The 144,179-nt window shown below is 41.6% G+C and overlaps 2 protein-coding genes and 1 long non-coding RNA gene across 3 annotated transcripts in view; all 3 read left to right on the top strand.

Annotated features, from left to right (window-relative positions):
• LOC306916590 (CCR4-NOT transcription complex subunit 2-like) overlaps window positions 1-5,775 on the top strand; it is a 17,197-nt gene extending 11,422 nt beyond the window's left edge. Inside the window, exons 10-15 of the mRNA XM_079494524.1 lie at window positions 1,187-1,343; window positions 1,528-1,589; window positions 2,037-2,086; window positions 3,014-3,114; window positions 4,164-4,308; window positions 5,319-5,775. Coding sequence (XP_079350650.1) covers window positions 1,187-1,343; window positions 1,528-1,589; window positions 2,037-2,086; window positions 3,014-3,114; window positions 4,164-4,308; window positions 5,319-5,405 — 602 coding nt within the window. The 3' untranslated portion in view covers window positions 5,406-5,775. The remainder of the gene's footprint in view (window positions 1-1,186; window positions 1,344-1,527; window positions 1,590-2,036; window positions 2,087-3,013; window positions 3,115-4,163; window positions 4,309-5,318) is intronic.
• A 12,178-nt stretch (window positions 5,776-17,953) lies between these two features.
• LOC306916217 lies at window positions 17,954-27,652 on the top strand. Its single transcript, XR_013788963.1, has 4 exons — window positions 17,954-18,273; window positions 22,749-22,826; window positions 23,247-23,351; window positions 26,125-27,652. It is a non-coding gene; the product is annotated as an uncharacterized lncRNA (long non-coding RNA).
• Window positions 27,653-33,871: 6,219 nt separating this feature from the next.
• Window positions 33,872-77,257, top strand: LOC306916429 (calcium-activated potassium channel subunit beta-4-like; the record flags this gene model as incomplete). The annotated part of the gene is made up of 4 exons (XM_079494278.1): window positions 33,872-34,036; window positions 36,548-36,718; window positions 72,071-72,198; window positions 76,888-77,257. 4 exons carry the CDS (start codon window positions 33,872-33,874, stop codon window positions 77,255-77,257), a joined length of 834 nt encoding a protein of 277 aa, XP_079350404.1.
• Between the last annotated feature and the right edge of the window lie 66,922 nt (window positions 77,258-144,179).

The following is a 144,179-nucleotide window of genomic DNA, read 5'->3' on the forward strand; positions in this document are numbered from 1 at the left end:
TGTTCACTCTACAAGTTCATAGCACGGCTCTCGGTGCCGCGCTATGAGCTTGTAGATCTGCTATTTTTCAATAGCTAAAGTATAACATAATGCTTTAAAACACCAAAAGGGGTTCCCGCCCAAAATGGGTTAACCAGTAAAAACACATTGAGACTAACGTCTGAACTGGCCCAGCGAAGAGGCAAATAATGTTACACAGCTCTGCCAGTAACAACAAATACAGGACGACGTTTAGGACAGACAAATAACATTTTCTAATATAGGACTGGAGCAAACGTTTCCTATACATCGAAGCAGGAGCAGTGTCTAGGAAATGTGCCCATGACAATCCTTTTAACTCCTTTGCAAACACACACACACACACACACACACACACACACACACACACACACACACACACACACACACACACACACGTCGTGCCGTTACATTTTATTTTCTATTAACTGAACCCACACCAGGGGGAAATGTTAACATTTGAACACTTTTATGCATCAGTTAATGTGTTTAACATTAGTCAAAGTGCTTGACTTAAACCTCCCTTAAAGTCTCTCTCCTGTACCAAAACATGCTAAAATGAATTGGACAGCACACCAATGCTTCATGATTCTTGCTCAAATTTAGAAATGGGCATGGGTGTCTAGATCGGGATCTTTTTTCTATTAAAAAGTGTGTATGCGCGTGACATCATCATCATACCCGGAAGTTATGCGGGAACGCCTACTGAGTGGCAAAACAATTACTTTCTGGCCTTGACAGCCCCTACATCCAAGTCCTATCTCATGTATTCAACGACGTTAAACAACGTTAAACTCACTTTGCCACTCGATTTGCCGTTCACTTTCTGCAAGCGCATACCCTCTATTGTGCAGCACTACCTGGGGGTCTCGCAAAACGAGTTAATATAGCCTCAAAATCATGTTAACCACTTTACCCCATCTACATCAGCTTTTTGAAAATTGCCAATCTACAAGAAAACAACGTGTTGCATCGCGATGCATTGTGAGTTTGTCGATCTGTTACTTTCAAAAAAGAATGTGGAAACATTTGGAATGTCCAAATCTTGTATGGAGGTAACTGGGGGGGGACTTACTAATGTGTGGGGTCCTTGAGATGACAAGGTTTGAGAACCTGGATTTGCCTTCAACTCTAAAGTGTGTGTGTGTGCGTGCGTGTGTCTCTTCAGGGCGCGTGACCAACATCCCGGTTGGCATGGTAACGGATCAGTTTGGGATGATCGGTTTGTTGACTTTCATTCGCGCGGCGGAGACGGATCCCGGCATGGTCCACCTAGCGCTGGGTTCTGACCTCACGACCCTGGGCCTCAACCTCAACTCACCTGAGTAAGACACACACACACACACACACACACACACACACACACACACACACACACACACACACACACACACACACACACACACTACGATGTATTAAACCTTTCTGTGTACACATGTAACAGGCAGAACATAATTAGTTTCCTCTTCCCCTCTCTCTCTCTCTCTCTCTCTCCTCGTGAACTCTCAGAAATCTCTATCCTAAGTTTGCATCTCCGTGGGCGTCGGCTCCCTGTCGACCACAAGACATAGGTGAGTCTCCGTACTGGCGCGCTCACGCAGTGCCCGGGCCTGTCCAGGGTGTCCTATGAAGGGTCTTCTTTCTGCACATTTTGTCTGTGATCTGTGATACAATGTAACAAACATTCCACTGTCGCCGTATGATGTTCTGCTCTAGAAGCTTCGACTGTGAATTCGGGCCTCCCTTTGGACACGCACTGTGAACCCAGATCACTACACCACCCACAGTCACACGGGGTGCATAGTTGCATACGTCGGTTAGACATACCAACAGTCCTACAGTCATTAGTCTGGCAACACCGTCGCTGCCGGTTACAAATCACCCATGCTGCGGGTTAAAAATCATGTGTCGTGGGTTAAACATCACCCGTGGCGTCCCTGTGCGGCTAGTTTTAGGTTAGGGTTTTGGGTAGGGTGTGCACGTTGTCAACTCTGTCATTTCTCTCCCCATCCACGCAGACTTCCACGTACCATCGGAATATCTAACAAATATCCACATAAGGGACAAGGTTTGTGCTGCACACACACACACACACACACACACACACCACTCAAACATCATTTTATGGAAGTAGCTTAATGTTAGAATGTAGTGTTATTGGTACCTTTTGTTTTCCTCAAATGGTTGACTGTATCTGGTAGCGTTTAAAAATGTCATAGAATCTGAAATCTTTGCATTATTATTAGTTAAAGGTATATTCAGTGATTTCACTTCATTCAAATACCACTTATTTTTTCTTTTTTTTTGGGATAATCCTCCCTACTTTAGAGTGAGCTGACCATATAAGGAGTTTCTCCCTGTCCCCAATGAGCCCCTGGGGTCAAAAAACCCTAGTTTCAGTTTTGGTGGCGGGTGGCAAAGCCTTCATCCAATCAGGATGAGAGGGGCCTTCCTCCAATCATGATCGAGCCTTGGTGCACATGCTGTTGGCCTGTTGCACTTCCCCCCAATGTAGAGCGTGCATGTGCACATTTTGTTACCGGGGCGGACTGGGTGGTTTTCCAAATCACCCAAATCACTGAATGCTCCTTTAACGAATTAACCACAAAAATAACAAAATAAAAGAAATCAAGATTGTCAAGCTCACAACACGTGACAATGTTAGCTTGCATATGAGCTATTTTGTTTTTTTTGTTTTGTGTTTTCAAAATGTTAAAGCTAATCACATGCCAAAATTGGAACTTCAGTTAAAGTGGTTAATACAATTTTTGGAATGCATGACGGAATTAAATATAATGAATATGTCTGTATCAATGTTACCTTATTTAAAACCAAATATAATGAATATGTCTGTATCAATGTTACCTTATTTAAAACCAAATATAATGAATATGTCTGTATCAATGTTACCTTATTTAAAACCAAATATAATGAATATGTCTGTATCAATGTTACCTTATTTAAAACCTTTCTCTGTCTTTCTGGCTGTCTCCAGTTAGCAGCTATCAAGTTGTCTCGGTACGGGGAGGATTTACTGTTCTATCTCTACTATATGAATGGAGGAGACCTGCTACAACTATTGGCTGCAGTAGAGCTGTAAGAACACTCTGTTATTGTACCATCATTTAAAAAGTACTCTAAGGATACTCTGTAATACTATCACACCTAGTGGTTAAAAAGTACTCTAAGGATACTCTGTTTTACCAACATACAGTACCTAGTGGTTGTCTCTAAGGGCTACTAGTACACAGAGATATTTTGTCTGATCATGCTGTTGGGAGCTTTTTTGGAGGCTGTTTTGGCTGGACATCATACACACCGCACCCCGAGAAGGTCCGTATTAGAGCCAATGAGAGCTGTGCTCACAGACAGAAAGTCTGCCTGTCTGTATCGACAGATGGATATCAATATAGGCTTATAGATGTTTTTATTCCGTGGGTCAATTCAGGTGTTAGGATATGGCATGCACCCTCAGTCTCAACCTTAGTTCGATTGACTTTCCCTTCAGCCTCCATGCATTGAAAAACGGAAAGGTGGTGGCTGAGGCTTTTCTAGTCCTTTTTATGAGTAGTCCAGTTCAGATCGCACTGGATGAACAAAGCGACCCTGTTTTAAATGGTGCATTTATATAGCGTCTTTATCGAAGGCGCTTTACATAGATTGTTCATTACATTCACCCATTCACACCGATGGCAGCGGAAACCATGCAAGGCACCAACCAGCACATCAGGAGCAATTAGGGGTTCAGTGTCTTGCTCAAGGACACTTCACTAACTCCAGGGGAGCCCAGGTTCGAACTAGCAACCTTGCGGTTACCATCCAGCCACTCTACCCCTTAGCCACCGCCGCTCGATAGCTGTGACTGTGTCTAAAATATGAATGCCTCTAAAGACTCTTAGTTAGTTAATGGTCCACTCTGCGCGACCACCTCCGCCATTACTGTTTTCGTCTGTCTGAGAGGCGGGCTTGTTCAATGACGTATTATGGGAGTATATGCTGGACTATCGCTAGATGGCGCTAGCGATCTATGAGTTAAAAATGTTCAACGTGAAAGAATATATATATTCAAAGATTTGCACACATTTCCAAGATCAAGCTCATAGCGCGGCACCATAAAGATGTATTCATTAAAACGGTGTGTCCAGGTTTAACAGGGACTGGCGGTACCATAAAGAGGAGCGGGTTTGGATCACGCGGGCGCCGGGTATGGAGCCCACGCTGAAAACCAACGCCTACGAGAGAGGGACCTACTACTTCTTTGACTGCCTCAACTGGAGAAAGGTTGCCAAGGTACAGATGGACCTGCTGGTTCAACCCGGGGACGTCCCCATTAGAGGATGACATTTTTGAGGGGCGCTTGACCCCTCCTATGCACAGCTTTGCGTTTGTACCGCGGTCCGCGGAATGTGATGATTTGATTGGCTATGCACGGAATGTGGTGATGTATGATAGGAGCGCCCCTCACTTCACACGAGTGATTTTTTTCAACCATCTTTTGAATTGAAACTGCATGAAACACAGTAATCTAAAAAGAACACAAAATCCATTTCCTTTCCTTGATGATGAACAAAACAAAAACTCCTCGTTGTACTTTTATAATACAGAGACACAGAAGATCATGAAATTATTGGAATATAAATATTTTGAAATTGGAAAAAAAAGTATTTTCCAGTCCTGGAAAAAGGTTTGAAATTAATTAAAGGACAACTTTAGTTTTTTTCAACCAAGGTTCATGTTTTAGGTTGTTATTAGAGAAAGTAAAAGATGAGTAATTTTTTTTGCTTGCTTTCATTTTAGCTATTTTTACAGGGGGGGGCGGGGCATTCGAACATGGGGCTAAATAGGTATCTTATTTTACACAATTGTATAGCGATTTTTTTAAATTATTTACTATAGTCCTACTAGACCCCAGGAAAATTAACACTCATCCTTTACTTTCTCTAATAACGACCTAAACATGAACCTTGGTTGAAAAAATTTATAAAGAGTCCTGGTAAAATATCTGTCTATGCATTGTTTTTGGTTATTTATTTTGTTTATAACAGTAGTTTTTAACTGAGTGATTGCAGCCTATTGTGTACCAGACGTGACACAAAGAGCAGATCTACAAGCTCACAACGTGCTGAATCTGATCCTATGCCCTAGGATAGGTGGTGTAGCAAAGATTTGGCACGACATTTGGAATAGAATTATACCATTCTATATTCTATTATTTGCGCTGAATGACTGTGACTATAGTAATAATTCTGTGTCCCTCCATCCCTCCCTCCCTGCCTCTCTCTCTCTCTCTCCCCCCCCAGGAGTTCCATTTGGAGTATGATAAGTTAGAAGAGCGACCTCACGTTCCCTCCACCTTCAACTACAATCCCGCCCAGCAGGCGTTCTGATTGGCTCAGTCTCCTTCCTGCCTACACACCATTGGCTCTCCTGGCTCATCAACCAACACTTTGCCCCGCCCCCCTGCCCTGACCAACCGACCAACCCAGCCACGTGGTTGGCTGTTAGAGGTGCCCTTCACAGGTGTTTTTATTTTCAATACGTTCAAACTGAATCTGGCCAATGAGGACTCACTGCCCAGCCCTGCCCAAAAGAGATGCTTTATATTTTAAACTTTTATGTTTTGTTTTTTTTACCTCATTTACCTCATTTTGTTTCCCTTTCCACCCATTTGCATTTGTTGGCCTGTCATTTGGAGCGATTCAGATTTTCTTTTTTTTTTGCCAGTTTTCAGTGATGGATACTAGCCCTACATTACAATCTAGCTACAACACGTTAACCCACGGCAGCAGCAAAGGCATCCATCTCAACCAGTGACGGAGAGAGTTGTGCATTGAGTCTTGTTTTAAATTGTCGGATGTTTTGTTTTTTTCTCTTTTTCTTTTAAGGAAAATGAGATTTTAAGTGTTGACGGCAGACGTTATCGCCACTCGTTAAGATGGATGTTTTTTTTTCTTTTGCAACCGTGCAGACAGACAGTTTTTTGCAACCGTGCAGACAGACAGTTCTTTGCAGCGTGCATACAGCCAGTTTTTTTGCAGTGTGCAGTCAGACAGTTTTTTGCAGCGTGCAGACAGACATACAGTCAAACACACTGATGGACTCTGGCAGGAAGTGAACTTTTTGTTACTTTTTATTTTTTCTTCCTACAGAGTCTGCAATGTTCAATCATACTCTATAGTTCTTTAAAAGGAACTCATCCTTGACAAAAAGCACAGACTGGAAACACACACACACACACACACACTCACACACACCGGGTCAACCAATGCCAGACTGACAAGCAGAAGGGCGACCAGGAGAGAGAATGCAATGTAAATTGTAGCACTATTTCGTAATAAAAGAAGAGAAAAGATATTTGGTTTGGGTTGATGTTATGTAATGACTCAGAGAGAGAGACGAGGCATTTCTAAACCATAAGTCTATATTATTTATTAGCTTTGTGAACCACCTCTGGAACTAGGGATGCCCCGATCACGTTTTTTTCGATCATTTGATTTTGAGTATCTGCCGATACCGATTTTTCCCAATCCGATATTTTATAGAACGCTTATGCCCTATCACAATAGTACAATATCCAAAATCACAGACAATATCCAGTCTAATATCATGATATGGATATAATGTTGATACTATGGATGTCACTTTCACGTTTCTTTGCTCCCGATCCGATTCTGATCATTAGAAAAGGAAGTGATGGGGCACAGTCGGTAGTGCTGGTGCCCTACAGCTAGAAGGTCCTGGGTTCGATTCCAGCTGGGGACGCTGTGGGTGCTGCACATGCACTAGTAATCCTGGTCTCTAAACTACCTCCCCCTGGCCAGCCGGGGGGCGCCTGATGGAGGGGAAAGGAACTGGTCGGAATAACGTGTTCCTTCCACGCGCTACGTCCGGCCGGGGAAACTCCCCCCTGTCAGGTGAAAAGAAGCGGCTTGGACTCCTCATGCATAGAAGGAAGCATGAGGTCAGTCCGCTGCCCTCCCCAGGTTGGCAGAGGAAGTGTAGCGCCCTGGATTACATTGACACTGGGTGAAAAAATGGGTTGCAAAATCGTCTGATAAAATTAAAAAAAACTAGCAGGAACCTCCGCTAAGACACGGCTCTGTACTTGAACCTAAAACTTCCTCTATGGTCATCTCCAGGGGTGGAAAAAGTACTCCCATTCTTTTACTTAAGTAAAAAAGTATAAAATACTGCAACATATATACTACTACAATACTACTAAGTTCTCATGAGTACTACAAATTTACTTGAGTAAAAGTGCAAAAGTATTGGCATCAAAATGTACCAAAAGTAGAAGGTACTCTATGCAGAATGTCCCATTTCACGTTTTCAAATGCATAAAAATCGTTTGAAATGAGCAGATCTACAAGCTCGCAATGCATTGTGAGCTTGTAGATCGTCTATTTTCAAATGGCCAAAATGTGTAAAAGGGCTGAAGTGGTTACTGTATGTTTTATAATAATAATAATCTACAAAGTAACTAAAGTTCTCAAATTGTAGTGGAGTAAAAGTACATTATTTGCCTCTGAAATGTAGTGGAGTAGAAGTAAAAGTAAAAATTTGACTTACTCGAGTAAAGTACAAATGCCTCAAAACTCTACTTACGTAGGCCTACAGCACTTAGGTAAATGTACTTAGTTACTTTCCACCACTGGTCATGTCCCATGTTTCTAGAGTGAAGTCTGCCTTCAAGTCAGTGTGAATGACAGCATTCCTCTGAAAAAAACGGATTGACAACATTTTTACCAATCCCATATTTAGTATCTTCTTCCCCACAGCCTGTGGCGAAGAAATAATGTTCCACTCCAAACATATTGAACACTTAGGTTTGTTCGGGGCTATAGTAACAACCATTTCCATTTCCGTTTCTCATTGCTTTTCCTTTCATCTTTTTCCAGCATGTGACTTCTTTACTTTACGCTGGACGTACCAGAGCTTCTGTTTCAGTTCAAACGTATTCCCTCTGCCATTTTCTGTTGCTTTCAGACTGTGATCCCTGCTTCTAACCGACCAATCGGATGCCGTTTCAGTGACTCTCGGGGTCATAAGGGTCACTGTGGCACGTCTGGGCCAAAAATTCCAAACGGCAAATGAAACTCCACTCCGTCTCCTTGGCACAATTTTATAACAACGAAACAAATCGCATTGCAATTTTATATTCACATTGCATTTTGTCCTTGGATTTTCTTTTTTTCAGGCACCATATATGTGACGAGACAATGTATAAATATATAAAATATAAAATTTACATATATATGACCTCTATTTTGAAGAAAAGGGCAAGAATTATAAATTTGGCCGGGGCGGTTGCTAGTGACAACGCAATAGTAGACTTGACTGACTGCGACCGCAGAAACGGTACCGAACTAACGATGAACGCCATGGAGATGCTTTTTGGGGGACCACACACACACCTGGCCACGTGCGACCTTTTCCACCTAGCGACGACCCCTGCGACAATAAACGGCAGCGGTTGCCATGACTACAGGGGCCAAGCCAAGCCAAGGACACGCCTGCTTGGAACCACGTGACCCGTTTTGGAGGAATTTAATTGGAGGAGGAGGAGCGACCGAGGCACTTGGCCTACGGCTGTTTTATTAAATATGGCAGCTAGTGTTTTAATAGGAAAATATAAAAGAATAAAAAATATTCTGGTAATTAAATTATAACAAGAGTTTTGCGGAATTCTTTCTCAATATGGTGGTGAGTGTTTTGAGTGTGTTTATAATTGTTGAGTGATGTTGATGCATGGCTTTGCAAGGGTTTATATATTTTTTGTCTTGAGTACTTACTTAGCCAGTCTCTGATGTCGGTACTGTGACCTCCATTCTTTTTAATACCTGCGTTGTAGCCTGGGTTCCAGCCTGAATTAGCCCTTCGCTAAATCCCACCCCAAAAAGCGATTGTCCAATGCCAATCCAAATAGTTTAGCAACTGTTGCTATGCAGGTCAAGCTTTCGTCACCTCATAGCTGTCAATGTTATTTTGTTGTGTGTTGTTGAACATACACGGCTTAACGTCGATAAAGTTACACGACTGACCCACCTTCTAGGTGATGGCAATAATGCTAATAACAGTAGTCTTACCTTTAAACATGAAAACTCCTGTCGGGTGATCGTTAAAAGTTGAGTTCTCCAACTTCTCCCTCTGTCATTTCCTCGTATTTCTAGTTTATTTAAATAATGTCAGGCACATTTGTCCGGTGCATAGCCTACTGCAGACCTGGTTGACTAGATTTAGAAGACATTTAAAGAGAGAATAACCGCTACTGAGTCTGGCCAGCAGGCAGCAGAATCGTACTGGGTATCATTAGGATGCTATCGCTTCCGATTCCACTTTCTGATTCTGCTTTTCGATTCCCGTTATCGATTCCCCATTTCGGTTCAAAATATATACAATTGTTTAGATAAGAGTAATATCTGAATTCTTTTAAGCGTTAAATGAGAAACTTTGTCATGAAACTAGGCTACTGGTGTTTAACGTAACCAACACAATTGTCCCTGTAAATAATTCGACATCAATAATTGTTAACTTTAAGAAATGTAATGAATAATAATAACCCCACATATGTTTATTCCATGTCAAAACAATAGAAAATAGAAGTTAAAGCTTGTTCTACTCTTTATTTATGGGAGAAATTCTGGACTCTTAATTGATTAGGACTTTATCGATTCTGATTCGATTCCTACATTTATATGGGTGCCCAGAAACCTTCGGTTCGGTCCTACTCGGAACTTAATTTCTAATTCTCCCCCTAGTCTGGGGGCCCTCCCCAGAATTTTAAACATAGATTTAATTTCCTGTGTTCTGGTGAATTTGGGGAGTTTGATACCAAATCCAGGAGAAACGACAATCCAGGGGTCTGCCATGAGATGAGGAGATCCAGGAGACTCATGCAGGATCCAGGCATTGTAGTAAGAAATCCATTGAAATAATTGCTATTATACACCTGGGGGCAGGCCCGGCCCTTCCTACAGGCCGACTATGCAGCCGCCTGGGGCGCCATGGGGGTCCCAACTCTGTCTGCCCAGTGTCCCCCCCAGTGCCTCCCCAGTACCTCTCCAATGTCTGCCCAGTGTCTCCAGTGCCCAGTGTCCCCCCAGTGCCTCCACAGTGCCCCCCCCCCCCCCCCGCCCCCAAAAAAAGAAGAAGAAAGGACTCATTATGCAGAATGTCCCTTTTCACAAGGTTTAAATGTATAAAATGTGAGCTTGTAGATCGGCTATTTTCAAATGTATACAGGGTTGAAGTGATGTTTGTTTTCTAATAAGCCAAATCTGCAAAGTAAACAAACTAAAGTTTTCAAATGTAGTGGACTAAAAGTACAATATTTGCGTCTGAGATGTAGTGACTGAGTAGAAGTAAAAGTATTAGAAATTGGAAATACTCAAGTAAAGTACAAATACCTCAAAATTGCACTTAAGTACAGTACACAAGTATGTACTTGGTTACTTTCCACTACTGGTACTGACATCCTAGACTGGCCTCCAATGAACCGACAGTATTGACTCACAGAGTTTGTGCACAAACTAATTCTAGTTTGAACACCAGAGGGCACTATATGACAACCTAATACACACAGTTTGTAGCGACTGGTTTTACCACAATAATATGATAATAACCGACTTTGACAGCCTGATGAATGGCTCCTCAGTAAATCAGTATAGTAACCTGTCGCTCTCACAGAGGCACATAGATGACAGAATGGCTACTTCAGTAAATCAGTATAGTTAACCTGTCGCTCTCACAGAGGCACATGAGCAGTCATGACATGCCTTCAGTCGTTAAGATGATGATAATGCAGTCTTTGGCATTGCAACCGTCGGTATGAAAGGATCTCTCAGGACGGAGCAGCACGGTTTCTCGTCGTATTCTTCTTAAAATGCATAAATTATGTGCATTTTTAGTGGAAGCCACTTTGGTGGTTGGCTTAATTGGCGGGTCAGATTTCCCCTGAGGATTGATTTTGGAAATGAACAACGGATCATAATTGAGTTCAACAGAAGATCCAACCTCTGCAGGATCGGGAAAGCTTTAAGCTTATGGGCCCTATTTTTGCCAGTGCTAAACCCCTTATCCCTAAACTTCTTTGCCATTTTTACAATTTTGAAAAAACATTTTTGAATAGTTCAAATAGCCGACCTAGAGGCTCACAACGTGTCTATGTAGATCAGCTAGTTGAACAATTTAAAAATGTTTTTCAAGGGGGCATAGAAGTTTAGGGATAAGGGCTATTACTGGCAAAAATAGGGCCCAGAGGGCTCTATTTTCGTCCATGCTAAACCTCTTATCCCTAAACTACTTTGCACGTTTTACTTTTACTATTTTGAAAACATGGACCTTATGGGTCCATTTGGTTTCATTTAAAATTGTTGTAAAGCATCTATTTACAAGGAGTCTAGAGACAGTTGGAGAATGTAGCAGAATTCTTATCTCTCCTATGGTACCACATCAATACTACAAAATCTTATCCAATGATAACAAAATATTCCGTTTTGGTTCTGCGTGAGAGGCTAAATGTCATCAAAAGGTGGTCCGTGGCTCAAATGCTGAATACATGATGGGCCTTGATATGAAAAGAAAACCACTGCCCTAATAGGAATGCCCTGACGGATTCGTAACCATTGTTTTATGTGCCACTCTTTTGTTGGTTGGATGTGTTTTTTTATGTTCCCTATATAGCCTGCTGGCCCTGAGTCGCTGCGACTCTCACAGCAGCTGTTGATCTGCATAGTGGCGATGGAAGGGAATAAAGGAACACAATCATTTTTAATGGAGACGATAAGTTGTGCCCTGGCACCGGTCCTTAGCTGCTGACAACTGATTTGTAGCCTACAGAGAGAGAGAGAGAGAGAGAGAGACCCACACACACAGCTACAGATATGCAGATTAATATGCATACAAATTTACAGATGCAATCTCTCTCACACCCGCGCGCACGCACGCACACACACACATCCTCTCTTTAACAGATGGAATGACAGTCACACAGATAATGGGGCTGGCATCATGCATATGAACACACTTCCTTAAAGATGCAGTCTCACATACGTAGCGGTGCAAAGAGACACATACTCTGTTACACATCGGCTAAACTTCCTCTCTTTAATATGTTCATTATTTAGATTGGTCTTGCCTTACGAATACACTTTTTTGCACTCTACTGTGCAACCACACAATTTAACCACATGAACCCCAGCGTCTGTATTTTGGGCATGTCATGATGGGCGGACATTCAGCGTAAATAGCAGCTCTACAACACACGTTGCGTGCTTGTAGATCCGCTATATTTTGCTATTGACATACAACAAAGTCAAGTCACCCGGTGTCAATAATATTGTCTAATGTAATCGTGGGCGCTACACTCCCTCTGCCAACCTGGGGAGAGCAACAGACTGACCTCGTGCTTCCTTCAATGCATGAGGAGTCCTTATCACCTAACTAACTAAAAACCACAATTTCTTTCTACTCTGTGTCTCATAGGAGGGCTGTGGGCAGTTCAGAAACCTGTCCACCAGAGTTTTTTTCTTCTTCTCTCAATATTTAGATTTTTATTATTGTGGGAATGATGGCTTCCATTTTCGCATTTGCAAATGTTCAGGAATAGAAAGGCCTGCAGTTTCTATTTGCTTGGATTCCCCATCGATGATGTCACTGGTGGACGAGCCCACGGCCCTCCCATGAGACACAGACACGGTGATCCTTTTATCCGCTGACTCAGCTGGCCATTATTTGTTTCTGGCTTGGAGATTGGCTCCTAGTTTATTATCGGTCTATATGTTTGGTTTCTTGAGGAGCGGTTGAATAATTGACCTGTTATAGTGTTTAATAACAACTTAGCCCGGCCCAGGCGTTTTAATACCAACTAAAAGAGAGTAGAGAAGAGAGAGGGCAGTGAACAGAGACAGACAGACGGGCGGACAGATAATATAATGATCTGGGGGGTGAACAGTGGTGGAAAAAGTACTCAATTGTTTTACTTATTAAGTAAAAGTATCAATACTGCAATTTTACAAGTAAAAGTCTGGAATTCTAAAATTACTTGAGTAAAAGTAAAGTAAAGTACAAACATATTGGCATCAAGACAAAATGTACCAAAAGTAGAAAGTACTCACTATGCAGAATGTCCCATTTTACATTTTCAAATGTATAAAAAATAGAAGATCTACAAGCTCACAATGCGTCGCGATGAGACGCATTGTGAGCTTGTAGATCTGCTACTGATGTAGGTAGTTACTTTACCCCACTGCAAAAATAGTGCCCAGTTGAAGCTGTGATGACCAGGGACGTGCAGAGAGTGTTACAGAGGCAGGGGCTGAAATTCCATAAAAAAGGCATTTCTGGAAGAAAATTGCCGATCTGCAAGCTCAACGTGTCGCCCTGCGACGCGTTGAGAGCTTGTAGATCTGCTATTTTCCAGGCGCGATGCAGCGATGACCTGGATTTCTAAACAAATTCTTTCAATGCAAAATGCTGCGTTCGAGATCAGGAGAGTTCCGAAAGAAAAGCAATTCTCGGGTATGGAATGGAAAGGAGGGCATTTTGCATTTCTTTCACTGTAGTAAATGCTGCATTTGATGGGGCAGTTGTTTTACAGACGGGTAAAAAGGGCAGGGGCTGAAGCCCCCTTTGATGTCTGTGTGCACGTGCAGCACGCGTGCACACACACATGTGTCTGCTTCGCATTACTTTACCTGGGTTAGCTTACGTGTTGTACTTGAAAGTTGACATTAGAATCCCTTGGTCAAATAACATTGGCGTGCAGCGTGATAAGAACTAGTGGGTTATATTGCTGGCTGCAATGCTATCCCATTCATTGGCTGAGAGGTCAGCTAGAGGCAAAAAGTGTCCGGTTGCCTAGAGACGAGGCAGCCAATCAGTACGATAGCTCGTCACTACGGCAGCCACTGAGAAAGATAGGTCGCTACTACAGCAAATGCACGGGCGTGAAAGCCAAGGCGAGAGAAAATAGACCAGCTGGTAAAAGAATTAACCTTGGCCGAATGGCCGGTAAGTTTTAGTAAATTTCAGGCTATTATAGCCCAACTTGTTGCCTTCCTGCAGAGCTCTGCCTCTTGATTGCCTCATTAAAAGTCGATTGCAGTTGTATGTCGAGAGTATTTAGTATCAGCTTGTCAATTAAAATGACATTTTGAAACGCTAAACTGAACTCCAAGGTGATGGGAGTTAAATTACTTTTTAAAACTTTAAATAATATCTGTCAAAGTGACTTTTTTGGCACGGATCAGACCAGGAGACGGTGACGGAGGAGTGCCGTTCAGAAAGAAAAGACGGAAGTATACATTTGTGGTAGTTTTACTTTACTTGAGTATTTCCAGTTTTCAATACTTTTACTTCTACTCCACTACATCTCAGAGAGAAATATTTTACCTTTACTCCACTACAATTATTTGAAAAACTTTAGTTACTAGTTACTTTGTAGCTAGATGCGTTGATTATTATTTCAAAATACAGTAACCACTTCAGCCGTGTGTGTGTGTGTGTGTGTGTGTGTGTGTGTGTGTGTGTGTGTGTGTGTGTGTGTGTGTGTGTGTGTGTGTGTGTGTGTGTGTGTGTGTGTGTGTGTGTGTGTGTGTGTGTGTGTGTGTGTGTGTGTGTGTGTGTGTGTGTGTGTTATATATATATATATATATAATGTGTATATGGCATTCGAAAAACGTTAATGAGTACTTTTGGTACTTTTACATACATTTTGATACCAGTCCCTCGATCTCTGTCCAGAGAGAGCGAGATTGAGGGACAGAGAGAGAGTAGTCTAGGGGAAAGGGAGGGACAGAGAGAGAGTAGTCTAGGGGAAAGGGAGGGACAGAGAGAGAGTAGTCTAGGGGAAAGGGAGGGACAGAGAGAGAGTAGTCTAGGGGAAAGGGAGGGACAGAGAGAGAGTAGTCTAGGGCAGTGGTTCCCAAACTGGGATGCGTGCGCCCCTTGTGGTGCGCGGGTGCCTTCTAGGGGGTGCGTGACATGAAAAGGCTAATGCTGGTGCTATGGTTTTATTTTAAATCTATTATTAATTAACATGTGCCAATATATGACAAGTATATGCAGAATAGCCTATCCTGCATATATATTCCATATTCAGGTTCATATATGTGCATGTGGATAAATAGGAAATGTATGTCTCTATATAGCTTATGCAATTTATATTTCCATGTGGGGGGGTGTGTCAGCTAGTTCCGGAGGTAACAGGGGGTGCATGGCCAAAAAGGTTTGGGAACCGCTGGTCTAGGGGAAAGGGAGGGACAGGAGAGGTGAAGTGAGAAGAGAGTGATACGAGGACATGAGGAGCGCTGACATGGCAGACTTTTTAAAGTCAAGGTTCTTTCTGTCCTATTAACTGTTTTTAGTCATCTGTCTATTTCAAGCTCTCTCTCTCTGGCTCTCTGTCTTGCAGTCATAAATGGTGCAGGAAACCATTCAAGGCACCAACCTGCTCATCGGGAGCAATTTGGTGTTCAGCAGAGTTTTGCTCAAGGACCCTTCGACTCTAACTCTGGGGGAGCCCACAGGGGTCGAACTGGGAATCCGGCTGCTCTACCCCTGAGCCACCCCCATAAGAGTGTGTGTGTGTGTGTGTGTGTGTGTGTGTGTGTGTGTGTGTGTGTGTGTGTGTGTGTGTGTGTGTGTGTGTGTGTGTGTGTGTGTGTGTGTGTGTGTGTGTGTGTGTGTGTGTGTGTGTGTGTGTGTGTGTGTGTGTGTGTGTGTGTGTGTGTGTGTGTGAGTGAATGGGTTATTTTCATCAACACCTGTTGTCTCTCCTATGGTACCACAACAATATAGCACGGAATTGTGGACAAAAGCCTTCGTTTTGGGTCTGAGAGGCTAAATCTCATCAAATGGTGGTGCGTGGCTCAAATACTGAATAAATAATGGGCCTTGATGTGAAATGTATTTAAAACCACTGGTGTTAGTAGGCTAATCGGTCTGACTATAACGGGAGGTTGGAACAATGACCTCAGTGAGGTGCTTTACTCAAGGGGAAAATATGACCCCAGGTTTTGAACCGGAAGTTATGAATGGGGAGGCATGAACTTCCACGACCAGCGACACTTTACTTATGAGCCGTGAAGTTTTCGTTTTGATCAAAAACACAATCTGGGAAAATAATCTGCGTTAAAAGGTTTCTAAAAATCCAGTCATCGTTAAAGCAGACAGAGCGAGACGTTTTCTCTTCCGCTTTGTATCGCGGTTGCCTAGCAACAGAGACCTATATTCAGCAACCGTAGAGGAGTGATCAGCTGAAGTCAATATATAACTAAAAACTTGTCTAACTCGTTCTAGGCGCTATGAACCATCTGGCCAAAAAAAAAGTATTCTTGGCAGTAACTTGGTTCATGTAAAGTAAAGACTTTGATCAACATTCAAAAGCATGTGGTTCATCTAGCCTACTAAAATAAAACCATAGCACCACCATTAGCCTTTTCATGTCGCGTTCGCGCGTCACAGTTTGGGAACCACTGATGACCTACTATAAAATAAAAGGTACACAAGTATAAAGTAAAAACAATTTCAACTAATTAGCAACAATAAACAAACACAAGCAGATCAATACAAAATAATGGCACACATGTTTAAAGTAAAACTACATCTAATTAAGGCAGCTACTGTAACTGTCAGCTCAGTTGGTTGTGCGCTTTAGACCACAAGATAGCCTACTAGGTACAATTCTTGCCACCACCCGGCGTATTCAGCGAGCCTTATTGGTACGTGTGGTAAGTAGCCTACTGGGAGCTGATGGTAGGGGTCATTGTAAGTTAAGAGAGCTGATGGTAGGGGTCATTGTAAGTTAAGAGAGCTGATGGTAGGGGTCATTGTAAGTTCTGAGAGATGATGGTAGAGATCATTGTAAGTTAAGAGAGCTGATGGTAGGGGACATTGTAAGTTCTGAGAGATGATGGTAGAGATCATTGTAAATTAAGAGAGCTGATGGTAGGGGACATTGTAAGTTCTGAGAGATGATGGTAGAGATCATTGTAAGTTAAGAGAGCTGATGGTAGGGCGTAGGGGACATTGTAAGTTCTGAGAGATGATGGTAGAGATCATTGTAAGTTAAGAGAGCTGATGGTAGGGGACATTGTAAGTTCTGAGAGATGATGGTAGGGGTCATTGTAAGTTCTGAGAGCTGATTGTAGATGTCATAAGTTCTGAGAGCTAAAGTAAAGGCTCATTCATACTCCAGTTTTAGGTGAGTAGCCACTCACCGCGGTGTAGTTTTCTAAAGTTAGAAAACTACAACATTATGTCACTCACAACAGTGAGTAACAAATAGCCTACAGCTCAGCTCACCCTGACACATCTCTCTGTTTTTACTGACCGACATCTCCTCCAGTTTAAGGAGGGAGGAGAAAGTGGAGAAGAGAGAAGTGTTCCTTCAACGCTACGGGAAACTCCCCTGTCAGGTGAAAAGGCTTAATTGGCATTGGAGGAAGCATGAGGCCAGTCCGTTGCTCTCCCCAGGTTGGCAGAGGTGTGTAACGCCCAGGATTATATTAGACAATTGACACTGGGTGGAAAAAAATTGGTTACAAAAACCATGAGATAAAAATGTAGGCCTATAAAGAAAATAAATATTAAAATAAAAATCTAAATACATCCCAGCATAAATTGATACAACAGCACCCCTGCAGCCTCAGTAGTGTAATTGCCACTGTCGGTAGCATTGTACTTGTAAATATTGGTAGTTGTGGGTTGCGTTTTTTTGGGGGCTTGTTTTTAAAGTGTAGTTATGGGCTAATGGGCTTCCTATCTCTAATCGAATCACCTCTATCACCTCCTCCACTAGGGGGCGAATGAGATTAAGGGACGACGGCGCCTGGATGCTGCACATACCAGAACCACGTTGTCACCCGGAAGTAACTGCGTGTTGTGTTGTGATTTAGCCTGGCTAGCGGTGACTGAGCATGATCAACAATACAAGAGCACTGTGGAAAAATGTCTCATAAAGGAGGTCAAATGTTTCAAATGGAGTCTTTACGGCTGTCTATAAATGAACACATGACGTCGGTGGGAGAGGAGATACTGGGCGTTTTGGAGAAACAGCAGCAGAGTGCTTTTGATGTTTGGGACGACGAGAAGCTTCATGAGTGTTTGTGTTGGAGCGCCTTAGTGCCACTGCAGAGTTGATGTGCAACCTCTTCCAGAGAGAGATGGAGACACTAGAAACTCTGCGGGAGACGGAGAGACGAGGCAAACTGCTGGACGTGATTTTACAGCCACACGTCAAACTATACAGAGCAGGTTTGTTGTTTAAGGTGCATTTCAAACACATATGTATGATTGATTACTTTATTGGAAGAAATATAAAGCAGTCAAAGTACAGTCAAAACACATCCAAATTAAGGGATAACCGAGAAAAAAAGTCCAATTTTACACATGTTTCAGGCAGTAGCTATAGTAGCTACAATAAGCTTAAAGGGGCATGGTTTACATCAGTGGTGCTCAACCAGTGGTCCGGGGACCACCAGTGGTCCTTGAGGGGGTTCCAGGTGGTCCCCAGCTAAATTATGGATTGGTAACCAATGTACCCTTATAGATGTTTAACTTTGAGAGCGTAAAATTGAAAAAAAAAATCGCTCTCAAGAGTTGAATTATTGTTAAACATCATTAATTTACTAGAAGTCTACACAATTAGAGAATATAGAAGAATTGTTATTTTGATCATTTGCCCGTTAGGCTATATCTCCTAATGGTACCACATAAACTAAACAAAATACATACATACATGGATGCACCTGGGACGTATCCTCAGTGATGTATCCCAAGGTGCTGTGCTGTGCTGTGCTGTGCTGTGCTGTGCTGTGCTGACGTGACAGCGGGATGGCGGCGCGTCTAGAACGCGAGGCTCAGCGTCTAACCAGACTTTGGAATACGGTGATCATCTCACTACTACTATTGACTCTGTGTACACAATATTGTCGTGCGTTGACATCATACAACCGACACGAACTCCTGGATATAGGACTACTTTGCACAGATGTTGTATTGGATCTCAGCCAACTACCGCTGGAGATCGTGAAGGCACCGCGGGGCAGTCCTTCAGTTCTCCCGACCGGCAGCAGCCGGAGGCGGCGTAGAGACCGCAAACAACGACGGGGGAAGCGGGGTGGGATACAGGTTAGGCTGAAGCTATACCCCCATCGGCTACCGCTACCGTCAATCTTCCTCGCCAATGTTCGATCCCTGGCGAACAAAATGGACGAGCTGCGGCTCCGAATCACTTCACAGAATAAAATGATGGACTGCAATATTTTGATTTTCACGGAAACATGGCTCAGTGACAATATCCCCAGCAGTGTGATAGAGCTTGAAGGACGCTGCGTTTTCAGAGCTGACAGAACAGCTGACTCCGGTAAGAGCAAGGGGGGCGGTCTTTGCATTTATGTAAATAAAACATGGTGCACGGACGCTACCATGGCTGTACATTCCTCCGGATGCCAATGTTAAAGTAGCACTGAAAGAGCTTCAGGCAGCTATCAGTAAGCTGCAAACAGCTCAACCCGACGCGGCTTTTGTCGTGGCCGGGGATTTCAACCGCTCAAACTTGAAAACAGTGCTACCCAAATTTCACCAACATGTCTCCTGTGCCACGAGAGGAGACAATACACTGGACCATGTTTACACAAACATTGCCAAGGCGTACAAAGCCATTCCCCACCCCCATCTGGGTCAATCAGACCATATTTCACTGTTCCTCCTCCCTTCATATTTACCTCTCATTAAACGGATAAAACCCACAGTAAGGTCAGTAAAAATATGGCCAGAGGGAGCTGAATGCTCACTCCAGCAGCAGTTCCAGCACACTGATTGGAGTATATTTTCTACCCAGGCCACTCAGGACTCCCTCACGGACATTGATCTATACACTGGCTCTGTTTTGGATTACATCAACAGATGTATAAACAATGTCACTTCACACAAGAAAATAAAAACATTCCCCAATCAGAAGCCTTGGATGAATGCTGAGGTCCGCCTACTGCTAAAGGCACGAGACGCTGCTTTTAGGGCTGGTGACACAGAGGCCTACAGCTCAGCCAGGGCTAACCTGAAGAAGGGCATCTGGAGGGCCAAATATGCCCATAAACTGCGGATAGAGGAGCACTTCAACAACTCTGACTCTCGGCGCATGTGGCAAGGCATTCAGGCACTCACAGCTTACAAACCCCATAACTCCTCCCCTTCTTCCAGCAGCTCCTCTCTGCCCGACGAGCTGAACCATTTCTACGCTCGCTTTGACCGGGACAACAAGGAGACCGCCACCAAAACCAGAGTTCCACCAGGTGACCATCCGCTCACACTCTCCACCAGTGAGGTGTACACCACACTGAGTAGGGTGAATGCACGGAAGGCTGCGGGCCCTGACGGCATTCCTGGTCGTGTATTGAGGGCATGCGCTGAGCAGCTGGCAGGAGTTTTCTGTAATATATTCAACCTCTCTCTGTCCCAGGCAGTCATTCCTGTCTGTCTCAAAACGGCTACCATCGTTCCAGTACCAAAGCATTCTACAGCAACATGCTTGAATGACTTCCGCCCTGTGGCACTCACCCCCATCATCACCAAGTGCCTCGAGAGGCTGGTACTGGCTCACCTGAAAACCTGCCTACCCCCGACCCTGGACCCTCATCAGTATGCCTACCGTCACAACAGGTCAACTGAGGATGCCATCTCCACTGCAATACACACTGCCCTGACTCACCTGGAACTCACCAACACGTATGTAAGGATGCTGTTCATCGATTTCAGCTCCGCATTCAACACCATCATCCCCTCTAAACTGGTCACCAAACTTCACCACCTTGGCATCAGCACCACACTCTGCAACTGGATTCTGGACTTTCTGACCAACAGACCCCAGTCTGTTAGGTTGGATAATCACACCTCCTCCACCCTGACACTGAACACCGGTGTACCACAAGGCTGTGTGCTTAGCCCTCTCCTCTACTCCCTCTTCACCTTTGACTGCGTTCCGGTGCATGGTTCCAACACCATTATCAAGTTCGCGGATGACACCACGGTGGTAGGCCTGATTAGGAACAACAATGAGTCGGCCTACAGGGAGGAGGTCCAGCACCTGGCGGAGTGGTGCGCTGACAATAATCTGGCTCTCAACACCACGAAGACCAAGGAGCTAATTGTGGACTATAGGAGAAAGAACCGCTGTGACCACACCCCGATCCACATCAACGGGGCGGTGGTGGAGCGGGTGTCCAGCTTCAAGTTCCTGGGTGTTCACCTCTCTGAGGACCTCTCATGGGCTCTCAACTGCTCCACCCTGTTCAAGAAGGCGCAGCAGCGTCTATATTTCCTAAGGAGACTGAGGAAGGCTCACCTTGATCACCGGATTTTGGTGAACTTTTACCGCTGCACCATTGAGAGCATTTTGACAAATTGCATCTCAGTGTGGTACAACAGCTGCACAGTGTCTGACCGGAAGGCCCTGCAACGGGTAGTAAAAACTGCCCAGTACATCATTGGCACCCAACTCCCGTCCATTGAGGATCTACAGCGCCAAAGATGTCTGCGTAGGGCGAGAGGCATCCTGAAAGACCCCTCTCACCCAAACCACAGACTCTTTGCCCTTCTTCCATCCGGGAGGCGCTATAGGACTATTGGTTCCCGCACTAGTAGGCTCAGGAACAGCTTCTTTCCTGTTGCTGTCTCCCTGCTGAACTCTGCCCCTCCTCAATGACACTGAACAACGATACCCCCTTCCTCCTACCCATCTGAACTCTCATGCTCACACCATACATACAGTAGTGGGTGGGTGTGTATATATATATGCATACTTAAGTTCTTATTTATACTTCATTGCTTATTTTCTACTTATTTTTCTATTTATTATATACCACTGTACATACTGTACATTCTGTACATTCATCAAAAAGTATATTTATTTCCATTACTGCATTACTGTATTGCATTCTGGCTGGACGCCACTGTTCATTTCATTGTCAAAGTATTTGTATACTATGTGCAGTGACAATAAATTGAATCTAATCTAATCTAATCTAATCCAAGGTCATCGGGGTTTCGGGTCTCGCAACATCATACCCCTCACTCAGGTGACCCAGCCGGGGTGATCAAGTCCCGACTTACGTCCCAGTAGCTACCCTCGATCAGTCCCATTAGGGAAAAACCAGGGCCATACAATCCGTTCCTCCTGAACTACTCTGCCGGGACTGGGAGGTACCATTCTGGTGCGTGGAAGGACTAGGCTCTGTGGGTTGACTCCTGTCCGGGCCCCTCCTACGTCTCACCAGGTCCACTCCTGCTCTCACCAGGTCAGGCCCTGTGCGTTGCACCAGACTCCCAGCACCAGGCACTTTATTCAGGAATGGTGGATTCTCGAGCCGCAACAGTTCTGCAGGCTCCACCTTGCCCTTGGTGGTCCCGCAGGCTCCGCTTGAGGCTTGAATGGCCCTCCTAAAGGCCTCACCGTGGGTTTGTTGGGCTTCTTCCTCACGGAAGACACAGGCTGGGGCGCCAACCCATACTGCTCCCGGGTGCCGTCTAATTTCCGGCTGCCACCATCAATACAGCATGGAATTGTGGACAGAATCTTATCCAAGGACAACAAAATGTTGAGAGAGGCTAAATCTAATCAAATGGTGGTCTGTGGCTCAAATTATGAATAAATAATGGGCCTTGATATGAAAAGGGTGGAAAACCACTGTTTTACATGCAACCTTCAGCTAACGGGTCATGTTATATCAAAGTCCTGCAGGTGAAGATGACTTCTCCACAACCATCCAGGACTGTTTCTGTTAAAGAGGAACCTGAAGACCACCTGGACAGTAAGTTTAATGCTCTCTCTCTCTCTCTCTCTCTAAAGATAAGAAAAAACACATGGTTGCGTTTCGTTCTAACTCGGGTAGGGGCATCTCAAAAACTAAGGCCTTTTTTGAAGACTTGCTGCATGACTATAGGTGTTGCATTTACAATTGTCTGTCGTTTGCTTTTGTAATCCGTCATTGACTTCAGTCTTTGGCACACCCCCTCAATATTGTTCTGTCGAAACTGGGCAATATACTGTACGTACATTAAATTTAACATGTCACAGTTCAGGTGATTCTAGAGCATTCCACATATATTTTGATTTAAATGCTAGATATGTACAATGTAAATTCATAGGCCAACTCTCAACCTTCACCTACCTCTCAACCTTTATAACAACACCATGTTATAAAGTCCTTTATTTTATTCCTTCGTTCCAGACCAGTGTGTGGAGTCCAGCCTGCAGGTGAACATGACTTCTCCACAACCACCCAGGACTTTCTGGGTTTCTGTTAAACAGGAACCTGAAGACCACCTGGACCCCAGTAAGTTTCATACTCTGTCAGTTTCTTCTGTTGTAGGACTATCTCCTTATCAATGTTTCAGTCATATAAAAATTAAACCCTGTTCCCACTTGCCTGAACTGCTTACAATTCAGCCATAGGCCTATATTTAATTTTGGCATCCTGTGGGAAAGTGTACAGATTTTGAATGCTGGTATATTTTGTACCATCAATCTCACATCCCTCTACCAGTCTACCTAGTCAAAATACCATACCAGTAGTGCCTAGCCCAAGATTTAGACTCTCGTGGAGGTTTTTTTCGATTCTGACGAATCTCTCAACAAGAGTCTAAGAGGCTTGTCCGGAAATTCCGGTCGTAAGTTTTACGTTTGTGCCTCAAAATCACTCTTACCTTGTACAGATGCAAAATCTAAGCTCATGTCTTGTTTGCCCCACTTGTCCGGTGTGTGTACGTTCAACAATTACACAACGTGCACGCGTAGTTACTTTTCTCAAACAGGGTTCGTTTGGGAAATACAAAGTTGCACACCGGGAGCGCACTCGCCTATTAGTCTGTATAGGCAGTGCGGTCAGCGTGCCTATATCGAACACACCGAGTGCCATACTCCTCCCGACCGATAGGGGCGCGTAGTTGAAAGCCAATGGCAAAAAAACAGCTCGGATTAAAATACCTTTTTTATTGAAAACTACGTGTGTACGTTGTGTAATTGTTGAACGTACACACACCGGACAAGTGGGGCAAACCAGACATGAGCTTAGATTTTGCATCTGTACAAGGTAAGAGTGATTTTGAGGCACAAACGTAAAACTTACGACCGGAATTTCCGGACAAGCCTCTTAGACTCTCGTTGAGAGATTCGTCAGAATCGAAAAAAACCTCTACGAGAGTCTAAACCTTGGGCTAAGTAGTGCCATGCTCTGGCTGCCGGCTGGACAGCCGTACATTACAACATCTCCAAACGGCTACTTATTTAAGTACTGTCTTTTTATGGTTTCTCATCACTAACCATTTCAAATGGAACAGCGCTCACAGACTTCACATGAACGCGCTTCTAAGGGGAATTGGAATTGGGCCAGAAAGACTGAAAGAGGAATTGAAATTTTTAGATATCTTTTAAATTAAAAAACATTAGGAAAACTACAATGAAATTGGAGCAGTGAGAGCTGAATCTCACTAGCCATCGACGGGAATGTCCCTGGTGAGATAGGTGTTTGTTTATTATTGTGATCAATTGTGTTTGATATAATTCCCATCGGGTCGCCACGGCGGATCATCTGTTTCTGTTCTCTAAATCTTCCTCAGTCACTCCTGCCACCTGCATGTCCTCTCTCACAGAATCCATAAACCTTGCGGCACAGTTTTAACTAAAACTAAGATGAGAGAACATATTACTCCAGTTTTAGCTTCACTGCATTGGCTTCCAGTTGTTTTTAGGATTGATGTTAAAATAATTTTACTTTATTTTAGTCACTACATGACTGCCCAAACCGCCCCCTCGGGTCCTCCACTGCTGGCCTGCTCGGTGTGCCTAAAAAATGGCAATTAAAAACCACTGTGCTTCACCGTGGAACAAACTCCCACTATACATTCAACAGGCAGCCTCTGTAGACATTTTTAAAACACTTCTACACTCTTGCTTTTAGTTGATCTTTTAAATACTGCATTACTGCTATTATTTTAATGTTTCATGCCTTTCTTTTCTTTTATTTTTTTCTCTATTGCTCTGTAAAGCACTTTGAGCTGCATTTCATGTCATGAAAGGTGTTATACAAATAGAACGAAAAAACATTGCATGGATGCACCTGGGACGTATGCTTGGGTATGCGGTGGTGCTGCAGGCTCCGCTTGAGGCTTGAATGGCCCTAGGCCTTACCGTGGGCTTTTGGGCCTCCTCCTCACGGAAGACACAGTCTGGGGCACCAACCCATACTGCTCCCAAATAAAGTTTTATTATTATAAACCTTGTTGCCCTTCCTCTTCTCTTGCCTGGCAGCTCCATCTTCACCACCTTTCTCCAAATGTAACTCTAATCCCTCCTCTGCACATGTCCAAACCATCTTGTTTAATCCCCAAACCATCTAACCTGGGCTGATCGTCTACTGTAGTCATTTCTGATCCTGTCATTCCTTGTCACTCCTAAAGAGAATCATAGCATCCTCAATTCTGCCACCCCCAACTCTGCCTCCTGTGTTTTTGTCAGTGCCACCGTTTCAAAGCTGTACAGCATGGCTGATCTCACTACTGTCTTATGCGTGAGTTTTATTGCCCGTAATTAAACTTCCAGGTGATGTTGTCCTTTCCCTTGTTGTGAACTTGTAGATCTGCTATTTTCACCAGGTTCGCACACAATTGCTGTTTGTGCGTGCGTGCTTGTATGTGTGTACAACTGTCTGGTCAATGGGACATTCAAAGGTAGATATTTTTGAGTGGTGTAAACCACTCCTACAACTGGCTTTTGTGTGCATAAAAAAATGACCATGGTTGCTATGTTCAAAATAATTTCTGACGTAATTAAATCACACCCGGGTGAACTGGATGACCGTAGCAACCGTGGTCATTTTCTCTGCACAAAAAAAGCCAGTTGTGAAATCACATCCAGGTGTGATTTCATTACGTCAGATCAGAGCTGATCAGGGTATATAATACCTTACCTTATTTCATTACGTCAGACATTACGTCAGACCACAGCTGATCATGCTATATAAAACCTTACACCACTCAGTTCACACGGGTGTGATTTTTTTCTCTAATTAAAACATTTATTGGTTTTCTCCTATTGTATCTTTTGCCTAGACGTCCTGCATGTCCCTGTGTATAAAGAGGGCGTTTCACCTGAACAGCAGGAGATGAGCCCCAGTCTGGTCCAGGAGGAACCAGAACCCCCACACATTAAGGATGAACAGGAGGAGCTACTTCAAAAACCAGAGGAGGCTGATAGGTCAACGTTGACATTACTAGCAGTGAAAAGTGAAGGTGATGATGAAAACATAGAGACAGAGCCTGTTGCCAGCACCTCAGCTGAACGCATGAATACACAAGCTGATGTTGATGACTGTGGAACATCACAGCCAACTAGGGATGACAAGCTCCTCTCTCCACACTGTTTTGAATCTGACATCACTGAAGACAGTGATGAGTGGGAGGAGGAGACCAGGGTGGTCAATCAGTCAGCTTTAAAAACACTGAAATCACATGTAACACAAGGAGACCGCAACAAGTTGTCCGAAGATGTGAAATCATCAAAACAAACTCACTCCACAAGTATGCACACAGGGAAGACAAGCTTACTTTGTACAGAGTGTGGCAAGGGCTTTAGTCAAAAGGGTCACCTAAAAGAACACATGATAACTCATACAGGGGAAAATCCCTTTACTTGTACAGTTTGCGGCAAAGGCTATGTTAACAAGAGTCATCTAAAATCACACATGATGACTCATACAGGGGAATGGCCCTTTACGTGTACAGTTTGTGGCAAAGGCTGTGTTCATAGGAATAGTCTAAAAACACATATGATGACTCATACAGGGGAAAGGCCCTTTATGTGTACAGTTTGTGGTCAAGGCATTACTAACACGGGTAATCTTAAAACACACATGATGACTCATACAGGGGAAAGGCCCTTTGTGTGTACAGAGTGTGGCAAGGGCTTTAGTCGTAAGCGTCACCTAAAAGAACACATGATGACTCATACAGGGGAAAGGCCCTTTACGTGTACAGTTTGTGGCAAAGGCTATGTTAAAAGGCATGATCTTAAAATACACATGATGACTCATACAGGGGAAAGGCCCTTTACGTGTACAGTTTGTGGTCAAGGCTTTGTTAACACGGGTAATCTAAAAACACATATGATGACTCATACAGGGGAAAGGCCCTTTACGTGTACAGTTTGTGGCAAAGGCTATGTTAAAAGGCATGATCTTAAAATACACATGATGACTCATACAGGGGAAAGGCCCTTTACGTGTACAGTTTGTGGTCAAGGCTTTGTTAACACGGGTAATCTAAAAACACACATGATGACTCATACAGGGGAAAGGCCCTTTACATGTACAGTTTGTGGCAAAGGCTTTGTTCGCAGGGGTCGACTACAAAAACACATGATGACTCATTGAGGGGAAAAGCCCTTTGCACTTTGTGGTGGCACTCTGTGGCAGGGGTCATACCAGGGCAATACCAGGCTACATTTCACTTAAATGTCAGAGCTTAAATCGGTATGTAAATATGACAATGAAATAATGTGATTTGTGTCGCATATATGAATGCACTTTTGTTATAGGAAGGTGTGTCCATTGTTATTTCTACGTATGCAATAAAGTTCTGACAAGCCGCACAGTCTTTGTAGATGTTCACTGTGTTGACTTGTTTTTTGGACTGTCAAATGAACAGTACAGTATGTCCACGTAATGTTTTGCGCAACTCATTTTTGTTTTTACTCCAGAAGGTGCTCTTCGCTAACATATGACTCACCATTTCACTCTCTGTCACACAGAGATCCAGGAGGTCGCGTGATCACAAGATTTCCTCTATCTTCCTGTTTATTTTTCAGGGGGGGGGGGGGGGTGCCTGCATTTCGCCTCTCGTCTTCTCCTATTTTTTGCCAGACAGGCTATTTTCTAGGGAACGATCGGGGGATAGATCGTACTGGATATACATATTTAGCTCTGCCCCTTTTTTTAACATTCAACCACTTGAACCATAGCATCCCTATTCCGAGGATAACTTTAACACCATTTATTTACATTATGCTATATACAGCACCAGCTCAGTGGCCTTGTGGTTAGAGTGTCCGCCCTGAGACTGGGAGGTTGGGGTTCAATCCCTGGCCGGGTCATACCAAAAGACTAAAAATGGGACCCAGTGCCTCCCTGCTTGACACTCAGCATCAAGGGTTGGATTGGGGGTAAGTCCCTGCGACATACTAGTGTCATGTCCAGGGGTGTACTTGTACATCAAGCTGCCTCAGGGCCTCATGGCTTGGCAAGGCTACTATATACAGCACCTTTAAAGACTGGTGCTATATTGCACCATTTGACGATTGGTGCTATATAGCACCAAAAACAGTTCCCCTATGATTACGAGTAAAGAACCACTGAAGAACTGATTTTTTTTCTTCATAGATCTATATCTAAACTCAGCAACAAAAGTTCGAAAACTTAACTTCTCCATTTAATAATACCAATTGGTATTGTATTTTATATAATTTTAATCGATTAGTCACCTTTACAACGAGGTATAGATTGTAAGGATCGGGTGTTCGTGGAATGAGCAACACCTAAACGTGTGGGTAGCACCTTTAAAATGTCCAAAATGTTGCTTAGTGGATTGGATAATTGCACTCTCACACAGTAATAAGGAAAAAACAACATATATTGGCACATTTTTACACTTTCACACTATTAATTTTACACTCAATTGCAGGTGGAAGATCCAAAAGCAGCTGCAACAGCTTGGCATGGTATGGGGCAGTATCTCTCTCACAGGAAAGACAGAACTTGAGGTTGTCATCATTGAAGGCAATCTCAAATGCAGTGAGATATCGGGATGAGATTCTGGAGCCAGTGGCGATCCCATATCTTCAGAATCTGGGACCCAAACGCCATCCTCCAAGATGACAACGCTCGCCCCTACAGAGCCAGAATCATCACAGAGTAGCCTACCTCCAGAATTTGGGAGTAGGATGGAATGGCTTGCCGCGAGTCCAGACCTCAACCCATTTGAACACTTGTGGGATCAGTTTGGACGTGCTGTACGTGCTAGAGTGACCAACAGAACCACGTTGGATGACTTGCAACAAAACATGGTTGAGGAATGGGATGCCATCCCACAACAAAATTTGATGACCAGCATGGTGCCAAGCTGTTGCAGCTGCTTTTGGATCTTCCACCCGCTATACTGAGTTTCCTAACACGGAGTGTAAAATTAATAAAGTGTAAACACTTTTTTAGATAGTTAGTAGGCCATGCATGGCCTTGTGTGCAAAGCGCAAGTTGGCAGGTCGACAGCATTTCTAGTTAGTGCAGCCACGTCTGGCAGTCGGCGAAAACTTCTCAACAGGTCCAAAAATGAAAGCCCGGCCCTACCTAGGCCCTCATCGAACCCTGTTCACTCAAGACTGCCCCCACTGGCACCCTTAGATCTCCATATATGGAGCTGACCTGTTCTGACATTCCATATGTTGATCTGACCTCATCAAATTATGTACACTCAAGACACACCATATATCGCCAGACCTCATCAAACCCGATACACTCAAGACACTGCCCCTGCTGCCACCCTTAGAACTCCATATACATGTATGGAGCTGACCTGTTCTGACTTGTTGATCTTACCTCATCAAACCCTGTACACTCAAGACACGCTCCATATATGGCTAGTACAGAATTCATTCCATAATGTTGATCTGACCCCCCATGCCAACGCGCCAGCGCTCGCCCAGCACTAGTCTGCCGTCACCCAGGCGGATGCGTGCATGCGACCTCGCCCTTTCGGGCGTCTTACTGGTTATGTACTGTACATTTGAAAACTTTAAATGAGACATTCTGCATAATGAGTGCTTTTACAATTTAGGCATTTAGCAGACGCTCTTAATCCAGAGCGATTTACATTAAGCACGAACTTTAAGTACATTTTGATGCCAATACTTGAATTCCAGACTTTTAACTTGTAACAGCAGTATTACTTAACGTACAAAATGTGAGTACCTTTTCCACCACTGGGTAAGAAGACCAACTGTGATCTATTGTCTAATTTGCTCCATTTATCCTCAGACTGTTGTACACAGAGCCAGCCTGCAAGGCCACACATTTACTCTATCTCAGCATCCTTCTCTCTCTCTCCCTCTCTCCCTCTCTCTCTCTCTCTCTCTCTCTCTCTCTCTCTCTCTCTCTCTCACACACACACACACACACACACACACACACACACACACACACACACACACACACACACACACACACACACACACACACGCTCTTGCTTCTGTCTGATTTACATTCATGCCAAATCTCTTTCCTTGATCTGTCTCTCCGTCTCTCTCTCTCTCCCCCTCATCCCATCCTTCCTCTCTTTCTCTCCCAATCCTTCCATCTCTCTCACTCTGCTGTATAGTCAGAACAGAGCTGCATGGGGCGAGCAATTGATTTAGAGTTTGAACAATTGATTCGTTAAGCAATTTATTACAGCCATGTATCGAGCGGCCTGAAATTATGCGACGCGATATCCTTTCCACAACTATAGGACTAAAGTCCCAGATGAACGATGCATCTGGAACGTAATTCGGTGATCTTCATTCGGAGACAACTTTTATATACGAATCTAATTACACACAACGATGTACTTTATTATTTTGTACTATAATCTGCTGGTCTATGTGATTTTCTATCAATCTGCTGGGCTATGTGTTTTTCTATCTTTAAGAAGCCATTGAGTTATTTTCCACGTTCATGATATTGTGGTGCAGGCTATTGGTGTGAATCTATGAATACCAAACGAGTCTCCCCTTTGCCAACTTGCCCCGGCGTACAGTCGGTGGAACTGCGTGGCCTGGTATTCCTAAAGTAACCTAAGTAAATGATGCTTAAACGGTTAAATCTAACCTGAATCCTAACCTTAACCTCAGTAAAACTATGCCTAAGCCTAACCCAACCCCAGTAAAACTATGCCTAACACTAAACTTTTTTTGTACTTTTACTCAAGTACATTTAGAATTCTGGACTTTTATTTAGTAAAAAAAAAAAATACTGCAGTATTGATACTTTTACAAATTCGTAAAAAAATTAAAAAAATGTATTAAAAAAATGTAAAAATTGCGAGTACTTTTTCCTCCACTATCAGTGATTGAGAAGCCCACCAAGGCTCACCTAGGCTGATTGAGTGATTGGCACTCAGAATGTTTGTGCCAGCTGGGGAGTGTGGAAGAACAACGGAGAAAAGAACACTGCTTCTTTCACCTGACAAATATTACTATGTAATCATTTCTTGTTTCAATCTAAATTTCCCATCATCCACTGGGCCAAGCAAAGTGGTCTGATCATCTTCTTCTCCCGTTGAGTGCACCAGTATGATCGGTACGCCTGAAATTCATCCAGTAAGAAAGGTTTAACACGTTATTGTTTCTGTAATTAATTAACCAGTTACCAGCCCTATTTGATATATAACACTGGAAGAAGTTAACTTTATTTCTATTTGAGGATTATTGATTTTCCTTGAAGGACGGACGGAATTTGCGGAGGAGTTTAAAGGACGGTTAGACTTACCACTACTTACCCATAATGTGGCAATTGACCTTATGCACACCACTGCCATCTTGCCAGCAAGGTGTTAACTATAGTGCAACTTCCCATAGAACACCAAAGTCCTGACGTCACTGTCAGTAGAGGGCGTCAATCCACAGGTTCGTCTACTTTTTATTTGCATTGTAATCTCCATAGGGGGATTTTAGATCGCCTCATATAAGAACTGTGTTTGAAAAATAAAGCGATCACCCCGGCCTTTTCACTCATATGGATATGAAGCATCGACTGAAGGTGGAAATGTACAAATATACCCAAAGAGTAACAAAAAAGCGTTAGAAACGAGTGAAACAACCCAGAGACTACATTTCCGGTATAGGCGGGTGGCTGCATCTGCCCGTCGCACAACAGAAACTGAATGTTAATTACGTTTATTTTTATTTTATTGATATTTAATGTCTCGTGGTTAGTACGAGTCGAGTCACCAGCTGAGCTTACGTCAACGAGGAATCTCAGGAACGCAATGTGTTTACAGCTGGGCGTGACGTATATTAGCAGTGACATTGCCTTCATGTTTCAAGGCTTTTGCGGCCACATTAATTCCATTTTCTCCAGAAACTGGCTGTATCAAATATGAATGGACATCATTAACGACGCACAGCCACTCCCCTGACAGAAAGGCCGGGGTGGTCGGTTTATTTTTCAAACACTTATATGAAGCGACCTAAAATCGCCCTATGGGGATCTCAATGCAACTAAAAAATACATGAACCTGTGTATAGGCGCCCTCTACTGAAAGTGACGTCAGAATTCGGTGCTCTATAGACAGCCAAACAAACTCACCAACATTGCAGCTGTACGGAAAGCTTGAATTATCCTCTTTCAATCTGTAAAGTTTTAGTTTCATAAAAATCCACCTTAGACATGTTATGAGCTACTTTGTAATTTTTGATTATTATTATTACAAAGTTAGTTGAGCTTATAGGACTAGATATTACAATCCCTTAGATAATCAGAACTTGGCATCGAGTGGGGTGTGAACATACATCAATCTCTTCAGCCCTATTATTTCGGCCATTTGAAAATAGCCGATTCACAAGCCTGCAATGCAGAGCACTGAAGATCTTCTATTTTCTTTTATTATAGGCCTACATTTGAAAACTTGTGAAATGGGACATTCTGCATAAAGAGTACTTTTAGTTTTCGTACTTTGAGTAGACTACATTTTTATATCAATACGTTTGTACTTTTACTCAAGATAATGTTAAATTCCGGACTTTTACTTGTAACAGAGCATTTCTACATAGCAATATTGATACATTTACTAAAGTAAAACAAATGTGAGTAGGGGCCTACTTTTTCCACCACTACCATGATGCAAACATGCTGCAAGCATGCTACTCTACCTAGCTGTAAATAACAAACATAATTCATGTTGGTGATTATATAAAAGGTATTATCATATTAATTTATCATTGTTATTTAAGTTCACTCTGTATATCCATGGGCATATATAGCATGATGATGCCATTACAAAACATGGGCTACATGGAAGAAATGTGTTTAATAAAACGAAATTAACTGCTAGAAGGTCCTAAATTAACTTAATTAAGCAGTCATCGTCTCTGTGTCATGTTGTTCTTTCTACATTTTACAGAGTATAGAGATCAACTACTATACAATCAAATAAATCTGTATACAAGATAATTTCACATTTCAGAGACGGAGAGGGAGGGAAATACTAAATTAACTGTTAACTACATTAACAAAATTCGCGGGGGCGAGTTGGTAAAGGGCGCTCCATCCTGTGTGTGTGTGTGTGTGTGTGTGTGTGTGAGAGAGTGTGTGCGCGTCCGCGCGCGTGCGTCACTGTGTGAGTGAGTGTGTACTGTGTATGTGTGTGCGCAGAAGGGAGGGGAGTATAGGAGGCTGGACTCGGAGTCAGAACAGCTGCTTTAAAACAAGTTGATGAGAGAGATGAAAGGACAGGGGGAAGAGGAGGGATAGGCTACTCAGAGAGAGAGAGAGAGAGAGAGGGGAAGTTTTAGGATGAAACGACAGACAGATGGCAGCAGTACAGTACCGTAGCCTAACATATTTAGCGCCCCAGTTTTTCCTCCTCCTTTAAACCAACTCTGAAGTCGTTTTTTCATTCATAGTTGTCACACTTGACTTTGCAGACTCCTGGCTGTTCTGTCCTATACTGTCCCTCCCTCCGGGGGCGGCTCTTCTCTCCTCTCCTCCGCCTCGACCGCCTCATGCATACCGTTTCGTTGGACTGACAGCCGGTAAAGGAGAGTCCGGTCGTTATGGGGAAGACCAGGGTGTCTTACGAGTACTCGGAAGCCGAGGACAAGAGCATTCGGCTGGGCTTGTTCCTGATCGCCTGTGGCATCCTCAGCCTCTTCATCCTGGGCTTCTGCTGGCTGAGTCCAACTCTGCAGAGCCTGCAGAGCAACCCGACCAACTGCACGGTAAATAAATACAGTATGGTTGGTTCAGAGACAAATTTAGCCCCCTTTCGGGACCCTTAAGGTTACCTTTTCTGTATATTTGGGTCGTCGGTAGGCAGTAAGTGTGTACACTGTACACTACAGCAGTGGTTCCCAAACTTTTTAGCTTCTTAAGTTAAGCCAGCCATGAAGGATATGGTTCACATTCACAAGACGCTCGATTATGAGGGTTACAGTTACATGTGTTCCAAACGAGGAATTTAGACGTTTATTGCCCGCCGCCGGGGCCCAAACTATTGTGAAAATAGCTGATCTACAAGCTCACAACGGCTATACAAGACGTCATGGAATTACTGAAATAATGATACGAATAATAATAGGATAATTTTGATAATTTTTTATTTTATTTTTTGCTTTTTTATTTTTACGTTTTAATGTTTTTTTTTGTAGGAAACAAAACAAAAACAAAGGGACCCATACAAATGTGTCTGCGACCCACATATGGGTCACGACCCAATGTTTGGGAAACGAAGTGGTGTAGAGGTTTTGTAATCTTCAACTTTTATATATATAAAAAATAAACCCAATTTCCCCAAGCTAAATGCAATTTGAGTCTTAATGATAAAGATGAAAATCGTAACCTAATTTTGTGTCAGCTAGCATTAGGAACAGGTTTTGTACCCTAGGCCTATAGCCTATAGGGGATTTAGATTTTGTGCTGTGAAGTAGGGAGGGAGTATATAGGGACCACCATTGCAGTTTTATGATGCAACAAGTGAAGCAGTAAAGACTAATAAGTGTAGTCTATTCATTTTCTTTACTTGTAAAACTGTGATGTGACAATTAAGTTGATTCTGATTCATGGTCTGTTCTATAGCCTTGGATCAAGACTATCATAGATGACCTTTGCTTCTACGACCGCAAAATTCAGACTCGATAAAATACATCTATGATAGTCTTGATCTAGCCTTCGATTAAGACTCTCTGTATTTTATCAATTGTGACATTTTCATATCTACGAGAGTCTTCTAGTGCTCTTCTCCATGTGGTCACTGCATGGGCACCAGTAGAGAATACCAAACGACTTTACCAACTTGCCCCGGGCGTACAGCCGGCGGAACTGTGCCGCCTGGCGCCTGCATGGTATTCCTAAAGTAACCTAAGTAAATTATGCTTAAACGGTTAAACCTAACCTTATTCCTAACCTTAACCTCAGTAAAACTATGCCTAAACCTAAACTTAACCCCAGTAAAACTATGCCTAACCCTAAACATATTTCTAACCTTATTCTCAGTAAAACAAAATAAAGAATACAAGAATACAAGAACCGTCGGACCAGGCCTGGGCTGTGGCTCAGCGGTCCAGGCACCCAGACAACCCCCCCCCCCCCCCCCCCCCCGGCGCGCGCGATCGCCGGTGAACGTAGCCCAAATGGACTGTTTTTGGCTTATAAACAGTGCAGCGGGGCACTTGCATGCGATGTCGCGATTGTAATCAGAGCAACAGTTGTAGTTGTGATTTGTGCACGTACCTGGCTGTCGGGACTCGAAATTGGGAAAGCCCACTGCACAATCTCTGTCGAGGGGCGAGACGGTTTAGGGGCGACCGTACCTGATACCCCAGTAGAGCCCGCAAGGCCGATTCTGTTGGAAGTTCTCAACGGCGGTATAGTGAGGGGGCGCATCTGGTGAAAGCCAGAATTACGCTCAATGTAAACGGGAAGTAAAGTAAACGAAGGGTGAAAATAGCATTCGGCCACAGACGGGATTAAAACACTTCTTTATTGAAAAACTACGGAGTAACATTGCACAAGCACCCCATAGGACTCTTTAACATTTATTTTGCATTTGTACATGTTCGGAGCCCTGCAGGCTCAACCGATGTCCCTGCAGTGACCACAGGTGGGAGAGCACCAACACTCGTAGATATGAAAATGTACAAATCGATCAAATAAATCTACGATAGTCTTGATCCAAGGCTAGATCTGTTCCATTGTAAGCCAAGCTATAGGGTGTGCCAATATATCGATATCGCGATACATCGTGATACTTCCTCCCGCGATATATTGTATCGTTCTCCCAATATCGTGATCTTCATTCGTTTTTACTAGTAGTAGGCTACCCAATGTTGTGGACAGACAAGACGTCAGTGTTTTACTGTTTGGAGGAGGTAAGATTAATGTACTTATTGGCCAGTTTGCGAATCTTGTAAGATTTTGGAATACATTCATAATTCCATATTTTTGCCTTTTATGGTTATTTTTTCATTTTCCGTTACAGATATCGTGATATATTGCTGATGAAATCTCTTGCAATATATTGAATATCGCAATATATCGAATATCGTGATATTATCATTATCAAGGGGCTAATATCGCCACGGATATCGTATCGTGAGGTACCCATATCATCCCACCCTACACGTTTAAGGCCATTAATTAGGTTTGTGTGTGTCTGTAAGAAAATGGTACTATTGTTCATTTTGTGTACAGAGAAGTTCAGAACATCTCCTCTCCTCTCCTCTGCTCTCCAGGTGGTGTCTGTCCTTCGCCCAGAGGAGATGTTTGAGTGCGTGTTCACGTGCGGTACGGACTGTAAGGGAACCTCCCTCTACCCGTGTCTGCAGATCTTTGTCAACAACTCTGAGTCCAACACTGTGGCCCTGCTGCACTTTGATGAACACCAGCTGGTCCTCAACCCAAAGGTAAAGGCAACAATTAGTATGATTATTGTTGCCCCCCCCCCCCCCCCCCCCCCAACAATAATTGGAGAGGAGACATTTTAGAAAATATTCAATCTACATTGGAGGGCAACAGCCAGAGGGCTATGTCTATTTTTGATGTCCTTGGCATGGAACTATAATGGTGCATTTATATAGCGCTTTTATCCAAAGCACTTTACATAGTACATTCACCCATTCAGACACACACATTTACACGCCGATGGCAGAGGAAACCATGCGAGGCACCAACCTGCTCGTCAGGAGAAATTAGGGGTTCGGTGTCTTGCTCAAGGACACTTCGACACTAACTCTGGGGGAGGCCCGGGAGGGATCGAACCGGGCCATCCGGCCACTCTACCCCTGAGCCTCTGCTGCCCCTTTTGGGAACCCCTGGCCTTTTAATTCAGATATTGTTGTGATTGGAGAGTGTAAACAACAACACTATTGTGCACCAGCAGCACCACATCACCTCACCGCAGCACCTGAACCTCAGAACTACTTCACACATCATCGTCACGCCTCCTCTATTTTTGAGGGGCGCTAGCCCCGCCAATATTCAGCTATTAGTGTCAATACCACAATACCAGGCGGCGGCGGCGGTGGGTTAGGGTTAGAGTGGCTGGATGGTAACCACAAGGTTGCCAGTTCGAACCCGGGCTCCCCCAGAGTTAGTGTCGAAGTGTCCTTGAGCAAGACACTGAACCCCTAATTGCTCCTGATGTGCTGGTTGGTGCCTTGCATGGTTTCCGCCACCATTGGTGTATGAATGTGTGTGTGAATGGGTGAATGTAATGCACATGTAATCACATCTATGTAAAGCACCTTGGATAAAGGCACTATATAAATGTACCATTTACCAGACAGTAGGCTACAACAATAATGTCCACCGTAGGCCTACAAATCGATACCGAACAAACTTTAATGGTCTGGCGGAGCTGCTCAGCTGCTGCATGGGAGTTCACAGTGATGGTGGAACACGTCAGATTCTTCAGACAAGAAATAAAAGATAACGCTAACAATGGCGAAATCATTTTCTATTAGGCCTACCTATTATTAGTAGGCCTAGTAGTTAATTTCATATGAGTGAATTGTTTAATGTATTGTCTATATTTTGGTTATTAATATTTTGGTACTTGCTATAGCTTATGCACACATGTAAGCGAACCAACTTGGGAGTGCGTGCGTGCAGCGGAACAGCATTGATTTGATTGATTGATTTATTAACAGTATGCAGAATACAGTAGTAACAGTACATTTCCAAATAAAGCACAACTCACTGCGGACTCCCGAGTACACTATATTTTCGCGACCGTCTCCCCCGGCGAGAATATGTCGGGGAATGTAAAAAAACGTTTAGTGTGACCAGTCTCAAGAGAAATAAACGGCAAGAATGTATTCAATTTTAATCGGATAGTCTGACATAGTAGTCGTGAACGATAATAAAAAATGTTAAAAAATCGCGCAGTGCGTACAGTCCTATACGCAAACATTAAATTCCCATTGACAATGAATGGACAATTTTACGCCAGTGTCTGAGTAAATCGACGTTGCGTCATGATGATGTACGTGTACGATGATAAGAGCGCCCATCACTTCACACGGGTGTGATTTGTATACTGTGAAGTGAACACATGACAGTATAATTGGTACACATCAGCCTAGATCTCTGAAGGCCAGCCAGGATCAGTTTCACTGCCGTCAAACTGCCGTCAGACATGGTGGCAACAGGAGTCCAGTACGTTTGTCAAGTTGAGATGCTGAGCTGAAACGGAGGGCCATGGACCTTATGACTGGTCCACAGAGATTGTGTGTGTGTGCGTGTGTGCGTGTGTGTGCGTGCGAGCGTGCGCGTGTGCGTGTGGGCGCATTTCCAAACTGCCACAGATAGCTGAGGCAGTGAGAGGTCTTGCTCTACTCCTCAGTATTAACATAACATTAGGATTCTGCTAGCATTCCCACTGTATAGTGTCTGTCTGTAGCACAACTGGCATAACTAACTGACAAAGAGAGACTGTGTGTATGTGTGACAGACAGACAGACGGTTTCCCTTTCTATCTCTCTCTCTCTCTGTTCTCCATCTATCCCCAGCTCTCCCTCACTATCTTTCCCTCCTCGCTCATCCAAGCCTCTTTCCTTTGTCACTGTCATCATTCTATCATCTCTCTCTCTCTCTCTCTCTCTCTCTCTCTATCTCTCTCTCTCTCTCTCTCTCTCTCCATTTTCGACATAGTGCCTCTACGGGTGCCATGGTTACCAAACGGCATCGATGACACATCTCCCTCTATATTTATTACTGGGTTGCCTAAGCGACGGGCCGGGTTCGCAGCGTGGCGGGTGAGAAGAGACGTTGCACGTGACCCTCGGCATGACAGATGGCCACATTGTCTTTGATTGAATACTTTGTGGACAGTTTGCAGAAAATAATGCACAGGAAAGTACAGTTCAGTGCAAGGTTCTGCTAAGAGGATTTAAACCCCAAGAAAGCACTGTGGCTCGTTTCCATTGGGGTCCTTCATATTCAATTCATCGGATGTTCAAACTACGTTTTTCAAACTGTCTCGACACGATCTCGAAGCGCAGGCAAGAGCTGCTGCTGCCTGCCCAAGTTTGCATAAAGGCAGTGATCAATATCAATCTGTATAATATGTTCATCACGTAACTGTAGCCTTATTTTATTCACAAACAAGAAAATAGCATTTGATCAACATTTTAAATTAGATTAACATAACTCATCAGATCGGGCTGTTGGGCAAATCCCAGAAGGGCCGCCCCACCTCTGTGGGCCACTCGGAATGCACAAATTGGCAAATCATAAGAATTTGTCTTTTGATTTTGATTCAAAATGTTATTTTATCCATGCTAGGCCAAACATATTTGAGATCCACTCAGTTTAAATAAACATTCTCCCATGATCTCTTAAGAGACTAGATGTAAGAGAGTGGAAAGGCCAAGAGTGGGTATGGATTTTTAGTATTTGGAATTCTCATGAACAAACATGATTTGAACAGCTAAATCTCAGCAAACTCACTGAAGCACTCTGTAAATAAATACAGGGACATGTATCAATCTATTATACATTTGAAAAGGTGTACCCAACCCAGGAAAAGGGACCCAAAGTCACCAGCTACTACGTCACTGACACGCTGCAACAGACACTGCAACAACACACTAAGATGTCACAGACTTACCCTCCGCGTCGATCCATGCCTATCTCCTCATGTCGCGCCGCACGCCCACACTCAACACCACCCGCGTACAAATTGTCATTGCACTGCCACTAAAGCCGGCTCCCGTCCAGACTCACAAACAATATCAATATCAATAATAAACACAAACACGCCACAAGCACCGACACCCCCGCACGCACACACTCACACACGGGCCACGGAACACTGTTGCCAGGTCTATGCAAACAAGCCCAGAAAACAACACGCTCCTCACACACACTACAACACGCTTAAAACTCGCGGACCTGGCAACACTGCATCCTTTTTTCCCATTGGCTACTGTTGCTAATTTGTTGCCACGTCTATGAAAACAAGCACAGAAAAAATGCCATTCAACACGCTACTTACACACACTCGCTTACAATACGCGTACCTGGCAAAGGACCTGGCAACACTACATTCCCTCTCCCATTTGCTCAAAGCCCACACACTGATTCTAACTTGGATGGAGAGCACCGCGATTACATACACAGTTAAAATAATGCAAACACGACAATTGCGCGAAATTCTAGTAATATACATTTAATTTCACAGTCAGTTAACAGTAGAAAGAGAATTGCAAGTAGCTGGTTTTGTATGATAGATACTATGTTTTTAGTCCCAACATTATTCCTCGACTTGTGATCTCATTACTGTGCAATTCCATTCTGCTAAACTGTGCGGTCATCTTTTCAAAACTTCTCATTTTAAGTAATAAGGTATTTTAGTGAAGCACCTTTGGGAGAGAAAATGATGATTTTGCGCGAATTCTGAAAAAATGCCAACTTGTGTACAGATGTAGCCCAGGGCATGCTCTAATGATTTAGCTAGGGCGCCCGTCTGAGCTGGCGACCTTCTGAAACTTTGTGACAGCTGCTGAAAGTTGGAGTACCGTTAACAACCTATAAGGCAAAGCTTTATACATTTCATTATGCTACGTAGCATGTGATGTGTCACACTAGGGGGTTCTCTTCTGAATCCAATGCAAGCATTAGTTTTGCACGAAAAAACACTCCTTGGGCTAAAAACGGCCATAGCCGTCATCACAAATGTGATGAGGTCATCACATTTGGGCATGCACATTTAAAGTGGCTATGGCCAAATGTATGGGTCATAAGACCCATAGGGGGTCGAAATGTTGTCATCCTTCTAAATCAGCTTATTCAGCTGTCACAAAGTTTCCCAAGGTCACCGGCTCGGGCGCCCCAGAGATTTTTAGAGAGTGCTGTCATTGAGGCAGAAGAAAACAGCACGGCCACGTGGTTCATGTACTTGTTTGTTTGAGCCTGCCCTACCCTGCAAAATGTGGCACTTTTAGACGAATTAGCCAGAAATATCCCTAAGGGCCTGGACTATATGGGGGAGGGGAAAAAATCCATTGTTGTCTAGATATGGACTAGTATGTAAATATCTGAAGTTGTGCCTTGTCTGTAGCCCTATAGTTAAAAATAAAACGTTGAAAGTGGATTTGCGAACACTACCACTTATATTCTTTTTTTTAGGCGCTCTAATTCCAGCACACCAATGTAGGTGAAACTTCATAAACTATTCCAGTTGGCGGATGAACCAGTCAAAAAGGCTCTTAGTCGCAAAGATGGGTCACAAGTTCACAACAGAACTGTTCTGGAACTCATTACACTTACTACATTTTGTGCAGTCTGCCTACCTAGGCATTTTCTGGGACAAATCCCTTGGCGGATGTAACAATTGGAGGCACCACATACATCAGAGGCTATGTAAATGAGCTTGGGGAAAAAATCTAATTGAAAGTAAAAACACAGGGGTGTGCCTCAGGGTATCCTAAAAAAGGGCTTATAAATTTAAATTCAGTATGGCGAGTCTGCTACCATGGGCAATTATTTTCAGAATTGATTATTCAGATGATTAATTAATCTGTGATGTAATTCATTTAAACCATGGCGTGACGGTTAATTAAGATAACAAAGTACAAAGTGGTGGTAAATGTGAATCACGAAATAATGATCTGCCACACATCTTGAAATTGCTTAAAGCTACAATGAAAGTTTTATGATCATTACCACCAGCCTAGGTGACCAGACGGATACGCCAGCCGCTCAGTCCTATTGTATTTGTTAAAGACACACTCCACACAAAATCACATTTTTGGAGTGGTTAACACAATCCCCGCCAAAAAACGTAGCCTGCGTTAATTGTCGGTAAGCGACACCGCCAAAATACATAGGCTACGTTTATTCAGTTATATAAATGTGTTTGATCCCATCTAGTGGAAAGGCTATACTCACATTAGCTTCGGATGGCTATCTGTTGTTAGCTTAGATACTCGACTGCGCCATCTTGGTTGCGTGTGCACAGACTTGCGCACGCACACTTTCAGTCGCTTTAGACTCCAAATCCCCCCCCCAGGAGACATTTCTGGTCAAAGCAACGCTTATTGCACAGAGCCTAGCGGTCGCAGTAATGGCGCCGGCCTGTACTTCTCCTCGGCCTGCGAAACATCAACAACCGATTCGACAACACACACACCATTAAGCTGACACAACATCCGGTCGCGGCGTTTTGGATCTTCAAAATAAGGGTTTAATGGGGCGATAACCTGGCATATAGTAATCATTATTTAATTAATCCCGGTGGGGATTAAGTTAATATGTTTTTGTAGTTTACTCATAATCCAGTTGTTTTTTTTGCACTCTGCATGTTGTCTCGGGTGCTCGCTCGGGACCACTTGGCAGATGTTGTGGCAGTCCGGGAGCGGATCACCAAACCATTCCCGGGACCGCATGGAGGTAGTCTCGGGACAGATTGAAGTGTACTCGGATACGGATCGCTGAAAGCACTGAATACAGTTGAATGAAGTGTACTCGGGTGTGGAAGAATCAAGGCCAATGTGAATCATGACCAGCGGGGACCAGGCAATCGTATTCAGGAACAGTTTGAATCAAATAGACTCGGTGTGAATCTGCCCTAAAGCATTAATATGGATGATTGATTGGCATATGGGCATAATATGCCCATATGCCCCCCCCACAGACAGACAGACAGACAGACAGACAGACAGACCAATGGCTAGAGTAACAGGCTGACAGAGAGACTATAGAGAATCATTATGTTCTCATACTGTATAAACACCATCTGTACCTGACAAGACTGTGTGTGTGTGTGTGTGTGTGTGTGTGTGTGTGTGTGTGTGTGTGTGTGTGTGTGTGTGTGTGTGTGTGTGTGTGTGACACGCACGCACGCACGCGCAAAGTGATACATTAGACCGTAGGGGCTCTAGCTTGGAGAGATGCACTGATATGCATAGAGAGTGGGAGATGAAGCGGTTTTACGTGTGTGTGTGTGCGTGAGTGACTGAGTGCATCCTCAGGTGGATGACATGCACTTACAGTTGATCTCCATCTCTCTCTCTCTCTTATTTACTATGACTGTAGTTGTGACAATAAACAACCGGCTGATAGCAGCTTTATAATGGCATTGTAAAGGGCCAGGTACAACAGGGTTTTATGCGTCATTTTCTATGGCGGGGTGAAGCCACAGTCATTATTTTTTTTGTCACCTCAGGTTAGTCTACTTGCAGCCCGTGGCACTACAGTATACGTGCATATCTGAACCGCCTCTGTGGAAGTGGAAATCACTCTGAAATAATATATATTCAAAGATTTGCACCATGCACATTTTCAAGATTTTCTAAAATAGCAGACCTATAAGCTCGTAGCGCGGCACTCGGTGCCGCGCTACGAGGGATCTGCTCGTATTTTTCAATAGCTAAAGTATAACATAATGCTATAAACACCAAAAGGGATTCCCGCCTAGACTGGGTTAAAATATTCTGCAGGTCTTGTACATGTTTGTGCATGTTTTGTCGAAATGAGCCTAGTAGGGATTGGACGACATGCCATATAATTTTGTTTATCGTCGTCATAAGAAACACTCACGAGGGTTCCTCCGATCCAATTCACATTTTCACGGTTGCATATACTGTGGACTAAACTATAGTGCACTGGTTCCCAAACAGTGGGTTGGGACCCATGTGTGGGTCGCGGACACATTTTTATGGGTCCCTTTTTATTCTTTGGTTTCCTACATTTTGTTTTTAATATTATTTCAAATCCTGTACACTCAAGATAATGTCCCAGCTGCCACCCTTAGACCTATTCTGACCTGTTCTGACATTCCATATGTTGATCTGACCTCAGCAAACCTTGTACACTCAAGACACACTCCATATATGGCCAGTACAGAATTCATTCCATATGTTGATCTTACACCCCCCCCCCCCCCCTGCCCCCCATTCCAAAGCGCCAGGGCTCGCCCAGCAGTCTGCTGTCACCCAGGCGGATATGTTGATCTGACCCCCCATTCCAAAGCGCCAGCGCTCGCCCAGCAGTCTGCTGTCACCCAGGCGGATATGTTGATCTGATCCCCCATTCCAAAGTGCCAGCACGCGCCCAGCAGTCTGCTGTCAACCACGCGGATGCGTGAACGCAACCTCGGCCTCAGGCGTCTTACTGGTAGCCAAAGTGCCAATTATTTTTATTCAGGATGCTGAGTACAGGGAAACCAATGTTTTGGTCGTTAAGCCTTCGTCAGGGAAAGTTTCCCTGATAAAACCTAAGAGGCTCCTTCCCTAGTATAGTTCCGGGTGCTTGATGCAGTGCCCTATAGCAGCCTTATACTGGTATGTGACCTGTGGCTAGCCTCCATAGAGGTCTGCCTACGTGACGGGAGTGACCGCCATTATTTGAGGTTTTCTCTGCGTTTTGGCCTGAGCCCGATCTTCCCGGCGCTCCGTTTCTACTGTCGCTAGTAGGTAGGTAGGTAGGTAGGTACTAGGTAGGTAGGTAGGTAGGTAGGTAGGTAGGTAGGTATAGGTATATATCTAGATAGATAGGTAGGTAGGTAGGTAGGTAGGTAGGTGTAGGTAGATATCTAGATAGATAGGTAGGTAGGTAGGTAGGTGTAGGTAGATATCTAGATAGATAGGTAGGTAGGTAGGTAGGTGTAGGTAGATATCTAGATAGATAGGTAGGTAGGTAGGTAGGTGTAGGTAGATATCTAGATAGATAGGTAGGTAGGTAGGTAGGTAGGTAGGTGTAGGTAGATATCTAGATAGATAGGTAGGTAGGTAGGTAGGTGTAGGTAGATATCTAGATAGATAGGTAGGTAGGTAGGTAGGTAGGTAGGTAGGTGTAGGTAGATATCTAGATAGATAGGTAGGTAGTAGATGGATAGATACTGTAGAGTTTTTAATGAAAGTGTCCTACATCATAAGATGCCCAGCCCGCACAGGCTTACAAGCTTAGAGTATATATGAATAGAGACGGCACCCGGAGGAAACCCTGAGGCGCAATGGACATAGTGGCCGAATTTGGTATTGCCGCGTGGGCCAAACACATGAACGCGCTGGTCCGTTGACTATCATTGCGCACGTTCATGATGACACGTGAACGCGGTTTCAGTGCAATGGCAGCATGTTCATGTGTTTGGCCCAATCAATCCCAGAATGCACTCTGTTCCTACAAGGAAGGAGGAGTGAAATCGCCTCATGCGCTTTTGAGCAACTTAATGCAAGTGGATGGGAGGAGAACTCGGGTGACGTCTCTATTCATATATACTCTAAGCTTACAAGACACTCACAAAATGTACATACACAAAGATACACCATAAACAAAATACATAACCAGTTACTTATGAATACATCGTTCTCCAGCGTTCGCCTTCTCCATGAATTATCCTGAGAAAAAGAAAACTTCCTTCCTTCCTATAGTAGTTCTGCAAACCCAGGATTGGGAGACTTAACATAAAACGTCTCCAAAAAAGTCTGAATATCACCAGTACACCCGCCAAATTAGGCTGTGATATATAAAGCTTCTGAAAAGCAGGACCTCTTTTTTATTTATAAGTCCATGCAAACTTCAGTGACATTCTCACTCAATTCATTTCTCGTGTGTGAAGAAGTACTTGGCAAAAATAAAGGATTTTGATTGTACAGAATATGTAGGGGTCTATAAAAACCCAGCAGAGAGCAGCGGAGAGGGGATAGAGGTAAATGAAGCGTGTCCGTATTGGATGGATGTGTCACAGGGACTCTCTCTCTCTGTGTTGTCTGACCTTTTTAACTAGTACTAATGAGACAGAGATGGATGGAGGGGGGGAGAGATGGGGAAGGAGAGAGTGGGCAGACTGTCAGAGTTGGGGAGGTAGGTGATAGAGAGAGAGAGGGTGTGAAAATGTGTGTAACCTTCCAAGGAAATGTACTGCCGCTCAGTTGTATTTTACAGTTATATATTTTTTTGTAGTAGTATTTTTTTGTAATTTGTAATTGTGTATTTTTTATACATTTCGTTTTGCTGTGGTGATTTCGTATTTGATTGTGTCTGATTGTTTAGCAACTTAATGGCTGGAAACTAAGAGTTTACGTATACATGCATACAATTGTATTTAATATTTATTGTATGAGACATGGCCAAAGGTTTTTGGGGGTCCCCATGCAGCCCAAAAGGTGGAGAACTAACTGCACAGTCAAACTTACAGTAGTTCATTGTAGAGTGATCTATACTATACTATAGCTCCACACTCACTCCAGAGGGCCACATTGCAAAAAATAGCAGATCTACAAGCTCAAAACGTGTCGCACTGCAATGCGTTTTGAGCTTCTGCTATTTTTGCTATATTTGAATTGAAATCCTGAATATGTGGGCCACATTAAGTGAAGGTGGGGGCCGCATGTGGCTCCCGGTCCGCCAGTTGCCCATGTAGGATCTAATTGGTCCATTAGGATTTGTCGTTAATGAGCCACCTGTGGACCAGTGCACAGACATTGACATTAAAGGGAAACTCGAGTCACGACCGAGTCCATGTCACACACACAGAGCAAAGGGGTTTATTTATTTCTCTCCATTTTTGTTGGTCATACAAGGACAGCACGCACACACACACACACACACACACACACACACAGCCCTCTGTGTGATAGCCTCCCTCAAAATGTTCTAGGTTGATACTCACCGTTTCAGGGACAAGGTGGCCTCCTCAGAACAGAGGAAGGAGAGAGGCTCATAAAACTGCTTCACACATGAGCTGTCTGCCGGTCGCCACTCATGGTGAGCATACATTATGTTAATATGCATCTGATTGCATGTTCTTGTCATGTTTAGTGACACCAGCAGCGTGGCGACTGGCGAGTTTCAATGCAAGGTTCATGGGGCGGCAGTTTTCAATGCAATATCTATGGAGAGGAGCGACCACTCCTCTTCAATACAATATCTATGGAGAGGAGCGACCGCTGCTCTTCAATACAATATCTATGGAGAGGAGCGACCGCTGCTCTTCAATACAATATCTATGGAGAGGAGCGACCGCTGCTCTTCAATACAATATCTATGGAGATGAGCGACCACTCCTCTTCAATACAATATCTATGGAGAGGAGGGACCGCTGCTCTTCAATACAATATCTATGGAGATGAGCGACCGCTCCTCTTCAATGCAATATCTATGGAGAGGAGCGACCGCTGCTCTTCAATGCAATATCTATGGAGAGGAGCGACCGCTCCTCTTCAATGCATTATCTATGGAGAGGAGCGACCGCTCCTCTTCAATGCAATATCTATGGAGAGGAGCGACCGCTCCTCTTCAATGCAATATCTATGGAGAGGAGCGACCGCTCCTCTTCAATACAATATCTATGGAGAGCAGCGACCGCTGCTCTTCAATGCAATATCTATGGAGAGGAGCGACCGCTGCTCTCCAAACAATGTAAGCTAGTAGGTGTACACTTATCCATCCCTAGTACAGTTCTCAACGGACCTGAAAATTAAGGCCCGGCCCTAACTGATCAGGCCCTTACTGGGCCCTAACTGATCAGGCCCTTACTGGGCCCTAACTGGGCCCTAACTGATCAGGCCCTAACTGGGCCCTAACTGATCAGGCATTCAGGCCCTTACTGGGCCCTAACTGATCAGGCATTCAGGCCCTTACTGGGCCCTAACTGATCAGGCCCTTACTGGGCCCTAACTGGGCCCTAACTGATCAGGCCCTTACTGGGCCCTAACTGATCAGGCCCTAACTGGGCTCTAACTGATCAGGCATTCAGGCCCTTACTTGGCCCTAACTGATCAGGCCCTTACTGGGCCCTTTACTGATCAAGCCCGAGGCCCGGCCTGCCCCGACTAATTAGCATATATTTTAGGCCCTTTCTTCTATTGAAACGCTGCGATGGGAAACGATGCACAAAAAACGAGTTTCACCACTTCCCACACCTTTTCATGTCAAGGACCCCCAAAATGTACACTAATTGGCCCGCAGGCCCCATTTGAAAAGATATGCCACAGAGCCCCATAAGAGAAGATTTTTACGGCTCTAGCAGTGATTCTCAACCCGTTTAATTTCAAGGACCCCCAGTTTGACATGCATATTAGTCTACAGACCCCCATTTAATGGCATTTCTATCTCTGGGACCCCAAGTTATATAGTAAAATCAATGTTAATTTAACTCTGAGAGTGTACAAATGGAAATCAAATGGACCCATAAGGGTCCCAAACTATCATTTAGCTGGGTACCCCCTGGAACTCCCTCAAGGACCCCTGGGGGTCCCCGGATCCCACTTTGCGAACCACTGCTGTAAAGATGTGACAATAAAGCAGAGCTTATTCTGATTCTGAGAAGTAGAGACGATCAATGGCCGTCTCTGGCAGCTTGTTTGAATAGAACCTATTTATTTATGCTAATGAATTGGCCATAATATATAGTTGTGTCAATCTACAGCTGCTGCTAGTTTAAACCTTTTTATCAATATCCACAGTTTGTTTCCTTTACTCCGTCTGTACGCTGAGCATCTGATCTGGCTCTGGTGCCAGAGTGGTTGTTTTTGTCCACTTTGGCAGAGTGTCAGAGAGGGAGAGAGAGATCGTGATCGAGAGGGAGACGGAACACGAGTGACAAGAGTGGGAGAATGGTGTGTGTGTGTGTGTGTGTGTGTGTGTGTGTGTGTGTGTGTGTGTGTGTGTGTGTGTGTGTGTGTGTGTGTGTGTGTGCTCAATGTACGGATACTATATCTATACTGTTAGGCTGATAGGTTCTTGGTTTGCTTATGATCCTAGATGACTATTTCTATGCATTTGATGTACCGGTATTAGCATGTGTTCATGTCCTGTAAATTGCTCTGGATTAAGAGCATCATGATGCTTATGTCCGTTTGTGCTTGTCTGTGCTTGTTTCTAAACTGAAGAGTTTAGTCCTGTTTCTATATGTTGTTCTCCATCCTCTCCTAACAGTAAGACATTTTGTAATGCACTTTACGTTTTGAAGCAGAACTCAAAGTGCTACAGAGTATTAAAAAAACAAAACCCTTGGCTTAAAAGGGACATAAATCTTGACCAGACAAGAGACAAAGCGTTTAAAATGATTAAAATCGCACGGAGGCATGAAGCCTAAAGGATGTAAGCTCAGTATAGATAAGGAAAAAAAGCTTTGTTTTAAAATGGAAACAAATGCTTTGGTGGAAAAATTACTCAAATGTTTTACTTAAGTAAAAGTATCAATACAAAGTATAAATACTCTGTTACAAGTAAAAGTCCAGTATTTAAAATGTACTTGAAAGTAATTGGCATCAAAATGTACTTACAGTACCAAAAGTAGAAGGTACTCATTGTGCAAAATGTCCCATTTCAAATTATGAAATGTATCACAATCGCGACGCAATTGTGAGCTTGTAGATCAGCTATTTCCAAATGGCCGAAATGTAGATAGGGCTGAAGTGGTAAATGTGTGTTTTGTAATACTAATCAAAATCTACAAAGTAACTATAGTAACTAAAGTATTCAAATAATTGTAGTGGAGTAAAAGTACAATATTTGGATCCGAGCTGTAATGGAGTAGAAGTAAAACTATATTGTAAATTGCATATGCTCAAATAAAGTACAAGAACCTCAAAATTGTACTTAAGTAAGTAAGTAAATGGTACTTACCATAGTTACTTTCCACCACTGAGGGCTCGGCAAGGCTTACTTACTTACTGAATAAAATCATGGACCGGCTGTGGTGCTCTCTGTATTTCACAGATGACAAGTGGCCTTGCAGTACAGGAGGAGGGTCGTGGGGTTAGCACTGCAGTTCTTTCAGGAGGTTCTTTTGAGGAGGTTTTGAGGAGGTTCTTTTGAGGAGGTTTTGAGAAGGTTCTTTGAAGGAGCATTGCTGTGGATGTGCTGGCGGGTCAAAGGGGAGCTTTTGTGTTCAGTCCTGGGGGAGACGTAGCCTGGTTAACCAGGCTAGGGGAGACGTAGAGCACCGGGACTGGATCCTATAGAGCACCGAAGTCTGACGTCAGTTTCAGTAGAGGGCACCAACACACAGGTTTATAGGTTTTTTATTTGTATTGAAATCTCCATAGGGCGATTTTATGTCGCTTCATATAAGAACTGTGTTTGAAAAATAAACCGACCACCCCGGCGTTTCTGTCAGGGGAGTGGCTGTGCGTCGTTAATTATGTCCATTCATATTTGATACAGCCAGTTTCTAGAGAAAATGGAATTAATGTGACCGCAAAAGCCTTGAAACTACATATGAATGCAATGTCGCTGAGCATATACGTCACGCCCAGCTGTCAACATATTGCGTTCCTGAGATTCCTCGTTGACGTAAGCTCAGCTGGTGGTGACTCGACTCGTACTAACCACGATACATTATATATCAATAAAATAAAAATAAAAATAAACGTAATTAACGTTCAGTTTCTGTTGTGCGACGGGCTGCGGGCAGAAGCAGCCTACCCGGAAATGTAGTCTCTGGGTTGTTTGGCTCGTTTCTAACGCTTATTTTGTTACTCTTTGGGTATATTTGTACATTTCCACCTTCCGTCGATGCTTCATATCCATATGAGTGAAAAGGCCGGGGTGATCGGTTTATTTTTCAAACACAGTTCTTATATGAGACGATCTAAAATCCCCCTATGGAGAGTACAATGCTTATACAAAAATACACGAACCATGGGACTGGCGCCCTCTGCTGATAGTAGAGGGCAGTGACGTCAGGACTTCGGTGCTCTATAGCAGCGCTGTTGTTGTCTCCACCAGGCCGAAGGCATGGTGAGAGAGTATGTTTTGCACTCCGTCCGTGTGTGTGTCCGTCCGTGTGTGTGTGTGTCCGTCCGTCCGTGTGTCCTTCCGTCCGTCCGTTACCAGCTAATCTCCGGCACCGTTAACCCGGTCGATGCCAAACTTTGCACACACACTCCCTAGATGCCAACGATGAACCTCTGCCCCGCATTTTCCAGAACAGCCTGTTATAGCGCCACCATGAGGCAGCTTTTCACATTTGTTACCTAAAACTGCACCGATCTGCGTGAAACGTTGCATGCACACTCCCTAGAGGCCAAGGACAAACCTTTGACCTGCATTTTCCACATCTGCCTTTTATAGCGCCACCAGGAGGCCGACTTTTGTAAAACACATTTTTGGATATTACTCCTCCAGATTCTGTCCAAAAATCTCACAAATCGTTACACAGTATCTCTATGGTCATGTGCTCAAGTCGGATCTGTCCGATATTTCATATTCCACCCTAATTGGCTATAATTGCCTTTCACAGTTTGCAAGATTGCCCCGTTTTGAACAAAAGCCTCAAATCATGAACACAGCATGCAATTTACGTGAAATCTTTCACACATTTTCTTACTAGGCTGAGGAATATATCCCACCCTTTTCACATTGGCCTGTTATAGCGCCACCAACAGGTTGATTTTTGCAAAACAGGTTGATTGGAACAAAATGCCTCAAATCATCCAATTGCCATACAAGGCAAACATGTTTATATTACTACTAAACATTTTGCCAAACATCTCACACAGTCCTATCCTCCTGGTGGAGACCTGTGCCCAGAAGGGCACTTTTTCTAGTTTTGAATGTATTGGAGTTTCTGGAGGCTCTTCCAGTCCAATCCTCTCTAGGTTGTCCTATAAATCCAGTCCACTTTATTATTTATAAAGCACATTTAGAACAACCGTATTGAACCAAAGTGTTGTACAGTACACTCTGTACCAAAGAGAAAAAAACGAAATACTGAAATACCATTAGAGCAAAACAACCATAAATAAACAAACGGGGCAACATAAAGACATAATGCCTATAGTGGAAACAGCAACTCTTAGTCAGCATGTTCGAACCAGAGCCATCTAATAGAAGAGTTACGATATAGAGGGGGCAGAAACCGAGCGCTCGAGCGCTGTTCATGCAGCCTGAACTGAGCCAAGCTGGAGTTGGAAATACATTGTTTTCAACGAGGGCGGCGCAAATAAGAGCTATTTTAAGCATGTGTGCAACATGACAACTGTTTTAGTATTGTACAGTAACAACTAAAGTCTCTTTAATGTTTATGTTGTATGATTACTACAAAACAATCTAAAATAAAGGGATTTACGATAATTAAAGCTGGGCTGTTCCTGTTGCCTGAGTCCAATGCATTTCTTGTCCTGGACTCCCGGTCCAGGACTTGTCCCAGTCGCGAGTCCCCATTCTCAATAGAAGTCTATGTAGGAGAGCCATTGGACTGGCCCCATGAAGTGAACGCAGTTTGCGTAACTCTGTCTATATCTAAGGCTCTGGTTCGAACACCAAGGAAGTACTCTTTTGCTAGGATCCCAACGAGAAGTGCATTTTACTTTAGCAAACCAGGCCTTCAGGAGACAAAGGCAACATATTATTTTCAGCATGTGCCGGTGTGGGCGTGAAAGAGTGAGAGTGAATGTGTTTATTGTGGGCCTCACATGTTAAGTGAAGTACGTCCACTTGTTACCGAGGTTGGTGGATGTGATGGGAAATAAGGTCTTGGCCAGAAAACGTGATAATGCTGGTTATAGACCATTCACATGGTGGCCATCTTTCCATTAAGTTAACGGCAGGGTGGCAACTTGCCGATTAACAATTTAATTGTTTGGTTTTTTTGCATCGAACATTGGAACATTATGAATAGAATTTAGGCTTCGTAATCACAAATTGCCCAGAGCAGATATGACAAATGGCTTGTGGCTCAGGAGGTAGAGCAGGTCGTCCAATAATCCATGGGTCGGCGGTTCGAATCCCGGCTCCTCCTGTCTACATGTCGAAGTGTCCTTGGGCAAGACACTGAACCCCAAATTGCTCCCGATGTGCTGGTTGGTACCTTGCATGGCTTCCGCCGCAATCGATGTATGAATGTGTGTGTGAATGGGTGAATGTAATGCACAATCTATGTAAAGCGCCTTGGATAAAGGCGCTATATAAATGCACCATTTACCATTTACCATTTATATAAAGGAAACATGTATCCATGTAACGATATATCGTATATTGTGATATATCGATACAAACAGGCCGCGATATGAATCGATTTAATCCTAATATAAATGCACCACGTCCTTGTACATGTGTGTGTACTGTACGTCTGTAATCCACGTAACTCGAGAAACGTTTGCCCCGCCGACTTCACACATTCCACACCACCACACTGAGACCCCCTTTCCACCGGTTGGTTCCCAATGGGACCTATATTAAATTGTTTATAGGATCAATACGAGTAAATGAATACATGATAACCCTTCCACAGTAGTAGCTTTTTCATATTTTCGATTATTTTGCATATTTTCCTACATAATACCTCATTTGCATATTTAAAAATCACACCCGTGTGAACTGAGTGGTGCAAGGTCTTATATAGCCTGATCAGCTATGTCAGTGATGTCACACACTAACCATAGTAACCATGCTCACTTTTGCACGGACACGTAGGTACACAGGTACACAAACATACAGACAAAGCTGGTTGTTGGAGTGGTTTGCACCACTCAAAAATGTAAAATTTGTAATACAATAAATCATTGTCTTCGTGTAAGTACTCAACTGGGGAAGATTCATGGTGATAACAATCTAATATAGGTATGGTTTTGCCCACTCAATTCATAATTAACGGTCCAATTTTGGAGCTCTGGCTCATGGACTAAAAACCAAAAAGAACTGAACCGGTTCCCATTGGGAACCAACCGGTGGAAAAGGGGCCTGAGTGCAGTGCCCGGTGTGAAGTCCATCCGATAGCCGGTTGTCCAGAACCAGGAGAAAATCAGCCCATGCTCCGGACAGGGCCCAAATTAGCCAATTGATCATTCTGTTAAGCTGGACGGACATGAACATCATTGTGATGTCAGAACAGGGCAGCTCCATACAGTATATGGTGATCTAGGGGTTTGATGAGGTCAGAGTACGTGTGTGTACGTCTGTAATCCACGTAACTCGAGAACCGTTCGCCCCACAGACTTCAAATTTGGCACAGGCATTCCTCACCACCACAGGGAGTCGGGTCGGTCAGATACACGGTTGTCCAGAACCACCACAAAAGGCTCTGGTCAAGCTCTGCCAGTGGACCTAATGAGCCTACCTGTAGATTCAATGACGTCACATTGAGATTAGGCAACACACTTCATATTTGGGCATGCCTGGCAGAACTCCATATATAGGAATAAAGGGACACAGAGAGACAGATACAGACATCTCCATATATGGGCATAAAATGGACAGATGGGTGGAACAGATACTCTGACACGGGTACAACGGGTATTGCCGAGTGGGGCATGGATCTCCAACTTATTATTAACTGATTATGATTACGATTATGCAAGAATAATTAGATTAGATTAGATGATTGTGTAAAAATCGTGACATGACAGACTTTGTGTCAATCGTTAGATATACGTGCGTGTTATCAGCATAGCTAGCTGGTGACACGACTTGGAGGGAGATTACAAGAGTCCTCTCCTCTGCAGTCTTGTCTTGTCCTGTCATGATCTCCTCTCCTCTCCTCTCCTCTCCTCTCCTCTCCTCTCCTCTCCTCTCCTCTCCTCTCCTCTGCAACCTTGTGCTGTCCTCTCCTCTGAGCTCATAGTGTCACCATGTCCTCTCTTTACTGTAACTCATTTTACTGGCTCGCACGCACGCACGCATGCACGCACGCACGCACGCACGCACGCGCGCGCGCACACACACACACACACACACACACACACACACACACACACACACACACACACACACACACACACACACACACACACACACACACACACACACACACACACACACACACGATTTCTCTCTTAATGTCTGCTTTAACTTCACAACATGCCCATCAGTTGTGTGTGTGTGTGTGTGTGTGCTCCTATTCACATATTTCAACATTAATGTACTTGTGCTGCATGTCACTTTGTCTACGACAGACAGACAGACAGACAGACAGACAGACAGACAGACAGACAGACAGACAGACAGACAGACAGACAGACAGACAGACAGACAGACAGTGTTTCTGTCTAAACGTATGCCCTGAGGGCAGCAACAGAGCCTGACATTTACGTACATAACATAATTATAATATAAAGGAGGAAATCACCTCTCTAATTTAGCCCATTTCTCTGTCTCCTTATGTCTGTCTTTGTGTCTCTCTCTCTCTCTCTCTCTCTGTCTCTCTCTCTCTGTCTCTCTCTCTCTCTCTCTCTCTCTCTCTCTCTCTCTCTCTCTCTCTCTCTCTCCTTATGTCTGTCTTTCTCTCCCTCTCTCCCTCTCCCTCTCCCTCTCTCTCTCTCTCTCTCTCTCTCTCTCTCTCTCTCTCTCTCTCTCTCTCTCTCTCTCTCTCTCTCTCTCTCTCTCTCTCTCTCTCTCTCTGGGTAGAGTTGACATGACTTATTAATATGCTTATTTTTTCCTCAGAGGTGTCATTTAGGTAATATAGTATAGCCTATGTCGTTTTTCCATGGTTTTTGGAAAAAAATGATGAAAATCATGCTTTTCGACGACATACTGTACTATAGTAGTCGTTTTTTTTGGTCAATGGTCAAAAATTACAATGAGCTGTGGAGAGCACCAATTTCCTCATCACAAAAATTAATTAATAAAAACCTCCCCAGAGATAATTGTCAGAGTGGGAAATGTGTCCACCATTTCCTGCTTCTCTGTCAGACTGAGCCACAATCAGTGTTGAATTATTGTACCGGAGGCTTAAAATCGTATTTGAAAGAATAAAAACTATCGTACATAGCCCAAAAAAGAGAAGAAATCACACGTGTAAATAATATTTAAGTTGACAAAACATTGCGTGTTTAGTGTAAAGAAACAACCTTAGTTGTTTGAGACTCCTATACGTGACAAAAACGCATCACATGTGCTGCATGGAATCCGGCAATTTCAAATAAAAGCCTGAAACTGGACAAGAAAGACGCAACCGATATTTTTTAAATACAGATCTAGGGTCAGATTTCCTGATTTCCTGACTTATTTTGAATAGCCAGACGGCCAGACCAGATCCTGAATCAGCAGCCAGGCCATTTTTATAAATTCACATACCTTTTGTGATATCGCGAAATTATCATACATTAGGGCATTCTTTTAAATTATGGATTGTACAGACGGTACAATTATCTTACAAATATGAGAATTATCGTACATCTGGCAACACTGGCCACGATTCTCTCTATACGGACGGACTGTGCATGAGAGGATTCTGAACTATTTGCATGAGCTCTTTGTGTTGAAATAATCTCCAACAACCTTGGCCCTTAGATTTGTGTGTGTGTGTGTGTGTGTGTGTGTGTGTGTGTGTGTGTGTGTGTGTGTGTGTGTGTGTGTGTGTGTGTGTGTGTGTGTGTGTCATGTACACATGCAGTAAATAATCCTGACTTCAGAAATCTGTGAGCATGAGTCCTTTTCATTTCCTCTGACCAGGAAGCAGCAGCTGATTATTATAAGCTGTTATTGTTCATAGCTGAGCTTCCTGCCTGATATTCCCTGTCAGAAGTCACCAGCCCTGTACAACTAGTACCGTGCGTGCGTGCGTGCGTGCGTGCGTGCGTGCGTGCGTGAGGAAGGACTAGTGTGAGGGAGTGAGGAAAACTAATTTCTTGATCGGTAATTTCCTCCTGTGTAATTTAAAGAGGGTATGAAGGTAAATGTCAGAAGCTATAGTTCTGCCCCGAGGGCATCATTTTAAAAGGAGTTATCGAGGAAACGACCGCACACGCACACACACACTTAAAGTTCTCAGTCCTGGGGACGGAATTCAGTCCTGAGGATTTCATAGGGGTCATTTAATCAGTCTTGGGATTTCTTTTGGCTTTTAGCACACTCATACACACTCATACAATCTTATGAAGTTAATTAAAGGACCACTTCAACCTATCTTCATATAATTAGTCCTCACTAATGGTCATTATAACATGGTGCCTTTTCTTTTTTGTCTTTTCAGAGTGACACCAGTGACATGTTTGGTCATTTCAAACAAGATTTGTTTAATTTTAATTTGTATTCATGTGAGAACAATGGCTTTTATTATATCATGCTAACATTCCAGGTATAGAAATCCTGCTGCCGGTATCTGTTATAGCTTGGATAGGATTACCCATCGATGATGTCACTGGTGGACGGGTCTCTGAACTGTCCACAGCCCTCCTCTGAGACACATACGAGTAGGCAAAAATTGTACGCCATTGTAATGACCATTAATGATTCATAAATCATAATCATGATTTTTGTTTTGGATAATTAACTGTCATAAATATTTGGCAATCGAACATTGCACTTAAATAATATACAAAGCCTATTATTGAGATGTAAAAAGAAACAACAAGGTACCATAAATCTAAATAAACAATGTACTGCATGCAAAAAATGCCATAACCTTGACATCCACAGCCACAGGAGTTATGCTCCTCACTGACGCACATTCAGACACCGGTGGCGGAGGAAACCATGCAAGGCATCAACCTGCACATCGGGAGAAATTAGGGATTCGTCCTGCTCAAGGACATTTCAACACTAACCCCCACAGGATAGCTTAGTTTTATTTAGTTTTCGCCAGTGAATAAAGGTATTCAACAAACAATTTTCCTCATAGTTTTAGTCGACGAAATCGACACTGATGCAAGGATTTTGTGCCAGGGACCCATAGATTTTCAAATGTGTTTTGAAAAGCTTTCACGGTGTGAACTTGTGGAGGTGTGTGTGTGTGTGTGTGTGTGTGTGTGTGTGTGTGTGTGTGTGTGTGTGTGTGTGTGTGTGTGTGTGTGTGTGTGTGTGTGTGCGCGGAGGAGAACAAGGTTATGAGTCCATCAGTTCTGGGAAGAAGAAGCAGTTGTTTCCCAGTCACGTAGTCCTGACGCATATACTGTATTGTGTGTGTGTGTGTGTGTGTGTGTGTGTGTGTGTGTGTGTGTGCACACACTTCTGTCTCGGGCAATATACATTGAGAGGGGCCAGACTTAATCTGCCTGGGGCGATATGCATTGAGAGGGGCCAGACTTAATCTGCCTTGGGCAATATGCATTGAGAGGGGCCAGACTTAATCTGCCTGAGGCGATATGCATTGAGAGGGGCCAGACTTAATCTGCCTGAGGCGATATGCATTGAGAGGGGCCAGACTTAATCTGCCTTGGGCAATATGCATTGAGAGGGGCCAGACTTAATCTGCCTGGGGCGATATGCATTGAGAGGGGCCAGACTTAATCTGCCTTGGGCAATATGCATTGAGAGGGGCCAGACTTACTCTGCCTGAGGCAATATGCATTGAGAGGGGCCAGACTTAATCTGCCTGGGGCGATATGCATTGAGAGGGGCCAGACTTAATCTGCCTGGGGCAATATGCATTGAGAGGGGCCAGATTTAATCTGCCTGGGGCAATATGCATTGAGAGGGGCCAGACTTAATCTGCCTGAGGCAATATGCATTGAGAGGGGCCAGACTTACTCTGCCTGAGGCAATATGCATTGAGAGGGGCCAGACTTACTCTGCCTGAGGCAATATGCATTGAGAGGGGCCAGACTTACTCTGCCTGAGGCAATATGCATTGAGAGGGGCCAGACTTACTCTGCCTGAGGCAATATGCATTGAGAGGGGCCAGACTTAATCTGCCTGGGGCGATATGCATTGAGAGGGGCCAGACTTAATCTGCTTGAGGCGATATGCATTGAGAGGGGCCAGACTGCATTGAGAGGGGCCAGACTTAATCTGCCTGGGGCGATATGCATTGAGAGGGGCCAGACTTAATCTGCCTGAGGCGATATGCATTGAGAGGGGCCAGACTTAATCTGCCTGGGGCAATATGCATTGAGAGGGGCCAGACTTAATCTGCCTGGGGCAATATGCATTGAGAGGGGCCAGACTTACTCTGCCTGAGGCAATATGCATTGAGAGGGGCCAGACTTACTCTGCCTGAGGCAATATGCATTGAGAGGGGCCAGACTTAATCTGCCTGGGGCGATATGCATTGAGAGGGGCCAGACTTAATCTGCCTGAGGCGATATGCATTGAGAGGGGCCAGACTGCAAGGTGAAGGCTAGCAGCCTACAGCCTATCCTATTTGTGTGCTGCTTTTACTCTCCTCGAGTGAGTCCGTCTGACAGGTGTGTGTGTGTGTGTGTGTGTGTGTGTGTGTGTGTGTGTGTGTGTGTGTGTGTGTGTGTGTGATGCTGTAAGACCAATTGGGCATGTGATGTGTTGAATCGTGCACACGCAAGTGCATGTACGCCCCCCCCTGCTCCTTCATCCTCCAGTGTCTAATTAACTGTAACGAGGCAGAGGTCTGGGGGGTGGGTGGGTGGGGGGGGGGGGGGGGTTACCCCTGTACCCCCATTCTCTCTCTATCTCTCTCTGTCTATCTCTGTCTCTCTCTCTGTCTCTCACTGTCTATCTCTCTCTCTGTCTCTCTCTGTCTCTCACTGTCTCTCTCTGTCTCTCACTGTCTCTCACTGTCTCTGTCTATCTCTGTCTCTCTCTCTGTCTCTCACTGTCTCTCTCTCTCTGTCTATCTCTGTCTCTCACTGTCTCTCTCTCTGTCTCTCACTCTCTCTCTCTCTCTCTCTCTCTCTCTCTCTCTCTCACTGTCTCTCTCTCTCTGTCTCTATCTCTGTCTCTCTCTTTCTCTCTCTTTCTCTCTCTGTCTCTTTCTCTCTGTCTCTATCTCTGTCTCTCTCTCTCTCTCTCTGTCTCTCTCTCAGTCTCTCTGTCTCTTTCTGTATGTCTGTCTCTCTCTCTCTCTCCCTCTCTCTCTCTCTCTTTCTCTCTCTCTCTCTCTCTCTCTCTCTCTCTTTCTGGCAGTCTGTGGTGAGGTAGAGCTCTGCAGTGCAGATCCAAACTAGGTCAAAACAAACGAGGCTCGGAAACGAACTGTTTGACAAACTATACCCTTTAAGGCGGAAGATTCTACAAATATTTCCCGAAAAACTCTCCAGTCGAATAAAGTTTAAATGCCGAGCTACACCAGGCTTTTCAAAGTGCGTGTGTGCGTATACGCACAAACGCACACACGCACTTTTAGACCCAGTACTATTTTTAGAGTCTGCGTGTGCAGGGCTCCTGCGCGTATCTGCAATAACGCAAGTGTGCGCACACACACACACACACACACACACACACACACACACACACACACACACACACACACACACACACACACACACACACACACACACACACACACACACATGACAACATGTATGCAATTAAAGATGGAGTGCCATGATTCTTTTCCATCCTAAAACATCATCATCAGGCTATATTATTATATAAAGAGGAAGAATCTTTTCAAAAAAGTGTACAGTATTTGTTAAAATGTCGTTTTTTCATTGGCACGTTTGACTGTCAAGGTTTCAGCCTCCAGGAAGAAACCCTAAATACAAAGTTGCACATAAGACATCATTGCACATAACAACCACACCAAGGGGTCTAATGAAGTACTGTCACCTAATAAAAACAGGAAAGAATACAAAAATCACGGCACTCCATCTTTAAACAAAACAAACTGTCTGCGATGTTCTTTACCGTACATTCAAGTCGTCCGTGTAATCTTTGATTGATATGTACTGTATGGTTCCATTGCGAGTGACTTTTTAATATTTCTATTCTACATGTTTTTTATCCCACGATTTTGTAACCCATTTTTTTTCACCTGGTGCCAATTGCCCAAGCTGTAATCCTGGGTGCTACTCTCCCTATGCCAACCTGGGGAGAGCCCCGAACTGAGGTCATGCTTCCTTCAGTGCATGAGGAGTGAGCAGTCCGCTTCTTTATCGCCTGACAGGGGGGAGTTTCCCCGATATGACGTAGTGCATGGAAGGAACACGTTATTCCAACCAGTTCCCTTTGCCACCATCAGGCTTACTGCATGTGTCTCTCTCTCTCTCTCTCTCTCTCTCTCTCTCTCTCTCTCTCTCTCTCTCTCGGCCCTCTGGCTCCATGTTAATCTATTTAGTGGTGGACACAGGCAGACAACCGCAGGTCATTGTACGTACGTACGTACGTACGCACGCACTCACTCACGCACGGCGTGCACCACACACACACACCACACACCACACCACACCACACACATACATACGTCTGTTATCTCTGAATCTACGTAGTCCATGGTTTTGATCAAAACGACAATGTTCTGTCCTAATTTCTGACTTAACCAAGCATCTCGTTTGGGATATAAACGCTTCTAGAGAGACATCAGGCGATCAAGAAATAAATCTAATCAGTAATCACCCATGCTGGCACAAACATATCAGTCTAAAAGTGTATTGATATGTGCCAACCAGCGCTGCCCGGGGAAACAGAATTACGCTTTTAAAGTCACCGTACACACAATAACCAGTTAACAGTTTCTTCAATATTATTATCCAAAAGTAAAAAGGTAAATTGCCTTCCGTCTGTTAGAACTGTCTGTTAGAACAGTAGTGTTTGAAGGCCCTATACTGGTCCTGTTCAGAATATATTGTCTCCCATATTTCCACAAAATAATAGAAAATGCTCGATAGTGGGCTCGATAAGAACCCGGCTCGATAAGCCTGATCAATAACGTGCTCGTTATCAATAAAAATTAACATGCTCCCTCCCTAGTGCTATCTGCTGTTTGGCCGTTCCGTTGCGCCTAAACTTCCAGTCTGGATAAATGTCGTTTCCTCATTACCGTCCAATCAGAGGGCCTCTCTCCTTGACTGATCCAATCTGGAGCGAGAATGTCTGTGCTGTCATCCTGTCGGAACATGACCGATGATTTGATCTGCATGTGTGCACCGATACACTGTGTGTGTGTGTGTGTGTGTGTGTGTGTGTGTGTGTGTGTGTGTGTGTGTGTGTGTGTGTGTGTGTGTGTGTGTGTGTGTGTGTGTGTGTGTGTGTGAAACTATTATTTCCGGGCGATTACTACTTTGTGAATCTACTTGGGCACAAAGTGTGCTGATCAACAATGAAAAACTTTTAATATATGTAATATAATATATATATTGTATTACATATCTCTGCAACGTTAACAATGTTTGTGATTCGGGCCGTACAGTTAAACGCAGCAGGATGATTACAGGATGATAGTTATACCTTAAATTGTTTGGTTTTAAAGTGAAACTCAGCTGGAGTTCATAGAATAGCCTTAAAGTCACCCTGTCTCCCTTAACACTTAGACCGCTATCATTTATTGAAAAATTAGGATCTAATTCACGCCAGCATTTTTTTAATTTGAGCTCTTATTTTGAAAAGCCGCCATTTCCGGTCCACAACCGGTAGTCTTAAGTTAGGAGTTTTCACACAGCTGGATGGGCCTTGTTTACAATGTGAATCCAGGCCGGAGCTCCGGAGAGCTCTAGATTGTCAGCTCTGTGCCGTCAAAGAAACGCTGTTTTGACCAAAAATGCCATCTGGGACAAGGAATAGGAGATACAGGCGATTGAAAGAAATGGATAGAATGGATGCTTATGGCGACGACGATCTAAGATGGGCGATCCAGCGCTGTGCTAACAACACAGCTAGCTAACCGGCTAACGTGAGTAGCATTTTGGCTCGAGCAATCGAACGCGCTATAAAAGCTCAATTGCCGAAGGCCGTCGGCAATGGCGTTAAGCGCCAGTATCAAAATTAATGTTTAATTGACTTTAATCGTCGGCAATGGCGCGGAGGGTGTTAACTCACTTGTTTTGATCATAGCGTAATACATTCCATTCTTAACCCATTTTGGGCGGGGGGGCCCTTTTGGTGTTAGCATTATGTTATGCTTTAGCTATTGAAAAATAGCAGATCTACAAGCTCATAGCGCGCCACCGAGTGGCGCGCTACGAGCTTGTAGGTCTGCTATTTTTGAAAAATCGATGAACGACTGACATAGAAACATAGCTTTTTCAGAAAACTGTCAGTGTCAGGATGTAGAAGACATTTTTAGAATCGGATCTCAGGTCAAAATGGGTTAACTCAACCTACTGGCTCTTGTTTTGATCACAATTCATTCATTCCATGTAGCGGCCACGGCCAGCGACATTGAATATTGATGACGGATGCATTTATTTATGCATCGGATGCATTTATCCTACAGGACGTTTTCTTTTATACGAACTAGGGGGAAAAAGGCGTCCTTTGGTCACGTGTATGTCATAGCAATGACAAACGTGTCTAAATGTGAGGTAGCATTTGGTGTTATGTAAGGTAAGTAACGTATGCATTATTTGAAAAACAGAAAACATGCTTGATTGCAACGTTGGGGTCGCTGGTATAAAAGGGACAGTGCTCACGCAGTTTTCAGTTGCTTGGTCCTGTTCCCCTCACAGATTTTGTCCGTGTCCGTCCTGAAAACTGAGCGAGGAACACCGTCCCTTTTTATACCAGCAACCCCAAAGTTGCAATCAATCATGTTTTGCAAATAACGCATACATTTCTTACCTTACATAACACCAAATGCTAGCTCACCCACCCATATGCGTTTAGTACTAACCCTGTCCCTAATCATATCCCTGTCCCTATTACCCAAATCCTAAACCTAACCGCACATGGAAGCCACATAGTCGGAATGGCGGCGCGACGGAATGCCCCTCTGTTTATCTTTTGTACACACATGGACGGATATACAAACACACGGTACTACGTTTATTTTATTAAGGATCCCCATTAGTCTACACCGTAGAGGAGACTATTCTTCCTGGGGTCCAGGCGAAAACATCACAATACAAATCATGAAATGCAGTACAGCATGATCCATGTTTGTGAACAAACACACAAACCTAAAGAACACAATTTATATTAACAGTCAAATTAAAAGAAAAAAACTGATTTGTCAGTCCAAAAATACCAAAAATAATAATAACAACCCAATCTAATATAATTTCCTTTCTGACTATTGCTGCCTTAAGTTTCCTTTTGAAACAAGATGTAGGCCTATTTCTTGTTAAAGTCAAATGTGGGGGGAGCACACTCCAGTATGCAATGGCTCTGTACATGGGCAGAGGAAAAATAAAGTGACCATTTAGTGCATGTCTAGTATTATAATAAATGTATTTCATTTGCAGGTAATAGCTGTAGAAACAAACTGAAGGGTTTCTGTGAGGAATACAAATTCTTTAAAAACCGTATAAGGCTGTACATGCCAGTCTTTCATTCACCCTCAGCATCCACACTAGTCCTGACAGAGCAATGAAGTGCTAGTCTCGCCGCTTTGTTCTGAGCAAGCTGAAGTTTACTAAATTCCTGCTTTGATGCACTAGTATAGACCAGATAACAGGACAGTAGTCCAGATTTGACAGAACTAGAGATTGTATGACTAGTCTGATTGTTGTATTAGTACTGTGAGCAGATGAGCACTCATTCTAATGGCATAGATGCCATTACTCATCCTCGCCACTGTATTATTGATCAGTGGACCATGACAGTGTTTGGTCAATAGTCACTCCTATAACAGTTTAACTTCTTTAACCTGCTCAATCGCAGCACCCTGCAAAGAGAGGCTTAATTTCTGATCTGTCCTGAGAGCATTATTTAGAACCAATTACAATACATTTAGTTTTTACAATTTACAATTTAGGCATTTAGCAGACGCTCTTAATCCAGAGCGACTTACATTAAGCAATAACAAAAAGCATGGCATACATCAATCACATACCGTATATAAAAAGTAGTTATCATGAAACATGCGTAAGCTAAGAACATAACAGTGGAGTATCTATATCATGAAACTATACAGTATATGTAAACTATACATACTATACTATGTTATATATTATACATGTGTACTATATATAACATAGTATAGTATGTATCGTTTACATATGTTTTTAAAACATTCAACTTCAAAGTTGCGGTAAAAAGAAACAAACGTTGAGAACCCCTGTGCTAGACAGGAAGAGACACGGAGAAATGACGTGTGCGTCCGGTAATTAGTGTGGCAGGAGGATAATCGATTATTTTAAATATTATTTGTTTCTAATGGATCAGTCGGATTAACTGTTGCGCCGCTATTCATCATTTTGAAAAGGGAACAGTGTGTAGCGCCCAGGCCTTGGAAATAGAGTTGGAATCGATGCTAAGCAATGACTCAGTGCCCTTTACAAGTGTAATGCGTTCAAGTGTTTGTCAGTGTTTGTGAGCTAATTTGATTTACTCCATTGGACTCTCGTATAAAGTAATTTGTCATGGTGTCACTATTCTCCTCTCATCTCTTCTATCTGTCAGTTTGAGTCTGTCTGTCTGTCTGTCTGTCTGTCTGTCTGTCTGTCTGTCTGTCTGTCTGTCTGTCTGTCTGTCTGTCTGTCTGTCTGTCTGTCTGTCTGTCTGTCTGTCTGTCTGTCTGTCTGCCTGCCTGCCTGCCTGCCTGCCTGCCTGCCTGCCTATCTGCCTGCCTGCCTGCCTGCCTGCCTGCCTATCTGCCTGCCTGCCTGCCTGCCTGCCTCTCGTTCCATCTCTGTCTGTCTGTCTCTCTTTCTGCCTTGGCGCCTCTGTGTGTAAATCTTTTAACATGCACACCAGCTTCCCTAATTCATCACAAATAGTAAATCTACAAGCTGTGTGAGCTTATGGCTTGGCTATTTCCGGTGAAGACATTAGGGGATCTATTTTCGTCCATGCTAAACCCCTTGTCCCTAAACTACTGTTTTGAAAAACATTTTTGAATAGTTAATTTTAACTATTCAAGAATGTTTTTCATAATAGTAAAAAACTTAAAAAAGGCAAAGTAGTTTAGGGATAAGGGCTTTAGCATGGACGAAAATAGAGCCCTTGGTGTTATGATATTTAGTCCACTATAGACTAACACTAAAACATTTCAGATGACTACAATTTTATTCAAAAGACTATGACTGAAACTGGTAAATCAAAATGTGCTGTCAAAATCATGGTCATGTAAGCGCAGCAGAGGTGAAACATGCGCTTCCCGTGGTTCACAACCAAGTGTTGATGGAGGAGCTCATGTTACCAGAACAGACACACAGTCTATTGATTCCCTTGATTAATGCTTGGTCCAGCGAGGCCAACTCCTGCTGTGATATACTGGCGCTTCAGAGAGGGACATAAGTTATACGGATCCAGTGAACTGCCCAGGGGAAACCTCCGTAAAGCCGTGGGCTCGGAGGAGCCAGGCGTTCGCTTAGGGCTGAGCGCAGCCACGATGTCGTTCAAACACGTGTTGGCTATTGATTGGAGGAACAGCGTGCGTCGCTGCTGCTGCCTCTCTGCCTCGCTGCTGAACAGTTTGACGGCCGCTAATTGTTTAATCCAGTGTTCCACTGCGCGTAAAACGCTATACCCGACATTTGTTTAATGCGTTTAATTCGCCGTTTTAAAAGAATTAAAAAGAAACAGAGGATTTATCCGGGACCTGATGACGAGGCCGCCGCGTTATGATGACGAAACCGGAAATCAAGTCATCATCTGGGCTGCTAGGGCTTCTGGGAAATTGAGCCCAATACAAGTGAACGGGGGGGTTTGTTTGGACTGCAACTTGCTCTGCACTGTGGTTTCGTTTCGCATTGTCATGGCCGCTGGCTCGTCTCATCATAACAAACCATCGAACCATTTTTCGCCGGATTTTCGTGGTTGAAAGCTGCAAATACTTCAGCGTATGCTCCAAAGGTAATAAAACAATCTCGGCAGCGAATATTTGATTAAAATGCGGGTAAAGCGTTGTATGGAGTCAAACTGTTAACTACTGTCCTGCTCATGAAGTTTTGTCTCCCCAGCGTCCACCTGTAGGCTCTGTTTCTAGATACCCCTGGGGGTCTTAATTCATTCCCTGTTCCCTAATTCTATTTGGCTTATATCTTAACTAAAACTTTATATTCATACATAGGCTACTGCAGGGAATGAACGCCAATCTATGCTTCATATATCTATGCTCAATTATGCTCAATACATATATTCTAAATTCCTAGAAGAGGAAAGAGTTGTCTGACTGAAATAAACTTTAATATAATTATGAAAAGATCATTTAACTTTTTGCAAGTTTTATACATTTGAAAACTTCTGCATAATGAGTACTTTCTACTTTTGGTACTTTAAAAACATTTTGATATTTGTATAAAAATTACATTGACATTGACAAAATGACATTGACATTGAAATTTTGACTTTTGTACTTTTTATTTAAGTACATTTTGAATTTCCGGGCTTTTACTTGTAACAGAATATTTCTGCAGTACATTGCTAGCGTTGCGTATTAATATTTCACTAATCGCAAAAACACTTACATTTTCACATTGGCAGCCACATGCATGCGCACACACACAGACACAACACACACACACACACACAGGTTGAAAATAAATACAACACTCATTTAACCCATGGCCTTAATGTCTGTTCTTCAGGTCTGCTAGAAATAACTAAAACAGGCTCATGACTGCTGGTAACAGGTGAAAGAGTTCTATTACTCCTCTTGTCCTCCTGCAAGGAGGGCCAACTCTGTCAGCAGTTCTCTAAAGACAGACTGAGGTGGTCTTTACACGAGAACGGTGTTCATAGAAAACGGCAAAATAAAGTATCGTTTGCTGGTGCCCCTTTAGACGAGAACGGTGTTTTCAGGAGGTGAAAACGCAACAAAAGTGAAACCACCTTCCAGAGTGGAAATCTTTGAGAACGCCGTTTTATCCCTTCTCCGTGTAAACAGGCAAAATGGTGAATCCGCAAAACGTATGACATCATGGCTCACGTTGGCTCACAGCGCATACCGGTATGTTTATTACTTTAATGCAGAGCCTATAATGAAGTTCCTGAACAAGCCTCCCTCCTCGCCTACAAAGCGCTTCTCATCAGCGATGGTGAATGTAAAACCATGATGTAAATAAAAAGCCTTGTGATAGGCGGCAGCCGCAGGCAGCAGCAGCGTTTATGTAGCCTAATGTATTATAAAATATATAACCATCCCGTGGCGTGCTCTGCCTGCATGCTCTGGGACTGGGCTGTCAGCCTGTCTGTCACCTCGATGCGTTATAGAAAGCAGGCAGCGAGCGACGGCCACAACCACGTTGTGTTCTGGAATCATTCAAAACCCCAATAGGGTTGCGTGAAGGGGTTCTTCTTCTTGTACGTGGGTGACTGGTCTATTTGGCAGCCCGTTACCGCCACCTAGCGACATTATAGCGTTTTCATAAAGTGTGCGTTCTCGTGTAAAGGGTCAATAAAAATTGAGAACGCAACAGGACTTTGCCGTTTTATCTGGAGATGGTCGCTGTGTAAAAGAGGCCTTAGATGTCATTTTACCATTACAGTGAATGTAATGCATCTATGTAAAAGGCGCTATATAAATGCACCACCATTACATATCGAACGTATCGTGGATACATTATGTCGTCTCGGCGATATTTATCACCATATCGCCCAACCCTAAGACAGAGAGGAATGCACACACATTGGGGGGAATATATACTGTATACGGGGCGACTGTGGCTCAGGAGGTAGAGCAGGTCGTCGGCTCCTCCGGCGGTTCGAATCCCGGCTCCTCCTGTCTACATGTCGAAGTGTCCTTGGGCAAGACACTGAACCCCAAATTGCTCCCGATGTGCTGGTTGGTACCTTGCATGGCCTCCGCTGCAATCGGTGTATGAATGGGTGAATGTAATGCACAATCTATGTAAAGCGCCTTGGATAAAGGCGCTATATAAATGCACCATTTACCATTTACCATTTATATACATTGACCACTCGAACACACTATACCAGTGTTGTGATTGCGATGCGTTGTGTGCTTATCGATTACCTCTTTGCCCACAGACAGGTTGCTAGAGTTCAAGTGGTTGAACGATGACAAAAGTTAAAAACAAAAAGAAAAAAAAGGAATTGGCACATGACGGTCACAGTTGCAGTAATTACATTCTTCTGAAATGCTGAGGAGGCTGAACACGCACACACAGGCGCGCACACACAATGACATGACAACGTGCATAAACACATGTACACAGGGCAATGGGCACACAAGCATGGACAATATTGCACGCGCGCGCACGCGCACGCTTTCACACACACACACACACACACACACACACACACACACACACACACACACACACACACACACACATTCTATTCACAGTCTCGGCTTTTGTTTATTTTACATCATAGCTCCTAGGGGGCGAGCTGTGTGTGTGCGTGTGTGTGTGTGTGCGCGAGAAGGGGGGAGAGAGAGAGAGGTGAAGCAGCAGCTCATGTCCACAATCACCAGATAACGTGCTCTCCCTCCGCGCGAATCACACCGTTGTCATGGGAACGCAGTACACATTACCCCGAGAAACCGTTCCCTGGGCGGCGGTCGCCAATCAACCTCTGTGCGTGTGTGTGTGTGTGTGTGTTTCTGCCTGGTTTGTGTCTCTCTCACACACACACACACACACACACACACACACACACACACACACACACACACACACACACACACACACACACACACACACAGTGACTGACACACAACGTGCATAGACATGGACTCTATTGCGCGCACACACAACTGGATTGATAGAACCTTTTTTTCCCTAGAGGAAAATACTTTTATACATTCTCCATGCGAACTGTATTTACAGCTATACATTCACATAGCATGGATAAACAGATCACTGTATGAATAAGTAGGCCTGGCTGTCACTTATTATTGTCTCCGCCAGGCCGGAGGCATGGGGAGAGTATGTTTTGCACTCTATCCGTGTGTGTGTGTGTGTGTGTGTGTGTGTGTGTGTGTGTGTGTGTGTGTGTGTGTGTGTGTGTGTGTGTGTGTGTGTGTGTGGTGTGTGTGTGTGTGTGTGTGTGTGTGTGTGTGTGTGTGTGTGTGTGTGTCCGTGTGTCCGTCTGTGGACAGCTAGGGCCCTACTTTGGTCAGTGCTAAACTTCTTGTCCCTTAAACGTATTTGCCTTTTTTTTTTACTATTTTGAAAAGTGTTTTTCAAAAAAAGGAAAAGAAGTTTAGGGTTTAGCCAAGGGGTTTAGCACTGATGAAAACAGGGCCCCTAATCTCTGCCACCGTTTTACCGCAGCCAAACTGTGCACACACACTGCCTGGATGCCAGAGCTGAACCTCTGCCCAGTTTTGACAGTACACCTACAGATTTTGTCCACACATCACGCAAATTGGTACACAGTACTCTATAGCCATGAAAACGAAACGGGTCTTTCAGATTTTTCTTTGTGGTGTTGTTGAGGTGTGAGAGGTTGGGACCCCTTTGGGGCGCTCCAAGAGTTACACAGTAAAATCGTACATTTGAATTGGACTAGATTGGTTTGTTTTTTAATAGGGTTATTGGAAATGGTCATCTGTAACCTCCCAGTCAGAACCGTATGCTCCCGTCATCACATGGGCGTACCGGTCGGGACGGAATGCACAAACTTGAAAGAACACGTCGCGTCAAGAGTTCCCGGCCCGGGAGTTGACATTTGTTTTACGAGAAACTGAAAATATTCGGTCAGCGTGACTTTTACAGTGTCCAAAAATCCATTCGATATTGGCTTAAGCTGAGTAATTATAAAGGTCTGGGCAGAATGCCTGTTGACAAAACCAAACACAGATGGCTGATTCCGATATCAGATATGTCATATCAGCCGGTTCCAGCTTACTGACTCGAGGTGTCGGCCAAAAGGACTAGCCAAAGACGTGACACAGTAGGTCATGCCTGCCATGTCAGATATGCATTCAATATCAGAAATGATCGATCAAACATGTATGTAATTTGATTTGATGTTGTGAGGACAATTTCCCTGGTCCTCACAAAAAATAAATGGTGGTTTTATGGTTAGACAATATTTTCCGAGTCGGGTTTGACTTGGAGTAATAATGCCTCATTTATCTTCTTCTTCTTCTTTCGTGTATCATCAGATGGCCAACTCAGTGTCGTGCAGCCATGCCCTCGTCTCTGGTCCTAAGTCAAAAAGGCCAGCTTCTGAGGGTGGGCTGTATAGGGGGCAGTCTGTGATGATGTGCTCGGCAGTCTGTTCAGGCTCGCCGCACTCGCATGCCGCGCTGTCTGATAGGCCCCACTTCTTCATAGATGACTTGAAGCGTCCCACGCCACAGCGCAGACGGTTCAGCGATGTCCATAGATGGCGTGGCTGCATGTCTTCTCCTTTTACGCCACCTGCTGGGTCCCGGATGTATCGATGGATCCGGGAGGGCCCGGCCGTCTCCCACGACTGTTTCCAGGATGCTGCCAGCCAGGCGTCTCTGGACAAGTCCTCAGGAATCGACTGTAGCATCTCTTGAGCTGCCTTGTTGTAGGGATGGCGAGACTTAAGCCTGCCTGGTGGTGCCGGTGTTGTTGTGGCTTTGTGCCTCATTTATGCTGTAGTTGCACATCAGTGCGGCACAGCGAAAATGTACACTCCTCAAATGCAGATATATCCTCAAAAGCAGGGGTGGGCAACTTTGACGATGGAGAGGGCCACTATAGTTCCACACTCACTCCAGAGGGCCACATTGCATATTACTGTCGTAGCAAAAGTAGCCGATCTACAAGCTCAAAACGCGTCACTGCGAGACACGTTTTGAGCTTGTAGATCAGCTAATTTTGCTATATTTGAATTGAAATCCTGAATAATCTTTGGCTATTTTTGAATTGGAATCCTGAAAAGTAACCTTTTTATTTAATTTCAAATGCATTTAGTTATAATTATGTTAACTTTTATGAACTAGTAAATACAAATACATTGGACATAAAAAAGACAATCAATAATATATCAATGTTCGGATATTAACCTGCGGGCCGCATTAAGTAATGGTGGGGGCCACTAAGTAAGTGTGTGTGTGTGTGTGTGTGTGTGTGTGTGTGTGTGTGTGTGTGTGTGTGTGTGTGTGTGTGTGTGTGTGTGTGTGTGTGTGTGTGTGTGTGTGTGTGTGTGTGTGTGTGTGTGTGTGTGTGTGTGTGTGTGCTCAGTGTTCCTACGTGCCCCCCTGTGAGCGGGACAACCAGAAGAACAGGGACAACGTGCTGATGTGGGAGGATTACTTCACCAAGGAGGTCAGCACTCAGAGCTTCACCTGCTTCTTCAACCAGCAGCGGAGGTGACGCACGCACGCACGCACGTACATACACAGGCGCACTCAGACCTTCACCTGTTTCTTCAACCAGCAGCGGAGGTGAAGCACGCACGCGTGCGCACACACACGGGCGCACGCTAGGGCATTAACCAAACGTGATTTTTGATAGTCGACACGAATACCATCAAAATCGGTTTATAATCGATTAGTCGGCGGTAAAATATGATATTTTTTTCCATCCAATCAAGCATTAAAACATCGTGTTCTGAAACGGCCAGCGCGAGTGAAGGATTAACTGCAAAACAGAGCCAGTGAATGCAGGCCGAGTGGAATAGTAAGAGAGTGGCGACACGCTTTGATCTCACCACAAAGCGGGGTGCTATGGGCTATAGTTCCAAACATTGGAACTATCCCATTGAGATAGAATGAGCACTTCCGCATTCCATTGTTACAATGGCAGTCAACGCTAGTGTCGCCACTCTCTTACTAGATTACGCTGAATGCCGCTCTGATTGGCCGAAATTCACATCAGCTGTTAAAAGTCAAGTCAAAGTTGCAAGTCCACAATGACTCACGGATGGACGCGCTGTGAGCTTGTAGATCTATTTTTGATGCGCAAGACCTTTCTACGGCGCAGCATAGCATGTTACGTTGTTGAAAATGTTTGTTGAGACGGAGGAGAAGGAGGAGGAGGAATAAATTATGCGATGTTTTTCATACAACCCTAAATGTTCAACAAGTTACAACCACAGTTCCTTTGGTTTTTAGAAGGAGCTACAAGCTAGGAGGAGGTTATGATTACAGGCTTGCTACCGTAGCTAGCAGGCTTACCAGGCTATGAATCAGATGATCAACTACTTCGTCGCGACTATTATAACTATGATCGCGCGGCATAGCCGTTTGTTTTTAATAATGCCGCACGCCTGCACTTTTGTTGGATAAGCATGAAGAAAGATGAATAAGAAAAAGAAACATGAAATCACGGCAAGGGCTACTGTAGTTTGACTGTCACCAAACTGGATATTATTGGGCAGAGTGAGGAGGGACAGGCTGCTATACTACTGTACCGGACGAAACGACGACACGTCTCCAATCTAACTTGTTGAACAAACTACAGTAATATTGTAATAAACTCACCAATAGTAAAAGTATTTACACACTGTAGTTGTCCCCATTGAGCGTATGAGCCTATGAGGCATATGCTTTTTGAAAATATGTCTTAAATGTTGCCAGTGCAGCCAGCCACCGCCGCCCACCGCACCTACACGAGTGACGGTGACAGCAAAACCCACGTACAGTCGGCTTGTATATGATATGAAAACAATCAGCCAGGAAGGGATTAGTACTTAAGTTGGAGAACTACCAACAAAACAACAGAGCTCACAGCTGCATGTCTGCTGTAAAAAAAGAAATAAAAAAGAAATCATAAAAAATATTAAAAATAATATTAACGATTACTCGATTTTTGATTTACAGTGTCGACTACCGTTTTGCTAGTCGACTAGTCGACTAATCGATTTTTATGTTAATGCCCTAGCGCACGCGCGCACTCAGACCTTCAATCCACAAGCTCACAAGCACTGTTACAAGTGGTGAAGTCTGTCTGTGGGTTTCATAAACCCACAGACAGATGTTTATGAATAATTAATACGTTTTAACAAGAGCATGTGACTACAAAATACATTTGATCCACGTTTTTTTTTGTTTATATCCGGGGGCCACCAGTGTTCCTTGAGGGGGTTCCAGTTGGTCCCCAGCTAAATGATGGAGAGTTGGTAACCAAATGGACCCCTATCTTTAACTCGTGAGAGTGTAAAATGACCCTTACGCTTAAGAGTATTTTTTTGTTAAACATTTGTATTACTTAAGTTCCATGAAGTCTACACAATTAGAGAATGTAGAAGAATTGTTCTATTTTAGATCATTTGCCTGTTATCGATAACAAAATAGTTTTTGGTCTGCGAGGCTAAAGTGTTACCGTGGTGAGGGACTGTGGACACCAGGTGACCCTGGCAACCGTCTAGGGGTCTGGAAGGTCACATGAAGGCCCAGCGGTGATGTGAGTGTTGATAGGTTTCATGACCCCCCCACCCCCCCCCCCCCCCCCCAGGGAGGTCAGGTGACTAGTGTGCTCTGAAAATGAAAATGTCTCACCCCCCCCTCAAAGGTGTCCACTGTCCAGGGTTAATCCACCATATCCTCGTCTAGTCAGATTAATACCTTCTGTTTTCAACAGCAGTTTTTAATCTCAAACAGATTATATTAGTTTTTTTGTAATCAGATAACTTTCATATTTGAATTCATAATCCATCCTGACTAGTCTGCTGACTAGATGCTGACTATATAGTCTATATACTTACGTATATAGAGTAACTAATAACTATAGTGTCACATGTCAAGCCAATATCATTTACTGTGGCTTAGAGGGGATGATAAAAGGGATGACGCTTCACAATCACATTTGTTTCACAACCAGTGCTGATTTCGTTGACTAATACTATGACGATAAATTATATTTATCGTACATTCTGACTAAAATACATTCTGACTAAAATGTGACTAAAACTAAATGAAAACTATTCAAGAGAGACTGACTAAAACTAAAATCAAAGCTGTTGTTGTAGCCCAATCGCTGAAGAAAGCCGTCCCCTTTTTCAAGCTTGGCAGGTGATTGGATAGGATGGGACCAATCAAACCTTTATTCTTTCCTGCCTTGACTCACCTCTCTCTTCTTCCCTTTCTTTGTTTTTTTTCTTGGAAAAATGACACGATGGGAACTATGCACAAAAACACATTTCATCCACTTTTCTTTTTACTTAACGTACAACTGCAATGTGACAATAAAGCTAATTCTGATTCTGACCACCTGTCAATCATATTTACGTGTCTACGGTATATGACGTATGATAGCTGTGCCAGCAGGAAAGTAACCAACCCCCGCGAACGACAAAAGTGTTAACGAACGCCTGATAGCATCAGGTTCAACACTCACTATTGTGTCGGATGTGTAGGTCATTGTCTTTGCTTGCTTTCAAGAATAGAAGACGATTTTCCAATTTTAAGGCGCTAGGAAAATAAGGAAATAGAATTCCTTATTCCGTCACACCCGGTCTTGCCACGATCCCGCCCATAGCTGACGCTGATTGGTTGGCCCCGGGCACATGACGGTTTCAACACCAATCCCTGAGCGATCCCAGATGGAGGCTGTATTGTGAACCTGTGAACTCAATACCGCCCCCATCTGGCGGAGTCAGGTTAATTCCCTCATGCATCTATTTCTATAATAACGGGTATATATGGGTGCATAATAAAGGGTATATATAATAAACAAATGATTGCTTGGCATTTGTTTGTTGTTGGCCTTGATTTCCATCCTTTATTCATATGATAAAAGGCAAAATAATAATCTCTACAACAAGGAGCCCCTAATTGGCTCACAGACCATTTGACAAGATATGCCAGGAACCACGATAAGAGAATTCTCAACCCGTTTAATTTCAAGGACCCCCAGTTTGACATGCATATACGTCTACAGACCCCCATTTAATGGCATTTCTATCTCTGGGACCCCAATTTATATTGTAAAATCAATGTTCATTTAACTCTGAGAGTGTACAAATGGAACCAAATGGCTATCAGAGTTACAGACCCATACGCGTCCATTTGGTTCCAAACTATCATTTAGCTGTGGACCCCCTGGAACTGCCTCAAGGACCCCTGGGGGTCCCCGGACCCCACTTTGGGAACCACTGCTCTACAATATATACCGTAACCTTTTCTTTCCTCTTCAGCAGATTTATTGCCCCTCTATTTCGTCTGCATGTCTGTAAACATGTCATCTGTGTAACCCATGACATATTTTTAGCATAGCAATGTATATTGCATTCCATTAACGTACAGCGGAAACTTTCTTTGAGTGGAACGATAGAAGCGTACTGTATATGGGAGGGAGCCACCCTAAATGTGTCGGCTTTAAACATGTATTATTCATGGATCCTGCTATCTGGATGCTGACCTGTCTTCTGTGACTCTGCAGGACATGAATAAGCATGCATTGCTAACACCTTTTATAAGTGAAGGCTGCAGTGAAATGTGCCGGTGAATCGGCGTACAGTTTCTTGTAAAATGGTAAACGTGCAGATTTTATAGCGCCGTTTATCCAGAAGCTCTTTACAGTGTGCATTACATTCACCCATACACGACTATTATCTGTCGGGTAGCACATATATACTCATTATACTGCAGGGTGTCATAGACCCTGAAATGCACACTTCTCAGTGTCTATCCCCTGAATTGGGATTGGGCTATTGTCTTGCTCAAAGGCACTAAAACACTAAGACACTACTTTACTTTATTGGTTTATTTGGACAGGACAAAGTACCGTAACTAGTAACTAAAGTTTTAAATAATCGTAGTGGAGTAAAAGTACAATATTTGCCTCTGAGATGGAGTGGAGTAGAAGTAAAAGTACTGGAAATTGGAAATACTCAAGTAAAAAAATACACATACACACACACGCACACGCACACGCACACGCGCACGCACACACACACACACACACACACACACACACACACACACACACACACACACACACACACACACACACCCCTGTGCGATTGTTGTTTACGTATTGTTGCTGCTGCTGCTGTGTTTTCAGACCGGACGACGTGCTGTGCTTCTTTGTTTACGTTACTGTTGTTGTGTTTCCAGACCGGACGACGTGCTGTGGCGGCGCTCCCACGACGCCAGCGTCCTCCTGCACTGCGTCCTGTGGCCCACCGTGTCCCTCCTGGTGGGCACCCTCATCGTGCTGCTCACCATGTGCGCTCGCTCGCTGGCGGCGCGCGCCGAGGCCCTGCAGAAGAGGAAGTGCTCGTACGCACAAGAGGCCTACCAGGACCTACCAGGGGGGAGAACGAGCTCCTCCTCCTCCTCCTGCGTCGACCAGGGCAACAAGCCACTGCCGCCGCCCGGCCCGCTAGCCGCCGCCGCTCCGTCGCCCGAGGGGTCGTCGTCGTCCACCTGCCGGACCCTGCCCCTGTTCGCCGTGCCCGTCCGCCGCCGCGACAGAGAACACTAAAAGGAAACCGAAAAGGATAAAGACGTTTAGAGCGGTGATTCTCCAACCTGTGGTACGTGTAGTACCACTCACTGGTGGTACTGGAGCCCTTCTCTGGTGGTACGCAGAGGAGTCGCCCCAAAATACGGAGGGGAAAAAAAGACAAAAGTGGAATGAAATATTTATATTACTACAGGTAGTTCTTCTTGACCAAGTTGAAATAGGCTCTCCAGCCTCTTCAGCCTGCTGAAATCAGCACACCTAGCCGTTAATAGAAGATTTGAGAATGGATTAATCACATTAGAAATTTCATCAGTTGTGCTGATTAGTGATTAGACAGAGTTTTGTCAGAGCAGCAGCATTATTGGTTTAGGGATGGAATAGCTGAATAGGATGGGGCAGGTCTACGCTCCTGTATTTTAATCAGTTATTATGGTGGTACTTGGACAGGCAAATATTTTCTGAGGTGGTACTTCGGTATAAAAAGGTTGAGAACCAATGATGTCGAGCTTTTTGAGCGACTCTCAGAATGTCGGTAGCAGAGAGCCCACTAAGGAACCAAAAAAGATACGACGAGGAGTTTTTGGAGCGAACCTCACAATGTCAGTTAGCAGAGAGAGAGCCTTCTGGAGAAAGAGGGCACGTCTCAAAGGCCTCTCTGCTTGTCGAGACGCTGCTGCTGTGAAGCAGAATGTGTTAGATTTAGAAAGCCTGCCTGCTTCTGTCCTGCTTTGTTTGTTGGGCCTTAAATGAAGAACCAGCAGCCGTTTGAGGAGAGGATGTGGAGTGGGGGGTATATGTAACACGTCCCCCTTGATACCTGTAGAAGACGATGCCCCCGCTGTCTTAAAAACAAAGCAACATGGCGGCTGTCGGGACCAGTGGCAGTGTGACCTGTGATTTTAGTGTGACCTGTGATTTTTGCTGCAGTCAGCTTTACAAGTCTTCTCTTGTGCTACGATTATTTTAAGAACATACATAATCAATCCTTAAGTGTGTGTGTGTGTGTGTGTGTGTGTGTGTGTGTGTGTGTGTGTGTGTGTGTGTGTGTGTGTGTGTGTGTGTGTGTGTGTGTGTGTGTGTGTGTGTGTGTGTGTGCATATGTGTGTGTGTGTGCCCACAAGCGTGTGGCGTGCACCCAGCTGTGCTGAACCACCATAATACAAGGTGGTGGTTCTCAAAGTGGGGTCCTGGGACTTTGAAGGGGTCCTAGGGAGTCCCTAGCTAAATTAGTTAACATGGCATAATATCAATTTAATTACTTTAACACTATTTTATACTTGGGCTGTTTAAATAAATAGTTTATCAGCTTCTTTTAAGATGAGGGTCCCTGACCAAATAGAGTTCCGTTTAGGGGTCCTTAACATAAACATTTGCCTAATTGTCATTATCTTTGCAGTAAGTCGCTGATGGTGGCTCTACCAACCAGCTTTCTGATCACCATAGGACCCTAAAAAAAAACTGACCAACACTCTAGAACATGTTGGAATATTGTTGGGGAAACAAAATGATTTGAGAATGACTCTGGATTGGAAACTTGGAAAGCTGGAACTTCAAAGTAAGTGAACTCTGGAATGTTGTAAAATGGAAATCAAGTGCGGCGTATTCTAAAACGGAGCAGGAAGCAAAATCCAAAATGAGATATCTGTTTATTTTTTGCTCCCCCCCCCCCCCCCCCATAGGAACCAAGCTAATAACAGACATTGCCATATACTGTAGATAGATACCTGCCAAATGCAAGCCGATAGTGAAGACATTTAGGCTGAAACTGGTGACACATTTGACAGACAGTGTCACATCACATTGTAGCACCACACCAAGGCACTATTTGACTTGATGCTCTGTGGATTTGTAGCCCTTTTAGTCCTTGTCACAAGGTAAGCATTCAATCTCACCACATTTTGTGTGAGCAAAATGGCGGCACAGAGAGCCACCCCATCGAACACTGAATAAATGTGAGTGTAAGAAATCTGGTTGTGACGTCTTTGCCACAGACTGGAATCGTCAGCTGAAACCACGGTAGCCAAGCAAACTCTGTAACGTTTGGGGAACACGACATGAGCGCTCGATAATGACTATTTAAAACTCAACTGGTTGTCTCAGACGTAGATATTAAAACAATAGATGCCTCATTGGATGCTGTAGGTCGTTGGAGCCATGTGTGGCGACGGGAGGGCAGAATAATTTACACTGGGGGAGGAAGTACGCCGGAAGAGTGGAAGGCACGCTACATCACGCTGCCACTCAAGTGACTACTGGCCAATCACAGCGCATCTTTTCCGGGACATATCAGACCCGAACATGCGCTCTTGACGCACACTCATGCTTCCGCGGGGCTTCACAAGGAATCTCTGTATTTTTTTTGCCCTCCCTTGAGCACATACGGTCCAGAGCCGAAAGGGGCGTCTACCTTTTATATGTCTATGGTCTCAGATAAGAGAAATGGACCCTAGTTTCCCAAAGTCATCTTAAAGGACCATACCGTTGCTCTGGCATGTATGTCCCATGTACACTCAACATTAAGGAAGACTTTTCCATATTGGATTTTCAATCTAGAACCAGCTTGCTTCTCTGTATTTTTATTCCTTGTCCGGTATCACTATGAATACATGAAAAGAGGATGATGAGTAATGCATATATATATACCAAGACTTAAGGAGTGATTTTTACGGTATTTTCCCTGGGCTTGTTTTTAGATGAGCAATAAAACAAAGTCATGCAGTTGCATATTGTCGCTGTCTGGAGGAAAGCACCCAACTCCATTTTTGAGGTTTTTCTTGTTTTTTTGCCAGGGTTAATGTGGTTAAGATGGCTTTGGGAAACCGGGTACTACTGAAGGTGTTTCATGTCATTTCTTAGAGTGTGTAAAGGTCCGTACACGCCGGGCGCCATTATTTTGTGCGAATAGGTTGCATCGATTCAAACTGCCGTTCGTGTTATGAGCAACAACGCGATGAAGGCCTATTTATTGTTCTCGAAGCGAGGTAAATTCTTTCCGCGTGAATGAAATCGCCAATCCGTATGAACGGAGGCATCACCAAATTGAAAGTTTGATGTGAAACAATTGCGTTGTTTGTTCGGGATGGTTTATTCGCATCGACCCCGCGGTGTGTAATGACCTTCAGTTGTCTGTTTCTATGTGTAGCACAGGTGTGTCCAGCCCCATGGACAATACACTTGTTTATATAGTAATACTGTAGCACTTATCTGTCTGCCTGTGAATCTGTGTCTTGACTTTGATCCTGAATACACCTCGTTGGTTTCTTCAACTGTTTTCTCAGCAGACATAAGCATGTGGGGGCGGGACTAGCAGCTCATCCATCTTTGTCGTATGTTGGCCGATTTGGCTGATTGACGTTGATCTGAAGCAAAATGTCTCATTAAAATTTCACTCGTTCTACTGTGAACTAGTAAAGCCGTTTGATAACACGTTAGCTTACTCATAACTTTTGAAAGACTGAACCCACAATATACGATATGATACGATACAACTTTATTGTCAGCTTGCACTGATGTTCTGTTCATCCCCACAAGATGTCATGAAAATCCACCCATCTGTTCTCAGTTTAACCTTTAATACACTACACTGCATGTCCAAACATCCGTCACTTCCACTTAACCCATTTTGGACTGAGGCCGATTCTAAAAACGCTGAAAAAGCATCAAGCATCAATTAAAAAAATAAATGTAAAAGGGGTTCCTGTCCAGAAGGGTTAAAACACCAAAAGGGGTTCCCGCCCACTAAAGTATTAAAAGTGAATTGTTTGCTCCTGTGCATTCTTTGGGTTCAGCCTTTCAGAAGTGGATCAAAGACCGGTTCTTTTGGTGTATTGTCTTTTGCTGTTAGCACTGGTCTCTGTGCCTGACACGCAACATCCCCTTAACTCCGATATTAGCTCATTAGTGTTTTTTGCTGATGTTTTTCTTTTTTTAATGGGCAAAATGTTTGCCGCAGTTTCATCAACGTGTTGCGCTACTGTATACGTTGTAAAAAGCAGCAGGTGCGGAATTGCAAGTTCCTCAGCTGTGACTATTATGGGCAGGGAGTGAGCTGAGAAAAATTAACACTCTCACACACAAGCGTTAATTTTTCTCTTATTCTTCTCTACTTAAAGCTCGGGTTGGGTCGATCGGGGATGTGCAACACCGCATGTCGTTTCCCATTTTCAGGGTGAGTGAGCTAACATTAACCTGACTCCGCCAGATGGGGCAGCAGAGAGTACACTGGGTTACCCCCTCCTGCTCCCATCTGGGAACTCACAGGCAGACTCGATGCTCCGGCCACCAAACGGCCTGGCCAATCAGCGGCAGCTAGAGGTGGGATCAAGGCAGGACTGTGTGAGAGTTCCCAGATGGGAGCAGGAGGGGGGGAACCCAGTGTACTCTCTGCTGCCCCATCTGGCGGAGTCAGGTTAAGCTAACATGGCCTCCAGTGAAAACCCATGCGAGGGTGTGGGCTAGCCACAGTGAAAACCCATGAGAGGGTGCGGGCTAGACGCAGTGAAAACCCATGCGAGGGTGCGGGCTAGACGCAGTGAAAACCCATGAGAGGGTGCGGGCTAGACGCAGTGAAAACCCATGAGAGGGTGCGGGCTAGCCACAGTGAAAACCCATGCGAGGGTGCGGGCTAGACGCAGTGAAAACCCATGAGAGGGTGCGGGCTAGACGCAGTGAAAACCCATGAGAGGGTGCGGGCTAGACGCAGTGAAAACCAAAATGCCCAAACTGTTAGTTCACGGCCCATGCTTTATCTGTCCTTGCTGCTCCTTAAATCTGTGATGTTTCTCTACTTCTTGCATTTATCTTTATTTTTTATTTGGTTTGTGTATAATACTGCAGAATGGTGGCCTACAGTATCTTCCTAAAGTCGTCATTATGCACTTGGCTAAATGGTGGCTGTAGGTGCAGTAGATTATGCTAGCACCACGCACAAAAAGTCTTATCCCTGCTGTGTAGACACCATTTTCCTTTCCGGACAGCCAGAAAGGTCACACAATCTTAAAATATGGATACCCTGTTCCTCGCAAATTTAATTTATTGACCCAAGCCTATGTCTATGATATGTTGCTACCTTTTGTAACAAATCTGAATGTTGCTATATGTAGTACAGTTTTATTAGCTTGTGGAATACATTAGCCCTCATTCTGCCATGTTGTTTTTCTTTTCTTTTTTTTTAATTGAAAGGTTGGCCTGAATTTACACGTATATTCTCTCTGATTTCTTAAATACAACGCTTTTTGGTTTGTTGATTTTTTTTTGTGGTCATATGACAGAAATGTAATGCAGTATACCTGAACTCTGACATGTCGTATGTAGCTTAAATAGTACTGTGTATTTTTACTGCAGACTTACTGAGGTATTTATTACCTGAAGCCATATGCTGGGCACCAGTGGTGGAAAATAACTAAGTACATGTACTTAAGTACACTTTTGAGGTATTTGTAGTTTACTCTAGTGTTTCCAATTTCCAATACTTGTACTTCTACTCCACTACATTCATTTGAAAACTTTGGCGACTCTCCGAGGGGACGCGACCCACGGGTTGAGAACCCCTGGACTAGTGGACGAGATCCAGCAGAAGTCATTTTACACTTGGTTGCATGCTGAAAATAGCGGATCTACAACCTCACGAAGCGTTGTGAGCTTGTAGATGTGTCAGCAAGTGTAAAATCAGTCATTACGACGGCATCAAGGCCCGCCAATATACATTTTAGTCGACTAACTGTCGACTGTAGATTTAGTCAACTAAAACTAGACTAACAACACTAACATTCCAGGTGACTAAAATGTGACTACAACTAAATGAAAACTATTCCAGAGACTATGACTAAACCTAAAATTAAAATTTGCTGTCAAAATCAACACTGATGTGTAGTTCTCCTCAAAGACATTAGCATTAAACCCATTAAGACCTGGAACGCATCTATGTCACTTTAGCTTTTAACCTGCACTCATTTTAAACTTTGGCTATTTTGCAATAATCTTTGAATATATATATATATGTATATATATACCAGTATTTTTAAGGTTGGATGCCATAGCCATATAGCCGAGTTAAACCTACTTTGTCCAGGTAGCCACAGACATATAGCCGGCTTTTGATTAATTCGCGTTAATCAAGGAATCCAGGAGAGATTTTTTTTTTTGCATTTTTAGCTAACGACCGATCGCATCCACGTAAAAACGGCCAAAATCCCTGTGTGCACGCCGTCTCTATTTGCATTACGGCTCATAATCTGCTCAAAATGCAATATTCGGGGCTTGATTAGAGCTTAATTTGACTTAGTTATGACAAAAACTACGATCGCACGGACAATCTACCACCATTAAGGTCCCTACACACCGGATGTGATTTCGGATTTTTAGCTGCGTTTTTCCATCGGTTTTCCGCCCCAAAATGGGTTAAAGCAAACATTTGTAACTCAAATATTTGCTTCTGGGGGGTCCCTGGAACAAAATATTTTGAGATGGGGCGGTCAGCAGCCAAATTGAGGTGCTCCTTGACATGACATGCAACGTTTGAGAACCACTGACCTAGAAACAGGGTTTTTCAGAAAACTTAATGGGATAGACGAATATCATGCCTTGTTTGTTTGTTAGCTTAAAAGGAAAACATAAATCCAGCCTTTTAAATTAACAATGAATGCACAGTGTAATCATCGGTGTATACGTACGCGCCACTGAGGGTTCATTTGCCCAATTTGGGTTGGATTTGATGGCTTCATGCTCATGTAATGTTGGGTTATTTGGACTACAGTACTTGTGCCACTTTCATCCAAACTGGAAGTGATGTTGAACTTTGGGTTTTATATAGCTGGCATGATATTATTAATAACAATGAAGACAGTATAATCTAAAGCCCAAACCACACCAAAGGGTATAGCCATGCAATTCCTTGCAACCAAACGGTTGCGAGTAGATAACTCCATAACTCTCAATTTACTGCTGTAAATCTCCCCCCCCATCTCTCTCCAAATGCACCATGGATTCTGAAATAACCATCTCACTGTTGTATCCTTCCTATCCATACTCCAGTTTTAGGTGATAAGGTGACCACTGAAAACTAAACTACAACATGACAGGTTGATCACAACGTGGTGCTACTCACCGCTCACCCAGGGGCGTGCACTAGGTGGTGCTAGAGCACCTGCCCTTTTGCCCTCTGATAGCAATGTGCCCTTTTGAAAGTTTTTTTTTTTTTGTACAGTTTTTCATTTTATTTATGTTTTGTACAGTCTACAGTATGTGGACCATGGTGACATTGATCAATTCTGTATTAAAAGCTTCTAATATATTATTGTATTATTATTTATGTCCAAAAATCTATAAATCTCACACACTATTAAGGCAGCCCACGCGCCGCGCAAGGTGCCCTTTTTTTACTCCGGCCCCTCAAAATGTTTGTGCACGCCACTGCGCTCACCCCAACACATCTCTCTGTTTTTTTTGCTAACCACCGTTTCACCTTATCACCTAAAACTGGAGCATGAATAGGCCTTTAGAGACTTGCTGACGTATAAACATACATGATGACCCACAAAGCTGCTTTGCCAATGTGTAGCCATGATGATGATGATGACGATGATGACTAGTGCCTGAATAAATGTTCTTTAAATGAAACAAAAGAGTTGTGTCTTTGAACATGGACCAAAAATCCAAACGGCTTTGTCTTTGTCTGATGTTAAAAGTGCACATTTAGGCAACAAGTCTTATGCACACCTGTATGCTCTGAGACGGGTGCGTAGGCAGGGCTAAATGTACACATAAAGTGCACAAAGACCCGCACACCGTCTGCACTTGCAATACGAACTTTATTGGCAACGTTTTGGTCAAAGACTTTCTTCAGGCATCTGCTGATAATAGGTAGCCACATAGCTATATACACACACATAGATCCACAATGACCAATCACAGTCGCCCTCGTTAGTAGGGATGAGACCCATAGCAGGTGGTGAGCTCATTTGATTGAGTGATCACATGTCTATAAGCTTATAACAATGAATACACATTCATCAATTAACTATACAACAAATACAGTGGATCATCATATATGAAAACTATGTGCAGATCAATCCATCAATTACAATATACACTATCACAATAAAGCAGATGATATTTATTTTTTACAAATGTCAAACATAAAAATAAAATAATAAAACAGGCTGTGTTCGGACAGGAGGTTATATCCAATAGTGCCTGAATAGAGAAGTAAAAAAAGCAATGATTAGTAGGTGTCGATAAGGTTTGCAAAGTGGCCTATCCAAAACACCTCACGCTGTCTGAGCAGAATGTCAAGGTTACCACCTCTCTTAGGGAGGCGTACTTGTTCAATCCCAATGAAACGAAAACTAGAAACATCATGTTTCAAATCATTAAAGTGGACTGCGACGGGATAATCCTGGTCGTTCCTAAGGATCGAACTTTTGTGTTCACTCATTCTTTGTTTGAGTTGTCTGGAAGTTTTGCCTACGTAGGCCAGTCCACAGGGACAGTGTATAAGGCTGCCTGCAGGATCACATCCACCAATGGGGAGGCTGTCTGTGTCCTGTCATGGTTTCTCCTCTGTATTATCTGATTAACATCCACGATAACACTTAAAAGCACTAAAGACACCTTTGATGCACAGCACCATTCAAATGCTCTGTACATGATCCCAAGGCCCCAATTGAAAAGTGACACCCCAAGAAGAACAAATTACAACCTAAAAACCACTGAGAGCTCAGTGGCACCCTTGTTAAGATGATGTACATGTGAGCCAGAGGTTGTGAGTTCAAATCCATCTGAGTTCATCCTACTTTCACTCTGCAGCATGTTTTCGGGAATAACATCCAGAAGAGAACTGGAAAGAGAGGTTCAAGGTTGTCTTTATTGCTAAAACTATGAAACATTTCAAAGATTCCTTTTCAGGCAAACATGTCCACCGTAAGATGAACCTAAGTAGGTTTGAATGGGGTTTCTAGGTGTAAGTATGTAGGACTAGTAGCGTGACAACGAGTATAATGAACTGGAAGAAAAGTAACGAGTGTGTGTTCTGGTCCCGTTGATTGAGCAGAGCAGGACTTATAAACCTTGAAGGTTTATAGGTTTTCTCAGCTCAATCAACGGGACCAGAACACACCTGGGCTGGCTGCCTGCAGGATCACATCCACCAATGGGGAGGCTGTCTGTGTCCTGTCATGGTTTCTCCTCTGTATTATCTGATTAACATCCACGATAACACTTAAAAGCACTAAAGACACCTTTGATGCACAGCACCATTCAAATGCTCTGTACATGATCCCAAGGCCCCATTTGAAAAGTGACACCAAGAAGAACAAATTACAACCTAAAAATCACTGAGAGCTCAGTGGCACCCTTGTTAAGATGACGTCCATGTGAGCCAGAGGTTGTGAGTTCAAATCCATCTGAGTTCCTCCTACTTTCACTCTGCAGCATGTTTTGGGGAATAACATCCAGAAGAGAACTGGAAAGAGAGGTTCAAGGTTGTCTTTATTGCTAAAACTATGAAACATTTCAAAGATTCCTTTTCAGGCAAACATGTCCACCGTAAGATGAACCTAAGTAGGTTTGAATGGGGTTTCTAGGTGTAAGTATGTAGGACTAGTAGCGTGACAACGAGTATAATGAACTGGAAGAAAAGTAACGAGTGTGTGTTCTGGTCCCGTTGATTGAGCAGAGCAGGACTTATAAACCTTGAAGGTTTATAGGTTTTCTCAGCTCAATCAACGGGACCAGAACACACCTGGGCTGGCTGCCTGCAGGATCACATCCACCAATGGGGAGGCTGTCTGTGTCCTGTCATGGTCTCTCCTCTGTATTATCTGATTAACATCCACGATAACACTTAAAAGCACTAAAGACACCTTTGATGCACAGCACCATTCAAATGCTCTGTACATGATCCCAAGGCCCCATTTGAAAAGTGACACCAAGAAGAACAAATTACAACCTGAAAATCACTGAGAGCTCAGTGGCACCCTTGTTAAGATGACGTCCATGTGAGCCAGAGGTTGTGAGTTCAAATCCATCTGAGTTCCTCCTACTTTCACTCTGCAGCATGTTTTGGGGAATAACATCCAGAAGAGAACTGGAAAGAGAGGTTCAAGGTTGTCTTTATTGCTAAAACTATGAAACATTTCAAAGATTCCTTTTCAGGCAAACATGTCCACCGTAAGATGAACCTAAGTAGGTTTGAATGGGGTTTCTAGGTGTAAGTATGTAGGACTAGTAGCGTGACAACGAGTATAATGAACTGGAAGAAAAGTAACGAGTGTGTGTTCTGGTCCCGTTGATTGAGCAGAGCAGGACTTATAAACCTTGAAGGTTTATAGGTTTTCTCAGCTCAATCAACGGGACCAGAACACACCTGGGCTGGCTGCCTGCAGGATCACATCCACCAATGGGGAGGCTGTCTGTGTCCTGTCATGGTCTCTCCTCTGTATTATCTGATTAACATCCACGATAACACTTAAAAGCACTAAAGACACCTTTGATGCACAGCACCATTCAAATGCTCTGTACATGATCCCAAGGCCCCATTTGAAAAGTGACACCAAGAAGAACAAATTACAACCTGAAAATCACTGAGAGCTCAGTGGCACCCTTGTTAAGATGACGTCCATGTGAGCCAGAGGTTGTGAGTTCAAATCGAGTTCCTCCTACTTTCACTCTGCAGCATGTTTTGGGGAATAACATCCAGAAGAGAACTGGAAAGAGAGGTTCAAGGTTGTCTTTATTGCTAAAACTATGAAACATTTCAAAGATTCCTTTTCAGGCAAACATGTCCACCGTAAGATGAACCTAAGTAGGTTTGAATGGGGTTTCTAGGTGTAAGTATGTACGACTAGTAGCATGCCAAAGTTTGTGCTATTGCCATTGGGAATGCATTGGGCGTTTAACTTAAATAACTCAGAAACTACAAAACATTTCAAAGTAAAAAGTTCCAGCATGTGTCTCCACAGAAAGCTGAATTATACAAAGTGTGAATGGAGTTTCTAGGTGAAAGTGCTTTTTTGACGTGCCAATATCTGCCATTGAGCCCAATTGTAAATGTCTCAAATTTGAAAGCACTATATTTCTAAAACGATGAAACATTTCAAAGATTCCTTTTCAGGCAAACATGTCCACCGTAAGATGAACCTAAATAGGTTTGAATGGGGTTTCTAGGTGTAAGTATGTAGGACTAGTAGCATGCCAAAGTTTGTGCTATTGCCATTGGGATTGCATTGGGCGTTTAACTTAAATAACTCAGAAACTACAAAACATTTCAAAGTAAAATGTTCCAGCATGTGTCTCCACAGTAAGCTGAATTATAAAAAGTGTGAATAAAGTTTCTAGGTGAAAGTGCTTTTTTGACGTGCCAATATCTGCCATTGAGCCCCATTCTGAATTTCTCAAATTTGAAAGCACTATATTTCTAAAACGATGAAACATTTCAAAGATTCCTTTTCAGGCAAACATGTCCACCGTAAGATGAACCTAAATAGGTTTGAATGGGGTTTCTAGGTGTAAGTATGTAGGACTAGTAGCATGCCAAAGTTTGTGCTATTGCCATTGGGAATGCATTGGGCGTTTAACTTTAATAACTCAGAAACTACAAAACATTTCAAAGTAAAAAGTTCCAGCATGTGTCTCCACAGAAAGCTGAATTATAAAAAGTGTGAATAAAGTTTCTAGGTGAAAGTGCTTTTTTGACGTGCCAATATCTGCCATTGAGCCCAATTGTAAATGTCTCAAATTTGAAAGCACTATATTTCTAAAACGATGAAACATTTCAAAGATTCCTTTTCAGGCAAACATGTCCACCGTAAGATGAACCTAAATAGGTTTGAATGGGGTTTCTAGGTGTAAGTATGTAGGACTAGTAGCATGCCAAAGTTTGTGCTATTGCCATTGGGAATGCATTGGGCGTTTAACTTTAATAACTCAGAAACTACAAAACATTTCAAAGTAAAAAGTTCCAGCATGTGTCTCCACAGAAAGCTGAATTATAAAAAGTGTGAATGGAGTTTCTAGGTGAAAGTGCTTTTTTGACGTGCCAATATCTGCCATTGAGCCCAATTGTAAATGTCTCAAATTTGAAAGCACTATATTTCTAAAACGATGAAACATTTCAAAGATTCCTTTTCAGGCAAACATGTCCACCGTAAGATGAACCTAAGTAGGTTTGAATGGGGTTTCTAGGTGTAAGTATGTAGGACTAGTAGCGTGACAACGAGTATAATGAACTGGAAGAAAAGTAACGAGTGTGTGTTCTGGTCCCGTTGATTGAGCAGAGCAGGACTTATAAACCTTGAAGGTTTATAGGTTTTCTCAGCTCAATCAACGGGACCAGAACACACCTGGGCTGGCTGCCTGCAGGATCACATCCACCAATGGGGAGGCTGTCTGTGTCCTGTCATGGTCTCTCCTCTGTATTATCTGATTAACATCCACGATAACACTTAAAAGCACTAAAGACACCTTTGATGCACAGCACCATTCAAATGCTCTGTACATGATCCCAAGGCCCCATTTGAAAAGTGACACCAAGAAGAACAAATTACAACCTGAAAATCACTGAGAGCTCAGTGGCACCCTTGTTAAGATGACGTCCATGTGAGCCAGAGGTTGTGAGTTCAAATCGAGTTCCTCCTACTTTCACTCTGCAGCATGTTTTGGGGAATAACATCCAGAAGAGAACTGGAAAGAGAGGTTCAAGGTTGTCTTTATTGCTAAAACTATGAAACATTTCAAAGATTCCTTTTCAGGCAAACATGTCCACCGTAAGATGAACCTAAGTAGGTTTGAATGGGGTTTCTAGGTGTAAGTATGTACGACTAGTAGCATGCCAAAGTTTGTGCTATTGCCATTGGGAATGCATTGGGCGTTTAACTTAAATAACTCAGAAACTACAAAACATTTCAAAGTAAAAAGTTCCAGCATGTGTCTCCACAGAAAGCTGAATTATACAAAGTGTGAATGGAGTTTCTAGGTGAAAGTGCTTTTTTGACGTGCCAATATCTGCCATTGAGCCCAATTGTAAATGTCTCAAATTTGAAAGCACTATATTTCTAAAACGATGAAACATTTCAAAGATTCCTTTTCAGGCAAACATGTCCACCGTAAGATGAACCTAAATAGGTTTGAATGGGGTTTCTAGGTGTAAGTATGTAGGACTAGTAGCATGCCAAAGTTTGTGCTATTGCCATTGGGATTGCATTGGGCGTTTAACTTAAATAACTCAGAAACTACAAAATATTTCAAAGTAAAAAGTTCCAGCATGTGTCTCCACAGAAAGCTGAATTATACAAAGTGTGAATGGAGTTTCTAGGTGAAAGTGCTTTTTTGACGTGCCAATATCTGCCATTGAGCCCTATTGTAAATGTCTCAAATTTGAAAGCACTATATTTCTAAAACGATGAAACATTTCAAAGATTCCTTTTCAGGCAAACATGTCCACTGTAAGATGAACCTAAATAGGTTTGAATGGGGTTTCTAGGTGTAAGTATGTAGGACTAGTAGCATGCCAAAGTTTGTGCTATTGCCATTGGGATTGCATTGGGCGTTTAACTTAAATAACTCAGAAACTACAAAACATTTCAAAGTAAAATGTTCCAGCATGTGTCTCCACAGTAAGCTGAATTATAAAAAGTGTGAATAAAGTTTCTAGGTGAAAGTGCTTTTTTGACGTGCCAATATCTGCCATTGAGCCCCATTCTGAATTTCTCAAATTTCAAAGCACTATATTTCTAAAACTATGAAACATTTCAAAGATTCCTTTTCAGGCAAACATGTCCACCGTAAGATGAACCTAAATAGGTTTGAATGGGGTTTCTAGGTGTAAGTATGTAGGACTAGTAGCATGCCAAAGTTTGTGCTATTGCCATTGGGAATGCATTGGGCGTTTAACTTTAATAACTCAGAAACTACAAAACATTTCAAAGTAAAAAGTTCCAGCATGTGTCTCCACAGAAAGCTGAATTATAAAAAGTGTGAATGGAGTTTCTAGGTGAAAGTGCTTTTTTGACGTGCCAATATCTGCCATTGAGCCCAATTGTAAATGTCTCAAATTTGAAAACACTATATTTCTAAAACGATGAAACATTTCAAAGATTCCTTTTCAGGCAAACATGTCCACCGTAAGATGAACCTAAATAGGTTTGAATGGGGTTTCTAGGTGTAAGTATGTAGGACTAGTAGCATGCCAAAGTTTGTGCTATTGCCATTGGGATTGCATTGGGCGTTTAACTTAAATAACTCAGAAACTACAAAACATTTCAAAGTAAAATGTTCCAGCATGTGTCTCCACAGTAAGCTGAATTATAAAAAGTGTGAATAAAGTTTCTAGGTGAAAGTGCTTTTTTGACGTGCCAATATCTGCCATTGAGCCCCATTCTGAATTTCTCAAATTTAAAAGCACTATATTTCTAAAACTATGAAACATTTCAAAGATTCCTTTTCAGGCAAACATGTCCACCGTAAGATGAACCTAAATAGGTTTGAATGGGGTTTCTAGGTGTAAGTATGTAGGACTAGTAGCATGCCAAAGTTTGTGCTATTGCCATTGGGAATGCATTGGGCGTTTAACTTTAATAACTCAGAAACTACAAAACATTTCAAAGTAAAATGTTCCAGCATGTGTCTCCACAGTAAGCTGAATTATAAAAAGTGTGAATGGAGTTTCTAGGTGAAAGTGCTTTTTTGACGTGCCAATATCTGCCATTGAGCCCCATTCTGAATTTCTCAAATTTAAAAGCACTATATTTCTAAAACTATGAAACATTTCAAAGATTCCTTTTCAGGCAAACATGTCCACCGTAAGATGAACCTAAATAGGTTTGAATGGGGTTTCTAGGTGTAAGTATGTAGGACTAGTAGCATGCCAAAGTTTGTGCTATTGCCATTGGGAATGCATTGGGCGTTTAACTTTATTAACTCAGAAACTACAAAACATTTCAAAGTAAAAAGTTCCAGCATGTGTCTCCACAGAAAGCTGAATTATAAAAAGTGTGAATGGAGTTTCTAGGTGAAAGTGCTTTTTTGACGTGCCAATATCTGCCATTGAGCCCAATTGTAAATGTCTCAAATTTGAAAGCACTATATTTCTAAAACGATGAAACATTTCAAAGATTCCTTTTCAGGCAAACATGTCCACCGTAAGATGAACCTAAGTAGGTTTGAATGGGGTTTCTAGGTGTAAGTATGTAGGACTAGTAGCGTGACAACGAGTATAATGAACTGGAAGAAAAGTAACGAGTGTGTGTTCTGGTCCCGTTGATTGAGCAGAGCAGGACTTATAAACCTTGAAGGTTTATAGGTTTTCTCAGCTCAATCAACGGGACCAGAACACACCTGGGCTGGCTGCCTGCAGGATCACATCCACCAATGGGGAGGCTGTCTGTGTCCTGTCATGGTCTCTCCTCTGTATTATCTGATTAACATCCACGATAACACTTAAAAGCACTAAAGACACCTTTGATGCACAGCACCATTCAAATGCTCTGTACATGATCCCAAGGCCCCATTTGAAAAGTGACACCAAGAAGAACAAATTACAACCTGAAAATCACTGAGAGCTCAGTGGCACCCTTGTTAAGATGACGTCCATGTGAGCCAGAGGTTGTGAGTTCAAATCGAGTTCCTCCTACTTTCACTCTGCAGCATGTTTTGGGGAATAACATCCAGAAGAGAACTGGAAAGAGAGGTTCAAGGTTGTCTTTATTGCTAAAACTATGAAACATTTCAAAGATTCCTTTTCAGGCAAACATGTCCACCGTAAGATGAACCTAAGTAGGTTTGAATGGGGTTTCTAGGTGTAAGTATGTACGACTAGTAGCATGCCAAAGTTTGTGCTATTGCCATTGGGAATGCATTGGGCGTTTAACTTAAATAACTCAGAAACTACAAAACATTTCAAAGTAAAAAGTTCCAGCATGTGTCTCCACAGAAAGCTGAATTATACAAAGTGTGAATGGAGTTTCTAGGTGAAAGTGCTTTTTTGACGTGCCAATATCTGCCATTGAGCCCAATTGTAAATGTCTCAAATTTGAAAGCACTATATTTCTAAAACGATGAAACATTTCAAAGATTCCTTTTCAGGCAAACATGTCCACCGTAAGATGAACCTAAATAGGTTTGAATGGGGTTTCTAGGTGTAAGTATGTAGGACTAGTAGCATGCCAAAGTTTGTGCTATTGCCATTGGGATTGCATTGGGCGTTTAACTTAAATAACTCAGAAACTACAAAATATTTCAAAGTAAAAAGTTCCAGCATGTGTCTCCACAGAAAGCTGAATTATACAAAGTGTGAATGGAGTTTCTAGGTGAAAGTGCTTTTTTGACGTGCCAATATCTGCCATTGAGCCCAATTGTAAATGTCTCAAATTTGAAAGCACTATATTTCTAAAACGATGAAACATTTCAAAGATTCCTTTTCAGGCAAACATGTCCACCGTAAGATGAACCTAAGTAGGTTTGAATGGGGTTTCTAGGTGTAAGTATGTAGGACTAGTAGCGTGACAACGAGTATAATGAACTGGAAGAAAAGTAACGAGTGTGTGTTCTGGTCCCGTTGATTGAGCAGAGCAGGACTTATAAACCTTGAAGGTTTATAGGTTTTCTCAGCTCAATCAACGGGACCAGAACACACCTGGGCTGGCTGCCTGCAGGATCACATCCACCAATGGGGAGGCTGTCTGTGTCCTGTCATGGTCTCTCCTCTGTATTATCTGATTAACATCCACGATAACACTTAAAAGCACTAAAGACACCTTTGATGCACAGCACCATTCAAATGCTCTGTACATGATCCCAAGGCCCCATTTGAAAAGTGACACCAAGAAGAACAAATTACAACCTGAAAATCACTGAGAGCTCAGTGGCACCCTTGTTAAGATGACGTCCATGTGAGCCAGAGGTTGTGAGTTCAAATCGAGTTCCTCCTACTTTCACTCTGCAGCATGTTTTGGGGAATAACATCCAGAAGAGAACTGGAAAGAGAGGTTCAAGGTTGTCTTTATTGCTAAAACTATGAAACATTTCAAAGATTCCTTTTCAGGCAAACATGTCCACCGTAAGATGAACCTAAGTAGGTTTGAATGGGGTTTCTAGGTGTAAGTATGTACGACTAGTAGCATGCCAAAGTTTGTGCTATTGCCATTGGGAATGCATTGGGCGTTTAACTTAAATAACTCAGAAACTACAAAACATTTCAAAGTAAAAAGTTCCAGCATGTGTCTCCACAGAAAGCTGAATTATACAAAGTGTGAATGGAGTTTCTAGGTGAAAGTGCTTTTTTGACGTGCCAATATCTGCCATTGAGCCCAATTGTAAATGTCTCAAATTTGAAAGCACTATATTTCTAAAACGATGAAACATTTCAAAGATTCCTTTTCAGGCAAACATGTCCACCGTAAGATGAACCTAAATAGGTTTGAATGGGGTTTCTAGGTGTAAGTATGTAGGACTAGTAGCATGCCAAAGTTTGTGCTATTGCCATTGGGATTGCATTGGGCGTTTAACTTAAATAACTCAGAAACTACAAAATATTTCAAAGTAAAAAGTTCCAGCATGTGTCTCCACAGAAAGCTGAATTATACAAAGTGTGAATGGAGTTTCTAGGTGAAAGTGCTTTTTTGACGTGCCAATATCTGCCATTGAGCCCAATTGTAAATGTCTCAAATTTGAAAGCACTATATTTCTAAAACGATGAAACATTTCAAAGATTCCTTTTCAGGCAAACATGTCCACCGTAAGATGAACCTAAATAGGTTTGAATGGGGTTTCTAGGTGTAAGTATGTAGGACTAGTAGCATGCCAAAGTTTGTGCTATTGCCATTGGGATTGCATTGGGCGTTTAACCTAAATAACTCAGAAACTACAAAACATTTCAAAGTAAAATGTTCCAGCATGTGTCTCCACAGTAAGCTGAATTATAAAAAGTGTGAATAAAGTTTCTAGGTGAAAGTGCTTTTTTGACGTGCCAATATCTGCCATTGAGCCCCATTCTGAATTTCTCAAATTTAAAAGCACTATATTTCTAAAACTATGAAACATTTCAAAGATTCCTTTTCAGGCAAACATGTCCACCGTAAGATGAACCTAAGTAGGTTTGAATGGGGTTTCTAGGTGTAAGTATGTACGACTAGTAGCATGCCAAAGTTTGTGCTATTGCCATTGGGAATGCATTGGGCGTTTAACTTAAATAACTCAGAAACTACAAAACATTTCAAAGTAAAAAGTTCCAGCATGTGTCTCCACAGAAAGCTGAATTATACAAAGTGTGAATGGAGTTTCTAGGTGAAAGTGCTTTTTTGACGTGCCAATATCTGCCATTGAGCCCAATTGTAAATGTCTCAAATTTGAAAGCACTATATTTCTAAAACGATGAAACATTTCAAAGATTCCTTTTCAGGCAAACATGTCCACCGTAAGATGAACCTAAATAGGTTTGAATGGGGTTTCTAGGTGTAAGTATGTAGGACTAGTAGCATGCCAAAGTTTGTGCTATTGCCATTGGGATTGCATTGGGCGTTTAACTTAAATAACTCAGAAACTACAAAATATTTCAAAGTAAAAAGTTCCAGCATGTGTCTCCACAGAAAGCTGAATTATACAAAGTGTGAATGGAGTTTCTAGGTGAAAGTGCTTTTTTGACGTGCCAATATCTGCCATTGAGCCCAATTGTAAATGTCTCAAATTTGAAAGCACTATATTTCTAAAACGATGAAACATTTCAAAGATTCCTTTTCAGGCAAACATGTCCACCGTAAGATGAACCTAAATAGGTTTGAATGGGGTTTCTAGGTGTAAGTATGTAGGACTAGTAGCATGCCAAAGTTTGTGCTATTGCCATTAGGATTGCATTGGGCGTTTAACCTAAATAACTCAGAAACTACAAAACATTTCAAAGTAAAATGTTCCAGCATGTGTCTCCACAGTAAGCTGAATTATAAAAAGTGTGAATAAAGTTTCTAGGTGAAAGTGCTTTTTTGACGTGCCAATATCTGCCATTGAGCCCCATTCTGAATTTCTCAAATTTAAAAGCACTATATTTCTAAAACTATGAAACATTTCAAAGATTCCTTTTCAGGCAAACATGTCCACCGTAAGATGAACCTAAGTAGGTTTGAATGGGGTTTCTAGGTGTAAGTATGTACGACTAGTAGCATGCCAAAGTTTGTGCTATTGCCATTGGGAATGCATTAGGCGTTTAACTTAAATAACTCAGAAACTACAAAACATTTCAAAGTAAAAAGTTCCAGCATGTGTCTCCACAGAAAGCTGAATTATACAAAGTGTGAATGGAGTTTCTAGGTGAAAGTGCTTTTTTGACGTGCCAATATCTGCCATTGAGCCCAATTGTAAATGTCTCAAATTTGAAAGCACTATATTTCTAAAACGATGAAACATTTCAAAGATTCCTTTTCAGGCAAACATGTCCACCGTAAGATGAACCTAAATAGGTTTGAATGGGGTTTCTAGGTGTAAGTATGTAGGACTAGTAGCATGCCAAAGTTTGTGCTATTGCCATTGGGATTGCATTGGGCGTTTAACTTAAATAACTCAGAAACTACAAAATATTTCAAAGTAAAAAGTTCCAGCATGTGTCTCCACAGAAAGCTGAATTATACAAAGTGTGAATGGAGTTTCTAGGTGAAAGTGCTTTTTTGACGTGCCAATATCTGCCATTGAGCCCAATTGTAAATGTCTCAAATTTGAAAGCACTATATTTCTAAAACGATGAAACATTTCAAAGATTCCTTTTCAGGCAAACATGACCACCGTAAGATGAACCTAAATAGGTTTGAATGGGGTTTCTAGGTGTAAGTATGTAGGACTAGTAGCATGCCAAATTTGTGCTATTGCCATTGGGATTGCATTGGGCGTTTAACTTAAATAACTCAGAAACTACAAAACATTTCAAAGTAAAATGTTCCAGCATGTGTCTCCACAGTAAGCTGAATTATAAAAAGTGTGAATAAAGTTTCTAGGTGAAAGTGCTTTTTTGACGTGCCAATATCTGCCATTGAGCCCCATTCTGAATTTCTCAAATTTAAAAGCACTATATTTCTAAAACTATGAAACATTTCAAAGATTCCTTTTCAGGCAAACATGTCCACCGTAAGATGAACCTAAATAGGTTTGAATGGGGTTTCTAGGTGTAAGTATGTAGGACTAGTAGCATGCCAAAGTTTGTGCTATTGCCATTGGGAATGCATTGGGCGTTTAACTTTAATAACTCAGAAACTACAAAACATTTCAAAGTAAAAAGTTCCAGCATGTGTCTCCACAGAAAGCTGAATTATAAAAAGTGTGAATGGAGTTTCTAGGTGAAAGTGCTTTTTTGACGTGCCAATATCTGCCATTGAGCCCAATTGTAAATGTCTCAAATTTGAAAACACTATATTTCTAAAACGATGAAACATTTCAAAGATTCCTTTTCAGGCAAACATGTCCACCGTAAGATGAACCTAAATAGGTTTGAATGGGGTTTCTAGGTGTAAGTATGTAGGACTAGTAGCATGCCAAAGTTTGTGCTATTGCCATTGGGATTGCATTGGGCGTTTAACTTAAATAACTCAGAAACTACAAAACATTTCAAAGTAAAATGTTCCAGCATGTGTCTCCACAGTAAGCTGAATTATAAAAAGTGTGAATAAAGTTTCTAGGTGAAAGTGCTTTTTTGACGTGCCAATATCTGCCATTGAGCCCCATTCTGAATTTCTCAAATTTAAAAGCACTATATTTCTAAAACTATGAAACATTTCAAAGATTCCTTTTCAGGCAAACATGTCCACCGTAAGATGAACCTAAATAGGTTTGAATGGGGTTTCTAGGTGTAAGTATGTAGGACTAGTAGCATGCCAAAGTTTGTGCTATTGCCATTGGGAATGCATTGGGCGTTTAACTTTAATAACTCAGAAACTACAAAACATTTCAAAGTAAAATGTTCCAGCATGTGTCTCCACAGTAAGCTGAATTATAAAAAGTGTGAATGGAGTTTCTAGGTGAAAGTGCTTTTTTGACGTGCCAATATCTGCCATTGAGCCCCATTCTGAATTTCTCAAATTTAAAAGCACTATATTTCTAAAACTATGAAACATTTCAAAGATTCCTTTTCAGGCAAACATGTCCACCGTAAGATGAACCTAAATAGGTTTGAATGGGGTTTCTAGGTGTAAGTATGTAGGACTAGTAGCATGCCAAAGTTTGTGCTATTGCCATTGGGAATGCATTGGGCGTTTAACTTTATTAACTCAGAAACTACAAAACATTTCAAAGTAAAAAGTTCCAGCATGTGTCTCCACAGAAAGCTGAATTATAAAAAGTGTGAATGGAGTTTCTAGGTGAAAGTGCTTTTTTGACGTGCCAATATCTGCCATTGAGCCCAATTGTAAATGTCTCAAATTTGAAAGCACTATATTTCTAAAACGATGAAACATTTCAAAGATTCCTTTTAAGGCAAACATGTCCACCGTAAGATGAACCTAAGTAGGTTTGAATGGGGTTTCTAGGTGTAAGTATGTAGGACTAGTAGCGTGACAACGAGTATAATGAACTGGAAGAAAAGTAACGAGTGTGTGTTCTGGTCCCGTTGATTGAGCAGAGCAGGACTTATAAACCTTGAAGGTTTATAGGTTTTCTCAGCTCAATCAACGGGACCAGAACACACCTGGGTTGGCTGCCTGCAGGATCGCATCCACCAATGGGGAGGCTGTCTGTGTCCTGTCATGGTCTCTCCTCTGTATTATCTGATTAACATCCACGATAACACTTAAAAGCACTAAAGACACCTTTGATGCACAGCACCATTCAAATGCTCTGTACATGATCCCAAGGCCCCATTTGAAAAGTGACACCAAGAAGAACAAATTACAACCTGAAAATCACTGAGAGCTCAGTGGCACCCTTGTTAAGATGACGTCCATGTGAGCCAGAGGTTGTGAGTTCAAATCGAGTTCCTCCTACTTTCACTCTGCAGCATGTTTTGGGGAATAACATCCAGAAGAGAACTGGAAAGAGAGGTTCAAGGTTGTCTTTATTGCTAAAACTATGAAACATTTCAAAGATTCCTTTTCAGGCAAACATGTCCACCGTAAGATGAACCTAAGTAGGTTTGAATGGGGTTTCTAGGTGTAAGTATGTACGACTAGTAGCATGCCAAAGTTTGTGCTATTGCCATTGGGAATGCATTGGGCGTTTAACTTAAATAACTCAGAAACTACAAAACATTTCAAAGTAAAAAGTTCCAGCATGTGTCTCCACAGAAAGCTGAATTATACAAAGTGTGAATGGAGTTTCTAGGTGAAAGTGCTTTTTTGACGTGCCAATATCTGCCATTGAGCCCAATTGTAAATGTCTCAAATTTGAAAGCACTATATTTCTAAAACGATGAAACATTTCAAAGATTCCTTTTCAGGCAAACATGTCCACCGTAAGATGAACCTAAATAGGTTTGAATGGGGTTTCTAGGTGTAAGTATGTAGGACTAGTAGCATGCCAAAGTTTGTGCTATTGCCATTGGGATTGCATTGGGCGTTTAACTTAAATAACTCAGAAACTACAAAATATTTCAAAGTAAAAAGTTCCAGCATGTGTCTCCACAGAAAGCTGAATTATACAAAGTGTGAATGGAGTTTCTAGGTGAAAGTGCTTTTTTGACGTGCCAATATCTGCCATTGAGCCCAATTGTAAATGTCTCAAATTTGAAAGCACTATATTTCTAAAACGATGAAACATTTCAAAGATTCCTTTTCAGGCAAACATGTCCACCGTAAGATGAACCTAAATAGGTTTGAATGGGGTTTCTAGGTGTAAGTATGTAGGACTAGTAGCATGCCAAAGTTTGTGCTATTGCCATTGGGATTGCATTGGGCGTTTAACCTAAATAACTCAGAAACTACAAAACATTTCAAAGTAAAATGTTCCAGCATGTGTCTCCACAGTAAGCTGAATTATAAAAAGTGTGAATAAAGTTTCTAGGTGAAAGTGCTTTTTTGACGTGCCAATATCTGCCATTGAGCCCCATTCTGAATTTCTCAAATTTAAAAGCACTATATTTCTAAAACTATGAAACATTTCAAAGATTCCTTTTCAGGCAAACATGTCCACCGTAAGATGAACCTAAGTAGGTTTGAATGGGGTTTCTAGGTGTAAGTATGTACGACTAGTAGCATGCCAAAGTTTGTGCTATTGCCATTGGGAATGCATTGGGCGTTTAACTTAAATAACTCAGAAACTACAAAACATTTCAAAGTAAAAAGTTCCAGCATGTGTCTCCACAGAAAGCTGAATTATACAAAGTGTGAATGGAGTTTCTAGGTGAAAGTGCTTTTTTGACGTGCCAATATCTGCCATTGAGCCCAATTGTAAATGTCTCAAATTTGAAAGCACTATATTTCTAAAACGATGAAACATTTCAAAGATTCCTTTTCAGGCAAACATGTCCACCGTAAGATGAACCTAAATAGGTTTGAATGGGGTTTCTAGGTGTAAGTATGTAGGACTAGTAGCATGCCAAAGTTTGTGCTATTGCCATTGGGATTGCATTGGGCGTTTAACTTAAATAACTCAGAAACTACAAAATATTTCAAAGTAAAAAGTTCCAGCATGTGTCTCCACAGAAAGCTGAATTATACAAAGTGTGAATGGAGTTTCTAGGTGAAAGTGCTTTTTTGACGTGCCAATATCTGCCATTGAGCCCAATTGTAAATGTCTCAAATTTGAAAGCACTATATTTCTAAAACGATGAAACATTTCAAAGATTCCTTTTCAGGCAAACATGTCCACCGTAAGATGAACCTAAATAGGTTTGAATGGGGTTTCTAGGTGTAAGTATGTAGGACTAGTAGCATGCCAAAGTTTGTGCTATTGCCATTAGGATTGCATTGGGCGTTTAACCTAAATAACTCAGAAACTACAAAACATTTCAAAGTAAAATGTTCCAGCATGTGTCTCCACAGTAAGCTGAATTATAAAAAGTGTGAATAAAGTTTCTAGGTGAAAGTGCTTTTTTGACGTGCCAATATCTGCCATTGAGCCCCATTCTGAATTTCTCAAATTTAAAAGCACTATATTTCTAAAACTATGAAACATTTCAAAGATTCCTTTTCAGGCAAACATGTCCACCGTAAGATGAACCTAAGTAGGTTTGAATGGGGTTTCTAGGTGTAAGTATGTACGACTAGTAGCATGCCAAAGTTTGTGCTATTGCCATTGGGAATGCATTGGGCGTTTAACTTAAATAACTCAGAAACTACAAAACATTTCAAAGTAAAAAGTTCCAGCATGTGTCTCCACAGAAAGCTGAATTATACAAAGTGTGAATGGAGTTTCTAGGTGAAAGTGCTTTTTTGACGTGCCAATATCTGCCATTGAGCCCAATTGTAAATGTCTCAAATTTGAAAGCACTATATTTCTAAAACGATGAAACATTTCAAAGATTCCTTTTCAGGCAAACATGTCCACCGTAAGATGAACCTAAATAGGTTTGAATGGGGTTTCTAGGTGTAAGTATGTAGGACTAGTAGCATGCCAAAGTTTGTGCTATTGCCATTGGGATTGCATTGGGCGTTTAACTTAAATAACTCAGAAACTACAAAATATTTCAAAGTAAAAAGTTCCAGCATGTGTCTCCACAGAAAGCTGAATTATACAAAGTGTGAATGGAGTTTCTAGGTGAAAGTGCTTTTTTGACGTGCCAATATCTGCCATTGAGCCCAATTGTAAATGTCTCAAATTTGAAAGCACTATATTTCTAAAACGATGAAACATTTCAAAGATTCCTTTTCAGGCAAACATGACCACCGTAAGATGAACCTAAATAGGTTTGAATGGGGTTTCTAGGTGTAAGTATGTAGGACTAGTAGCATGCCAAAGTTTGTGCTATTGCCATTGGGATTGCATTGGGCGTTTAACTTAAATAACTCAGAAACTACAAAACATTTCAAAGTAAAATGTTCCAGCATGTGTCTCCACAGTAAGCTGAATTATAAAAAGTGTGAATAAAGTTTCTAGGTGAAAGTGCTTTTTTGACGTGCCAATATCTGCCATTGAGCCCCATTCTGAATTTCTCAAATTTAAAAGCACTATATTTCTAAAACTATGAAACATTTCAAAGATTCCTTTTCAGGCAAACATGTCCACCGTAAGATGAACCTAAGTAGGTTTGAATGGGGTTTCTAGGTGTAAGTATGTACGACTAGTAGCATGCCAAAGTTTGTGCTATTGCCATTGGGAATGCATTGGGCGTTTAACTTAAATAACTCAGAAACTACAAAACATTTCAAAGTAAAAAGTTCCAGCATGTGTCTCCACAGAAAGCTGAATTATACAAAGTGTGAATGGAGTTTCTAGGTGAAAGTGCTTTTTTGACGTGCCAATATCTGCCATTGAGCCCAATTGTAAATGTCTCAAATTTGAAAGCACTATATTTCTAAAACGATGAAACATTTCAAAGATTCCTTTTCAGGCAAACATGTCCACCGTAAGATGAACCTAAATAGGTTTGAATGGGGTTTCTAGGTGTAAGTATGTAGGACTAGTAGCATGCCAAAGTTTGTGCTATTGCCATTGGGATTGCATTGGGCGTTTAACTTAAATAACTCAGAAACTACAAAATATTTCAAAGTAAAAAGTTCCAGCATGTGTCTCCACAGAAAGCTGAATTATACAAAGTGTGAATGGAGTTACTAGGTGAAAGTGCTTTTTTGACGTGCCAATATCTGCCATTGAGCCCAATTGTAAATGTCTCAAATTTGAAAGCACTATATTTCTAAAACGATGAAACATTTCAAAGATTCCTTTTCAGGCAAACATGTCCACCGTAAGATGAACCTAAATAGGTTTGAATGGGGTTTCTAGGTGTAAGTATGTAGGACTAGTAGCATGCCAAAGTTTGTGCTATTGCCATTGGGATTGCATTGGGCGTTTAACTTAAATAACTCAGAAACTACAAAACATTTCAAAGTAAAATGTTCCAGCATGTGTCTCCACAGTAAGCTGAATTATAAAAAGTGTGAATAAAGTTTCTAGGTGAAAGTGCTTTTTTGACGTGCCAATATCTGCCATTGAGCCCCATTCTGAATTTCTCAAATTTAAAAGCACTATATTTCTAAAACTATGAAACATTTCAAAGATTCCTTTTCAGGCAAACATGTCCACCGTAAGATGAACCTAAATAGGTTTGAATGGGGTTTCTAGGTGTAAGTATGTAGGACTAGTAGCATGCCAAAGTTTGTGCTATTGCCATTGGGAATGCATTGGGCGTTTAACTTTAATAACTCAGAAACTACAAAACATTTCAAAGTAAAAAGTTCCAGCATGTGTCTCCACAGAAAGCTGAATTATAAAAAGTGTGAATGGAGTTTCTAGGTGAAAGTGCTTTTTTGACGTGCCAATATCTGCCATTGAGCCCAATTGTAAATGTCTCAAATTTGAAAACACTATATTTCTAAAACGATGAAACATTTCAAAGATTCCTTTTCAGGCAAACATGTCCACCGTAAGATGAACCTAAATAGGTTTGAATGGGGTTTCTAGGTGTAAGTATGTAGGACTAGTAGCATGCCAAAGTTTGTGCTATTGCCATTGGGATTGCATTGGGCGTTTAACTTAAATAACTCAGAAACTACAAAACATTTCAAAGTAAAATGTTCCAGCATGTGTCTCCACAGTAAGCTGAATTATAAAAAGTGTGAATAAAGTTTCTAGGTGAAAGTGCTTTTTTGACGTGCCAATATCTGCCATTGAGCCCCATTCTGAATTTCTCAAATTTAAAAGCACTATATTTCTAAAACTATGAAACATTTCAAAGATTCCTTTTCAGGCAAACATGTCCACCGTAAGATGAACCTAAATAGGTTTGAATGGGGTTTCTAGGTGTAAGTATGTAGGACTAGTAGCATGCCAAAGTTTGTGCTATTGCCATTGGGAATGCATTGGGCGTTTAACTTTAATAACTCAGAAACTACAAAACATTTCAAAGTAAAATGTTCCAGCATGTGTCTCCACAGTAAGCTGAATTATAAAAAGTGTGAATGGAGTTTCTAGGTGAAAGTGCTTTTTTGACGTGCCAATATCTGCCATTGAGCCCCATTCTGAATTTCTCAAATTTAAAAGCACTATATTTCTAAAACTATGAAACATTTCAAAGATTCCTTTTCAGGCAAACATGTCCACCGTAAGATGAACCTAAATAGGTTTGAATGGGGTTTCTAGGTGTAAGTATGTAGGACTAGTAGCATGCCAAAGTTTGTGCTATTGCCATTGGGAATGCATTGGGCGTTTAACTTTATTAACTCAGAAACTACAAAACATTTCAAAGTAAAAAGTTCCAGCATGTGTCTCCACAGAAAGCTGAATTATAAAAAGTGTGAATGGAGTTTCTAGGTGAAAGTGCTTTTTTGACGTGCCAATATCTGCCATTGAGCCCAATTGTAAATGTCTCAAATTTGAAAGCACTATATTTCTAAAACGATGAAACATTTCAAAGATTCCTTTTCAGGCAAACATGTCCACCGTAAGATGAACCTAAGTAGGTTTGAATGGGGTTTCTAGGTGTAAGTATGTAGGACTAGTAGCGTGACAACGAGTATAATGAACTGGAAGAAAAGTAACGAGTGTGTGTTCTGGTCCCGTTGATTGAGCAGAGCAGGACTTATAAACCTTGAAGGTTTATAGGTTTTCTCAGCTCAATCAACGGGACCAGAACACACCTGGGCTGGCTGCCTGCAGGATCACATCCACCAATGGGGAGGCTGTCTGTGTCCTGTCATGGTCTCTCCTCTGTATTATCTGATTAACATCCACGATAACACTTAAAAGCACTAAAGACACCTTTGATGCACAGCACCATTCAAATGCTCTGTACATGATCCCAAGGCCCCATTTGAAAAGTGACACCAAGAAGAACAAATTACAACCTGAAAATCACTGAGAGCTCAGTGGCACCCTTGTTAAGATGACGTCCATGTGAGCCAGAGGTTGTGAGTTCAAATCGAGTTCCTCCTACTTTCACTCTGCAGCATGTTTTGGGGAATAACATCCAGAAGAGAACTGGAAAGAGAGGTTCAAGGTTGTCTTTATTGCTAAAACTATGAAACATTTCAAAGATTCCTTTTCAGGCAAACATGTCCACCGTAAGATGAACCTAAGTAGGTTTGAATGGGGTTTCTAGGTGTAAGTATGTACGACTAGTAGCATGCCAAAGTTTGTGCTATTGCCATTGGGAATGCATTGGGCGTTTAACTTAAATAACTCAGAAACTACAAAACATTTCAAAGTAAAAAGTTCCAGCATGTGTCTCCACAGAAAGCTGAATTATACAAAGTGTGAATGGAGTTTCTAGGTGAAAGTGCTTTTTTGACGTGCCAATATCTGCCATTGAGCCCAATTGTAAATGTCTCAAATTTGAAAGCACTATATTTCTAAAACGATGAAACATTTCAAAGATTCCTTTTCAGGCAAACATGTCCACCGTAAGATGAACCTAAATAGGTTTGAATGGGGTTTCTAGGTGTAAGTATGTAGGACTAGTAGCATGCCAAAGTTTGTGCTATTGCCATTGGGATTGCATTGGGCGTTTAACTTAAATAACTCAGAAACTACAAAATATTTCAAAGTAAAAAGTTCCAGCATGTGTCTCCACAGAAAGCTGAATTATACAAAGTGTGAATGGAGTTTCTAGGTGAAAGTGCTTTTTTGACGTGCCAATATCTGCCATTGAGCCCAATTGTAAATGTCTCAAATTTGAAAGCACTATATTTCTAAAACGATGAAACATTTCAAAGATTCCTTTTCAGGCAAACATGTCCACCGTAAGATGAACCTAAATAGGTTTGAATGGGGTTTCTAGGTGTAAGTATGTAGGACTAGTAGCATGCCAAAGTTTGTGCTATTGCCATTGGGATTGCATTGGGCGTTTAACCTAAATAACTCAGAAACTACAAAACATTTCAAAGTAAAATGTTCCAGCATGTGTCTCCACAGTAAGCTGAATTATAAAAAGTGTGAATAAAGTTTCTAGGTGAAAGTGCTTTTTTGACGTGCCAATATCTGCCATTGAGCCCCATTCTGAATTTCTCAAATTTAAAAGCACTATATTTCTAAAACTATGAAACATTTCAAAGATTCCTTTTCAGGCAAACATGTCCACCGTAAGATGAACCTAAGTAGGTTTGAATGGGGTTTCTAGGTGTAAGTATGTACGACTAGTAGCATGCCAAAGTTTGTGCTATTGCCATTGGGAATGCATTGGGCGTTTAACTTAAATAACTCAGAAACTACAAAATATTTCAAAGTAAAAAGTTCCAGCATGTGTCTCCACAGAAAGCTGAATTATACAAAGTGTGAATGGAGTTTCTAGGTGAAAGTGCTTTTTTGACGTGCCAATATCTGCCATTGAGCCCAATTGTAAATGTCTCAAATTTGAAAGCACTATATTTCTAAAACGATGAAACATTTCAAAGATTCCTTTTCAGGCAAACATGACCACCGTAAGATGAACCTAAATAGGTTTGAATGGGGTTTCTAGGTGTAAGTATGTAGGACTAGTAGCATGCCAAAGTTTGTGCTATTGCCATTGGGATTGCATTGGGCGTTTAACTTAAATAACTCAGAAACTACAAAACATTTCAAAGTAAAATGTTCCAGCATGTGTCTCCACAGTAAGCTGAATTATAAAAAGTGTGAATAAAGTTTCTAGGTGAAAGTGCTTTTTTGACGTGCCAATATCTGCCATTGAGCCCCATTCTGAATTTCTCAAATTTAAAAGCACTATATTTCTAAAACTATGAAACATTTCAAAGATTCCTTTTCAGGCAAACATGTCCACCGTAAGATGAACCTAAGTAGGTTTGAATGGGGTTTCTAGGTGTAAGTATGTACGACTAGTAGCATGCCAAAGTTTGTGCTATTGCCATTGGGAATGCATTGGGCGTTTAACTTAAATAACTCAGAAACTACAAAACATTTCAAAGTAAAAAGTTCCAGCATGTGTCTCCACAGAAAGCTGAATTATACAAAGTGTGAATGGAGTTTCTAGGTGAAAGTGCTTTTTTGACGTGCCAATATCTGCCATTGAGCCCAATTGTAAATGTCTCAAATTTGAAAGCACTATATTTCTAAAACGATGAAACATTTCAAAGATTCCTTTTCAGGCAAACATGTCCACCGTAAGATGAACCTAAATAGGTTTGAATGGGGTTTCTAGGTGTAAGTATGTAGGACTAGTAGCATGCCAAAGTTTGTGCTATTGCCATTGGGATTGCATTGGGCGTTTAACTTAAATAACTCAGAAACTACAAAATATTTCAAAGTAAAAAGTTCCAGCATGTGTCTCCACAGAAAGCTGAATTATACAAAGTGTGAATGGAGTTACTAGGTGAAAGTGCTTTTTTGACGTGCCAATATCTGCCATTGAGCCCAATTGTAAATGTCTCAAATTTGAAAGCACTATATTTCTAAAACGATGAAACATTTCAAAGATTCCTTTTCAGGCAAACATGTCCACCGTAAGATGAACCTAAATAGGTTTGAATGGGGTTTCTAGGTGTAAGTATGTAGGACTAGTAGCATGCCAAAGTTTGTGCTATTGCCATTGGGATTGCATTGGGCGTTTAACTTAAATAACTCAGAAACTACAAAACATTTCAAAGTAAAATGTTCCAGCATGTGTCTCCACAGTAAGCTGAATTATAAAAAGTGTGAATAAAGTTTCTAGGTGAAAGTGCTTTTTTGACGTGCCAATATCTGCCATTGAGCCCCATTCTGAATTTCTCAAATTTAAAAGCACTATATTTCTAAAACTATGAAACATTTCAAAGATTCCTTTTCAGGCAAACATGTCCACCGTAAGATGAACCTAAATAGGTTTGAATGGGGTTTCTAGGTGTAAGTATGTAGGACTAGTAGCATGCCAAAGTTTGTGCTATTGCCATTGGGAATGCATTGGGCGTTTAACTTTAATAACTCAGAAACTACAAAACATTTCAAAGTAAAAAGTTCCAGCATGTGTCTCCACAGAAAGCTGAATTATAAAAAGTGTGAATGGAGTTTCTAGGTGAAAGTGCTTTTTTGACGTGCCAATATCTGCCATTGAGCCCAATTGTAAATGTCTCAAATTTGAAAACACTATATTTCTAAAACGATGAAACATTTCAAAGATTCCTTTTCAGGCAAACATGTCCACCGTAAGATGAACCTAAATAGGTTTGAATGGGGTTTCTAGGTGTAAGTATGTAGGACTAGTAGCATGCCAAAGTTTGTGCTATTGCCATTGGGATTGCATTGGGCGTTTAACTTAAATAACTCAGAAACTACAAAACATTTCAAAGTAAAATGTTCCAGCATGTGTCTCCACAGTAAGCTGAATTATAAAAAGTGTGAATAAAGTTTCTAGGTGAAAGTGCTTTTTTGACGTGCCAATATCTGCCATTGAGCCCCATTCTGAATTTCTCAAATTTAAAAGCACTATATTTCTAAAACTATGAAACATTTCAAAGATTCCTTTTCAGGCAAACATGTCCACCGTAAGATGAACCTAAATAGGTTTGAATGGGGTTTCTAGGTGTAAGTATGTAGGACTAGTAGCATGCCAAAGTTTGTGCTATTGCCATTGGGAATGCATTGGGCGTTTAACTTTAATAACTCAGAAACTACAAAACATTTCAAAGTAAAATGTTCCAGCATGTGTCTCCACAGTAAGCTGAATTATAAAAAGTGTGAATGGAGTTTCTAGGTGAAAGTGCTTTTTTGACGTGCCAATATCTGCCATTGAGCCCCATTCTGAATTTCTCAAATTTAAAAGCACTATATTTCTAAAACTATGAAACATTTCAAAGATTCCTTTTCAGGCAAACATGTCCACCGTAAGATGAACCTAAATAGGTTTGAATGGGGTTTCTAGGTGTAAGTATGTAGGACTAGTAGCATGCCAAAGTTTGTGCTATTGCCATTGGGAATGCATTGGGCGTTTAACTTTATTAACTCAGAAACTACAAAACATTTCAAAGTAAAAAGTTCCAGCATGTGTCTCCACAGAAAGCTGAATTATAAAAAGTGTGAATGGAGTTTCTAGGTGAAAGTGCTTTTTTGACGTGCCAATATCTGCCATTGAGCCCAATTGTAAATGTCTCAAATTTGAAAGCACTATATTTCTAAAACGATGAAACATTTCAAAGATTCCTTTTCAGGCAAACATGTCCACCGTAAGATGAACCTAAGTAGGTTTGAATGGGGTTTCTAGGTGTAAGTATGTAGGACTAGTAGCGTGACAACGAGTATAATGAACTGGAAGAAAAGTAACGAGTGTGTGTTCTGGTCCCGTTGATTGAGCAGAGCAGGACTTATAAACCTTGAAGGTTTATAGGTTTTCTCAGCTCAATCAACGGGACCAGAACACACCTGGGCTGGCTGCCTGCAGGATCACATCCACCAATGGGGAGGCTGTCTGTGTCCTGTCATGGTCTCTCCTCTGTATTATCTGATTAACATCCACGATAACACTTAAAAGCACTAAAGACACCTTTGATGCACAGCACCATTCAAATGCTCTGTACATGATCCCAAGGCCCCATTTGAAAAGTGACACCAAGAAGAACAAATTACAACCTGAAAATCACTGAGAGCTCAGTGGCACCCTTGTTAAGATGACGTCCATGTGAGCCAGAGGTTGTGAGTTCAAATCGAGTTCCTCCTACTTTCACTCTGCAGCATGTTTTGGGGAATAACATCCAGAAGAGAACTGGAAAGAGAGGTTCAAGGTTGTCTTTATTGCTAAAACTATGAAACATTTCAAAGATTCCTTTTCAGGCAAACATGTCCACCGTAAGATGAACCTAAGTAGGTTTGAATGGGGTTTCTAGGTGTAAGTATGTACGACTAGTAGCATGCCAAAGTTTGTGCTATTGCCATTGGGAATGCATTGGGCGTTTAACTTAAATAACTCAGAAACTACAAAACATTTCAAAGTAAAAAGTTCCAGCATGTGTCTCCACAGAAAGCTGAATTATACAAAGTGTGAATGGAGTTTCTAGGTGAAAGTGCTTTTTTGACGTGCCAATATCTGCCATTGAGCCCAATTGTAAATGTCTCAAATTTGAAAGCACTATATTTCTAAAACGATGAAACATTTCAAAGATTCCTTTTCAGGCAAACATGTCCACCGTAAGATGAACCTAAATAGGTTTGAATGGGGTTTCTAGGTGTAAGTATGTAGGACTAGTAGCATGCCAAAGTTTGTGCTATTGCCATTGGGATTGCATTGGGCGTTTAACTTAAATAACTCAGAAACTACAAAATATTTCAAAGTAAAAAGTTCCAGCATGTGTCTCCACAGAAAGCTGAATTATACAAAGTGTGAATGGAGTTTCTAGGTGAAAGTGCTTTTTTGACGTGCCAATATCTGCCATTGAGCCCAATTGTAAATGTCTCAAATTTGAAAGCACTATATTTCTAAAACGATGAAACATTTCAAAGATTCCTTTTCAGGCAAACATGTCCACCGTAAGATGAACCTAAATAGGTTTGAATGGGGTTTCTAGGTGTAAGTATGTAGGACTAGTAGCATGCCAAAGTTTGTGCTATTGCCATTGGGATTGCATTGGGCGTTTAACCTAAATAACTCAGAAACTACAAAACATTTCAAAGTAAAATGTTCCAGCATGTGTCTCCACAGTAAGCTGAATTATAAAAAGTGTGAATAAAGTTTCTAGGTGAAAGTGCTTTTTTGACGTGCCAATATCTGCCATTGAGCCCCATTCTGAATTTCTCAAATTTAAAAGCACTATATTTCTAAAACTATGAAACATTTCAAAGATTCCTTTTCAGGCAAACATGTCCACCGTAAGATGAACCTAAGTAGGTTTGAATGGGGTTTCTAGGTGTAAGTATGTACGACTAGTAGCATGCCAAAGTTTGTGCTATTGCCATTGGGAATGCATTGGGCGTTTAACTTAAATAACTCAGAAACTACAAAACATTTCAAAGTAAAAAGTTCCAGCATGTGTCTCCACAGAAAGCTGAATTATACAAAGTGTGAATGGAGTTTCTAGGTGAAAGTGCTTTTTTGACGTGCCAATATCTGCCATTGAGCCCAATTGTAAATGTCTCAAATTTGAAAGCACTATATTTCTAAAACGATGAAACATTTCAAAGATTCCTTTTCAGGCAAACATGTCCACCGTAAGATGAACCTAAATAGGTTTGAATGGGGTTTCTAGGTGTAAGTATGTAGGACTAGTAGCATGCCAAAGTTTGTGCTATTGCCATTGGGATTGCATTGGGCGTTTAACTTAAATAACTCAGAAACTACAAAATATTTCAAAGTAAAAAGTTCCAGCATGTGTCTCCACAGAAAGCTGAATTATACAAAGTGTGAATGGAGTTTCTAGGTGAAAGTGCTTTTTTGACGTGCCAATATCTGCCATTGAGCCCAATTGTAAATGTCTCAAATTTGAAAGCACTATATTTCTAAAACGATGAAACATTTCAAAGATTCCTTTTCAGGCAAACATGTCCACCGTAAGATGAACCTAAATAGGTTTGAATGGGGTTTCTAGGTGTAAGTATGTAGGACTAGTAGCATGCCAAAGTTTGTGCTATTGCCATTAGGATTGCATTGGGCGTTTAACCTAAATAACTCAGAAACTACAAAACATTTCAAAGTAAAATGTTCCAGCATGTGTCTCCACAGTAAGCTGAATTATAAAAAGTGTGAATAAAGTTTCTAGGTGAAAGTGCTTTTTTGACGTGCCAATATCTGCCATTGAGCCCCATTCTGAATTTCTCAAATTTAAAAGCACTATATTTCTAAAACTATGAAACATTTCAAAGATTCCTTTTCAGGCAAACATGTCCACCGTAAGATGAACCTAAGTAGGTTTGAATGGGGTTTCTAGGTGTAAGTATGTACGACTAGTAGCATGCCAAAGTTTGTGCTATTGCCATTGGGAATGCATTGGGCGTTTAACTTAAATAACTCAGAAACTACAAAACATTTCAAAGTAAAAAGTTCCAGCATGTGTCTCCACAGAAAGCTGAATTATACAAAGTGTGAATGGAGTTTCTAGGTGAAAGTGCTTTTTTGACGTGCCAATATCTGCCATTGAGCCCAATTGTACATGTCTCAAATTTGAAAGCACTATATTTCTAAAACGATGAAACATTTCAAAGATTCCTTTTCAGGCAAACATGACCACCGTAAGATGAACCTAAATAGGTTTGAATGGGGTTTCTAGGTGTAAGTATGTAGGACTAGTAGCATGCCAAAGTTTGTGCTATTGCCATTGGGATTGCATTGGGCGTTTAACTTAAATAACTCAGAAACTACAAAACATTTCAAAGTAAAATGTTCCAGCATGTGTCTCCACAGTAAGCTGAATTATAAAAAGTGTGAATAAAGTTTCTAGGTGAAAGTGCTTTTTTGACGTGCCAATATCTGCCATTGAGCCCCATTCTGAATTTCTCAAATTTAAAAGCACTATATTTCTAAAACTATGAAACATTTCAAAGATTCCTTTTCAGGCAAACATGTCCACCGTAAGATGAACCTAAGTAGGTTTGAATGGGGTTTCTAGGTGTAAGTATGTACGACTAGTAGCATGCCAAAGTTTGTGCTATTGCCATTGGGAATGCATTGGGCGTTTAACTTAAATAACTCAGAAACTACAAAACATTTCAAAGTAAAAAGTTCCAGCATGTGTCTCCACAGAAAGCTGAATTATACAAAGTGTGAATGGAGTTTCTAGGTGAAAGTGCTTTTTTGACGTGCCAATATCTGCCATTGAGCCCAATTGTAAATGTCTCAAATTTGAAAGCACTATATTTCTAAAACGATGAAACATTTCAAAGATTCCTTTTCAGGCAAACATGTCCACCGTAAGATGAACCTAAATAGGTTTGAATGGGGTTTCTAGGTGTAAGTATGTAGGACTAGTAGCATGCCAAAGTTTGTGCTATTGCCATTGGGATTGCATTGGGCGTTTAACTTAAATAACTCAGAAACTACAAAATATTTCAAAGTAAAAAGTTCCAGCATGTGTCTCCACAGAAAGCTGAATTATACAAAGTGTGAATGGAGTTACTAGGTGAAAGTGCTTTTTTGACGTGCCAATATCTGCCATTGAGCCCAATTGTAAATGTCTCAAATTTGAAAGCACTATATTTCTAAAACGATGAAACATTTCAAAGATTCCTTTTCAGGCAAACATGTCCACCGTAAGATGAACCTAAATAGGTTTGAATGGGGTTTCTAGGTGTAAGTATGTAGGACTAGTAGCATGCCAAAGTTTGTGCTATTGCCATTGGGATTGCATTGGGCGTTTAACTTAAATAACTCAGAAACTACAAAACATTTCAAAGTAAAATGTTCCAGCATGTGTCTCCACAGTAAGCTGAATTATAAAAAGTGTGAATAAAGTTTCTAGGTGAAAGTGCTTTTTTGACGTGCCAATATCTGCCATTGAGCCCCATTCTGAATTTCTCAAATTTAAAAGCACTATATTTCTAAAACTATGAAACATTTCAAAGATTCCTTTTCAGGCAAACATGTCCACCGTAAGATGAACCTAAATAGGTTTGAATGGGGTTTCTAGGTGTAAGTATGTAGGACTAGTAGCATGCCAAAGTTTGTGCTATTGCCATTGGGAATGCATTGGGCGTTTAACTTTAATAACTCAGAAACTACAAAACATTTCAAAGTAAAAAGTTCCAGCATGTGTCTCCACAGAAAGCTGAATTATAAAAAGTGTGAATGGAGTTTCTAGGTGAAAGTGCTTTTTTGACGTGCCAATATCTGCCATTGAGCCCAATTGTAAATGTCTCAAATTTGAAAACACTATATTTCTAAAACGATGAAACATTTCAAAGATTCCTTTTCAGGCAAACATGTCCACCGTAAGATGAACCTAAATAGGTTTGAATGGGGTTTCTAGGTGTAAGTATGTAGGACTAGTAGCATGCCAAAGTTTGTGCTATTGCCATTGGGATTGCATTGGGCGTTTAACTTAAATAACTCAGAAACTACAAAACATTTCAAAGTAAAATGTTCCAGCATGTGTCTCCACAGTAAGCTGAATTATAAAAAGTGTGAATAAAGTTTCTAGGTGAAAGTGCTTTTTTGACGTGCCAATATCTGCCATTGAGCCCCATTCTGAATTTCTCAAATTTAAAAGCACTATATTTCTAAAACTATGAAACATTTCAAAGATTCCTTTTCAGGCAAACATGTCCACCGTAAGATGAACCTAAATAGGTTTGAATGGGGTTTCTAGGTGTAAGTATGTAGGACTAGTAGCATGCCAAAGTTTGTGCTATTGCCATTGGGAATGCATTGGGCGTTTAACTTTAATAACTCAGAAACTACAAAACATTTCAAAGTAAAATGTTCCAGCATGTGTCTCCACAGTAAGCTGAATTATAAAAAGTGTGAATGGAGTTTCTAGGTGAAAGTGCTTTTTTGACGTGCCAATATCTGCCATTGAGCCCCATTCTGAATTTCTCAAATTTAAAAGCACTATATTTCTAAAACTATGAAACATTTCAAAGATTCCTTTTCAGGCAAACATGTCCACCGTAAGATGAACCTAAATAGGTTTGAATGGGGTTTCTAGGTGTAAGTATGTAGGACTAGTAGCATGCCAAAGTTTGTGCTATTGCCATTGGGAATGCATTGGGCGTTTAACTTTAATAACTCAGAAACTACAAAACATTTCAAAGTAAAAAGTTCCAGCATGTGTCTCCACAGAAAGCTGAATTATAAAAAGTGTGAATGGAGTTTCTAGGTGAAAGTGCTTTTTTGACGTGCCAATATCTGCCATTGAGCCCAATTGTAAATGTCTCAAATTTGAAAGCACTATATTTCTAAAACGATGAAACATTTCAAAGATTCCTTTTCAGGCAAACATGTCCACCGTAAGATGAACCTAAGTAGGTTTGAATGGGGTTTCTAGGTGTAAGTATGTAGGACTAGTAGCGTGACAACGAGTATAATGAACTGGAAGAAAAGTAACGAGTGTGTGTTCTGGTCCCGTTGATTGAGCAGAGCAGGACTTATAAACCTTGAAGGTTTATAGGTTTTCTCAGCTCAATCAACGGGACCAGAACACACCTGGGCTGGCTGCCTGCAGGATCACATCCACCAATGGGGAGGCTGTCTGTGTCCTGTCATGGTCTCTCCTCTGTATTATCTGATTAACATCCACGATAACACTTAAAAGCACTAAAGACACCTTTGATGCACAGCACCATTCAAATGCTCTGTACATGATCCCAAGGCCCCATTTGAAAAGTGACACCAAGAAGAACAAATTACAACCTGAAAATCACTGAGAGCTCAGTGGCACCCTTGTTAAGATGACGTCCATGTGAGCCAGAGGTTGTGAGTTCAAATCGAGTTCCTCCTACTTTCACTCTGCAGCATGTTTTGGGGAATAACATCCAGAAGAGAACTGGAAAGAGAGGTTCAAGGTTGTCTTTATTGCTAAAACTATGAAACATTTCAAAGATTCCTTTTCAGGCAAACATGTCCACCGTAAGATGAACCTAAGTAGGTTTGAATGGGGTTTCTAGGTGTAAGTATGTACGACTAGTAGCATGCCAAAGTTTGTGCTATTGCCATTGGGAATGCATTGGGCGTTTAACTTAAATAACTCAGAAACTACAAAACATTTCAAAGTAAAAAGTTCCAGCATGTGTCTCCACAGAAAGCTGAATTATACAAAGTGTGAATGGAGTTTCTAGGTGAAAGTGCTTTTTTGACGTGCCAATATCTGCCATTGAGCCCAATTGTAAATGTCTCAAATTTGAAAGCACTATATTTCTAAAACGATGAAACATTTCAAAGATTCCTTTTCAGGCAAACATGTCCACCGTAAGATGAACCTAAATAGGTTTGAATGGGGTTTCTAGGTGTAAGTATGTAGGACTAGTAGCATGCCAAAGTTTGTGCTATTGCCATTGGGATTGCATTGGGCATTTAACTTAAATAACTCAGAAACTACAAAATATTTCAAAGTAAAAAGTTCCAGCATGTGTCTCCACAGAAAGCTGAATTATACAAAGTGTGAATGGAGTTTCTAGGTGAAAGTGCTTTTTTGACGTGCCAATATCTGCCATTGAGCCCAATTGTAAATGTCTCAAATTTGAAAGCACTATATTTCTAGAACGATGAAACATTTCAAAGATTCCTTTTCAGGCAAACATGTCCACCGTAAGATGAACCTAAATAGGTTTGAATGGGGTTTCTAGGTGTAAGTATGTAGGACTAGTAGCATGCCAAAGTTTGTGCTATTGCCATTGGGATTGCATTGGGCGTTTAACTTAAATAACTCAGAAACTACAAAACATTTCAAAGTAAAATGTTCCAGCATGTGTCTCCACAGTAAGCTGAATTATAAAAAGTGTGAATAAAGTTTCTAGGTGAAAGTGCTTTTTTGACGTGCCAATATCTGCCATTGAGCCCCATTCTGAATTTCTCAAATTTAAAAGCACTATATTTCTAAAACTATGAAACATTTCAAAGATTCCTTTTCAGGCAAACATGTCCACCGTAAGATGAACCTAAATAGGTTTGAATGGGGTTTCTAGGTGTAAGTATGTAGGACTAGTAGCATGCCAAAGTTTGTGCTATTGCCATTGGGAATGCATTGGGCGTTTAACTTTAATAACTCAGAAACTACAAAACATTTCAAAGTAAAAAGTTCCAGCATGTGTCTCCACAGAAAGCTGAATTATAAAAAGTGTGAATGGAGTTTCTAGGTGAAAGTGCTTTTTTGACGTGCCAATATCTGCCATTGAGCCCAATTGTAAATGTCTCAAATTTGAAAACACTATATTTCTAAAACGATGAAACATTTCAAAGATTCCTTTTCAGGCAAACATGTCCACCGTAAGATGAACCTAAATAGGTTTGAATGGGGTTTCTAGGTGTAAGTATGTAGGACTAGTAGCATGCCAAAGTTTGTGCTATTGCCATTGGGATTGCATTGGGCGTTTAACTTAAATAACTCAGAAACTACAAAACATTTCAAAGTAAAATGTTCCAGCATGTGTCTCCACAGTAAGCTGAATTATAAAAAGTGTGAATAAAGTTTCTAGGTGAAAGTGCTTTTTTGACGTGCCAATATCTGCCATTGAGCCCCATTCTGAATTTCTCAAATTTAAAAGCACTATATTTCTAAAACTATGAAACATTTCAAAGATTCCTTTTCAGGCAAACATGTCCACCGTAAGATGAACCAAAATAGGTTTGAATGGGGTTTCTAGGTGTAAGTATGTAGGACTAGTAGCATGCCAAAGTTTGTGCTATTGCCATTGGGAATGCATTGGGCGTTTAACTTTAATAACTCAGAAACTACAAAACATTTCAAAGTAAAATGTTCCAGCATGTGTCTCCACAGTAAGCTGAATTATAAAAAGTGTGAATGGAGTTTCTAGGTGAAAGTGCTTTTTTGACGTGCCAATATCTGCCATTGAGCCCCATTCTGAATTTCTCAAATTTAAAAGCACTATATTTCTAAAACTATGAAACATTTCAAAGATTCCTTTTCAGGCAAACATGTCCACCGTAAGATGAACCTAAATAGGTTTGAATGGGGTTTCTAGGTGTAAGTATGTAGGACTAGTAGCATGCCAAAGTTTGTGCTATTGCCATTGGGAATGCATTGGGCGTTTAACTTTAATAACTCAGAAACTACAAAACATTTCAAAGTAAAAAGTTCCAGCATGTGTCTCCACAGAAAGCTGAATTATAAAAAGTGTGAATGGAGTTTCTAGGTGAAAGTGCTTTTTTGACGTGCCAATATCTGCCATTGAGCCCAATTGTAAATGTCTCAAATTTGAAAGCACTATATTTCTAAAATGATGAAACATTTCAAAGATTCCTTTTCAGGCAAACATGTCCACCGTAAGATGAACCTAAGTAGGTTTGAATGGGGTTTCTAGGTGTAAGTATGTAGGACTAGTAGCGTGACAACGAGTATAATGAACTGGAAGAAAAGTAACGAGTGTGTGTTCTGGTCCCGTTGATTGAGCAGAGCAGGACTTATAAACCTTGAAGGTTTATAGGTTTTCTCAGCTCAATCAACGGGACCAGAACACACCTGGGCTGGCTGCCTGCAGGATCACATCCACCAATGGGGAGGCTGTCTGTGTCCTGTCATGGTCTCTCCTCTGTATTATCTGATTAACATCCACGATAACACTTAAAAGCACTAAAGACACCTTTGATGCACAGCACCATTCAAATGCTCTGTACATGATCCCAAGGCCCCATTTGAAAAGTGACACCAAGAAGAACAAATTACAACCTGAAAATCACTGAGAGCTCAGTGGCACCCTTGTTAAGATGACGTCCATGTGAGCCAGAGGTTGTGAGTTCAAATCGAGTTCCTCCTACTTTCACTCTGCAGCATGTTTTGGGGAATAACATCCAGAAGAGAACTGGAAAGAGAGGTTCAAGGTTGTCTTTATTGCTAAAACTATGAAACATTTCAAAGATTCCTTTTCAGGCAAACATGTCCACCGTAAGATGAACCTAAGTAGGTTTGAATGGGGTTTCTAGGTGTAAGTATGTACGACTAGTAGCATGCCAAAGTTTGTGCTATTGCCATTGGGAATGCATTGGGCGTTTAACTTAAATAACTCAGAAACTACAAAACATTTCAAAGTAAAAAGTTCCAGCATGTGTCTCCACAGAAAGCTGAATTATACAAAGTGTGAATGGAGTTTCTAGGTGAAAGTGCTTTTTTGACGTGCCAATATCTGCCATTGAGCCCAATTGTAAATGTCTCAAATTTGAAAGCACTATATTTCTAAAACGATGAAACATTTCAAAGATTCCTTTTCAGGCAAACATGTCCACCGTAAGATGAACCTAAATAGGTTTGAATGGGGTTTCTAGGTGTAAGTATGTAGGACTAGTAGCATGCCAAAGTTTGTGCTATTGCCATTGGGATTGCATTGGGCGTTTAACTTAAATAACTCAGAAACTACAAAATATTTCAAAGTAAAAAGTTCCAGCATGTGTCTCCACAGAAAGCTGAATTATACAAAGTGTGAATGGAGTTTCTAGGTGAAAGTGCTTTTTTGACGTGCCAATATCTGCCATTGAGCCCAATTGTAAATGTCTCAAATTTGAAAGCACTATATTTCTAAAACTATGAAACATTTCAAAGATTCCTTTTCAGGCAAACATGTCCACCGTAAGATGAACCTAAATAGGTTTGAATGGGGTTTCTAGGTGTAAGTATGTAGGACTAGTAGCATGCCAAAGTTTGTGCTATTGCCATTGGGATTGCATTGGGCGTTTAACCTAAATAACTCAGAAACTACAAAACATTTCAAAGTAAAATGTTCCAGCATGTGTCTCCACAGTAAGCTGAATTATAAAAAGTGTGAATAAAGTTTCTAGGTGAAAGTGCTTTTTTGACGTGCCAATATCTGCCATTGAGCCCCATTCTGAATTTCTCAAATTTAAAAGCACTATATTTCTAAAACTATGAAACATTTCAAAGATTCCTTTTCAGGCAAACATGTCCACCGTAAGATGAACCTAAGTAGGTTTGAATGGGGTTTCTAGGTGTAAGTATGTACGACTAGTAGCATGCCAAAGTTTGTGCTATTGCCATTGGGAATGCATTGGGCGTTTAACTTAAATAACTCAGAAACTACAAAACATTTCAAAGTAAAAAGTTCCAGCATGTGTCTCCACAGAAAGCTGAATTATACAAAGTGTGAATGGAGTTTCTAGGTGAAAGTGCTTTTTTGACGTGCCAATATCTGCCATTGAGCCCAATTGTAAATGTCTCAAATTTGAAAGCACTATATTTCTAAAACGATGAAACATTTCAAAGATTCCTTTTCAGGCAAACATGTCCACCGTAAGATGAACCTAAATAGGTTTGAATGGGGTTTCTAGGTGTAAGTATGTAGGACTAGTAGCATGCCAAAGTTTGTGCTATTGCCATTGGGATTGCATTGGGCGTTTAACTTAAATAACTCAGAAACTACAAAATATTTCAAAGTAAAAAGTTCCAGCATGTGTCTCCACAGAAAGCTGAATTATACAAAGTGTGAATGGAGTTTCTAGGTGAAAGTGCTTTTTTGACGTGCCAATATCTGCCATTGAGCCCAATTGTAAATGTCTCAAATTTGAAAGCACTATATTTCTAAAACGATGAAACATTTCAAAGATTCCTTTTCAGGCAAACATGTCCACCGTAAGATGAACCTAAATAGGTTTGAATGGGGTTTCTAGGTGTAAGTATGTAGGACTAGTAGCATGCCAAAGTTTGTGCTATTGCCATTGGGATTGCATTGGGCGTTTAACTTAAATAACTCAGAAACTACAAAACATTTCAAAGTAAAATGTTCCAGCATGTGTCTCCACAGTAAGCTGAATTATAAAAAGTGTGAATAAAGTTTCTAGGTGAAAGTGCTTTTTTGACGTGCCAATATCTGCCATTGAGCCCCATTCTGAATTTCTCAAATTTAAAAGCACTATATTTCTAAAACTATGAAACATTTCAAAGATTCCTTTTCAGGCAAACATGTCCACCGTAAGATGAACCTAAATAGGTTTGAATGGGGTTTCTAGGTGTAAGTATGTAGGACTAGTAGCATGCCAAAGTTTGTGCTATTGCCATTGGGAATGCATTGGGCGTTTAACTTTAATAACTCAGAAACTACAAAACATTTCAAAGTAAAAAGTTCCAGCATGTGTCTCCACAGAAAGCTGAATTATAAAAAGTGTGAATGGAGTTTCTAGGTGAAAGTGCTTTTTTGACGTGCCAATATCTGCCATTGAGCCCAATTGTAAATGTCTCAAATTTGAAAACACTATATTTCTAAAACGATGAAACATTTCAAAGATTCCTTTTCAGGCAAACATGTCCACCGTAAGATGAACCTAAATAGGTTTGAATGGGGTTTCTAGGTGTAAGTATGTAGGACTAGTAGCATGCCAAAGTTTGTGCTATTGCCATTGGGATTGCATTGGGCGTTTAACTTAAATAACTCAGAAACTACAAAACATTTCAAAGTAAAATGTTCCAGCATGTGTCTCCACAGTAAGCTGAATTATAAAAAGTGTGAATAAAGTTTCTAGGTGAAAGTGCTTTTTTGACGTGCCAATATCTGCCATTGAGCCCCATTCTGAATTTCTTAAATTTAAAAGCACTATATTTCTAAAACTATGAAACATTTCAAAGATTCCTTTTCAGGCAAACATGTCCACCATAAGATGAACCTAAATAGGTTTGAATGGGGTTTCTAGGTGTAAGTATGTAGGACTAGTAGCATGCCAAAGTTTGTGCTATTGCCATTGGGAATGCATTGGGCGTTTAACTTTAATAACTCAGAAACTACAAAACATTTCAAAGTAAAATGTTCCAGCATGTGTCTCCACAGTAAGCTGAATTATAAAAAGTGTGAATGGAGTTTCTAGGTGAAAGTGCTTTTTTGACGTGCCAATATCTGCCATTGAGCCCCATTCTGAATTTCTCAAATTTAAAAGCACTATATTTCTAAAACTATGAAACATTTCAAAGATTCCTTTTCAGGCAAACATGTCCACCGTAAGATGAACCTAAATAGGTTTGAATGGGGTTTCTAGGTGTAAGTATGTAGGACTAGTAGCATGCCAAAGTTTGTGCTATTGCCATTGGGAATGCATTGGGCGTTTAACTTTAATAACTCAGAAACTACAAAACATTTCAAAGTAAAAAGTTCCAGCATGTGTCTCCACAGAAAGCTGAATTATAAAAAGTGTGAATGGAGTTTCTAGGTGAAAGTGCTTTTTTGACGTGCCAATATCTGCCATTGAGCCCAATTGTAAATGTCTCAAATTTGAAAGCACTATATTTCTAAAACGATGAAACATTTCAAAGATTCCTTTTCAGGCAAACATGTCCACCGTAAGATGAACCTAAGTAGGTTTGAATGGGGTTTCTAGGTGTAAGTATGTAGGACTAGTAGCGTGACAACGAGTATAATGAACTGGAAGAAAAGTAACGAGTGTGTGTTCTGGTCCCGTTGATTGAGCAGAGCAGGACTTATAAACCTTGAAGGTTTATAGGTTTTCTCAGCTCAATCAACGGGACCAGAACACACCTGGGCTGGCTGCCTGCAGGATCACATCCACCAATGGGGAGGCTGTCTGTGTCCTGTCATGGTCTCTCCTCTGTATTATCTGATTAACATCCACGATAACACTTAAAAGCACTAAAGACACCTTTGATGCACAGCACCATTCAAATGCTCTGTACATGATCCCAAGGCCCCATTTGAAAAGTGACACCAAGAAGAACAAATTACAACCTGAAAATCACTGAGAGCTCAGTGGCACCCTTGTTAAGATGACGTCCATGTGAGCCAGAGGTTGTGAGTTCAAATCGAGTTCCTCCTACTTTCACTCTGCAGCATGTTTTGGGGAATAACATCCAGAAGAGAACTGGAAAGAGAGGTTCAAGGTTGTCTTTATTGCTAAAACTATGAAACATTTCAAAGATTCCTTTTCAGGCAAACATGTCCACCGTAAGATGAACCTAAGTAGGTTTGAATGGGGTTTCTAGGTGTAAGTATGTACGACTAGTAGCATGCCAAAGTTTGTGCTATTGCCATTGGGAATGCATTGGGCGTTTAACTTAAATAACTCAGAAACTACAAAACATTTCAAAGTAAAAAGTTCCAGCATGTGTCTCCACAGAAAGCTGAATTATACAAAGTGTGAATGGAGTTTCTAGGTGAAAGTGCTTTTTTGACGTGCCAATATCTGCCATTGAGCCCAATTGTAAATGTCTCAAATTTTAAAGCACTATATTTCTAAAACTATGAAACATTTCAAAGATTCCTTTTCAGGCAAACATGTCCACCGTAAGATGAACCTAAATAGGTTTGAATGGGGTTTCTAGGTGTAAGTATGTAGGACTAGTAGCATGCCAAAGTTTGTGCTATTGCCATTGGGAATGCATTGGGCGTTTAACTTTAATAACTCAGAAACTACAAAACATTTCAAAGTAAAAAGTTCCAGCATGTGTCTCCACAGAAAGCTGAATTATAAAAAGTGTGAATGGAGTTTCTAGGTGAAAGTGCTTTTTTGACGTGCCAATATCTGCCATTGAGCCCAATTGTAAATGTCTCAAATTTGAAAGCACTATATTTCTAAAACGATGAAACATTTCAAAGATTCCTTTTCAGGCAAACATGTCCACCGTAAGATGAACCTAAGTAGGTTTGAATGGGGTTTCTAGGTGTAAGTATGTAGGACTAGTAGCGTGACAACGAGTATAATGAACTGGAAGAAAAGTAACGAGTGTGTGTTCTGGTCCCGTTGATTGAGCAGAGCAGGACTTATAAACCTTGAAGGTTTATAGGTTTTCTCAGCTCAATCAACGGGACCAGAACACACCTGGGCTGGCTGCCTGCAGGATCACATCCACCAATGGGGAGGCTGTCTGTGTCCTGTCATGGTCTCTCCTCTGTATTATCTGATTAACATCCACGATAACACTTAAAAGCACTAAAGACACCTTTGATGCACAGCACCATTCAAATGCTCTGTACATGATCCCAAGGCCCCATTTGAAAAGTGACACCAAGAAGAACAAATTACAACCTGAAAATCACTGAGAGCTCAGTGGCACCCTTGTTAAGATGACGTCCATGTGAGCCAGAGGTTGTGAGTTCAAATCGAGTTCCTCCTACTTTCACTCTGCAGCATGTTTTGGGGAATAACATCCAGAAGAGAACTGGAAAGAGAGGTTCAAGGTTGTCTTTATTGCTAAAACTATGAAACATTTCAAAGATTCCTTTTCAGGCAAACATGTCCACCGTAAGATGAACCTAAGTAGGTTTGAATGGGGTTTCTAGGTGTAAGTATGTACGACTAGTAGCATGCCAAAGTTTGTGCTATTGCCATTGGGAATGCATTGGGCGTTTAACTTAAATAACTCAGAAACTACAAAACATTTCAAAGTAAAAAGTTCCAGCATGTGTCTCCACAGAAAGCTGAATTATACAAAGTGTGAATGGAGTTTCTAGGTGAAAGTGCTTTTTTGACGTGCCAATATCTGCCATTGAGCCCAATTGTAAATGTCTCAAATTTTAAAGCACTATATTTCTAAAACGATGAAACATTTCAAAGATTCCTTTTCAGGCAAACATGTCCACCGTAAGATGAACCTAAATAGGTTTGAATGGGGTTTCTAGGTGTAAGTATGTAGGACTAGTAGCATGCCAAAGTTTGTGCTATTGCCATTGGGATTGCATTGGGCGTTTAACTTAAATAACTCAGAAACTACAAAATATTTCAAAGTAAAAAGTTCCAGCATGTGTCTCCACAGAAAGCTGAATTATACAAAGTGTGAATGGAGTTTCTAGGTGAAAGTGCTTTTTTGACGTGCCAATATCTGCCATTGAGCCCAATTGTAAATGTCTCAAATTTGAAAGCACTATATTTCTAAAACGATGAAACATTTCAAAGATTCCTATTCAGGCAAACATGTCCACCGTAAGATGAACCTAAATAGGTTTGAATGGGGTTTCTAGGTGTAAGTATGTAGGACTAGTAGCATGCCAAAGTTTGTGCTATTGCCATTGGGATTGCATTGGGCGTTTAACTTAAATAACTCAGAAACTACAAAACATTTCAAAGTAAAATGTTCCAGCATGTGTCTCCACAGTAAGCTGAATTATAAAAAGTGTGAATAAAGTTTCTAGGTGAAAGTGCTTTTTTGACGTGCCAATATCTGCCATTGAGCCCCATTCTGAATTTCTCAAATTTAAAAGCACTATATTTCTAAAACTATGAAACATTTCAAAGATTCCTTTTCAGGCAAACATGTCCACCGTAAGATGAACCTAAGTAGGTTTGAATGGGGTTTCTAGGTGTAAGTATGTACGACTAGTAGCATGCCAAAGTTTGTGCTATTGCCATTGGGAATGCATTGGGCGTTTAACTTAAATAACTCAGAAACTACAAAACATTTCAAAGTAAAAAGTTCCAGCATGTGTCTCCACAGAAAGCTGAATTATACAAAGTGTGAATGGAGTTTCTAGGTGAAAGTGCTTTTTTGACGTGCCAATATCTGCCATTGAGCCCAATTGTAAATGTCTCAAATTTGAAAGCACTATATTTCTAAAACGATGAAACATTTCAAAGATTCCTTTTCAGGCAAACATGTCCACCGTAAGATGAACCTAAATAGGTTTGAATGGGGTTTCTAGGTGTAAGTATGTAGGACTAGTAGCATGCCAAAGTTTGTGCTATTGCCATTGGGATTGCATTGGGCGTTTAACTTAAATAACTCAGAAACTACAAAATATTTCAAAGTAAAAAGTTCCAGCATGTGTCTCCACAGAAAGCTGAATTATACAAAGTGTGAATGGAGTTTCTAGGTGAAAGTGCTTTTTTGACGTGCCAATATCTGCCATTGAGCCCAATTGTAAATGTCTCAAATTTGAAAGCACTATATTTCTAAAACGATGAAACATTTCAAAGATTCCTTTTCAGGCAAACATGTCCACCGTAAGATGAACCTAAATAGGTTTGAATGGGGTTTCTAGGTGTAAGTATGTAGGACTAGTAGCATGCCAAAGTTTGTGCTATTGCCATTGGGATTGCATTGGGCGTTTAACTTAAATAACTCAGAAACTACAAAACATTTCAAAGTAAAATGTTCCAGCATGTGTCTCCACAGTAAGCTGAATTATAAAAAGTGTGAATAAAGTTTCTAGGTGAAAGTGCTTTTTTGACGTGCCAATATCTGCCATTGAGCCCCATTCTGAATTTCTCAAATTTAAAAGCACTATATTTCTAAAACTATGAAACATTTCAAAGATTCCTTTTCAGGCAAACATGTCCACCGTAAGATGAACCTAAATAGGTTTGAATGGGGTTTCTAGGTGTAAGTATGTAGGACTAGTAGCATGCCAAAGTTTGTGCTATTGCCATTGGGAATGCATTGGGCGTTTAACTTTAATAACTCAGAAACTACAAAACATTTCAAAGTAAAAAGTTCCAGCATGTGTCTCCACAGAAAGCTGAATTATAAAAAGTGTGAATGGAGTTTCTAGGTGAAAGTGCTTTTTTGACGTGCCAATATCTGCCATTGAGCCCAATTGTAAATGTCTCAAATTTGAAAACACTATATTTCTAAAACGATGAAACATTTCAAAGATTCCTTTTCAGGCAAACATGTCCACCGTAAGATGAACCTAAATAGGTTTGAATGGGGTTTCTAGGTGTAAGTATGTAGGACTAGTAGCATGCCAAAGTTTGTGCTATTGCCATTGGGATTGCATTGGGCGTTTAACTTAAATAACTCAGAAACTACAAAACATTTCAAAGTAAAATGTTCCAGCATGTGTCTCCACAGTAAGCTGAATTATAAAAAGTGTGAATAAAGTTTCTAGGTGAAAGTGCTTTTTTGACGTGCCAATATCTGCCATTGAGCCCCATTCTGAATTTCTCAAATTTAAAAGCACTATATTTCTAAAACTATGAAACATTTCAAAGATTCCTTTTCAGGCAAACATGTCCACCGTAAGATGAACCTAAATAGGTTTGAATGGGGTTTCTAGGTGTAAGTATGTAGGACTAGTAGCATGCCAAAGTTTGTGCTATTGCCATTGGGAATGCATTGGGCGTTTAACTTTAATAACTCAGAAACTACAAAACATTTCAAAGTAAAAAGTTCCAGCATGTGTCTCCACAGAAAGCTGAATTATAAAAAGTGTGAATGGAGTTTCTAGGTGAAAGTGCTTTTTTGACGTGCCAATATCTGCCATTGAGCCCAATTGTAAATGTCTCAAATTTGAAAGCACTATATTTCTAAAACGATGAAACATTTCAAAGATTCCTTTTCAGGCAAACATGTCCACCGTAAGATGAACCTAAATAGGTTTGAATGGGGTTTCTAGGTGTAAGTATGTACAGTGGGGTCCCATTCCTTTTTTCCTCAGTCTCAAAGTGACATTTATCAGAACCCAGAGGTACCTCTGATAGACACACCCACAGACCCACCCCCAGATTCTCAGCCACACCCACAGGTTTATTTTAATATGTGGAGTGGCCATTCAACCACCAGGTGGCTTCAAGCCATGATGAGCAGAGCTGCACTGAGTATAGCTTGCAATATGCAGTGGAGTGGTGGAAAAAGTATCACATTTTGTACTTGAGTAAAAGTATCAATACTGCAATATAGAAATACATTGAAATACATACTGTTACAAGTAACAGTCCGGTATTCAACATTTACTTGAGTAAAAGTACAAAATTATTGGTATCAAAGTGTACTTAAGAATGTCCCATTTCAAGTTTTCAAATGTATACAAATCTTTTGAAAATAGCAAATCTACAAGCTCATAATCTAGCACATCACGACGTATTGTGAGCTTGTAGATCGGCTATTTTCAAATAGTCTACTATACGGAGGAAGTGGTTAATGCATGTTTTTTTTAATAATAATCAAAATCTCCAAAGTAACTAGTAACTAAAGTTTGCAAATAAATGTAGTGGCGTACAAATACAATATTTGCCTCTGAGATGTAGTGGAGTAGAAGTAAAAGTATTGGAAATTATGAATACTAAAGTAAAGTACAAATGCCTCAAAATTGTACAGTACAGTACTTAAGTAAATGTTACTTTCCACCACTGTGGAATGGTGAGTGGTGACTTTCTTAATATCATTTAAATATAAAAACTTAAATTATTGGTTTACCATGCAGGCCAAAATAAGATTTTTTTTGTCCTAAGTCAATGGTTTTGTTATGTCATCATGAGTAAGTCAGTAACAGTTTATATTTACCCCTGACTGTCATGAAATGTAGTGGAGTAAAAGTACAATATTTGCCTCTGAGATGTAGTGGAGTAGAAGTAAATAAAACACACATTAACAACTTCAGCCCTATACACAATTTGGCCATTTTATGAAGCGACGAAGTGTGAGCTTGTAGATCTGCTATTTTCAAAATATTTGTATGTATTTGAAAACTTGAAATGAAAAAAAAATGTTCTCTCTCTCTCTCTCAACCCCCTCTCTCCGGTCTGAGAGGTGTGAAGATACGAGATCTGGAGACTGGCTAGTGGCTGGCTACCCCCTGCAGCCCACCTAGGCTTTTTCAGTGTGTATTCTTTGTCCAGACAGAGAGAGAGAGATAAACAAGCTGGTTCCTTTTCAAGCAAAAAAGTAAATCAAGTAAAAAGACTTTCACTAATGCTTATTGTAGAACTTTACACAAATTATTCTTCAGTGGTGGAAAAAGTACAAATGTTTTTACTTGAGTAAAAGTATCAATACTGCAATCAGCCATTTATGCCCATTTATGCCCATCTAGTTTCCCTGTAAAGTAGCTTGAAAACTTATAGTTGCATGTTGCCGTATTGGGCTTAATTGTTTCTGAAGCTTGGTTGCTTATATTAAAAAAAAAAAACTTGTAGCAAGCTTCACAAGCTTTGCTTTAGAGTTGATCGATTCATATAAGAATTGAGAGTTGAGATTGAGAATAATGGTATCTATCTAGTGCTATCTGGCCCTACACAGAGAAACTGTATGGGGTTCACTCAAAAACCTGAGTAGACCCCAGACATGTTTTAAAGAGAAAACAAATACCCCTTTAAACTAACTTAAAACCAAGTAGTGGGAAAAAGTACTAAATGTTTTTACTTGAGTAAAAGTATCAATACTGCAATGTAGAACTATTTTGTTACAAGTAAAAGTTCGTAATTCACCATTTACTTGAGTAAAAGTAAAAAGTATCAAAATGATTATAATAATGAAAAGTACAGCAGCAGTCTGGGGACGCATGGTCCTCCAGCCAGAGGTGCCTGCATGGTGGGGGTGGGGAAATGTTTTTTCTTTTCTTTTTCTATCGGTGGTGAGAGAGAGAGAGAGAGAGAGAGAGAGAGAATTTCCCACATTATTTTTGCCCTTGCAAAGTAGCCTGTAGTGCTGGTTTGCAATAGTTTGCCAAAGTTTTAAAATCAGTGTTTTATACTATACAATTGTACAGAACAAAGAATGTTTGTTTTTGCCATCTTTGTTGAAGAGTCTGAGAAATTATGTTTTAGTTTATTGTATGCCAGTGTTAATTTTTAGTTGGCTAAGACTAGATAGTTTAAGCAGCCTAGGCAGGCCTAAAGTTCAATGGATTGTTCAAAGACTGAGCTTAAATCAGAAATACATTTGCTACTAAAAGTAACACTAAGACTAAGTTGCTAAAATACTTTGTCTTACTATAATTACTAAAATTACTAGGTTCCCCCTGCCGTTTACCTGTGCCAAGCAAGTGTGTGTGTGGGGGGGGGGGGGGTGCAGGCCTAATGTCTAAGGCTGAGCTCACACCTTTAATGCAATTCTCGTGCTCGTTGGATGCATGTTGTGTAGTGTCATGGCCGCCCAATGTATTTCCAATGGAGGTCACATGGTTTGACCCAACATTGTGTTGTGTGAGGGGGAGGGGCGCACGACTGCGCCCCTCCCCCTCACACAACACAATGTTGGGTCAAACCATGTGACCTCCATTGGAAATGCATTGGGCCGCTGGGCGGCCATGACACAACACCCAACGAGCACAGAGAATTGCATTAACCGTGTGAGTGCACCCTAACACCTAATAGGTGTCTGAGCACTAGGCCTGGCCATGCTAAAGGCAGTATAACCAGTTTCCTCAGCCTACAGCCTTCCCAATGGGCTCTATGTAGCCAACACTTCCGCGTTCAGTTTGGGCCGCCGGAACGCTTCCGGTCGGCAGAAACTCATTCACTGTGAACGTACGGTCGTGATTTTGTAGGAATAAAGTTCAGTACTTTATACAACACTATTTCATTTGATAATGTGATGGCATAGTTTTTCGTAGTTTGTATTATTTGTGTTGCGACGTTGACATGATGACATGAGTTAGAAACGTCTTAAATCTCCTGTTAAAAACGAGAGCTCTTCATGGATTTCTCCGTTGTTGCCATGTCCGCTTGTTATAAGCGACTTGGGGCTTGGCTTCTTTTCATAGACCTGATTGCTTATTTCTCTCACACAATTTGGCGACATCTACCTCTTGTCTCCAGCTGTTATACACAGCAGTGTAACAACCGGTGTTGCCAGATTGCCAGATCAAGGTTGTCTTTATTGCTAAAACTATGAAACATTTCAAAGATTCCTTTTCAGGCAAACATGTCCACCATAAGATGAACCTAAGTAGGTTTGAATGGGGTTTCTAGGTGTAAGTATGTAGGACTAGTAGCGTGACAACGAGTATAATTAACTGGAAGAAAAGTAACGAGTGTGTGTTCTGGTCCCGTTGATTGAGCAGAGCAGTGAGCCACTGCTACAATAGGCTTCAGTTAATACAGCTCTACATGTTCAAATCCCAGTTCGCCGATAGTTTAATGCTGGAGTGTTTCAACTTTACTAACTGAAGGCCAACACACACATTACCAGGAGACTTTGGCTGAGGGTGTCTGACTGATGGCGCAGTGGTCCAATGATCAGTCGTTCAGTACAGACAATCCATGTTCAAGTCCCATTCCTCCTGCAGCTCAATGCTGCAGTAATTTGAACTTTCCAAGGCTTGAATGAAAAATAAAAACTCAAAAGCACCAGGAGACATCTGCTGAGTGCCCAAAGGTGCCTTGGCTCAATGGTGTGGTGCGCTTGATCGGTTGCCTCTGCTACAGACAGTTGGCAGGTTCAAGTCCCATGTCACAAGGTACACGGAAAACCATCGGGGGAGGGACCCTCTCTCCCCCTGTTTCCTGAGAACTAACAGTTGTGGCTTATGTCTGAAAGAACCCTGTCCAGCTAACATTTACAGATGTTAGAATTAGGTCAAACGTTTAAAAAATAGCAATGCATGTTGGCCCATCTGACCATATAGACTTATAGAATAGTCTAGTTCTTGATTTTCTATGTTTAAAAAAAATACTATAGTGTGTAGTTTTTTCATCCTTTTTTTTTCTTCATGGTTTTGGCCCATCATCTGACAGAATAGTCTGTGTATTTGCATACTGGGCCCTGATTGGTGCCCCAAAACTTGGTGGGAAAGTCCCTCTTTTATGTCTGGCTTCCAGGCCAGTTGAAAAAGGGCAGACTTAGAGGTGGTAAGAGTATGTTAAATTGGACATTTTCATGGTAAAAGTTTAGCTGGACAGGGTTGTTTCAAACATAAGCCCCAACAGTTACTTCTCAGGAAACGTGGGGGGCGAGAGCGCCCCTCCCATCGGTCCTCCAGCACCTTGATGACATGGGACTTGAACCTGCTAACTGTCTGTAGCAGAGGCAACCGATCAAGGCACCTTTGGGCATTCAGCAGATGTCTCCTGGTGCTTTTGAGTTTTTCTTTTTTTATTCGAGCCTTGAAAAGATCAAATTACTGCAGCATTGAATGAGACTTGAACACAGAAAGTTGGTACTGAAAGACTCATCATTAGACCACTGCGCCATCAGTCAGACACTCTCAGCCAAAGTCTCCTGGTAATTTTGAAGTGATCTTTTGTATGTTAGCCTTCAGTTAGTAAAGTTGAAAGAATTGAGTCCTGAACACAGAATCACATTCATCAAATGCTTTGAGCACTGTTTTGTTCATTAGTGTAACACCCAGGAATCGAACCCAGGTCCCCCACACGGAAGGCCAACATCTTAACCACTAAACCAAAGCAGTTGCCTATGGTGCAGGGGAGACCTTTGAGGTCATCAGGCTGGGGCTGTGAGCCACTGCTACAATAGGCTTCAGTTAATACAGCTCTACATGTTCAAATCCCAGTTCGCCGATAGTTTAATGCTGGAGTGTTTCAACTTTACTAACTGAAGGCCAACACACACATTACCAGGAGACTTTGGCTGAGGGTGTCTGACTGATGGCGCAGTGGTCCAATGATCGTTCAGTACAGACAATCCATGTTCAAGTCCCATTCCTCCTGCAGCTCAATGCTGCAGTAATTTGAACTTTCCAAGGCTTGAATGAAAAATAAAAACTCAAAAGCACCAGGAGACATCTGCTGAGTGTCCAAAGGTGCCTTGGCTCAATGGTGTGGTGCGCTTGATCAGTTGCCTCTGCTACAGACAGTTGGCAGGTTCAAGTCCCATGTCACAAGGTACACGGAGGACCATCGGGAGGGACCCTTCTCCCCCCGTTTCCTGAGAACTAACAGTTGGGGCTTATGTCTGAAAGAACCCTGTCCAGCTAACATTTTACAGGTTAGAATTAGGTCAAACGTTTAAAAAAAATAGCAATGCATGTTGGCCCATCATCTGACCGAATAGGATGAAAAAGTGAGGATTTGAAAAAAAGTCGAAAATCATTCTGCCGAAAAAGCGTGACGAGAAAGCGTGACGTAAAAGCGCCCATGGTCAAAAATGATGAAAAACGAGGATTTGAAAAAAAGACGAAGACCACTCCGAGACCATGTGCTATAATCCATTGTCTCGAGTGATTTTCGTCTTTCTTTCAAATCCTCAAAAATGATGAAAAATGGCGTGCTATAGTATGCCGTCTGAGATGGGCCATTTTTTTAGCCCATGGTCAAAAAGGATGAAAAACGAGGATTTGAAAAAAAGTTGAAAATCACTCAGAGACCATGGTCCATTGTCTCGAGTGATTTTCGTCTTTTTTTTCAAATCCTCAGAAATGATGGAAAATGGCGTGCTATAGTATGCCGTCTGACATGGGCTATATATAGCCCATGGTCAAAAAGGATGAAAAACAAGGATTTGAAAAACAGACGAAAATCACTCCGAAACCATGGGTTATAATATAATCCATTGTCTCGAGTGATTTTCGTCTTTTTTTCAAATCCTCAGAAATGATGAAAAATGGCGTGCTATAGTATGCCGTCTGAGATGGGCTATAGCCCATGGTCAAAAAGGATGAAAAACGAGGATTTGAAAAAAAAGGCGAAAATCACTCCGAGACCATGGATTTAAAAAAAATTAAAATCATGAAAAAACGACATGCTATAGTTCATGGACATACTATTGATGATATTCACACGGCTGCCATCTTGCCAGCAAGTGATACCTAGGTGACACTTCCCATAGAGAGCCCATTCATCCAAACAGAAAAGTCCTCTCTAATTATATTAAACACCGTCAAAATCACCAACATTGCAGCTGTAGGGAAAGCTTGAATTATCCTCTTTCAATCTGTAAAGTTGTTGTTTAATAAAAATCCACCAGACATTTTATGAGCTACTTCCTGTCAAGAAATTCCTTGCAGATGATTATCAGAGTATGGAAGCGCTCGTTATCAGTAAAGCAACCTCCTGCTGCCTCATGCATTATGTGCACAGTCAAAACAGGTGGTACGCATGGGCCGTTGAGTGATAGTCAACGAGCACTTCCAAACTCCAGCACTTAGAAAAAAATCTATGGAGGATTTAAAAAACATGCTATAGGGGCACTGGGGGGACCTGGGGACTTCAGTGCAATGTACTTACATATGTTGCGACCGAAGGTCGCAACATATGTAAGTGTATGTAAGTACATTGCAAGGAATGAGTGCATTCGCCATGTACCTGAAGGAAGCCTAATCCAATCACTCTTAGATTTTATCCAGTTTATCCCTGAGTTTAAGTTTACCCTATTGTTGTAGGATTTTTGGTTTATTTAGCCTTATTGGGGTTAATTCACCCCATGGCTCCATTTCAAAAAAGAAAAATTTACATGTGTTTCTCTTTTGTTTCCTGGGTCCGGTGTCTAATGGCCCATTTGGTGTCAGTGACACCTCTTTGCTTCTTGTCCCAGGTTGATTTGGAATGTGCTAATGTGTCCCCTATTCAAAGTCTGATTTCCATTGAGTGTTGGCTTTGTCTATGTGTCTGTGGAGTTTTGGTACAAAATCAAAACAACTTGTCTAATATTTTGGCATGTTTAAACCTCCAGGAAAATCCGTGTTGAGGTTCTTGATCCACTGTCTTTCATTAAAACGTCTTTGTCCTACTGTCCAGTTGGGATTGTGTTGGAGTCCAGACACTTTTAGATCTGCAATGCCATGTGCCATGAAATGTTGGACAATCCTTGTAGTTGTCTTTTTTGCATTGTTAATATTGTACCTGTGTTGTCTCAGCCTTGCAGCTATTGTTTTACTCGTTTCTCCGACATATTGTAAGCCACATTTTTCACATGTGATTAAATAAATACAGTTGCTGGTGCTGGCTGTTATCTGTTGTTTAATCTCCAGCACGCGTTTTGTAGTTCTATTTTTAACTATTTGTTTGGGTTTGAAGTATTCTGGTCTCTGGCGTGCTGGTGTGTTGATTCCTTTTAGCTTGCTCTGTACCAGATAGTCTTTAAGACTTTTGTTTTTTCTGTAGGCTGATATAATTTTATATTCCTTTAGAAGATCATCTGTTCGGTTCTCAAAATTCCTTTTTAATCTGTTGTTGGCTAGTCTGCTCTGTGTTGAATAACTGGTTACTAGGGCTATTTTTGGGCCTTGATCCCGTACTCTTACCTCTAAGAAGGTATTGTGAGCTTTCCGTAGGAATGTCCTGGTGTAACCTCGTAGTCTGAGAGCATTAAATAGCGTTTTACAGGCTATTTTGAAATCACTTCCTTGCGTGCAAATCCTATGGAATCGCAGCAGTTGTGATTTGACTATACCTGTGTACGAGTGTGGTGGGTGGAATGACGTTTTGTGTAGTAAGGCGTGAGTGTCTGTTTCCTTAAAGAATACTTTTAAGTCTAATTTCCCGTTTGTGTTGAAGTTTGGGCCCTTGAAGATTGTGACATCAAGAAAGTCAATACTTTCCGTGTGTGTCACATATTTTATCGTTATGGATCTATGATGGCTATTTAACACATCAATAAATGGGGGGTTAGGGTTAATGGGGGGACACTGTGGGGGCACTGGGGGGACACTGGGGAGACACTGGGGGGGCACTGGGGGGACACTGACAACGACATGCTATAGTTCATGGTTTCGGAAGACATACTATGTCTGTTTATTTATCAATTATGACGAGTAAAATGGAGCCAAAGGTAAATATGGAACAAAATGAGTAATATATAGAACTTTCTCAAACTAAATTTGGATAAGACAGAAGTCCTCACAATTGGTTCTAGTTCTAGTAAACAGAAAGTAATAAGAATAAGAATAAAGAAATAAATAGACTTGGTAACCTAACTGTAGGGAGTACAAACACAGTAAAGAACCTGTGGGTTATCATCTATGAAAAGGCAACACAATGAGCAGAAAATAAAAATTAACCATGTAAATACAAAAAATTGAGCAGAGCACTGCAGGGAGTTGAACCCCGTTCTGGTAAACCAGAAGTACCACACCAGTGCCTTAGTTTTGTCGTCATTTACAGGTCCATTCGTTGAAATGTAACTTTTACATTTCAACAGTAAAGTAATTTCACAATTTACATTGTAGGCAATAATTAATAACGGTATATAAAGAAGAAAAACACAGAAGCACAGAACTAACATTTTCAAATTTGCTATGATGTTTTTAACTCTTTCCGACCTCCCACCTCTCATTAAGGTCCTCATTCTGTGGACCTTAATGACCAAATTAATAGAAAATAAATCACTCCCGTGTGAAGTGAGGGGCGCTAATATATTAAAATCTAAATCATGTTGATTAGGTGATGTAATGGTGATGTAAAACAAACATTAAATTATCTTTATTGTTAAAGGCATTTAAAGTACCACTTCACCACTTTTCAACCTATCTTCATATAATTGGTCCTCACTTGTTCATGATAAAATAGTACAATTTTTTTCTACTCATAGGAGGGCTGTGGGAAGTTCAGAAACCCGACCACCAGTGACATCATCGATGGGAAATCCAAGCTAATAGAAACTGCAGGCTTTCTATTCCTGAAAATCTAAATATATTTTTGAGTGGTGTAAACCACTCCTACAACTGGCTTTTGTGTGCAGAAAAAAATGAGCATGGTTGCTATGTTAAAAATAATTTCTGACGTAATTAAATCACACCCGGGTGAACTGGATGACCGTAGCAACCATGGTCATTTTCTCTGCACAAAAAAAGCCAGTTGTGAAATCACATCCAGGTGTGATTTCATTACGTCAGATCAGAGCTGATCAGGCTATATAATACCTTACCTTATATAATACCTCACATCGGACAAAAACTCCAGCTGAATCAACTTCATGGTCACAAATCATCACATCAGAAGACGAGTCTACCTAGCCAAAGATCTTTAACGTCAGACATTATGTCAGACCACAGCTGATCATGCTATATAAAACCTTACACCACTCAGTTCACACGGGTGTGATTTTTTTTTTTTAAATCTGCCGACGATGATGTCACTGGTGGACGGGTTTCTGAACTCCCCACAGCCCTCCTATGAGACATTTTATCATAAACATTAGTGAGGACCAATTATATTCAGATTGAAAAGTGGTGACATACATTTTCCCTTCATTGTCAATGGTGTTTTTAAAACAAACATTGAACTAAAAACAAACATTAAACCTGTATATAAAAAAAACACACCCGTGTGAACTGAGTGGTGCAAGGTCTTATATAGCCCGATGAGCTATGATGTCAGTGACGTCACATACTAACCATAGCAACCATGCTCGTTTTTGGGTTGCTAACCATAGCAACCATGCCCGTTTTTTTTGGTACGAACAAACACGGGAACACGGGTACACGGGTACAAAGCCAGTTGTTGGAGTGGTTTGCACCACTCAAAAAACACAAATAAAAAGTATGTCATGACATCACAGGTCCTCTCAAATTTTGGGTGACTGGCTCCCCGGCTACTCCCATTGCACACATTCACAGCCTCTCACCCTGGCCTCTTCTCTCTGCCGTCTCTCTCGTGTCTCTCGGCTCTGTCGTTACCGGGGCAGCCCCCCCACCCCACACAGGCAAGGCCGGGCACACACCAGCCCGGGGTCGTGGTCGTGGCTCTTACAGTCGTCGAAGGCATGGATCTCGTGGCACTTATAGCCCATCTATGGTCGGAAATCTTGGCTACCACTGACCCCCGGGCTTGGGTGTCCCGTTCCCCGTCCTGGGCCCAGCCCGTGGGAGCTGCCCTTTTTCCTCCTTCTCCAACAGAGCCTTCCTTCAACCTTCTCCCAAACACTCTCTGTAGACAGGTGCAATTATGGTTTGACCCTAAAAAAATTGCAACAGAAGGTTTCTCAACTGTTTTGTGTAGTATTAGGTGTCCTTAATAACATACTAAAAGTTTACCAAAGTTTGACCATGCGAAAGGTGTCATTTTCAAGATGGCCGCCGCCAGTTCTTAAAAGACCATTACTCATCCATTATTCATCCTAGACAAGTAATTTTGGTGTCTAACCCTATGTTTTAGTTATGTAGGAATCCAATTAGCTTATATAAATTAGAGTTATGATTATAATAACTAGTGTATTTGAAAAAGTGGTTATAAGGTGGTTATAAGTGGTTTTAAAGGTTCAAAATGAACGCTTTCCAATATAAATTTACATTTATCCTTTTTCCACGTGCCATAATGCCCATCATTGGTGATTTTACTTGTAATTCAAATTATGTTGAAGCTTTCAACAATTTACTTAAGGAATAAATGCATTGCGAACGCAGTGAGCATTTACTATGAGACCCAGCAGATCACGTCTGTGTGTGTGTCTGTCTGTGTGTGTGTGTGTCACGCTGTAACACCACCCGCCCACCACCAGAGGGCGCAGCTGTATCACACACAAAAACACACACACACATGCACGCACGCACACACACACACACACACACGCACGCACGCACGCACGCACGCACGCACACACACACACACAAAAAACTTAACTTAAAAAAAAACTTAACTTAAAAAAAAACGTAACTTAAAAAAAAAACTTAAAAAGGAAAAACGCACACACAAAAAACTTAACTTAAAAAAAAACTTAACTTAAAAAAAAAACTTAAAAAGGAAAAACGCACACACAAAAAACTGAACTTAAAAAAAAACTTAACTTAAAAAAAAAAAAAAAAACTTAAAAAGGAAAAGCTTTAAGGAAAAACTTAACTTAAAAAAAAACTTAACTTAAAAAAAAAAAAAAAACCTAAAAAGGAAAAGCTTTAAGGAAAAACTTAAAAAAAACTTAACTTAAAAAAAAACTTAACTTAAGAAAAATCTTAAACACAAAAAAAAGAGAACTTAAAAAAACCTTAAAAAATTACGTAATTTATTCTAATTGTTGTTTTTGCAATTCACGAGCTGCGTTCGCTTCCCGCGTTCGCGCGTCTTACTTGTTACTGTGTGGTCCTGTGAAATTAGTCAAAACAGGGCCGCCACGTGAAGGCTCAGTACCGCTAACCCCTATTTTTTTTTGTTGCTTTTTTCATACTACACCGTTCTATTTCATGGTTTCTGACCATGAGAGACTCAATGGAATACCTATTTTTATTATTGGGTGTGTCTGGACCCTTATTGTGCATATTTACAAGATGGTGGCTACCCGAAATAGTGCTTTACCATGATTTCTACCATGATTGTTGACTGTTTTGGCAAACACAAGCAATATTAATCCATTGGCTAAGATTCATGGCACAGAAGGAACATATTTTCTTGAGCTTGCATATTGTCAAAATGGCTGCAAACATGAAAAAGAAAAGAGACATTACATTTCCTGTCAGATCCTATTACCCAGGGGGGCAAACCACCCCTTTTTGGATACCTGCATTTGCCATAACATCAAAGGTTGACCACCAGAAATATCTATGACCCAATAGAATCACAACCTATATGGACACACCGGTCAATTTCTTTGCTGGAAATGCAATATGGCCACCACAATATTAGCCCCCATTAGCCTATAATGCGGGTGAATAGGGCAACATTTTTAACTGAGGGATATTTCCACGAAACTTCACAGGTTGATCAATGATATGAATACCATAATGGTTTGTATTGGAAGTTTCCATGATATCCAATATGGCCACCACAATACTAGCACCCAGAAAATAGGTTTGGCTTCTGAACCAGATGAGCTATAAATACAAACTCATGGTTTCTAACCACGAAAGATATTATTGTTCTGGGGTGTTTCTTTGCAGAAAGACATCCCTCTGGCTGTATTTTGGTTTTGTTCTACTGTTTGTTGGAATTTCCTCTGTTTATGTTGACAATCATCCCTGGCAGGGACGTGCATCGCTGAGTATGGATGGTCTCTCAGTGACGGGAATGCAGTCCCCTGTACATCTACAGAGCCAGCCTGGCCTATGTCAATGAACAAGACAATATCATGTAGCTGTATCAAAGGCTGCCAGAAAATCTGTTCATGTGCCAGGGACTGGAGACAAGATGCAGCAGGAGCTTCACTCCATTCCTGACTGGGAATGTCTCAGATGCATGCATCATTCTGTGTGCTCTTTATGGGCCCAAAACCACTGGCTCAACTCCAGTCCGCTCCTCTGACAAGTGTCCTGCTCACTGACAAGAGTGACATCCTAGCACACTGGGAAGAGCACTTCAGTGAGGTCTTAAACAGAGAGTCCTCAATTTCCGAAGACGATATTGCCACGATACCCCAGCTGCCAATCAAAGCTGATCTGGCTGACCCCCCCCACCAGTGCAGAGACAGTGAAAGCACTCCAACAACCCACTTCTGGAAAGGCACCAGGAGGTGATGGGTTGCCTGAAGACATCTACAAGAATGGAGGCATGGCACCTGTACCAGGTAATCTGGATAGGGGGAAGTCCCTCCAGACTTCAAGGACGCATCCATAGTGCATGTTTACAAGAGGAAAGGGGACAGGGCATACTGCGATAACCATCATGGTATAGCCCTCCTGAGTCCTGAACATTAAAGTAAACAGTAAAGATCTTAGCAAGAATCATCCTCAACCGGCTAATCAGCCATGCTGAGAATGTTGTCCCTGGATCCCAATGTGGTTTCCACGGAGGCAGAGGTACCTGTACCATGATCTTTTCCATTTGCCAGCTGCAAGAAAAGTGCAGAGAGCAGAAGGGTCTCTATATGGTGTTTGTCGACCTCACCAAGGCCTTTCACACAGTCAATCGTGAGGGCCTGTGGCAGATCCCTGGCAAGTTTGGCTGTCCAGGGACATTGATCTTTCTCATCGCGTCCTTTCATGACAGGATGCCAGCCAGAGTCCAAGATAATGGTGATGCATCCCCAGTCAGGAATGGAGTGAAGCTCCTGCTGCATCTTGTCTCCAGTCCCTGGCACATGAACAGATTTTCTGGCATAGGCCAGGCTGGCTCTAGATGGACAGGGGACCATCACTGAGAGACCATCCATACTCAGTGAAGGGATGTCCGGCTTGGCGATGCACGTCCCTGCCAGGGATGATTGTCAACATAAACAGAGGAAATGCCAACAGAAACAGTAGAACAAAACCAAAATACAGCCAGAGGGATGTCTTTCTGCAAAGAAACACCCCAGAACAATAATACTTAATAGAGGGAAATTATGGCTAAAATATTTACAGTATATATCTCTCGTGGTTAGAAACCATGAGTTTGTATTTATAGCTCATCTGGTTCAGAATTTAGAGCCAAACCTATTTTCTGGGTGCTAGTATTGTGGTGGCCATATTGGATATCATGGAAACTTCCAATACAAACCATTATGGTATTCATATCATTGATCAACCTGTGAAGTTTCGTGGAAATATCCCTCAGTTAAAAATGTTGCCCTATTCACCCGCATTATAGGCTAAAGGGGGTTAATATTGTGGTGGCCATATTGGATTTCCAGCAAAGAAATTGACCGGTGTGTCCATATAGGTTGTGATTCTTTTGGGTCATAGATATTTCTGGTGGACAACCTTTGATGTTATGGCAAATGCAGGTATCCAAAAAGGGGTGGTTTGCCCCCCTGGGTAATAGGATCTGACAGGAAATGTAATGTCTCTTTTCTTTTTCATGTTTGCAGCCATTTTGACAATATGCAAGCTCAAGAAAATATGTTCCTTCTGTTCCATGAATCTTAGCCAATGGATTAATATTGCTTGTGTTTGCCAAAACAGTCAACAATCATGGTAGAAATCATGGTAAAGCACTATTTCGGGTAGCCACCATCTTGTAAATATGCACAATAAGGGTCCAGACACACCCAATAATAAAAATAGGTATTCCATTGAGTCTCTCATGGTCAGAAACCATGAAATAGACACCGAGTTTGCATTTCTAGCTCATCTGGTTCAGAAGTTAGAGCCAAAAAAAAACAGCCTATTTTCTTGGTGCTAATATTGTGGCGGCCATATTGTGGCGGCCATATTGGATTTCATGGAAACTTGCAATACAAAAAATGTTCGTATTCATATCATTGATCAACCTGAGAAGTTTCATGGAAATATCTCTCAGTTTAAAATGTTGCCCTATTCACCCCCCATTATAACTAATAGGGGCTAATATTGGGGGCGGCCATATTGGACTTTCGCAACAAAATTGACCGAGTTGTCCATATAGGTTGTGATCCTAGGGGGTCATAGATATTATTTCTGGTGGACAACTTTGTATGTTATGACAAATGCAGGTCAACCCCCTTTGCCCCCTGGGTATATCCTTTTAACTTGAAATGGGTGTCCATTTCAGAGAGTTTTAATAGAGTCAAATATAAAATATTGGATTTCACAATGATCTGATTCTATCTCTGCCATTTTGACAAGTCCAATGGATTCACAGGCCTCAAAAACATAGGGTTAGACACAAAAAATACTTGTCTACGATAAATAATGAAGGAGTTATTTTAATGATATCTCTGGCCATCTTGGACGCCATCTTGAAAATAACACCTTTCGCATGGTCAAACTTTGGTAAACTTTTAGTATGTTATTAAGGACACCTAATACTACACAAAACAGTTGAGAAACCTTCTGTTGCAATTTTTTTAGGGTAAGGTGCCTTTTTTTCATATATGCCCTCACCCAGCCCCAATATATAGGGCTCCCGATTGCTGGCCACACCCATGCCCAGGTGCAGGTCATTGTCACTCAGCTGCAGGTGCTTGATTAGTAAGTTAGTGTAGCCAGTCAGTGGAAAAATAAAGTTATACAAAATCATGCAGTTCAAACAGAAATAAATATTAAGCAAAACAATAAAGTAAAATCACTCTGCAATAATCTCTTACAAATTATAAGAGAGTCCCCCTGTGTTTATATGTATGGATGGTTGTTATTGCTTTGTTAAACAAGTAAGCAAACATACAAACATAGTCCTGCTATAAATAGATCTATTACAATTAGGAAGGTGGTGCATTTCATTATTACTAGTCCTTCAGATTTTATCACAATATCACGCAAGTGATCTTTATAGTCATGTAATCATCTGTCATGTCATGTATGCCAGCCATTTAGTGAAAACACAACATGCATTAATCTTTATAACATTACTAAGCATTATGAATATACTGTTACGTCACAAACGATCATATCCGTGGAGACCTGTGCCCCGAGGGGCACTTTCTTCTATTTTATTTCTATAATTTTTATCCCACGATTTTGTAACCCATTGTTCACCCCTGTGTCAATTATCTAATGTGATCCTGGGCTCTACACACCCTCCGCCAACCTAGTCCCCATATATGGGGGACATGGGGAGAGCAACGGACTTGAACTCATGCTTCCTTCATGCCTGAGTGTCCAAGTCGCTCCTTTACACCTGACAGGGGGGCCCCTCCATCAGGCGCCCCGGCTGGCCAGGGGGAGGCAGTTTAGAGACCAGGATTACTGCATGTTTTTTGTGAGGGTACCTACCCTAGGGGACACGGGGAGAACATGCAAATTCCACACAGAAAGGCCCTTTCGCCAACCCCGCCTTCGGGTATGGGCACTGATGACGCGGAGGAGGAAGCACGCCGCCAGCACCCACGGCGTCCCGAGCGGGAATCAAACCCAGGACCTTCTAGCTGTGAGGCGACAGCACTACCAACTGTGCCACCGTGAGGGGCACTTTCTCTAGTTTGATTTGAACCATACAGTGTATGCCCTATGTGGTTATTTAACATTTCTGACATTGTAAGCTTCATGGCAAATTGGCAAGGGTCAGTCTCAAAGACACTCGACTAAATATTTCTAGGAAAATATGCCCCCAAAAATTGGCAAATACCCGCACATACCCGAGGAAAATATGGCATAAAAAAGACGCAAATAACTGGACTATACCCGAAAAATCTACACACACGTGCCGTCACCTTGCCATAGGTTAGCTTTGGCTGAACTGACGCCACTGAGAACCGGCCCAGTTCTTAGTCCATGAACCATACCAATATTAAATTGTTTACAGGATCAATATAAGCAATTTAATATATTGTATGATAACCCTTCCACAGGAGTAGGCTAATTTGCATTTAAATGTACAATTTCAGAAAACTTGTAATACAATAAATCATTGTCTTCGTGTAAGCAATGAACTGGGGTAACATTTTTCCTATTCATGTACTGTAGGTGAACATATCAAAATGTGTGATAAATATGAAAAAGCTACGCCTGTGGAAGGGTTATCATATATTAATTTACTTAAATTGATCCTATAAACAATTTCATATAGGTATGGTTTTTCCCACTCAATTCTTCCGCCGGGATTAATTAATTAATAATGTGCCAGGATATCGCGCCAAAGATCCAAAACACCGCGACCGGATGTTGTCTCAGCTTAATGGTGTAGCTGGGTCTGAATTCGTTCAAAATCAACAAAATCGTGCACTTGGTGACAAGTCTTTGATTTTTGGTATGGTGGTAGGTATGGTTATAAGGTTTTCAAAAACCATCGCAAACGAGTTGGGAGCGCCCCCTAGTGGTCTGTTTGCAATGGAATCTAATATTAAATGGGTTAGTCTATGGTTAAAAACCATAATAATTGATAAAAGAGATTTTTCAATGGATTCTATTAGTATTGGGTGTGCTAAATAACATACTAAAAAATTAGGAAAAAATAACTTCTGGAAAGGCATCATTTTCAAGATGGCGTCCACGATGGCTGCCGGGAGCTTAAAATGCCTATAAACTGGGATTTAATACATAACAAATCATAACAATTATACTCTTG

Source organism: Electrona antarctica (genome assembly GCF_951216825.1).
Source record: "Electrona antarctica genome assembly, chromosome: 23".
Lineage (NCBI taxonomy): Eukaryota > Metazoa > Chordata > Actinopteri > Myctophiformes > Myctophidae > Electrona > Electrona antarctica.